The 103,839-nt window shown below is 42.3% G+C and overlaps 3 protein-coding genes and 1 long non-coding RNA gene across 4 annotated transcripts; 3 read left to right on the forward strand and 1 right to left on the reverse strand.

The window, feature by feature from the left end:
• Nucleotides 1-13,995: 13,995 nt before the first annotated feature.
• On the forward strand, nucleotides 13,996-15,251 carry LOC120042533 (sodium channel subunit beta-4-like; the record flags this gene model as incomplete). Its single annotated transcript, XM_038987372.1, has 4 exons — nucleotides 13,996-14,159; nucleotides 14,410-14,632; nucleotides 14,840-14,969; nucleotides 15,155-15,251. Coding segments are annotated over 4 exons (614 nt in total), but the record flags the coding sequence as incomplete, so codon positions are not given.
• Nucleotides 15,252-20,433: 5,182 nt separating this feature from the next.
• On the reverse strand, nucleotides 20,434-24,751 carry tmprss4b (transmembrane serine protease 4b). Its single transcript, XM_038987374.1, has 10 exons — nucleotides 24,622-24,751; nucleotides 24,284-24,436; nucleotides 23,442-23,568; nucleotides 23,111-23,154; nucleotides 22,806-22,968; nucleotides 22,523-22,689; nucleotides 22,103-22,198; nucleotides 20,897-21,039; nucleotides 20,608-20,757; nucleotides 20,434-20,445 (listed from the first exon to the last, which is right to left on the reverse strand). Exons 1-10 carry the CDS (start codon nucleotides 24,749-24,751, stop codon nucleotides 20,434-20,436), a joined length of 1,185 nt encoding a protein of 394 aa, XP_038843302.1.
• tmprss13b (transmembrane serine protease 13b) lies at nucleotides 24,750-58,684 on the forward strand. Its single transcript, XM_038987375.1, has 14 exons — nucleotides 24,750-24,774; nucleotides 25,143-25,162; nucleotides 44,669-44,837; nucleotides 45,054-45,164; nucleotides 45,435-45,560; nucleotides 49,278-49,404; nucleotides 49,553-49,648; nucleotides 55,010-55,053; nucleotides 55,227-55,386; nucleotides 55,655-55,833; nucleotides 55,920-56,018; nucleotides 57,287-57,429; nucleotides 57,597-57,752; nucleotides 58,658-58,684. Exons 1-14 carry the CDS (start codon nucleotides 24,750-24,752, stop codon nucleotides 58,682-58,684), a joined length of 1,482 nt encoding a protein of 493 aa, XP_038843303.1.
• A 19,709-nt stretch (nucleotides 58,685-78,393) lies between these two features.
• LOC120042532 lies at nucleotides 78,394-79,313 on the forward strand. Its single transcript, XR_005476123.1, has 4 exons — nucleotides 78,394-78,477; nucleotides 78,769-78,802; nucleotides 78,985-79,015; nucleotides 79,157-79,313. It is a non-coding gene; the product is annotated as an uncharacterized LOC120042532 (long non-coding RNA).
• The last annotated feature ends 24,526 nt before the right edge of the window (nucleotides 79,314-103,839 follow it).

A 103,839-nucleotide genomic window follows, 5' to 3' on the forward strand; every position in this document is an offset into this window, starting at 1 on the left:
AGGAGTCAAGTTGTTTCCGGGTAACAACGTCAGTGTGATGAGAGGAGTCAAGTGTTTCCCGGGTAACAACATCAGTGTGATGATAAGAGTCAAGTTGTTTCCGGGTAACAACGTCAGTGTGATGAGAGGGAGTCAAGTTGTTTCCGGGTAACAACATCAGTGTGATGAGAGGAGTCAAGTTGTTTCCGGGTAACAACATCAGTGTGATGAGAGGAGTCAAGTTGTTTCCCGGGTAACAACATCAGTGTGATGAGAAGAGTCAAGTTGTTTCCGGGTAACAACATCAGTGTGATGAGAGGAGTCAAGTTGTTTCCGGGTAACAACATCAGTGTGATGAGAAGAGTCAAGTTGTTTCCGGGTAACAACATCAGTGTGATGAGAGGAGTCAGGTTGTTTCCCGGGTAACAACGTCAGTGTGATGAGAAGAGTCAAGTTGTTTCCGGGGTAACAACATCAGTGTGATGAGAGGAGTCAAGTTGTTTCCGGGTAACAACATCAGTGTGATGAGAGGAGTCAGGTTGTTTCCGGGTAACAACATCAGTGTGATGAGAGGAGTCAGGTTGTTTCCGGGTAACAACCTCAGTGTGATGAGAGGAGTCAGGTTGTTTCCCGGTAACAACCTCAGTGTGATGAGAGGAGTCAAGTTGTTTCCGGGTAACAACCTCAGTGTGATGAGATGGAGTCAAGTTGTTTCCGGGTCACAACATCAGTGTGATGAGAGGAGTCAGGTTGTTTCCGGGTAACAACATCAGTGTGATGAGAGGAGTCAGGTTGTTTCCCGGGTAACAACCTCAGTGTGATGAGAGGAGTCAAGTTGTTTCGGGTAACAACCTCAGTGTGATGAGAGGAGTCAAGTTGTTTCCGGGTAACAACATCAGTGTGATGAGAGGAGCCAAGTTGTTTCCCGGGTAACAACATCAGTGTGATGAGAGGAGTCAAGTTGTTTCCCGGGTAACAACGTCAGTGTGATGAGAGGAGTCAAGTGTTTCTGGGTAACAACCTCAGTGTGATGAGAGGAGTGAAGTTGTTTCCGGGTAACAACCTCAGTGTGATGGAGAGGAGTCAAGTTGTTTCTGGGTAACAACGTCAGTGTGATGAGAGGAGTCAAGTTGTTTCCGGGTAACAACCTCAGTGTGATGAGAGGAGTCAAGTTGTTTCCGGGTAACAACATCAGTGTGATGAAAGGAGTCAGGTTGTTTCCGGATAACAACCTCAGTGTAATGAGAGGAGTCAAGTTGTTTCCGGGTAACAACGTCAGTGTGATGAGAGGAGTCAAGTTGTTTCCGGTAACAACCTCAGTGTGATGAGAGGAGTCACGTTGTTTCCGGGTAACAACATCAGTGTGATGAGAGGAGTCAAGTTGTTTCCCGGGTAACAACCTCAGTGTGATGAGAGGAGTCAAGTTGTTTCCCGGGTAACAACCTCAGTGTGATGAGAGGAGCCAAGTTGTTTCCCGGGTAACAACCTCAGTGTGATGAGAGGAGCCAAGTTGTTTCCGGGTAACAACCTCAGTGTGATGAGAGGAGTCAAGTTGTTTCCGGGTAACAACCTCAGTGTGATGAGAGGAGTCAAGTTGTTTCCGGGTAACAACATCAGTGTGATGAGAGGAGTCAGGTTGTTTCCCGGGTAACAACCTCAGTGTGATGAGAAGAGTCAAGTTGTTTCCCGGGTAACAACCTCAGTGTGATGAGAGGAGTCAAGTTGTTTCCGGGTAACAACATCAGTGTGATGAGAGGAGTCAGGTTGTTTCTGGGTAACAACCTCAGTGTGATGAGAGGAGTCAAGTTGTTTCCCGGGTAACAACCTCAGTGTCATGAGAGGAGTCAAGTTGTTTCCCGGGTAACAACGTCAGTGTGATGAGAGGAGTCAAGTTGTTTCCGGGTAACAACCTCAGTGTAATGAGAGGAGTCAAGTTGTTTCCGGGTAACAACGTCAGTGTGATGAGAGGAGTCAAGTTGTTTCCGGGTAACAACCTCAGTGTAATGAGAGGAGTCAAGTTGTTTCCGGGTAACAACGTCAGTGTGATGAGAGGAGTCAAGTTGTTTCCGGGTCACAACATCAGTGTGATGAGAGGAGTCAAGTTGTTTCCGGGTAACAACGTCAGTGTGATGAGAGGAGTCAAGTTGTTTCCGGGTAACAACCTCAGTGTAATGAGAGGAGTCAAGTTGTTTCCGGGTAACAACGTCAGTGTGATGAGAGGAGTCAAGTTGTTTCCGGGTCACAACATCAGTGTGATGAGAGGAGTCAAGTTGTTTCTGGGTAACAACCTCAGTGTGATGAGAGGAGTCAAGTTGTTTCCGGGTAACAACGTCAGTGTGATGAGAGGAGTCAGGTTGTTTCCGGGTAACAACGTCAGTGTGATGAGAGGAGTCAAGTTGTTTCCGGGTCACAACATCAGTGTGATGAGAGGAGTCAGGTTGTTTCCGGGTAACAACGTCAGTGTGATGAGAGGAGTCAAGTTGTTTCCCGGGTAACAACCTCAGTGTGATGAGAGGAGTCAAGTTGTTTCCGGGTAACAACCTCAGTGTGATGAGAGGAGTCAAGTTGTTTCCGGGTCACAACGTCAGTGTGATGAGAGGAGCCAAGTTGTTTCCGGGTAACAACCTCAGTGTGATGAGAGGAGTCAAGTTGTTTCCGGGTAACAACCTCAGTGTGATGAGAGGAGTCAAGTTGTTTCCGGGTAACAACCTCAGTGTGATGAGAGGAGTCAAGTTGTTTCCGGGTAACAACATCAGTGTGATGAGAGGAGTCAAGTTGTTTCCCGGGTAACAAACATCAGTGTGATGAGAAGAGTCAAGTTGTTTCCGGGTAACAACGTCAGTGTGATGAGAGGAGTCAAGTTGTTTCCCGGGTAACAACATCAGTGTGATGAGAGGAGTCAAGTTGTTTCCGGGTAACAACGTCAGTGTGATGAGAGGAGTCAAGTTGTTTCCCGGGTAACAACATCAGTGTGATGAGAAGAGTCAAGTTGTTTCCGGGTAACAACGTCAGTGTGATGAGAGGAGTCAAGTTGTTTCCGGGTAACAACATCAGTGTGATGAGAGGAGTCAAGTTGTTTCCGGGTAACAACATCAGTGTGATGAGAGGAGTCAAGTTGTTTCCCGGGTAACAACATCAGTGTGATGAGAAGAGTCAAGTTGTTTCCGGGTAACAACATCAGTGTGATGAGAGGAGTCAAGTTGTTTCCGGGTAACAACATCAGTGTGATGAGAGGAGTCAAGTTGTTTCCCGGGTAACAACATCAGTGTGATGAGAAGAGTCAAGTTGTTTCTGGGTAACAACCTCAGTGTGATGAGAGGAGTCAAGTTGTTTCCGGGTAACAACATCAGTGTGATGAGAGGAGTCAAGTTGTTTCCGGGTAACAACCTCAGTGTGATGAGAGGAGTCAAGTTGTTTCCGGGTAACAACATCAGTGTGATGAGAGGAGTCAGGTTGTTTCCCGGGTAACAACGTCAGTGTGATGAGAAGAGTCAAGTTGTTTCCGGGTAACAACATCAGTGTGATGAGAGGAGTCAGGTTGTTTCCCGGGTAACAACGTCAGTGTGATGAGAAGAGTCAAGTTGTTTCCGGGGTAACAACATCAGTGTGATGAGAGGAGTCAAGTTGTTTCCGGGTAACAACATCAGTGTGATGAGAGGAGTCAGGTTGTTTCCGGGTAACAACATCAGTGTGATGAGAGGAGTCAGGTTGTTTCCGGGTAACAACCTCAGTGTGATGAGAGGAGTCAGGTTGTTTCCCGGGTAACAACCTCAGTGTGATGAGAGGAGTCAAGTTGTTTCCGGGTAACAACCTCAGTGTGATGAGAGGAGTCAAGTTGTTTCCGGGTCACAACATCAGTGTGATGAGAGGAGTCAGGTTGTTTCCGGGTAACAACATCAGTGTGATGAGAGGAGTCAGGTTGTTTCCCGGGTAACAACCTCAGTGTGATGAGAGGAGTCAAGTTGTTTCCGGGTAACAACCTCAGTGTGATGAGAGGAGTCAAGTTGTTTCCGGGTAACAACATCAGTGTGATGAGAGGAGCCAAGTTGTTTCCCGGGTAACAACATCAGTGTGATGAGAGGAGTCAAGTTGTTTCCCGGGTAACAACGTCAGTGTGATGAGAGGAGTCAAGTTGTTTCTGGGTAACAACCTCAGTGTGATGAGAGGAGTCAAGTTGTTTCCGGGTAACAACCTCAGTGTGATGAGAGGAGTCAAGTTGTTTCTGGGTAACAACGTCAGTGTGATGAGAGGAGTCAAGTTGTTTCCGGGTAACAACCTCAGTGTGATGAGAGGAGTCAAGTTGTTTCCGGGTAACAACATCAGTGTGATGAGAGGAGTCAGGTTGTTTCCGGGTAACAACCTCAGTGTAATGAGAGGAGTCAAGTTGTTTCCGGGTAACAACGTCAGTGTGATGAGAGGAGTCAAGTTGTTTCCGGGTAACAACCTCAGTGTGATGAGAGGAGTCAAGTTGTTTCCGGGTAACAACCTCAGTGTGATGAGAGGAGTCAAGTTGTTTCCGGGTAACAACCTCAGTGTGATGAGAGGAGTCAAGTTGTTTCCGGGTAACAACATCAGTGTGATGAGAGGAGTCAAGTTGTTTCCCGGGTAACAAACATCAGTGTGATGAGAAGAGTCAAGTTGTTTCCGGGTAACAACGTCAGTGTGATGAGAGGAGTCAAGTTGTTTCCCGGGTAACAACATCAGTGTGATGAGAGGAGTCAAGTTGTTTCCGGGTAACAACGTCAGTGTGATGAGAGGAGTCAAGTTGTTTCCCGGGTAACAACATCAGTGTGATGAGAAGAGTCAAGTTGTTTCCGGGTAACAACGTCAGTGTGATGAGAGGAGTCAAGTTGTTTCCGGGTAACAACATCAGTGTGATGAGAGGAGTCAAGTTGTTTCCGGGTAACAACATCAGTGTGATGAGAGGAGTCAAGTTGTTTCCCGGGTAACAACATCAGTGTGATGAGAAGAGTCAAGTTGTTTCCGGGTAACAACATCAGTGTGATGAGAGGAGTCAAGTTGTTTCCGGGTAACAACATCAGTGTGATGAGAGGAGTCAAGTTGTTTCCCGGGTAACAACATCAGTGTGATGAGAGGAGTCAAGTTGTTTCCGGGTAACAACCTCAGTGTGATGAGAGGAGTCAGGTTGTTTCCCGGGTAACAACCTCAGTGTGATGAGAGGAGCCAAGTTGTTTCCGGGTAACAACCTCAGTGTGATGAGAGGAGTCAAGTTGTTTCCGGGTAACAACCTCAGTGTGATGAGAGGAGTCAAGTTGTTTCCGGGTAACAACATCAGTGTGATGAGAGGAGTCAGGTTGTTTCCCGGGTAACAACCTCAGTGTGATGAGAAGAGTCAAGTTGTTTCCCGGGTAACAACCTCAGTGTGATGAGAGGAGTCAAGTTGTTTCCGGGTAACAACATCAGTGTGATGAGAGGAGTCAGGTTGTTTCTGGGTAACAACCTCAGTGTGATGAGAGGAGTCAAGTTGTTTCCCGGGTAACAACCTCAGTGTCATGAGAGGAGTCAAGTTGTTTCCGGGTAACAACGTCAGTGTGATGAGAGGAGTCAAGTTGTTTCCGGGTAACAACCTCAGTGTGATGAGAGGAGTCAAGTTGTTTCCGGGTCACAACGTCAGTGTGATGAGAGGAGCCAAGTTGTTTCCGGGTAACAACCTCAGTGTGATGAGAGGAGTCAAGTTGTTTCCGGGTAACAACCTCAGTGTGATGAGAGGAGTCAAGTTGTTTCCGGGTAACAACCTCAGTGTGATGAGAGGAGTCAAGTTGTTTCCGGGTAACAACGTCAGTGTGATGAGAGGAGTCAGGTTGTTTCCGGGTCACAACATCAGTGTGATGAGAGGAGTCAAGTTGTTTCCGGGTAACAACGTCAGTGTGATGAGAGGAGTCAAGTTGTTTCCGGGTAACAACCTCAGTGTAATGAGAGGAGTCAAGTTGTTTCCGGGTAACAACGTCAGTGTGATGAGAGGAGTCAAGTTGTTTCCGGGTCACAACATCAGTGTGATGAGAGGAGTCAAGTTGTTTCTGGGTAACAACCTCAGTGTGATGAGAGGAGTCAAGTTGTTTCCGGGTAACAACGTCAGTGTGATGAGAGGAGTCAGGTTGTTTCCGGGTAACAACGTCAGTGTGATGAGAGGAGTCAAGTTGTTTCCGGGTCACAACATCAGTGTGATGAGAGGAGTCAGGTTGTTTCCGGGTAACAACGTCAGTGTGATGAGAGGAGTCAAGTTGTTTCCCGGGTAACAACCTCAGTGTGATGAGAGGAGTCAAGTTGTTTCCGGGTAACAACCTCAGTGTGATGAGAGGAGTCAAGTTGTTTCCGGGTCACAACGTCAGTGTGATGAGAGGAGCCAAGTTGTTTCCGGGTAACAACCTCAGTGTGATGAGAGGAGTCAAGTTGTTTCCGGGTAACAACCTCAGTGTGATGAGAGGAGTCAAGTTGTTTCCGGGTAACAACCTCAGTGTGATGAGAGGAGTCAAGTTGTTTCCGGGTAACAACATCAGTGTGATGAGAGGAGTCAAGTTGTTTCCCGGGTAACAAACATCAGTGTGATGAGAAGAGTCAAGTTGTTTCCGGGTAACAACGTCAGTGTGATGAGAGGAGTCAAGTTGTTTCCCGGGTAACAACATCAGTGTGATGAGAGGAGTCAAGTTGTTTCCGGGTAACAACGTCAGTGTGATGAGAGGAGTCAAGTTGTTTCCCGGGTAACAACATCAGTGTGATGAGAAGAGTCAAGTTGTTTCCGGGTAACAACGTCAGTGTGATGAGAGGAGTCAAGTTGTTTCCGGGTAACAACATCAGTGTGATGAGAGGAGTCAAGTTGTTTCCGGGTAACAACATCAGTGTGATGAGAGGAGTCAAGTTGTTTCCCGGGTAACAACATCAGTGTGATGAGAAGAGTCAAGTTGTTTCCGGGTAACAACATCAGTGTGATGAGAGGAGTCAAGTTGTTTCCGGGTAACAACATCAGTGTGATGAGAGGAGTCAAGTTGTTTCCCGGGTAACAACATCAGTGTGATGAGAAGAGTCAAGTTGTTTCTGGGTAACAACCTCAGTGTGATGAGAGGAGTCAAGTTGTTTCCGGGTAACAACATCAGTGTGATGAGAGGAGTCAAGTTGTTTCCGGGTAACAACCTCAGTGTGATGAGAGGAGTCAAGTTGTTTCCGGGTAACAACATCAGTGTGATGAGAGGAGTCAGGTTGTTTCCCGGGTAACAACGTCAGTGTGATGAGAAGAGTCAAGTTGTTTCCGGGTAACAACATCAGTGTGATGAGAGGAGTCAGGTTGTTTCCCGGGTAACAACGTCAGTGTGATGAGAAGAGTCAAGTTGTTTCCGGGGTAACAACATCAGTGTGATGAGAGGAGTCAAGTTGTTTCCGGGTAACAACATCAGTGTGATGAGAGGAGTCAGGTTGTTTCCGGGTAACAACATCAGTGTGATGAGAGGAGTCAGGTTGTTTCCGGGTAACAACCTCAGTGTGATGAGAGGAGTCAGGTTGTTTCCCGGGTAACAACCTCAGTGTGATGAGAGGAGTCAAGTTGTTTCCGGGTAACAACCTCAGTGTGATGAGAGGAGTCAAGTTGTTTCCGGGTCACAACATCAGTGTGATGAGAGGAGTCAGGTTGTTTCCGGGTAACAACATCAGTGTGATGAGAGGAGTCAGGTTGTTTCCCGGGTAACAACCTCAGTGTGATGAGAGGAGTCAAGTTGTTTCCGGGTAACAACCTCAGTGTGATGAGAGGAGTCAAGTTGTTTCCGGGTAACAACATCAGTGTGATGAGAGGAGCCAAGTTGTTTCCCGGGTAACAACATCAGTGTGATGAGAGGAGTCAAGTTGTTTCCCGGGTAACAACGTCAGTGTGATGAGAGGAGTCAAGTTGTTTCTGGGTAACAACCTCAGTGTGATGAGAGGAGTCAAGTTGTTTCCGGGTAACAACCTCAGTGTGATGAGAGGAGTCAAGTTGTTTCTGGGTAACAACGTCAGTGTGATGAGAGGAGTCAAGTTGTTTCCGGGTAACAACCTCAGTGTGATGAGAGGAGTCAAGTTGTTTCCGGGTAACAACATCAGTGTGATGAGAGGAGTCAGGTTGTTTCCGGGTAACAACCTCAGTGTAATGAGAGGAGTCAAGTTGTTTCCGGGTAACAACGTCAGTGTGATGAGAGGAGTCAAGTTGTTTCCGGGTAACAACCTCAGTGTGATGAGAGGAGTCAAGTTGTTTCCGGGTAACAACCTCAGTGTGATGAGAGGAGTCAAGTTGTTTCCGGGTAACAACCTCAGTGTGATGAGAGGAGTCAAGTTGTTTCCGGGTAACAACATCAGTGTGATGAGAGGAGTCAAGTTGTTTCCCGGGTAACAAACATCAGTGTGATGAGAAGAGTCAAGTTGTTTCCGGGTAACAACGTCAGTGTGATGAGAGGAGTCAAGTTGTTTCCCGGGTAACAACATCAGTGTGATGAGAGGAGTCAAGTTGTTTCCGGGTAACAACGTCAGTGTGATGAGAGGAGTCAAGTTGTTTCCCGGGTAACAACATCAGTGTGATGAGAAGAGTCAAGTTGTTTCCGGGTAACAACGTCAGTGTGATGAGAGGAGTCAAGTTGTTTCCGGGTAACAACATCAGTGTGATGAGAGGAGTCAAGTTGTTTCCGGGTAACAACATCAGTGTGATGAGAGGAGTCAAGTTGTTTCCCGGGTAACAACATCAGTGTGATGAGAAGAGTCAAGTTGTTTCCGGGTAACAACATCAGTGTGATGAGAGGAGTCAAGTTGTTTCCGGGTAACAACATCAGTGTGATGAGAGGAGTCAAGTTGTTTCCCGGGTAACAACATCAGTGTGATGAGAAGAGTCAAGTTGTTTCTGGGTAACAACCTCAGTGTGATGAGAGGAGTCAAGTTGTTTCCGGGTAACAACATCAGTGTGATGAGAGGAGTCAAGTTGTTTCCGGGTAACAACCTCAGTGTGATGAGAGGAGTCAAGTTGTTTCCGGGTAACAACATCAGTGTGATGAGAGGAGTCAGGTTGTTTCCCGGGTAACAACGTCAGTGTGATGAGAAGAGTCAAGTTGTTTCCGGGTAACAACATCAGTGTGATGAGAGGAGTCAGGTTGTTTCCCGGGTAACAACGTCAGTGTGATGAGAAGAGTCAAGTTGTTTCCGGGGTAACAACATCAGTGTGATGAGAGGAGTCAAGTTGTTTCCGGGTAACAACATCAGTGTGATGAGAGGAGTCAGGTTGTTTCCGGGTAACAACATCAGTGTGATGAGAGGAGTCAGGTTGTTTCCGGGTAACAACCTCAGTGTGATGAGAGGAGTCAGGTTGTTTCCCGGGTAACAACCTCAGTGTGATGAGAGGAGTCAAGTTGTTTCCGGGTAACAACCTCAGTGTGATGAGAGGAGTCAAGTTGTTTCCGGGTCACAACATCAGTGTGATGAGAGGAGTCAGGTTGTTTCCGGGTAACAACATCAGTGTGATGAGAGGAGTCAGGTTGTTTCCCGGGTAACAACCTCAGTGTGATGAGAGGAGTCAAGTTGTTTCCGGGTAACAACCTCAGTGTGATGAGAGGAGTCAAGTTGTTTCCGGGTAACAACATCAGTGTGATGAGAGGAGCCAAGTTGTTTCCCGGGTAACAACATCAGTGTGATGAGAGGAGTCAAGTTGTTTCCCGGGTAACAACGTCAGTGTGATGAGAGGAGTCAAGTTGTTTCTGGGTAACAACCTCAGTGTGATGAGAGGAGTCAAGTTGTTTCCGGGTAACAACCTCAGTGTGATGAGAGGAGTCAAGTTGTTTCTGGGTAACAACGTCAGTGTGATGAGAGGAGTCAAGTTGTTTCCGGGTAACAACCTCAGTGTGATGAGAGGAGTCAAGTTGTTTCCGGGTAACAACATCAGTGTGATGAGAGGAGTCAGGTTGTTTCCGGGTAACAACCTCAGTGTAATGAGAGGAGTCAAGTTGTTTCCGGGTAACAACGTCAGTGTGATGAGAGGAGTCAAGTTGTTTCCGGGTAACAACCTCAGTGTGATGAGAGGAGTCAAGTTGTTTCCGGGTAACAACATCAGTGTGATGAGAGGAGTCAAGTTGTTTCCCGGGTAACAACCTCAGTGTGATGAGAGGAGTCAAGTTGTTTCCCGGGTAACAACCTCAGTGTGATGAGAGGAGCCAAGTTGTTTCCCGGGTAACAACCTCAGTGTGATGAGAGGAGCCAAGTTGTTTCCCGGGTAACAACATCAGTGTGATGAGAGGAGTCAAGTTGTTTCCCGGGTAACAACATCAGTGTGATGAGAGGAGTCAAGTTGTTTCCCGGGTAACAACCTCAGTGTGATGAGAGGAGCCAAGTTGTTTCCCGGGTAACAACATCAGTGTGATGAGAGGAGTCAAGTTGTTTCCCGGGTAACAACATCAGTGTGATGAGAGGAGTCAAGTTGTTTCCCGGGTAACAACATCAGTGTGATGAGAGGAGTCAAGTTGTTTCCGGGTAACAACGTCAGTGTGATGAGAGGAGCCAAGTTGTTTCCCGGGTAACAACATCAGTGTGATGAGAGGAGTCAAGTTGTTTCCCGGGTAACAACGTCAGTGTGATGAGAGGAGTCAAGTTGTTTCTGGGTAACAACCTCCGTGTGATGAGAGGAGTCAGGTTGTTTCCGGGTAACAACCTCAGTGTAATGAGAGGAGTCAAGTTGTTTCCGGGTAACAACGTCAGTGTGATGAGAGGAGTCAAGTTGTTTCCGGGTAACAACGTCAGTGTGATGAGAAGAGTCAAGTTGTTTCTGGGTAACAACCTCAGTGTGTTGAGAGGAGTCAAGTTGTTTCCGGGTAACAACGTCAGTGTGATGAGAGGAGTCAAGTTGTTTCCCGGGTAACAACGTCAGTGTGATGAGAGGAGTCAAGTTGTTTCTGGGTAACAACCTCAGTGTGATGAGAGGAGTCAGGTTGTTTCCGGGTAACAACCTCAGTGTAATGAGAGGAGTCAAGTTGTTTCCCGGGTAACAACGTCAGTGTGATGAGAGGAGTCAAGTTGTTTCCCGGGTAACAACGTCAGTGTGATGAGAGGAGTCAGGTTGTTTCCGGGTAACAACGTCAGTGTGATGAGAGGAGTCAAGTTGTTTCCCGGGTAACAACCTCAGTGTGATGAGAGGAGTCAAGTTGTTTCCGGGTAACAACGTCAGTGTGTTGAGAGGAGTCAAGTTGTTTCCCGGGTAACAACGTCAGTGTGATGAGAGGAGTCAGGTTGTTTCCGGGTAACAACGTCAGTGTGATGAGAGGAGTCAGGTTGTTTCCGGGTAACAACCTCAGTGTGATGAGAGGAGTCAAGTTGTTTCCCGGGTAACAACGTCAGTGTGATGAGAGGAGTCAGGTTGTTTCCGGGTCACAACGTCAGCGTGATGAGAAGGTTCCCTGCAGACCCAGGTGAATAGAGTAGTAATGCAGTGGGGAAATGAGAACTGCTCTGAGATGAAGGGAGAGCATCATGGTAGCAGCATCTGTTATGTGAATTATCAGGGTAATAATATCAGGGTCATATTACCCTGTTCCTTCTAACAGACAGCTGAACAGATCAGGAGCTGTCTGCCAGGCTCAGTCAGGCTCTGATGTTCTCACGCTCTGAGCCAACAGGACCGCAGGATCAGTCCAGCATTACACCCCGCCCCTCCCTCTGTCCCCCTGAAGCCCAATTCACCATCTTAGCCAAATGATGTGCCTCGCTGGCTGCAATTAAACTATTTCATATGCACATGATTGCTGGGTCATGTAGGACATGAAGGCTGATAGTTTTGAGGATTTGCTGAATAAGTAAAAGGTTGGTCTAAAACGTGAGTGATGTTCTGGTTCTATGGATTGTATAGTTGTACAGGTAGGTCTATGAAGTGTAATGCTTGATGTGTTCTTGAAAGAGACAAATGTATTTTAGGAAGTAGAGGGTATGGGAGAACCTCACAAATGACTGTTTGGAAACAAAGCCATTAGATCAGAAACTCAATGGAGACTGCTGCTGACACAATCCATAGGGGAGTCTAGGAGGGTCTTTTTCTGGGACTCACCACGTAAGATGTCCTGCTTTAGCTCTGAATGGAGAATGGCATGGGGTTGAATCCTCCTTTCTGTATCTGTGTCTTACTTTCTTTTTCCTCTCTCAAAGTTAACTCGCCCCTTTGAGCCATATCCTGTAGAACTTCAGTTACCACTATACAGTATGTTAATGGTCACCAAACAGCAGAGAAAGTATACAGACAGAGAGATGCAGAGGCAAGAGTAGAATCGCAATGCAGAGTATCAGAGAAAGAATATGAGCGAGAAAAAGGAGAGAGAACCAAATGACAGTGAAAGAAATGGAGAGTGAAGGACAAAAGAGAGAGTGAGAAAGAGAGGTGCATCTGCCCTGAGTGAGTTTCTGCAGAATCACTGTGCTGCATTGGGGCAGAGAGAGAGAGTGTGTGTGTGAGTCATTTCGAAGGAATTATGCATTCATACATATGTTCTCCCTCACTGTGCAGCCCACACTACATCCTTATATTGTCCCAAACTGCAGGGGGAGGGGCTTGTCCTAACCTGACCTTGAGTCGGTTATTGATGATGTCACACAGCTGAGGGGTGATGTAAAAACAGAGGGGGGAGGAATTTTGAGGAATGGGGGCTGCAGAGGGACAAATAGAGCAAGAGAAAATGGGACAGAAGGGACAGGACAGGTAATACTATTGTTTAGGGAATTGGAGGAGAGGACAGACTGGGCAGATGGAGAAAGTGTGGGAGCAGCATTACTGTATAGTCCCAGTGATGGCATGTAACCAGACTAACCATCCATCATCTTTAGGTCCACTTGAGAAGTGTTGGTGTCGGCATTATCTGGATTGTGTTAAAGGGGTGGTGGGACCTGCGTTATTTAGATTCCCTTAAAGAGGGAGATGAGCCTGAACTTATTTGATAATTACTGAGTTTAATGAGCCTGCATTAAGTTAAATGGCCTCACAACATCCCAAACACTGTAATAAAATACCACACACACACACACACACACACTTGTAGCTGTACATAACATACCTGATATAAATACAAACTCCTACATAATTGTACAATCAATCACAAACAGTGTGAGCATGCACATACAAACAATAATGGAAACTTTATTTAATACTTTTTACCAACCTACAGACAGACAGACAGACACAGACACAGACAGACAGACAGACAGACAGACAGACAGACAGACAGACAGACAGACAGACAGACAGACAGACAGACTGACAGACTGACAGACTGACAGACTGACAGACAGACAGACAGACAGACAGACAGACAGACAGACAGACAGACAGACAGACAGACAGACAGACAGACAGACAGACAGACAGACAGACAGACTGACTGACTGACTGACTGACTGACTGACTGACTGACTGACTGACTATCTCAATCTTCCTATTTTATTCCCCCTCTTTCCCTTGTTCTCCTTCACCCTATATCTCACTGTGTCAGGTCTGTGGGTTTGTACCATAACATTACTGCAGACCTAAGTGTGTGTGGTCTGTGAATTGGGTAGACAGTGTTTGTACGTGTGTGTGTGTGAGTGCATGCGTGTGTGTTTGTGGCGGGGGTGTATGCAAATGCATGTATGGAAGTGTATATACTTGTCATATCTTACTGCAATATGCACAATATGCACTGTACAATAGTCAACTTACGTGTATGTTTCAGTGGTAAAATGGGTTATTGTTCAGATGTTTCATGTTCCTATCTTTCTGTCAGTAACTATCTGGGATAAGGTCAAAGGGAACGTCAGAAGCAGAAATGATATTGACCCTCTGTTGAGGTCAGACATAGTCTTCAAATGCCTGATAGTTTTCAGGGTCAGTTAAGAAGGGATAGGTTAGAGGGGTAGGGGATTATCACTCAATTGTTTTTGACAAGCTCTATGTCAATGGATGAGCTATAGTATTGTCTTTTCCCTCTCTGGATTTCTCAGGAGTATTGTGTACTACCTTATAGATTCTCCCTCCCTCCCTCCCAGGTGTGTGGTCTGCTCAGGGTCTGGAGATGTCCACAGGGAAGGTCCCATTCATGGAGGCGCTGAACGGAAGTACTGTGCTGCTACCCTGCACCTATGCCAGCTGTATCGGCATCAAAAACCTTTACTTCAACTGGCAGTACAATGACAACGGCACTATGCAGAAGGTGGGTCAAAACTGGCCTGGCCCACTAAAACACAGCAGCCACATAATTGCAGTCATTCATGTCAGCTCAGATGTCACACAGATAGGGCCAGGGCTGTGGGGAGGTCAAATGTTCAACTGTTGTAATTTAGGTGGTGTAGACCAATAGTTTTCTGCATCACTAAGGGATATCTCTAATGTGAGTGTTTTGATTGGAGTTGTGGTCAGATATTGCGTGTGTGAGATGATTGATGGCTGCCTGGTCCTCTCAGGTTTGTGAGTCAGTGATTCCGTCAGACGGGATGGATCCTCATCCAGTGAGTATCTACCGGGAGCGGGTGGAGTTTATCGGCACCAGTGATCACAACAACATCTCCATCCTGCTATGGAACATCACCTTTGAGGACGAGGGCCAGTACACCTGCTTCGGACGCAACCCCAAAGAGAAGGGCAAGAACCACAGCGCTATCTTTACCCTTGTCGTGGTGGACGAGTGTGAGTATTAACTAGCGTTCTCTTTGCTTTACTCCAGGCAGGCAGTACAGGTGTTCTGGTGCTAAACTTGGAAATGCTGGGCGGGTAGTCGGGTACCATGAGCAACAACGTCTAGATGTGTTGTGCTGTGTAGACGATGCACTGTAGTTAGCTAATATCTGTCTGATCAGCGCCTACCTTCTCCCCTCCCTGGTTCCTTCTCGGCAGTACGAGTGGTGGACAACACTCTCACCATCATAATTGCTTCTGCAGTGGGCGGAGCCATCGCCCTGCTGATGACTTTCATGCTGGTGAAGAACTTCATCCTCTTCGTTCTCTTCAAAATCGAGGAAAGGAAGTGAGTAAGACAAATAGGGCCATGGAGACCAACTGGCCATCCACACAGAGAAACACCTTTAGCTCATCTCAGTGCGCCCAAACTGTAGTAAAGCATCAATACAGTCGGGCTACAATGATAAAATTACGTGGAAAAACAGGTGTCTCTTCTAACCCTCCTCTCTCCTCTGCTCCTCCCGTCCACAGAAAGATCGAGTGCCTAGTACAATCTTCCTCAGCTGATGAAACAAACAATGTCTCAGGATCCAAAACTTCAAAACCACTGACACCAAAGAAGAAATGAGAGTACTTGCATGTATGTACATCCATATATAAATATACAGTTATATCTATGCATATACTGTATTTTTATGCATAAACATGTGTATTGACATGTGACTCCATGGGCAGGTTTCTTGGGCAGGTTTTTTGGACTGAGAAGCACGTCTGATGGAGAGTCTTCATTGAAAGTGTTTGTTAGTCCAATAAGCTTAGGCTGTGTCCGGGAAACCGCCCCCATACGTTCAAGTTGATATATCTTTTTTTTTTTTATTAAGACCTGAACCTCGGACTGTTTTTCATATGATATTAAAAAGAAAATATATGCTTAAGACGGGGAATAATGCTATGTAATAATGCTATGTAATAATGCTGTTTAAACTGTGCTGCATCCTGCTCCTCTCTTCACCAACCAACTCCACTGCCCTGGGTTCAACTGAAACTGTCTACAACATCAAATGTTGTGTTTGTAGAAAATATATGGGATATTATTCACAGTTTAATTCAATCTCCAGTGGCATTATGCCACTTCAGATCCAGCTTCAGTCCTATTGCATAATACCAATGATTTGCATCAAGTTTAGTTTAGTGCTGTTTGGAAAAAAATATTAACTCTGCTATTCCAAAAGTAATTCATTAACCCTGTTGTATCATACACTGCTCAAAAAAATAAAGGGAACACTTAAACAACACAATGTAACTCCAAGTCAATCACACTTCTGTGAAATCAAACTGTCCACTTAGGAAGCAACACTGATTGACAATACATTTCACATGCTGTTGTGCAAATGGAATAGACAAAAGGTGGAAATTATAGGCAATTAGCAAGACACCCCCAATAAAGGAGTGATTCTGCAGGTGGTGACCACAGACCACTTCTCAGTTCCTATGCTTCCTGGCTGATGTTTTGGTCACTTTTGAATGCTGGCGGTGCTTTCACTCTAGTGGTAGCATGAGACGGAGTCTACAACCCACACAAGTGGCTTAGGTAGTGCAGCTCATCCAGGATGGCACATCAATGCGAGCTGTGGCAAGAAGGTTTGCTGTGTCTGTCAGCGTAGTGTCCAGAGCATGGAGGCGCTACCAGGAGACAGGCCAGTACATCAGGAGACGTGGAGGAGGCCGTAGGAGGGCAACAACCCAGCAGCAGGACCGCTACCTCCGCCTTTGTGCAAGGAGGAGCACTGCCAGAGCCCTGCAAAATGACCTCCAGCAGGCCACAAATGTGCATGTGTCAGCATATGGTCTCACAAGGGCTCTGAGGATCTCATCTCGGTACCTAATGGCAGTCAGGCTTCCTCTGGCGAGCACATGGAGGGCTGTGCGGCCCCACAAAGAAATGCCACCCCACACCATGACTGACCCACCGCCAAACCGGTCATGCTGGAGGATGTTGCAGGCAGCAGAACGTTCTCCACGGCGTCTCCAGACTCTGTCACGTCTGTCACATGTGCTCATGTGCTCAGTGTGAACCTGCTTTCATCTGTGAAGAGCACAGGGCGCCAGTGGCGAATTTGCCAATCTTGGTGTTCTCTGGCAAATGCCAAACGTCCTGCACGGTGTTGGGCTGTAAGCACAACCCCCACCTGTGGACGTCGGGCCCTCATACCACCCTCATGGAGTCTGTTTCTGACCGTTTGAGCAGACACATGCACATTTGTGGCCTGCTGGAGGTCATTCTGCAGGGCTCTGGCAGTGCTCCTCCTTGCACAAAGGCGGAGGTAGCGGTCCTGCTGCTGGGTTGTTGCCCTCCTACGGCCTCCTCCACGTCTCCTGATGTACTGGCCTGTCTCCTGGTAGCGCCTCCATGCTCTGGACACTACGCTGACAGACACAGCAAACCTTCTTGCCACAGCTCGCATTGATGTGCCATCCTGGATGAGCTGCACTACCTGAGCCACTTGTGTGGGTTGTAGACTCCGTCTCATGCTACCACTAGAGTGAAAGCATCGCCAGCATTCAAAAGTGACCAAAACATCAGCCAGGAAGCATAGGAACTGAGAAGTGGTCTGTGGTCACCACCTGCAGAATCACTCCTTTATTGGGGGTGTCTTGCTAATTGCCTATAATTTCCACCTTTTGTCTATTCCATTTGCACAACAGCATGTGAAATGTATTGTCAATCAGTGTTGCTTCCTAAGTGGACAGTTTGATTTCACAGAAGTGTGATTGACTTGGAGTTACATTGTGTTGTTTAAGTGTTCCCTTTATTTTTTTGAGCAGTGTATTTAGAAACTAGGGTCTCTAAAGGGTTTTGCTCCGGTGAGGAGTGAGAAAGGATCCAGTTCAGAACATAATACATTTTCTTTGCTTGATATAAAACACTGGTGCCTGTTAGCGCTTCTATCTTCCTCTGCTGGTAGGAAGACTAAATACTGCATAACCATTTACCAAATGCAGCAAAACGCAAAGGAATAATACTACAAGCTGATGAATGAAATGATAGACAATCCCTTAACCAACCCCCTAGAAAAAGGAATAAACCTCAAATAATGCTGCTTTTAAGAAAAAGAACCTTAATGCGTTTATAAGCATGTGAAACCCCAAGGCAGATGTAGAGACACAATGCTTGACAATAGAAATGTACTCTCTCGTGTTCTTTTCTGGAATACCAGATTTAACCACATGTAATGTGTTTAGTTCTGCTTTGAAGCTGGTTCCAAATCCGCTCATATCATGCCAACCCTCACCACATCCAGTGGTTGGCAAGGCTATGCACTGTAAACTATTAGGTAGTGGGTTCACTGGCTTGAACATGATTTTGTATCAGACAGAAACACACCCCACATTCCTATTGTATGTCCACTTACAAATAGCTGTCTCTTTGTTGTTCTGAACACATTTACACAGACCAATGTTTTTACACACTGCAATAAGTACTCACGTGCTGCAGCGCAGCGGAATTTATGATGGTTCATTCATGGCTCATGATTCAACACAAATTCACCATGTGCGGAAAACAGATATCCCTCATCTACAGTCATTACGGATACCTCCACTAACTACACCATAAAGAGATGCATGGGGCAGCAGTTATGTTGCAGGTAGAGTGATAGACGGGGACAGATCTTTACTGGACAATGTAGAATAGACACACAACTAATATCCCATATTCAGACCATTTATTGTGCCAAACTGGGATAACCCTGAGAAACCCACATCTGATCAGGAATGGACTCCTTTCATGGGGTTCCTAAGTTACTATGGAAATCAATCGCTATTGAACTGCTATGGCATATATCCAATAGTGGCACGTTTAAGACGCTGAATGTCTTGTTTTCAAAATACCTCCAGTGTGTGGGAAAACATGCGTGTTCAGGGGAGAACTTCATGTCTATGTCCATTGTCTAGGACCTTGCTGCATGTCATTGTATAAACATAATATACCTCCCTCAATCACTGAAGCAGTTTCTGATATGGACAAGCCCCAGTATTGCTGTTCCAATAGCATAGCCCTTCAAATAAATGCACTGGCTTGTTGCAATAGCAGGAGGGTCTTTTGGGAACTTTACCTTAGAGATGTAGATTTACTTTAGAGATGTGCTAGACATGTATGTAAACCACAGAGATGTGGAGCGGTGAGTGAATGAACCTAAATAGCTGTATATTTAACATGAGGGTAAAGTTGAATGACCTCAGGTGTCTTAGATGAGAACAGATAGACGGCACGGTTAGATCATAGACAGTAGTAAATGTACTATCTCTGGTAGGACACGGATTTGAGCTTGTGGCACTGAATCCCTGGCTGACTCACACTCCTAAGAGAACAGTGATACTATGCAAACACCACTACTGAGCAGAAGACATGCATGTACTGTAGGACAGACTGCTCCAGTTCTCCCAATGGGATCTTTCACAACGCTGCCCAGACATTACAGCACATGACTATAGCTACTGCAGGATTCCAATACACCATTGAGTTTTTACTGTGATGTGAGCAATAAAAAAATGACAAGAGCAACAGTAATCAAAGTAGGTTATGGGAAATGGAGTTCTGATGAGCTGATCTATGGAAGATGAGGAACAGGTTTATAGTGCACAGGTTTCCATGGCTCATCTATTCAGCATAAAGGTCTGTGGGATGTACTGCAGTGTGAGAAATCCTTGAAAGGAAGAACCTGTGGAGACATGCAATATAGTATGTAATTTAAAGGGGCAACAAGATTTTAGCCATAAATTACATTTCTTTGTGGTTTTATAAGGAGACTGCTTACAAACGCTTAAAAATGGCTTAGTACAGCTTATCACAATCCGAAAAAGATTGTTGCCAGGACGTGAATGCGTTCTGTATTGCTAATGTTTTTGCTATTGTCAACCTCAAACGAGAAACAATCGTGATACAGGAAGTTGTACAAAACTAATTTGCAGCTTCATGCAGAATTCTAATAAGTATAAGTAGGTTTTATTGTGAATTTCTATTCCGTTGCTACTACAGGCATGTAATTGACATTGGGCGCTAGTTGCAGGTGGAAATTTTACATGTATTACCTCTTAACGTACTTAAAGCATAACTGTGAAAGTGACTCACATGTCCTGTTGAAATGCCCTTACACAGTACTGTAGCAGTACCAACTGTCTTCCCTGTACGCTGACGACTGTACTGAAAAGAACTGGATGGATGAAGCAATACGAATGTTCAATCTTTGTAGTTTGGAAATTGAGAACACTGTTGTACCACGTTGTAGTAGCAGAGTTGCTGAAATAGTGACCTCTGTCATCCATTATTGCACTTTTGACAACAGAATGTTTGTGAATCTATAATGTCGCCAGACATTACTGACACCTTGGTCCCACATTGCTATTCCAACTAACACAAATGTACATTCATTTCCCTTTACTCCCTCTCAAATGATGCCCCCCCATGTAATCTCTCCACCATGCATATCAGCTATATTCTTTATTATAAAAGCCACCAGGATCCAATAAACGTTTAAATAAAACCATGTTGTCATTTGTTGGCTGTCAAAAAAATTGACAATATTATCAAATCACAACCCTTTACAAAAATCAAATTTATTAAAATACATACAAAAATCTCATACAGTACTTACATCTCTCAAAGGGAGTATAAAATAATAAAAAGGTAAACATTCACAGCGCAGTATTCAGTCACAGGTCAGTAGGATGTGTTGGTCCTTTGAGTGAATGTTTGCCAGACTCACTCAGCGCTCATTGAGAGAGAGTCATCTCGGAGAGAAACTGGATTTTTAGGAGTACATCTGAAAAATAGGACAAACAAATCATCAGGTAAGGAATTTTAAAGACACCTATAACAAGTAGGAATGCATCAAAATGAGGTACCAGTTTTCCATCACATTATCTGGCCCTGCCCTCCCCCTTTTGAGTCCTAGAGAGGTCTGTGATAGTGGCCAGACACTCACCTCCATGATGGAGTAGATCCAGTTGAGTTGCTGCTCTACGCTGCAGTAGACCCCAGGGTTCCCCGGGCGGGCACAGCCCACCCCCCAGCTCACCACCCCCACCAGCTGCCAACACTTGGATAGGAACACCAGTGGACCCCCACTGTCACCCTGGGAGAGAAAGAGGGAGTGAGAGCAAAATAAATGGCATTAGAAGACAAATGCAAAGTATGACTGCATTGGCAGTGTGATGTCTAGCAAACTAAAAGCAGCCATTTTGTAGGCGTGTGTGTTGGTGGAGGAGCTCTACCTGGCACGCATCCACTTTGCCCTCCATGTTCCCTGCGCACAGCATTCTGGGAGTGAGTGAGGGGCCGTAGATGGAGGGGCGGGAGCACACCTTCCTGTCAATCAGAGACACAGTGGCACTCTGCAGAATTGAGGAGATTTTACCTGGGAAAGAGGAAACCCTGGTCAGTTGTACAACAATGCATTCAACTGAAATGTGTCCACATTTAACCCAACCCCTCTGAATCAGAGGTCCGGGGAGCAATTAACTGCCTTGCTCAAGGGCAAAATGGCAGCTTTTTTCCACCTTGCCGGCTCAGGGATTCAAACAAGAAACCTTTCGGTTACTGTCCCAACCGCTAGGCTAACTGCCGCTCAGGAGATACAGGTAGCCTCTTACACTAAGAACACAAGAAAGCTGAACAGAGACAATGGCCGGACATGGAAGTGTGCACTTGTATACGCTCTGCCATTGTCGGGGCTTTGGTCTACAATATGGTGGTAGGTAGCCTAGTGGTTAAGAGTGTTGGGCCAGTAACCGAAAGGTTGCTGGTTAAAATCTCCAAGCTGTCAATGTGCCCTCGAGCAACACTAGTTCTTCCTGTAAGTCGCCCTGGATAAGAGTGTTAAATGACTAAAATGTAAAAATATATATAGATAGGATGTATGATTAAGCTTTTTTTTTTCTTTTTTTTATTTTATCCCCTTTTCTCCCCAATTTTCGTGGTATCCAATCGCTAGTAATTACTATCTTGTCTCATCGCTACAACTCCCGTACGGGCTCGGGAGAGACGAAGGTCGAAAGCCATGCGTCCTCCGAAGCACAACCCAACCTAGCCGCACTGCTTCTTTAACACAGCGCGCCTCCAACCCGGAAGCCAGCCGCACCAATGTGTCGGAGGAAACACCGTGCACCTGGCCCCCTTGGTTAGCGCGCACTGCGCCCGGCCCGCCACAGGAGTCGCTGGAGCGCGATGAGACAAGGATATCCCTACCGGCCAAACCCACCCTAACCCGGACGACGCTAGCCCAATTGTGCGTCGCCCCACGGACCTCCCGGTCGCGGCCGGCTGCGACAGAGCCTGGGCGCGAACCCAGAGACTCTGGTGGCGCAGTTAGCACTGCGATGCAGTGCCCTAGACCACTGCGCCACCCGGGAGGCCTGTATGATTAAGCTTGGTTATAGACCTGCCTTCTGCTCTGTACAGATAGCCCTGTCCAGTCTCACCTTTCTCCTGCTGGAAGCCCCAGCCAGTCACCACCAAGGGGTCCCCTGCCTTCAGAGGCAGGCTGTGGGGTGGCAGGCACACTGGGCGGAGGGTGTCTGGAGAGTCAAGACACATTTTTTAAAATTATAAAACTAGGTGGTTTGAGCCCTGAATGCTGATTGTCTGAAAGCTGTGGTATACCAGACCGTATACCACAGGTATGACAAAACATTAATTGTCACTGTTCTAATATATTCTATATTCTTCAATGACAGAAATACAGTCCTGGCAGTTCAACTTCATAACACTAGAGGACAGTATGGGAAGTTAACCTCCTGTGTGTGTACATGTTCCCATCCATCATGCTGAGCAATGAAGGTTATAGGCTACTGTAAAGGACTTTGGGACAGTTGAGTAACTGCTGGAGAGGTGTCCAGTACCTCCGGTAGTGACAGGCCTGGTGAGCTTCAGCATGGCGATGTCATAGTCGTGAGTGAAACCATTGTAATCTTTATTGATTATGATGGCTGCTACAGAAATCCCACCAGTAGACATCAGGTGGGTCCTACCCAGCACCACTTGCCAGAGGTTCAGATCCTTCCCATCACTGGGTGTGTGTGAAAGAAAAAGTCAGCATTTGATTTGCATATGCAAAATTAAACAAATGTTATGACAGCAAAGAGCGTAATAATGTAAAACACAATTTTGAGTGCGTGTGCTGACCGACTGAAGCAGTGTGCAGCGGTGATAAGCCAGGTGAGGGAGACCAGGGAGCCTCCACAGACGTGCTGCTTGTCTTTCTGCAGGCTGGCCTGCCACGGCCACTCCTCTATGGTGGTGTCAGAACCTCCCACCACCCGGTCTTGCCCCACCGCATCCCCACAGTCTGGAGGGACACACATGGGATGACAAGCAATATGGTAAGCACTTCCAACTTAATACAAAAGTCAAACAATTTCTTTCGGGGGCACCATGAAGTATAGAGTAGTGGCGAAAGTGTGTAGATGGTGATCATTTTAAATATTTACCTGAGCAGGATAGAGCTATCACAGAGCCTGAGATGCAGGTTTGTCTGAGAAACAGAGAGGATTGTCAGTTTGTCACACCTAAACAGTCAGATGGCTGGACAGCATCCAGTAGAACATCTACCTGTTGATGAGTGCAGTGTGAAGGGGACCCTTAGTTCTTGCTCTTACTGCACTGAAGGACTCTCCCAGTGAGTGGTGTAGGCTGGTGATATCCAGTCTATCGCTTTTAGGGTTCCTGGTGTAGATGACAAACAGTAGCCAGATATATACAGGAGATGCATGAGACTGTATGTATCTTACTGAATAGAAGAGTGCGGAGCTGTCATCTTACAGTGTGTATCCCAGATGCTGACAGGCACTGCGGGTGTCGCTCAATCCCCAGTCGTCTGCACACACAGTGCTCCACCCAGCCTCCACCCTGAACACCTGTAGCACCATGCTCTCACCCACCAACCGCACTAGAGAGAGAGACAAGGATGGAGTTAAATGGGCAATCGTCAGTAAAAAAAAAAAAAGTGTTTTCCCCACCCATCTAGTGTTTTTGCAGACTTGTAGTATTTACAAGTTTACTGTTAATTTACAGTTGTTTTATTACATTTGACATATAAGTGAAGGCTTTCTCCATGAGGAAACCTATTGGAGAATACTATAAGAGAACATTTTCCATAACCTGTAGGCACTGTGGGTAGAACTGTTGTCTGAATGGATAGTTCAGAGCTTCTGCTTTTTCCTATCATCTGTATGGAACACAATATGGTCTGTACTTAACGTGCAGGTTTCTCACTTATGCTGGCACAAACTGAGACATGGGGGAAGGGAAATGGCAGGGTATACACAAATGAATGTAGTATTTTTGCAGACATTACTGTAGTATTTACTACAGTGTTTGTGGATAATACTGTAGTATTTACTATAATATTCTACATAAAATGGCTCAACTTACCCCACTCTCCCATACGACAGTTAAACTAAGCACGAGGCATTGATCATTTATATTCTTCAACAATAAATGGGTACAAATCATTAATTTCAGTCCAAAAATGTATGTAGCAACTGCAGATTTCCCCTTTAAGAGAAAGAAGAATCAGAGAGTGGTATGGTAAGATGAGACGATGATGATAGAGGGAAGGGAAAACAGATGGACGAGATGGAGGGTGGTGCTGGTGGTCTTGCCTGGGAAGGTGGCGTTGGCCGGCTTGCTGGACACACATGTGAGCTCGTCCTTTCCACCAGCACAGTCTGCTTTCCCATCACACACCATCGCCACAGGGATGAACTTCAATGACTGGGAGCAGAAGAAGAACTTGCTGTCGACAAGACACCAGACTGGGGAAGACGAGAGTGGATATAGAATGGAGAGGGGTACAGAGGATGAAGGAGGAAAAGACAATCCGAAGGTTGACAGTGGTGCAACTCTACAATACAGGCTACATTACAACAGGAATATGCTTTAGAGAAACTCCAGGCTTTAAATGGTAGTTGAAGTTCAGACATGAGATGGAGGGACATACTGAAGTAAGCACCCACTGCCAATATCCCAAGTGTGACCAGTACACAACACACAGTGATCAGGGTCATCTTCTTCTTAGCCCCCTGGTCCCTCCGGGCCACTGTAACCTGTCTCTTCTGGCGTTGAGGCATGATCAGAGCTGTCGGTGTGAGAGGTGAGGACAGTTAAGGTAGTCAGATGTGAGTTGTGTTAAACAAGTTCCTCTCCCATTTTGGCAGTAATAATAATAATAATAAAGGCTACAGTATGATGTGGTTCTCCAGGTGATATACAGCAATCTGTTTTAACTCACCTCGAGACAGGTCTAGATGTGTGGGCTTGTGCTTGATGCTCCGAACAGCAGTGTGTGTGTGTGTGTGTGAATCTAAAAGGGAGGAGAAGAGAGATCAACAAAATGAACAGCATCTGAACCGCAAACATTTGTGCAAATCTAAATGTATAATGATATACACTTGTAGAGCGAAAGGTATGTCCCTGTCTCATATCTTACCAGTGTGCCCACCAGGCTGTCCTGTCTATCAGCTGCTCTCAGGAAAAATCAGGTAAGGCTTCTGCCAAGCTCTAGAAACAGACAGATGCCACAATGCCATTACTCTAACAAGCACTTCCTGTGCCCTAATGACCAATCAGCAGGTGGGGCAGGATCTTTGCTAATTAAGCTAATTGGTTTGGTGTGAGGAGGTGATGTGATTAGTGGAATCAGGCTGTTTTTGGCCCTGGCTGGGATAATACCAGAGACGGAAGAGGAAGCTAGAGACGTCTCACTCGCTCCTTTTTTCTGGTTCATATACAGTCAATGAACTACTAAGAAGACCAGACCCAGCTGCTAAATCATTGGTGCCTATGGGAGAGCCACCCCTTAATTAAGCAGACTGGAACTGTGACCGTTTTTGTCTAAGGTAAAGAGCCTACATTTATGCTCAGTGCTATCTGTGATCCTTGGGAAGTCACTACCCTAAACTTAACCCTTACATTCACAATTTTCAATGTCAAATTTAATCGGGTGACATCAGAGGTGGGACATCCCAAGCATTAGACTTTTCCCTTGTCCACCATCTTTGATGATACTACCGGCCCAGCACTGTCTGTCTATCTATCACTTTTGACATCTATGGTTGTCAAAAGACATTATTGATCTCTACTGTCATGATTCTAGATATCCCATATGAGTAAACTACTGTACATTTTATTGACTGATCTATGTGAGTGCATCACCAACTGTAAATTGTCTGGATTCTGACAAACAAACAGACAGTACAGTCATGGCCAATTGTTCTGAGAATGACACAAATATTAATTTCCACAAAGTTTGCTGCTTCAGTGTCTTTAGATATTTTTGTCAGATGTTACTATGGAATACTGAAGTATAATTACAAGTATTTCATAAGTGTCAGGCTTTTATTGACAACTACATGAAGTTGATGCAAAGAGTCAATATTTGCAGTGTTGACCCTTCTTTTTCAAGACCTCTGCAATCCGCCTTGGCATGCTGTCAATTAACTTCTGGGCCACATCCTGACTGATGGCAGCCCATTCTTGCATAATCAATGCTTGGAGTTTGTCAGAATTAGTTGGTTTTTGTTTGTCCACCCGCCTCTTGAGGATTGACCACAAGTTCTCAATGGGATTAGGGTCTGGGGAGTTTCCTGGCCATGGACCCAAAATATCGATGTTTTGTTCCCCGAGCCATTTAGTTATCACTTTTGCCTAATGGCAAGGTGCTCCATCATGCTGGAAAAGGCATTCTTAGTCACCAAACTGTTCCTGGATGGTTGGGAGAAGTTGGTACCATTCTTTATTCATGGCTGTGTTCTTAGGCAAAATTGTGAGTGAGCCCACTCCCTTGGCTGAGAAGCAGCCCCACACGAATGGCCTCAGGATGCTTTACTGTTGGCATGACACAGGACTGATGGTAGCGCTCACCTTGTCTTCTCCGGACAAGCTTTTTTCCGGATGCCCCAAACAATTGGAAAGGGGATTGATCAGAGAAAATGACTTTACCCCAGTCCTCAGCAGTCCAATCCCTGTACCTTTTTCAGAATATCAGTCTGTCCCTGATGTTTTTCCTGGAGAGAAGTGGCTTCTATGCTGCCCTTCTTGACACCAGGCCATCCTCCAAAAGTCTTCGCCTCACTGTGCGTGCAGATGCACTCACACCTGCCTGCTGCCATTTCTGAGCAAGCTCTGTACTGGTGGTGCCCCGATCCCGCAGCTGAATCAACTTTAGGAGACGGTCCTGGCGCTTGCTGGACTTTCTTGGGCGCCCTGAAGCCTTCTTCACAACAATTGAACCGCTTTCCTTGAAGTTCTTGATGATCTGATAAACGGTTGATTTAGGTGAAATCTTACTGGCAGCAATATCCTTGCCTGTGAAGCCCTTTTTGTGCAAAGCAATGATGACGGCATGTGTTTCCTTGCAGGTAACCATGGTTGACAGAGGAAGAACAATGATTCCAAGCACCACCCTCCTTTTGAAGCTTCCAGTCTGTTATTCGGACTCAATCAGCATGACAGAGTGATCTCCAGCCTTGTCCTCGTCAACCCTCACACCTGTGTTAACGAGAGAATCACTGACATGATGTCAGCTGGTCCTTTTGTGGCAGGGCTGAAATGCTGTGGAAATGTTTTTTGGGGGATTCAGTTCATTTGCATGGCAAAGAGGGACTTTGCACTTCATCTGATCACTCTTCATAACATTCTGGAGTATATGCAAATTGCCATCATACAAACTGAGGCAGCAGACTTTGTGAAAATGTATATTTGTGTCATTCTCTTTTGGCCACGACTGTACATAATGAGGGGATGTGGTGGAACAGGGGTATGTCAGAGGAGGCTGGTGGGAGGGAGCTATAGGAGGACGGGCTCATTGTAATGGCGGGAATGGAAGTAATGGAACAGTCGAACATGTGGTCTCCATATGCAAAAGTCATTCCACTACTGGCTCAAATAGCCGACCAATCGGCCTGTTACCAACCCTTAGTAAACTTTTGGAAAAAATGGTGTTGGCTACAATGCTATTTTACAGTAAACAAACGGACAACAAACTTTCAGCATGCTTATAGGGAAGGACATTGAACAAGCACAGCACTTACTGTACACTTACTGTACACATCAGCTACTACAGCGACTGAAATGACTGCAACACTTAACAAAGAGCTGCAGTTAGTTTCAGAGTGGGTGGCAAGGATTAAGTTAGTCCTAAATATTTCTGAAACTAAAAGCATTGTATTTGGGATAAATCATTCACTAAACCTTAACTAAATATTGTAATGAATAATGTGGACATTGAGCAAGTTGAGGTCATGATCAAAACATATTAATACAACAGTAGCTAAGACGGGTAGAAGTCTGTCCATAATAAAGTGTTATTCTGCCTTCTTAACAGCACTATCAACAAGACAGGTCCTACAGGCCCTAGTTTTGTCGCACCTGGACTACCGTTCAGTCGTGTGGACAAGTGCTACAAAGAGACGTAGGAAAATTGCAATTGGCTCAGAACAGGGCAGGGCAACTGGCCCTTGGATGTACACAGAGAGCTAACATTAATAATATGCACGTCAATCTCTCCTGGCTCAAAGTGTCGGAGAGATTGACTTCATCACCACTTGTATTTATGAGAGGTATTGACATGTTGAATGCACCGAGCTGTCTGTCTGAACTACTGGCGCACAGCTCGGACACCCAGGCATACCCCATAAGACATGCCACAAGAGTTCTCTTCACAGTCCCCAAGTCCAGAACAGACTATGGGAGGCACACAGTACTACATAGAGCCAGGACTACATGGAACTCTATTCCACATCAAGTAACTGATGCAAGCAATACATTTTGATTTAAAAAACAGATAAAAATACACCTTATGGAACAGTGGGGACTGTGAAGCAACACAAACATAGGCACAGACACATGCGCACACACACACAATAATATACGCACTATACACACACGTGGATTTTGTACTGTAGATATGTGGTAGTGGTGGAGTAGGGGCCTGAGGGCACAACGTGTGTTGTGAAATCTGTGAATGTATTGTAATGTTTTTAAAATTATATAAACTGCCTTCATTTTCCCATTAATTCCACTCCAGCCATTACAATGAGCCCATCCTCCTATAGCTCCTCCCACCAGCCTTCTCTGGTTCATGTGCTTACTGTAAATGTGCTTACTATATATTACTCAGTATATACCATCATTGTCTTAATTATTTGTTTATTTTAGAGTATTTCTCTTTCAATTTACTACTTGATTTATGCTCTGACAGGGTTGTCAAAAGGCTGTAATTCACCTGTCAACATAGATTTATCAGACAGCAGCCCAAGACAAAAAAGGAGAACCTTGTATGTGCTCATAAACGTACTGTACAATGCAGACTGTGTGGTTATAACCCAGTGGAGTCCTCCTGGCCCTAGAGGAGCAGAGTCAAGCCCACATGTACAGTAGCTTACTCATCAACATCCTTCCTACGCTCCACTGTAGCCCCAACCCCTCTGAAGGCCTGTGTAGGTAGCAGCTCCTGTAGCACCCTTAGCGGTGTTGGCAAAAAGTGGATGTTTCTGGTTTTCAGGGATGCAGTATTTTCAACCTAACTTCCGTTTGCCCTGAAAACAGAAGTAGTGACTTCGCTCAAGCGTCTTTCTACGCTCGCTACGTTAGATAACTCCTGTAGAGACACAGGAGAACCTGTATCTGGTCCTACTCCTTCTCCCCCCGAATGAGAACTGTAGACCCACCTAGTGTATTTACAGTGTCCGGAAAGTATTCAGACGCCTTTCCACATTTTGTTAGGTTACAGCCTTATGTTTTCCCCTCATCAATCTACACACAATACAGCACAATGACAACGCAAAAACTCAGTACTTTGTTGAAGCACCTTTGGCAGTGATTACAGCCTTGAGTCTTCTTGGGTATGATCCTACAAGCGTGGCACACCTGTATTTGGGGAGTTTCTCCCATTCTTCTCTGCAGATCTTCTCAAGCACTCTCAGGTTGGATGGGGAGCGTTGCTGCACAGCTATTTTCAGGTCTCTCTAGAGATGTTCAAGTCCAGGCTCTGGCTGGGCCACTCAAGGACATTCAGAGACTTGTCCCGAAGCCACTCCTGTGTTGTCTTGGCTGTGTGCTTAGGGTCATTTTCCTGTTGGAAGGTGAACCTTCTGGAGCAGGTTTTCATCAAGTATCTCAGCACTTTGCTTCGTTCATCTTTGCCTCGATCCTGACTAGTCTTCCAGATCCTGCTGCTGAAAAACATCCCCACAGCATGATGCTGCCACCGTAGGGATGGTGCCAGGTTTCCTCCAGACGTGACGCTTGGCATTCAGGCCAAAGAGTTCAATCTTGGTTTCATCAGACCAAACTCCAAGCTGGCTGTCATGTGCCTTTTACTGAGGAGTGGCTTCCTCCTGGCCACTCTACCATAAAGGCCTGATTGGTGGAGTGCTGCAAAGATGGTTGTCCTTCTGAAAGGTTCTCCCATCTCCACAGAGGAACTCTGGAGCTCTGCCAGAGTGACCATCAGGTTCTTAGTCACCTCCCTGACCAAGGCCCTTCTCCCCCGATTGCTCAGTTTGGCCGGGTGGCCAGCTCTAGGAAGTGTCTTGATGGTTCCAAACTTCTTCCATTTAAAAATGATGGCCACTGTGTTCTTGGGGACCTTCAATGCTGCAGAAATGTTTTGGTACCCTTCCCCAGATCTGTGCCTCGAAACAATCCTGTCTCGGAGCTCTACGGACAATTCCTTCAACCTCATGGCTTGGTTTTTGCTCTGACATGCACTGTCAACTGTGGGACCTTATATAGACAGGTGTGTGCCTTTTCAAAATCATGTCCAATCAATTGAATTTACCACAGGTGGACTCCGATGAAGTTGTAGAAACATATCAAGGATGATCAATAGAAACAGGATGCACCTGAGCTCAATTTCGAGTCTCATAGCAAAGGGTCTGAATACTTATGGCGCAGCAGTCTAAGGCACTGCATCTCAGTGCTTGAGGCATCACTACAGACACTGGTTCGAATCCAGGCTGTATCACAACCGGGAGTGATTGGGAGTCCCATAGGGCGGCGCACAGTTGGCCCAGCGTCGTCCGGGTTTGGCCGGTGTAGGCCGTCATTGTAAATAAGAATTTGTTCTTAACGGACTTGCCTAGTTAAATAAAGGTTAAAATATATATATATTTTAAATAAATATATATATTCTCTTTGTCATTATGGGGTATTGTGAGTAGATTGCTGAGGAAATGTTTTTATTTAATCTATTTTACAATAAGGCTGTAACGTAACAAAATGTGGAAAAAGTCAAGTGGTCTGAATACTTTCCGAAGGCACTGTAACTGCCATTTTCCTCCCCCCTTTCCAATGGGCTGTTCTTTCTCTGAGAGAAATCAATCAATCATTCAAATTAATTTATAATGCCCTTTTTACATCAGCAGATGTCACAAAGTGCTTATACAGAAGCCCAGTCTAAAATCACAAACAGCAAGCAATGCAGATGTAGAAGCACGGTGGCTAGGAAAAACTCCCTAGAATGGCTGGAACCTAGGAAGAAACCTAGAGAGGAACCAGGCTATGAGGGGTGGCCAGTCCTTGTCTGGTTGTGCCGGGTGGAGATTATAACAGAACATGGCCAAGATGTTCAAATGTTCATAGATGAGTGGAGGTGGAGATTATAAGAGTACATGACCATTAACATGTTCAAACGTTCATAGATTACCAGCAGGGTCAAATAATAGTCACAGTGGTTATAGAGGGTGCAACAGGTCAGCACCGAGAGAGAGAGAAAGAGAGATGATGTGTATCTAGTTGTTAGTCCAATGCTTGCTTCCCTTCATTCCACTGGCCTGACAAAGATCCACGTTCTCGGTTGGTGATTGTGAAGACCAGGTCATCTGATGCAGCACTCCATCACTCTACTTGGTCAAATAGCCCTTACACAGCCTGGAGGTGTGTTTTGGGACATTGTCTTGTTGAAAAACAAATGATAGTCCCACTAAGCGCAAACCAGATGGGATGGCGTATCGCTGCAGAATACTGTGGTAGCCATGCTGGTTAAGTGTGTCTGGAATTCTAAATAAATCACTAGTGTCACCAGCAAAGCACCATCACACCTCCTCCTCCATGCTTCACGGTGGGAACCACACATGCGGAGATCATCTGTTCACCTACTCTGCATCTCACAAAGACAAAGCGGTTAGAACCAAACACCCACAGCGGAACCCACAGCGGTTGGACCAAAGGACAGATTTCCACCGGTCTAATGTCCATTGCTCGTGTTTCTTGGCCCAAGCAAGTCTCTTCTTCTTACTGGTGTTCTTTAGTAGTGGTTTCTTTGCAGCAATTCAGCCATGACGGCCTGATTCATGTAGTCTCTTCTGAATAGTTGATGTTGAGATGTGTCTGTTACTTGAACTCTGTGAAGCAGCTCTGTGTAACTCTACTGATCTTATCCTCTGCACCAGAGGTAACTCTGGGTCTTCCTTTCCTGTGGCGGTCCTCATGAGAGTCAGTTTCATCATAGCGCTTGATGGTTTTTGCAGCTGCACTTGAAGAAACTTTCAAAGTTCTGACCTTCATGTCTTGACTGACCTTCATGTCTTAAAGTAATGATGGACTGTCGTTTCTCTTTGCTTATTTGAGCTGTTCTTGCCATAATATGGACTTGGCCTTTTTCCAAATAGGGCTATCTTCTGTATACCACCCCTACCTTGTCACAACACAACTGATTGGCTCAAACGCATTAGGAAGGAAAGAAATTCCACAAATGAACTTTTAAAAAGGCACACGTGTTCCAGGTGAAACTGGTTGAGAGAATGCCGTGAGTGTGCGACCCTGTCATCAAGGCAAAGTGTGGCTACTTTGAAGAATATAAAATATATTTTGATTTGTTTAACATTTTTTTTAGTTACTACATGATGTCTTCACTAATATTCTACAATGTAGAAAATAGTAAAAATAAAGAAAATGCTTGAATGAGTAGGTGTATACAAACTTTTGTCTGGTACTGTACATACGTAAAAACAATATATTTGTCAGAGCTATCCAAACACAGCGGACAATCTGGTACACACACACACACACACACACACACACACCCCACTCATAGTCATACAGTCATACCCTCCTTCTTTCTTTCTGTCCACAGAAATTGTCTCTGGCAAGGCACCAGTAAAATCTGCTCCTGCCTTGTAATTCCATTGAGCAAAAATGCCACTCCTTTGTTGTCATAAGGATAAGGAAAACAGAAGTGGAGTTATTTGTTTGATAAAAAAAAATATATCCACTGAAAGCAAAACATAGTTTGTTTGTTATTCTCATCAGGAAAGGTGTATTTGCATTAATGTTTTGGATTAAGAAGTGATAGTAATTGTTCTACTCTCAAAAACATCCACAGTTGGGACATTTCTGGTTTTGTTTATGTAACCAAAAGGAATGTAGTTCAGTCATTGTGTGTACAAGTCACCCTCCTATAGCACCTTTCCCACCGGGCACATACTGGTTCAATCAACGTTGTTTCCACTTCATTTCAGTGAAATTACATTGAACCAACGTGGAATGGACGTTGAATTGTCTGTGCTGGGGTATTGTTGACAGCACCCATTTTAGCTATTTCAGATTCATGATAGCAAACATTTCTTATTTCATTTGGGGAGGATACTCAAAACAGCTTTATAGTTGTGGCGTCATTGGTAAAGGTAAAAATGGTTGTGTGTCCTGTATGAGGGTTGGAACATTTCCAAACCTATATGTATTATTCTATTCAGTCAGTCTGATCTCTGTACTGATAATGATGTAATTACAACATTATACTCAAGTCTGAGAATCCCTTCAAGCTTTCTTCTGGTAGCAGTATTTCAGTTTAATGAGTTTGTACTATTTAGTTTGGCAGACATATGTATTTCTGAACACATTAATATTATGTACCACAATAGGTACTGTATGTCTATAGTAGCCTAGAAACACTATTGTGCTTAGGATGATTGTTTGTTCAATTTGTACTTGTTCTTACCCAAATAAACTTTAAATAAAACAATTTTTTTTTTATCTTACAGTGAATTTTGTTTAATCTTCATAGATAACCTACGATATTGTAATTGTTTTTAGTCATTGAAATTATCTCTTTAGAAAACAACATTAAAAAAAGCTTAATTAGCGTGTTTCTGCTGGCTGTGCATGTATCACAAATCATGTCACCTACTTTCCATGATGGAACCAGTTTGGCCAGCATTGAAGAGAAAAGGTGGAGGGAGGGACAGAGGATTGGATACCAGTGCCTGTAGTGTGAATGGACTTTAGATTCAGGCGGAGACACTGAAGCACAGGGAACGGACAGAGATTCCACAAATGAACTTTTAACAAGGCACATGTGTTCCAGGTGACTACCTCATGAAACTGGTTGAGAGAATGCCATGAGTGTGCGAAGCTGTCATCAAGGCAAAGGGTGGCTACTTTGAAGAATATAAAATATATTTTGATTTGTTTAACACTTTTTTAGTTACTACATGATGTCTTCACTAATATTCTACAATGTAGAAAATAGTAAAAATAAAGAAAAATGCTTGAATGAGTAGGTGTGTACAAACTTTTGTCTGGTAAAAACAATACATTTGTCAGAGCTATCCAAACACAGTGGACAATCTGGTACACACACACACACACACACACACACACCCCACTCATAGTCATACTGCCATGCCCCACTCATAGTCATACTGCCACGCCCTGACCTGAGATATCTCTGTTTTCTTTAAATTTTGGTTAGGTCAGGGTGTGACTAGGGTGGGCATGTTAGTTTTTGTATTGTCTAGGGTTTTTTGTATGTCTAGGGTTTTTGTAGGTCTAGGTGATTTGTATGTCTATGGTGGCCTGATATGGTTCCCAATCAGAGGCAGCTGTTTATCATTGTCTCTGATTGGGGATCATATTTAGGTAGCCATTTTCCCTTTGGTGTTCTTGTCTATGTGTAGTTGCCTGTCAGCACTCGTTTTGTATAGCTTCACGTGTCGTTTTGTTATTTTGGTTAGTTTGTTCAGTGTTCATTCTTTAAATAAATAAAGAATGTACGCCTACCACGCTGCGCCTTGGTCCGATTCATACGACGAATGTGACAGAAGAACCCACCATAAAAGGACCAAGCAGCGTGTTCAGAAGGAGCAGACATCATGGACATGGGACGAGATTTTGGACGGTAAAGGATCCTGGACGTGGGAGGAAATATTGGCAGGAGAGGATCGCCTACCATGAAAGCAGGTGGAGATAGCGCAGGAGGAATGGCAACGATACGAGGGGACACGGTTAGCACGGAAGCCCGAGAGGCAGCCCCAATAAAAAAAATTGGGGGGGGGGGCACACGAGGAGATTGGCTGAGTCAGGTTAGAGACCTGAGCCAACTCCTCGTGCTTACCGTGGGGAGCGTGTAACTGGTCAGGCACCGTGTTATGCAGAGATGCGCACGGTGTCTCCAGTTTGCATCCATAGCCCGGTGCGCTCTATTCCAGCTCCTCGCATTTGCCGGGCTAGAATGGGCATCCAGCCAGGACGGATGGTGCTGGCTCAGCGCTCCTGGTCTCCAGTACACCTCCTTGGACCAGGATATCCTGCATCGGCTCTGCGTACTGTGTCTCCGGTGCGTCTGCACAGCCCAGTGCGTCCTGTGCTAGCGGCCCGCCGTTCCCGGGCTCAAGTGAGCATCCAGCCAGGACGCATTATGCCAGCTCTACGCATCAGACCTCCAGTGCGCCTCCACAGTCCAGTACGTCCTGTGCCTCCTCTCCGCACTCGCCCTGAGGTGCGTGTCATCAGCCCGGTACCACCAGTGTCGGCACCACGCATCAGGCCTCCAGTGCGATTCCACAGTTCAGTACGGCCTGTGCCTCTTCCCCGCACTCGCCCTGAGGTGCGTGTCCTCAGCCTGGTGCCACCAGTTCCGGCACCACGCATCAAGCCTCCAGTGCGCCTCCACAGTCCAGAGCTTCCGGCGACAGTTCCCAGTCCAGAGCTTCCGGCGACAGTTCCCAGTCCAGAGCTTCCGGCGACAGTTCCCAGTCCAGAGCTTCCGGCGACAGTTCCCAGTCCAGAGCTTCCGGCGACAGTACCCAGTCCAGAGCTTCCGGCGACGTTTCACAGTCCGGAACCTCCAACGACGGGCCACAGTCCGGAACCTCCAACGACTGGCCACAGTCCGGAGCCTCCGGCGGTGATCCCCAGTCCGGGGCCTCCGGCGACGGTCCCCAATCCGGGGCCTCCGGCGACGGTCCCCAGTCCGGAGCCTCCGGCAACGATCCGCGGTCCGGTTCTACAAAGACGGAAGGATCAGCGTAAAGAGGGGGGGGCTGCGTCCAGAACCGGAGCCGCCACCGAGGGTAGATGCCCACCCGGACCCTCCCCTATAGGTTCAGGTTTGCGGCCGGGAGTCCGCACCTTTGGGGGGGGTACTGTCACGCCCTGACCTGAGATATCTCTGTTTTCTTTATATTTTGGTTAGGTCAGGGTGTGACAAGGGTGGGTATGTTAGTTTTTGTATTGTCTAGGGTTTTTGTAGGTCTAGGTGATTTGTATGTCTATGGTGGCCTGATATTGTTCCCAATCAGAGGCAGCTGTTTATCGTTGTCTCTGATTGGGGATCATATTTAGGTAGCCATTTTCCCTTTGGTGTTCGTGGGTTCTTGTCTATGTGTAGTTGCCTGTTCAGCACTCATTTGTATAGCTTCACGGTTCGTTTTGTTGTTTTGTTCAGTGTTCATTCTTAGAATAAAGAAGAATGTACACATACCACGCTGCGCCTTGGTCTCCTCCTTTTGACGGCCGTGACACACAGTCATACCGTCCTTCTTTCTTTCTGTCCACAGAAATTGTCTCTGGCAAGGCACCAGTAAAATCTGCTCCTGCCTTGTAATTCCATTGAGCAAAAATGCCACTCCTTTGTTGTCATAAGGATAAGGAAAACAGAAGTGGAGTTATTTGTTTGATTTATTAAAAAAAATATATCCACTGAAAGCAAAACATAGTTTGTTTGTTATTCTCATCAGGAGAGGTGTATTTGCATTAATGTTTTGGATTAAGAAGTGATAGTAATCGTTCTACTCTCAAAAACATCCACAGTTGGGACATTTCTGGTTTTGTTTATGTAACCAAAAGGAATGTAGTTCAGTCATTGTGTGTACAAGTCACCCTCCTATAGCACCTTTCCCACCGGGCACATACTGGTTCAATCAACGTTGTTTCCACTTCATTTCAATGAAATTACATTGAACCAACGTGGAATGGACGTTGAATTGTCTGTGCTGGGGTATTGTTGACAGCACCCATTTTAGCTATTTCAGATTCATGATAGCAAACATTTCTTATTTCATTTGGGGAGGATACTCAAAACAGCTTTATAGTTGTGGCGTCATTGGTAAAGGTAAAAATGGTTGTGTGTCCTGTATGGAGGTTGGAACATTTCCAAACCTATATGTATTATTCTATTCAGTCAGTCTGATCTCTGTACTGATAATGATGTAATTACAACATTATACTCAAGTCTGAGAATCCCTTCAAGCTTTCTTCTGGTAGCAGTATTTCAGTTTAATGAGTTTGTACTATTTAGTTTGGCAGACATATGTATTTCTGAACACATTAATATTATGTACCACAATAGGTACTGTATGTCTATAGTAGCCTAGAAACACTATCGTGCTTAGGATGATTATTTGTTCAATGTGTCAATTTGTACTTGTTCTTACCCAAATAAACTTTAAATAAAACAATTTTTTTTTTATCTTACAGTGAATTTTGTTTAATCTTCATAGATAACCTACGATATTGTAATTGTTTTTAGTCATTGAAATTATCTCTTTAGAAAACAACATTAAAAAAAGCTTAATTAGCGTGTTTCTGCTGGCTGTGCATGTATCACAAATCATGTCACCTACTTTCCATGATGGAACCAGTTTGGCCAGCATTGAAGAGAAAAGGTGGAGGGAGGGACAGAGGATTGGATACCAGTGCCTGTAGTGTGAATGGAGTTCAGATTCAGGCGGAGACACTGAAGCACAGGGAACGGACAGAGACTTACCAAGCTATAGAATCTCTCCTATAGAATTGACCCAGATCCCAGTGAGGCCACCTCAGTCCCCAGGGGGCCACAGTGACTGTAGGCTTCCAAACACACAGATGGAACAAGACCAGGTAGGTGGATTTACTCTGTGTCACACTCTGGCCTTTGTTATATTGATTTTCTTTATTAGTTTAGTTAGGTCAGGGTGTGACATGGGATGTTTGTGTGTTTTTGTCTAGTTTAGGGTGTGTGTATTGTTTAGGGGGTTTTGTAGTATGTATGGGGTTGTGTTCAGTGTAGGTGTTTAGGAAAGTCTATGGTTGCCTGATTTGGTTCTCAATCAGAGACAGCTGTTTATTGTTGTCTCTGATTGGGAGCCATATTTAAGGCAGCCATAGGCTTTAGGTGTTCGTGGGTAATTGTCTATGTTTAACGTTAGTAGCTTGTGTGCACTTTCGTTTATAGCTTCACGGTCGTTTATTGTTTTGTAAGAGTGTTTCGTGTTACGTCTTCGTCTAATAAAAGGAAGATGTATGTCTCTCACGCTGCGCCTTGGTCCGCTTATTATGACGATCGTGACACTCTGTTCTATAACTCCTCAGACATGTCCAATTGGCAACATTGACCTATTAACTTCGTTAACTTCGTTTTTCGTAGGAAAAACTCTTAGGTTTGAAACAAAACATTGTCCGGTTTAGTTTTTACCTGATGTCCCTGCATGTTTGAGATACACTACATGGCCAAAAGTATGTGGACACCCCTTCAAATTAGTGGATTCGGCTATTTCAACCATACCATTGGTGACAGGTGTATAAAATCGAGTGCGCAGCCATGCAATCTCCATAGACAAACATTGGCAGTAGAATGGCCCGTACTGAAGAGCTCAGTGACTTTCAACGCGGCTCCATCATAGGATGCCACCTTTCCACCAAGTCAGTTCATCAAATGTCTGCCCTGCTAGAGCTGACCCAGTCAACTGCAAGTGCTGTTACTGTAAAGTGGAAACATCTAGGAACAACAACGGCCCAGCCGCGAAGTGGTAGGCCACACAAGCTCACAGAACGGGACTGCCGAGTGCTGAAGCGTGTAGTGTGTAAAAATCGTCTGTCCTCGGTTGCAACACTCACTACCGAGTTAAACTGCCTCTGGAAGCAACGTCAGCATAAGAACTGTTCATCGGGAGCTTAATGAAATGGGTTTCCATGGCTGAGCAGCCACTCACAAGCCTAAGATCTCCATGCGCAATGCCAAGCGTCGGCTGGAGTGGTGTAAAGCTTGCCTCAATTGGACTCTGGAGCAGTGGAAACACGTTCTCTGGAGTGATGAATCACGCTTCACCATCTGGCAGTCTGACGGAGGAATCTGGGTTTGGCAGATGCCAGGAGAATGTCACCTGCCCCAATGCATAGTGCCAACTGTGAAGTTTGGTTGAGGAGGAATAATGGTCTGGGGCTTTTTCTCATGGTTCAGGCTAGGCGCCTTAGTTCCAGTGAAGGAAAATCTTAACTCTACAGCATACAATGACATTCTAGAAGGTCCTGTGTTTCCAACTTTGTGGCAACAGTTTGGGGAAGGCCCTTTCCTATTTCAGCATGACAATGCCCCCGTGCATAAAGCGAGGTCCATATAGAAATGGTTTGTTGAGATCGGTGTGGAAGAACTTGACTAGCCTGCACAGAGCCCTGACCGTTGTTGTTTGGGCTGAAATGGAACACTGACTGCGAGTCAGGCCTAATCACCCAACATCAGTGCCTGACCTCACTAATGCTCTTGTGGCTGAATAGAAGCTAGTCCCAGCAATGTTCCAACATCTAGTGGAAGCCTGTGAGTGGAGGCTGTTAAAGCAGCAAAGTGAGGACCAACACCGTATTAATGCCCATGATTTTGGAATAAGATGTTCGACAAGCAGGTGTCCAAATTCTTTTGGTCAGGTAGTGGACATTATTTAAATGTATGGTTAGTGGAAGATTGAGGCATTTCCATTTGTATTTCATGGAATTGGATCCTGTATTTCAATTGTTGCTAGTAAATTCAATTGTGTTTCGTTGATCAGTAATTTGCCGTTCTGGTTTGTGTCCACTGAGTAGATTTTCTCTCACTAGGGTCAATGTATTGGTGCAATCACTTCTCAGCGTTTCCCACATTACGCATAGCAAATCAAATCAAATCAAATTTTATTGGTCACATACACATGGTTAGCAGATGTTAATGTGAGTGTAGCGAAATGCTTGTGCTTCTAGTTCCGACCATGCAGTCATATCTAACAAGTAATCTAACAATTTCACAACAACTACCTTATACACACAAGTGTAAAGGGATGAATAAGAATATGTACATATAAATATATGGATGAGCGATGACCGAACGGCATTGGCAAGATGCAGTAGATGGTATAGAGTACAGTATATACATATGAGATGAGTAATGTAGGGTATGTAAACATCATATAAAGTGGCATTGTTTAAAGTGACTTGATACATTTATTAAATCCTATTATTAATTATTAAAGTGGCTAGAGATTTGAGTCTGTATATGTTGGCAGCAGCCACTCAATGTTAGTGATGGCTGTTTAACAGTCTGTTGGCCTTGAGATAGAAGCTGTTTTTCAGTCTCTCGGTCCAAGCTTTGATGCACCTGTACTGACCATGCCCTCTGGATGATAGTGGGGTGAACAGGCAGTGGCTCGGGTGGTTGTTGTCCTTGATGATCTTTTTGGCCTTCCTGTGACATCGGGTGGTGTAGGTGTCTTGGAGGGCAGGTAGTTTTCCACCGGTGATGCGTTGTGCAGACCTCACTACTCACTCTGGAGAGCCTTGCGGTTGTGGGTGGAGCAGTTGCCATACCAGGCAGTGATACAGCCCGACAGGATGCTTTCGATTGTGCATCTGTAAAAGTTTGTGAGTGTTTTTGGTGACAAGCCAAATTTCTTCAGCCTCCTGAGGTTGAAGAGGTGCTGATGCGCCTTCTTCACCACGCTGTCTGTGTGGGTGGACCATTTCAGTTTGTCCGTGATGTGTACGCCGAGGAACTTCAAACGTTCCACCTTCTCCACTTCTGTCCTGTCGATGTGGATAGGGGGGTGCTCCCTCTGCTGTTTCCTGAAGTCCACGATCATCTGAGTGTGAGGTTGTTTTCCTGACACCACACTCCGAGGGCCCTCACCTCCTCCCTGTAGGCCGTCTCGTCGTTGTTGGTAATCAAGCCTACCAATGATTGAGTTGGAGGCGTGCATGGCCACGCAGTCATGGGTGAACAGGGAGTACAGGAGAGGGCTGAGAACGCACCCTTGTGGGGCCCCAGTGTTGAGGATCATCGGGATGGAGATGTTGTTTCCTACCCTCACCACCTGGGGGCGGCCCGTCAAAGTCCAGGACCCAGTTGCACAGGGCGGGGTCGTGACCCAGGGTCTCGAGCTTAATGATGAGTTTGGAGGGTACTATGGTGTTAAATGCTGAGCTGTAGTCAATGAACAGCATTCTTACATGAACAGCATTCTTACAAGAGGTATTCCTCTTGTCCAGATGGGTTAGGGCAGTGTGCAGTGTGATTGCGATTGCGTCGTCTGTGGACCTGTTGGGGTGGTAAGCAAATTGGCGTGAGTCTAGGGTGTCAGGTAGGGAGGAGGTGATATGATCCTTGACTAGTCTCTCAAAGCACGTCATGATGACGGAAGTGAGTGCTACGGGGCGATAGTCGTTTAGCTCAGTTACCTTAACTTTCTTGGGTACAGGAACAATGGTGGCCCTCTTGAAGCATGTGGGGACAGCAGACTGGGATAGGGATTGATTGAATATGTCCATAAACACACCAGCCAGCTGGTCTGCGCATGCTCTGAGGATGCGGCTAGGGATGCCGTCTGGGCCGGCAGCCTTGCGAGGGTTAACACGTTTAAATGTTTTACTCACGTTGGCTGCGGTGAAGGAGAATCCGCAGGTTTTGGTAGCGGGCCGTGTCGGTGGCACTGTATTGTCCTCAAAGCGAGCGAAGAAGTTGTTTAGTTTGTCTGGGAGCAAGACACCGGGGTCCGCGATGGGGCTGGTTTTCCTTTTGTAGTCTGTGATTGACTGTAGACCCTGCCACATTCCTCTCGTGTCTGAGCCGTTTAATTGTGACTCTACTTTATCTCTATGTCATGTTCCTGACCTTATTTCCTTTGTTTAGTCTTTGTTTAGTTGGTCAGGACGTGAGCTGGGTGGGTATATTCCATGTTATGTGTTTTCATTGGTTTAGGCTTGTCTAACTAGCCTGATATGGTTCTCAATCAGAGGCAGGTGTTTTACGTTGTCTCTGATTGGGAACCATATTAAGGTAGGCTGTTCTCACTGTTTGTTTGTGGGTGATTATTGCCATGTCTGTGTTTGTTCGCCATACGGTACTGTTTTCGTTCGTTTGTTCACGCCGTTTATTGTTTTGTATTTTGTCAGTGTTCTGTTTGTTGGATCAACATTAAAATTCATCATCATGAACATTTACCACGCTGCGCCTTGGTCCTCCTCTCTTCCACCTAACGACGAGCGTGACACTATATTGACGCTTAGCTTGTTTGATTGCCTTGCGGAGGGAATAGCTACACTATTTGTATTCGATGTTTCCGGTTGCCTTGCCCTGATTAAAAGCAGTGGTTCTCGCTTTCAGTTTTGCGCGAATGCTGCCTTCAATCCACAGTTTCTGGTTGGGGAAGGTTTTAATAGTCGCTGTTGGTACAACATCACCGATGCACTTGCTAATAAACTCACTCACCGAATCAGCATAAACATCAATGTTGTTGTTCGACGCTATCCGGAACATATCCCAGTCCACGTGATCGAAGCAATCTTGAAGCGTGGAATCAGATTGTTTGGACCAGTGTTGAACAGACCTGAGCACGGGCTTTCCTGTTTAAGTTTCTGTCTATAGGCCGGGATCAACAAAATGGAGTCGTGGTCAAATTTGCCGAAAGGAGGGCTAGGGCTGGCTTTGTTTGCGTTGCGGAAGTTAGAGTAACAATGATCCAGAATTTTCCACAGCCCGGCTCGCGCATTCAATATGCTGATAACATTTAGGGAGCCTTGTTTTCAGATTAGCCTTGTTAAATTCCCCAGCTACAATAAATGCAGCCTCAGGATATGTGGTTTCCAGTTTACATAGAGTCCAATGAAGTTCTTTCAGGGCCGTCGAGGTGTCTGCTTGGGGGGGGGGGGGGGGGGGGGGTCTACACGACTGTGGTTATAATCGAAGAGAATTCTCTTGGTTGATAATGCGGTCGGCATTTGATTGTAAGGAATTCTAGGTCAGGTGAACAAAAGGACTTGAGTTCCTGTTTGTTGTTATGATCACACCACGACTCGTTAATCATAAGGCATACACAACCGCCCTTCTTCTTACCAAAGAGATGTTTGTTTCTGTCTGCGCAATGCGTGAAGAAACCAGGTGGCTGTACCGACTCTGATAACGTATCCCGAGTGAGCCATGTTTCCGTGAACACGTGACACTGATGGGTGTGTGTGTTAGAATATTGTTAAGATCATGTAATGCACTTATAAACACACCTCCCATATCAATGTTTGTCATAAACCACACCTGTAGCCTACAGTCTTTGTTAATCAGTTGTGCTGTTTGAACAAGCAGAACTTAATCAGCAACATCAGATAAACATTTTATCAAAATCAAATGACATTTTATTAGTCACATGCCCCGAATACAACAGGTGTAGACCTTACAGTGAAATGCTTACTTACAAGCCCCTAACCAGCAATGCAGTTTAAAAAATATGAATAAGAATAAGAAATAAAAGGTACAAGTAGTTAAAGAGCAGCAGTAAAATAACAATAGCGAGACTATAAACAGGGGGAACTGGTACAGAGTCAATGTGTGTAGTGGTACCGGTTAGATGAGGTAATTGAGGTAATATGTACATGTAGGTAAAGTTATTAAAGTGACTATACATAGATAATAACAGAGAGTAGCAAATAGTCTGGGTAGCCATTTGACTAGATGTTCAGGAGTCTTATGGCTTGGGGGTAGAAGCTGTTTAAAAGCCTCTTGGACCTAGACTTGGTGCTCCGGTACCACTTGCCGTGCGGTAGCAGGGAGAACAGTCTATGACTAGGGTGGCTGGAGTCCTTGACAATTTTTAGGGCCATTCTCTGACATGGCTTGGTATAGAGATCCTGGATGGCAGGAAGCTTGGCCCCAGTGATGTACTGGGCCGTACGCACTTCCCTCTGTAGTGCCTTGCGGTCGGAGGCCGAGCAGTTGCCATACCAGGCAGTGATGCAACCAGTCAGGATGCTCTTGATGGTGCAGCTGTACAACCTTTTGAGGATCTGAGGACCCATGCCAAGTCTTTTCAGTCTCCCGATGGGGAACAAAATAGTAGGTTTCTTTCTTATCAAGAAGAGGAAACGATATTAGGTAAACATTTCTGGTTACTGGCTTCAAACAATGGTTAATTAGAACTGAAACTATAAAATGACACTTTCTATTAATAGCAGATTGATTTATAAGACATCTAGTAATTTGAGAAATTGGAACTATTAGTGATACAATGAAACTGGTGTCATAGTAACAATTCTAAGAAACATTCAGTTATTTTTAGAGATAAGAACAAGTGCATCCTTGGGGAACCTGTTTTCCTTCCTGGTGTTTAGCTGTTGATGTGTCCAGATCTAGAATCACACGTTGGGTCATGGTGCATAACTGTCTGTTTGTGATTGCCTAAGTGTCCATCAGGCATGTGAATAGCAACAAAAAAACACACAAAGGAACCTCACTGAGGAGACACTGGTGGTCCACAGGACCATCCAGTCTAGTATGGTTCTGTAATGGATGCTCCTTTTTTTTGTCCACTGTACAATATGTCCTGTTTTTATAGGTTTGATCAGTTGTCTGTATGTGTTAAGGTGGTGTAGGATTCAGGCTAGAGCTAAGCTTCAGATATACATATTATATGCCTGCCTGTGTTTAGAAGTTGATCAGGTACATAGCCTACTAATGCCAATGAGAACCCACCTGACTCTCCTCTTCCTTCTCCCCTCAGAACAGTGACTGCCCACCCCCATACTACTCAGTAGCAGTGCCCACCCAGCCCCCTCCTGAGTATGGAGAGGTGGTGGGGGCCAGAGGGATGTCTGACCCCCCTTCTCAGCCTTACTACATCCCCCAGCCTATGGCACATGTAAATGTCGTCCATGTTTCCCAGGGCGCCCGTAAGTTCCTGGTATTCCCTTCTACTTCTTCAATCCTTGATATACAGTACATTCCTGCCCCTAACTATTTCTATGAGAGGGCGCCATCACTCTGTCTCTGTAATGCAAATCTCTCTTTCTATACCCGAAACGTTTCTCTTTCTTAATCCTAAGCTTTTTTGCCTCCCAACTTTATCAAACTGTAAACTGAAAAATGTCCCTGGTCTCCTCTTGCAGCCCAACGTCGTAAAAAGGGCTTATCATGTGGGAACAGTTCCTGCTGTTACGGAGGATCAGGAGGAACCACCCTACTGCTGGTCCTCCTCGCTATCGCTATCTGGCTGGGAGGTAACCCAACCAATAACTTACAGAGAACTCATACAGTACAACATTAAACTATATGGACATAATGTAATACAATAGAACATAATCTAACATGGACATAATGTAACAATTAAATATGTGTACATTTATGACAATTATAAATTCCATATTTAGGGTATCGTGTGAATGCAATATATATGATATTGTGTTGGTATGTATTAAGCATTACCATGGGGGCTTCCACGGCTCTGCATATCCTTTACTAGTTCTCTTTGACCTATGACCTCTGTCCAGTGCGTTATGGCCCATCCCTGGTGTCTGGCTCCCTGAGTGAGATGGAGAAAGACAGTTGCCCCTCCAAAACCGTGGAGTGTGACGGCCGACGGGACTGCGAACTGGGCAGTGATGAGACCAATTGTGGTCAGTACCCTTGTCGCCACACCTAGTTTTTGTTGTCAGTAACAAAAATAGAAGCAAAACACTGGGCACACCACGTCACTTCTATGTGGAAATGTGGATCATATTTGGTTGAGGCGTTGATCGATGAGATTTCAACCTTTATTCACCCATTCAAAAAGACAGGCAGAAGTTTGTTGAATTCGCAATGTTATATGGCTATGCTTTCAACCATCTAAAAGCACAACCATATTCCAATGGAAAAGTTTGGTTTAGTCAGACTTCTGGTTAAGTTGTCAACTAAATGTTATATCACTGCACTTTCAACAATTTAAAAGCACAACAAAGTTCAAATGGGAATGCCATGTCAGATATGTTGTATTCATTACAACAGATTAATGTGTATCATTGTACTTCATCTAATAGCACAACCAAATGACCTGGGTTGTAGTTGATCAATGCTGTTCAAGATTCTGCATAGATTATTACAGCAATTGTGAAGATCTCCATAGAGCTGCAACATTTGCATGTTAGCTTGAACCATGCACGCTTTCTATTATCACATAAAAATACATTTATAGCTACTGTAGGCTAACCTCAAAATGTGTCCAAAGATGTTTTGTTCATTTTAAGGCTGAATAAATGCTGTTACATTAATTTGTAAGATAGTAAGATTAACTTTAAACTTAACTTTATAGTCTTAAATTAAATTGTGTTTGGTTGACAACGCAACCAAATATCAACATTTAATGGATATCTAATGCTTGGATAGTTTCATCTGAACCACTGGCTTAATCCCATTCTTTACTTTAAAACATATAATTTGTTAACTTGTTGACAAGTTAATAGGCTATTTACTGTATTGCAAAAGTGATATTGAATTGTGTTTGGTTGTCAACAAATTCCAGTTTGTCTAGAAATGAATAATTTATATGTTCGAATTATGTCTCCATCTCAACCAAGAATCTAAATCAAATCAAGCTTCCTTTAAAGTGCATTTAAAGTTTGATTTAGTACTATTCTTTAACTTAGATTTTTGGTTGAGATTGAGACGTGAATCCAACATGTCAATTATTAATTTGTAGACCAACTGGAATTAAATCCAGACTAAGTCAGTGGCACAGATGGAACTTTCCAAGCAGAAACTACATCTCCTTCAAATGTTGATATTTGGTTGCGTTGACAGCCAAACAAAATTTAATGTCCAGTTTGTCTATAAATGTATATTTGATAGGTTGGATTCACGTCGCCATCTCAACCAAAAATCCAAGTTAAAGAATAGGACTAAATATAGTCTAATCAAACTTTAAATGCACGTAAAAAAAATTTGATTTGATTTTGAGCTATTCTTTAACTTGGATTTTTGGTTGAGCTGGAGATGTGAATACAACATATTAATGATTAACGTGGAGATTAAAGTTGAAATCAACCAAAGGTTGTACGCCCTAGGCCTATATGTGTTGTCTATTTGTAGTTGAACCCTGGGTTGAATTGAAACAATAGCCGTTGATGACTTTGCAAATGCTATATAGGCCTAAATAGTATCATTGATGATATTTGACTTATAAAGTATGGTTACTTTTCATTTGCACTGTTAAATCTACTCTTTGGAATGACTTTAATATATTTAGTTATTAAGAGGTCTCTCAAAAATCCTTCTCATGATCGCACATTGGTACATGTAGTAGTCAGTGCCAAATATCCAAGCTTATCAGGGCTTGGTTAAAACCTTGGATGGGAGACCAACGGAATATCTGAATGTGAACTTTCCAGGAGGAGGTGCTGCCCAGCCTCCGAAGGCACTGATATACAGTATATCAGTGCCTTCAGATAGTATTCCTATCCCTTGACTTATTCCACATTTTGTTGTTCTAAAATGGATTAAATAGATTTTGTTCTCACCCATCTACACACAATACCCCATATTGATAAAGTAAAAACATGTTTTTAATAAGTTTTGGAAATATATTTGTATGATGAAATACAGAAATATCTAATTTACTTAAGTATTTTACACCCCCGCTCGATACGTTAGAATCACCTTTGGCAGCGTTAACAGTTTGCATATTATTATTTTTTCAATTCTTCAAGCTCTGTCAAGTTGGTTGTTGATCATTGCTAGACAGCCATTTTCAAGTCTTGCCATAGATTTTCAAGCCAAATTAAGTCAAATTTGTAACTAGGCACCTCAGGAACATTCAATGTCGTCTTGGTAAGCAACTCCAGTGTATATTTGGCCTTATGTTTAAGGTCATTGTCCTGCTGATAGGTGAATTTGTCTCCCAGTGTCTGTTGGAAAGCAGACTGAAACAGGTTTACCTCTAGGATTTTGCCTGTGCTTAGCTCCATTCCATTTATTTTTGGTCCTTGCCGATGACAAGCATACCCATAACATGATGCAGCCACCACATTGCTTGAAAATATGAAGAGCGGTACTCAGTGATGGGTTGTGTTGGATTTGCCCCAAACATAACGCTTTGTATTCAGGACATAAAGTACATTTCTTTGCCACATTGTTTGCAGTTTTACTTTAGTGCCTTATTGCAAACAGGATGCATGTTTTGGAATATTTTTATGGTGTACAGGTTTCTGTCTTTTCCCTCTGTCGATTAAGTAAGTATTGTGGAGTAACTACAATGTTGTTGATCCATCCTCAGTTTTCTCCTATCACAGCCATTAAACTCTGTAACTGTTTTAAAGTCACCATTGGCATCATGGTGAAATCCCTGAGCGGTTTCCTTCCCCTCCGGCAACTGAGTTAGGAAGGATGCCTGTATCTTGTAGTGACTGTGTACTGATACACCATCCAACGTGTAATTGATACCTTCACCATGCTCATTGGGATATTCAAAATATTTTTGTTTTACACAAATACTAATAGGTGCCCTTCTTTGCGAGGCATTAGAAAACCTCCCTGGTCCTTGTGCTTGAATCTATGTTTGGAATTCACTGCTCGACTGAGGCGCATTATAGATAATTGTATGTGTGGGGTACAGAGATGAGGTATTGCACAATGAGTGAGTACATGCAACTATTATGTGACTTGTTAAGCACATTTTTACTCATAAACATATTTAGGCTTGCCATAACAAAGGGGTTGAATACTTAATGACTCAAGACATTTCAGCTTTGAATGTTTAATTTCAGAAAAATTCTAAAAATATAATTCCACGTTGACATTATGGGATATTGTGTTTAGGCCAGTGACACAACATCTCAATTTAATCCATTTTAAATTCAGGCTGTAACACAAAATATGGAAAAAGTCAAGGGGTGTGAATACTTTCTGAAGGCAAAGTATATCGAAGAACTGATGTTGTTTCAAATGTACAAATTCAAGGTTTGTCTATTTTGACAAATGGTTACAATGATGACATAATCCAGGGGTTGAAATTTCCCCTTAAAACAAGTTTACGTTGATGATAAAAAACAAAATGTATATGTATTTTCCACGTGGATTCCACGTCACAATGCGTTGACAAATTACGTTTTATCAACATTAATTCAACCAGTTTGTGTCCAGTGGGAACCTTTCTAGATGTGCAATGGATTTGTAATGGGTGATGTATCTGTGTGATCCTGTGAGGTTCTAACTGCTGAGTCATGTATTTGTGTGATTCAGTGATGTTCTAATTGAGTGATGTTCTAGTTGAGTGATGTTCTTATTGAGTGATGTTCTAGTTGAGTGATGTTCTAGTTGAGTGATGTTCTAATTGAGTGATGTATCTGTGTATCATCCAGTAAGGTTCAGGTCGAATGGGGGTCTAGAGGTGAAGACAAGCAGCGCTGGTAATTTCCTCCCTGTGTGTTACAGTGGCTGGAACAAGGGCCTGGCTGACCAGACCTGCGCTCAACTAGGCTTCAGAGTGTAAGAGCTTCCCCTCTTTTGCTGCCCTCTTGTGGTCGAAAGGCTGAACTGTGCAAACCTGTTCAACCATACCTATCAATGGGTTTAGTGTGTTAGGTTGTGATGTCGGGACGTGTACATAAACTTCTCTCTACATCTATTTATTTAGGAGTCATATCACTAGCAGTGTGAAAGATGAGTCCTCTACCACTCTCACTGTGACAGGGAAGACCTCCAACACCATCCAGGATAAGGTGTCAGTACAGTAAGTACTTCTGGATACACTCGTCAACATCTCTTTGCATATTATGCAAAGTGCCATATAAATTATTGCCCAAGAACAGGCTTAAACATTAAGAACACCTGCTCTTTCCATGACATAGGTAAATCCAGGTGAAAGCTTATTGATGTCACCTTCTAAATCTACTTCAATCAGTGTAGATGAAGGGGAGGAGACAGGTGAAAGAAGGATTTTTATGCCATAAGATAATTGAGACATGGATTGTGTACGTATACCATTTAGAGTGTGAATGGGCAAGGCAAAAGATTTAAGTGCCTTTGAACGGGGTATGATATTAGGTGCCAGGCGGTCTGGTTTGTGTCAAGAACTGCATATTTTTTCATGCTCAACAGTTTCCTGTGTGTATCAAGAATGGTCCACCACCCAAAGGACATCCAGCCAACTTGACACTACTGTTGGAAGCATTTGAGTCAACATGGCCCAGCATCCCTCTGGAATGCTTTCGACACCTTGTAGAGTCCATGCCCCAACAAATTGTAGCTGTTCTGAGAGCAAAAGGGGATGCAACTCGATATTAGGAAGGTATTCCTAATTTTGTTATACTCAGTGTATATTATATCACATACTAAGTAAGCCTCTTCTTGGGCCATCAAATCAATGTTTATTGGTCACGTGCTCAGGATACAGAGTGTAAAGGGTACAGTGAAATATTTACTTGCCAGCTCTCAACAGTGCAGCACACAAAAAATATTCACAAATAAGTAATAAAAAAGTAGTACAAAAAATGGAGATGTTGTAAATATATACAATATAAACTATGAAATGTGCTAAAGTGAATTGTGACATGGTTGAGCATCTTAAAATGAATAGCATTAGGTGTGAGTGGGTGAGTAGAGACTAGAGGTCGACCGATTATGATTTTAACTCAGATACCAATACCGATTATTGGAGGACCAAAAAAAGCCGATACCGATTAATCGGCCGATTTATTTTATTGTTTTTGTTGAAATAATGACAATTACAACAATACTGAATGAACACTTATTTTAACTTAATATAATACATGAATAAAAATCCATTTAGCCTCAAATAAATAATGAAACATGTTCAATTTGGTTTAAATAATGCAAAAACAAAGTGTTGGAGAAGAAAGTAAAAGTGCAATATGTGCCATGTAAAAAAGCTAACGGGTGGTTCCTTATTGAGACTTCAATATTCCAAGGTAAGAGGTTTTAGGTTGTAGTTAATATAGTATTTATAGGACTATTTCTCTCTATGCCATTTGTATACCATATACCTTTGACTATTGGATGTTCTTATAGGCACTTTAGTATTGCCAGTGTAACAGTATAGCTTCCGTCCCTCGCCTCGCTCCTAGCTGGGCTCGAACGAGGAACACATAGACAACAGCCACACTCGAAGCAGCGTTACCCATGCAGAGCAAGGGGAACAACTACTCCAAGTCTCAGAGCGAGTGACGTTTGAAACGCTATTAGCGCGCACCCGCTAACTAGCTAGCCATTTCACATCGGTTACACCAGCCTAATCTCAGGAGTTGATAGGCTTGAAGTCATAAATAGCGCAATGCTTGAAGCACAGTGAAGAGCTGCTGGCAAAACGCACGAAAGTGCTGTTTGAATGAATGCTTAAGAGCCTGCTGCTGCCTACCATCGCTCAGTCAGACTGCTCTATCAAATATCAAATCATAGACTTAATTATAACATAATAACACAGAAATACGAGCCTTTGGTCATTAATATGGTCAAATCCGGAAACTATCATTTCGAAAACAAAACGTTTATTATTATCGCATATACCCTGACTCTGCGTGCAATGAACGCAAGAGAAGTGACACAATTTCACCTGGTTAATATTGCCTGCTAACCTGGATTTCTTTTAGCTAAATGTGCAGGTTTAAAAATATATACTTCTGTGTATTGATTGATGTTTATGGTTAGGTACACGTTGGAGCAACGACAGTCCTTTTTACGCGATGGCGCACCGCATCGATTATATGCAACGCAGGACAAGCTAGATAAACGAGTTATATCATCAACCATGTGTAGTTAACTAGTGATTAGGATTGATTGATTTTTATAAGATAAGTTTAATGCTGCTAGCAACTTACCTTGGCTTCTTACTGCATCCGCGTAACAGGCAGGCTCCTCGTGCAGTGCAATGAGAGGCAGGTGGTTAGAGCGTTGGACTAGTTAACTGTAAGGTTGCAAGATTGAGTCCCCGAGCTGACAAGGTAAAAATCTGTCGTTCTGCCCCTGAACAAGGCAGTTAACCCACCGTTCCTAGGCCGTCATTGAAAATAAGAATGTGTTCTTAACTGACTTGCCTAGTTAAATAAAGGTGTAAAAAAAAAAAAAAAAAACGTCCAAATTGGTGTCCAAAAATATCGATTTCCGATTGTTATGAAAACTTGAAATCGGCCCTAATTAATCGGCCATTCCGATTAATCGGCCATTCCGATTAATCGGTTGACCTCTAGTAGAGACCCAGCTAGCACATAACGTTCTGAGAACCATATGTTTCTTAGTGATTCTTAGTGAGTACCTAGCTAGCACTGAAATTCCCACGTCTGAGAACCATACGGAATTTCAGAACTTCAGCATAATGTTTCCTACAGGTTTCCTCATGGTTCTATTTGAAGTCATGTCTCAGAACATTAAGACAAATTTCCATAAATAACACAAGAAAACATTAGTATTGTTCAAAAAACGTTCTAAGAATGTTATTTAAAAAAATGCATTCCTTTCTTAGCGTCAACAAAATATTTTTATTCTCTATCTTGTTAAGTGTGTTCAGGTGTGTTGGCCGTGCCCACTAATTGTCCACACCTAATCTTAATGAGCTAGTTTCCTTAAAAATTGGGTCTGTTTGAATAAACTAAAATTAACAGTTTTGTATGTGTTAAAAAAATTGCATTTTAACACCATTCTATGTTGTAGAATAATAGTGACAACATCACAACTATGACATATAGCACATGGAATCATGTAGTAACCAAAAAAGTGTTAAACAAATCAAAATAGATTTTAGATTCTTCAAAGTAGCCACCATTTGCCTTGATGACAGCTTTGCACACTCTTGGCATTCTCTCAACCATCTTCACCTGGAATGCTTTTCCAACAGTCTTGAAGGAGTTCCCACATATGCTGAGCACTTGTTGGCTGCTTTTCCTTCACTCTGCGGTCCAACTCATCCCAAACCATCTCATTTGGGTTGAGGTCAGGTGATTGTGGAGGTCAGGTCATCTGATGCAGCACTCCATTACTCTCCTTCTTGGTCAACACAGGCTGGAGATGTGTTGGATCATTGTCCTGTTGAAAAACAAAAATGATAGTCCCACTAAGCGCAAACCAGATGGGATGGCGTTTCGCTGCAGAATAGTGTTAGCCATGCTTGTTAAGTGTGCCTTGAATTCTAAATAAATCACTGACAGTGTCATCAGCAAAGCACCATCACACCTCCTCCTCCATGCTTCATGGTGGGAACCACACATGCGGAGATCATCTGTTAACCTACTCTGCGTCTCACAAAGACACAGATTTCCATCGTTCTAATGTCCATTGCTCGTGTTTCATTTTTTAGTGGTTTCTTTGCAGCAGTTCGACCTTGAAGGTCTGATTCACCCAGTCTCCTCTGAACAATTGATGTGAGTTCAAGTAACAGAGATGTGTCTGTTACTTGAACTCTGTGAAGCATTTATTTGGGCTGCAATTTCTGAGGCTGATAACTCTAATGAACTTATCCTCTGCAGGATGATGGTTTTTGCGACTGCACTTGAAGAAACTTTCAAAGTTCTGACCATGTCTTGACTGACCTTCATTTCTTAAAGTAATGATGCACTGTCGTTTTTCTTTGCTTATTTGAGGTGTTCTTGCCATAATATGGACTTGGTCTTTTACCAAATAGGGCTATCTTCTGTATACCACCCCTTTTATTTTACCTTTATTTAACTAGGCAAGTCAGTTAAGAACAAATTCTTATTTTCAATGACGGCCTAGGAACAGTGGGTTAACTGCCTGTTCAGGGGCAGAACGACAGATTTGTACCTTGTCAGCTCGGGGATTTGAACTTGCAACCTTTCGATTACTAGTCCAACGCTCTAACCACTAGGCTACCCTGCCGCCCCACCCTAACACAACTGATTGGCTCAAACGCATTAGGGAGGAAAGAAATTCCACAAATGAACTTTTAACAAGGCACACCTGTTAATTGAAATGCATTCGAGGTGACAACCTCATGAAGCTGGTTGAGAGAATGCCAAGAGTGTGCAAAGCAGTCATCAAGGCAAAGGGTGGCTACTTTGAAGAATCTCAAATATAAAGTATATTTTGATTTGTTTAACACTTTTTTGGTTAGTACATGATTCCATGTGTTATTTCATAGTTTTAATTATTCTTTTTTACTTTTACCCCTTTTTCATGGTATCCAATTGGTAGTTACAGTCTTGTCTCATCGATGCAACTCCCGTACGGACTCAGGAAAGGCGAAGGTCGAGAGCCACTGTGAGTGATTTATCCAAAACACAACCCAGCCAAGCCGCACTACTTCTTGACACAATGCCTGCTTAACCCGGAAGCCAGCCGCACCAATGTGTCGGAGGAAACACCGTACACCTGGCGACCGTGTCAGCATGCATTGCGCCCGGCCTGCTACAGGAGTCACTAGAGAGCAATGGGACAAGAGCATCCTGCACGACGCTGGGCCAATTGTGCGCCACCCCATGGGTCTCCCGGTCATGGCCGGCTACGACAGAGCCTGGACTCGAACCAGGATCTCTAGTGGTGCAGTGCCTTAGACCACTGTGCCACTCAGGAGTCCCCACTATTTTTCTACAATGTAGAAGATAGTAAAAATAAAGAAAAACCCTTGAATGAGTAGGTGTGTCAAACTTTTGACTGGGTTTGTATGTTATCAGAACGTTATTTAATTACCTTCAAATAACCTATCATTTCGGTTAAGGAACCTATGGCATAATTCCCAGAGCCAATGGGAAACCAAAAACGTACGTTCCCACAACTTCCAAGTAACTAAAAGGTGCTTGCTGGGGAGTCTGTGTAAATAGTTTCTTAAGGTGCAGGTGTGAAGAGTCAGTGCAATAGCCTCTTAAGATGCAGGTGGTAACGTGGAGAGAGCAGTCCGTGGCTGGGGTCGTTGGAGTCCTTGGCATTCTTCCGGGACTTTCTCAGACACCACCTGGTCATCATTCACCATGTCACTTTTCATATACTGTATGTTATGATAAGATACCAAAAGTATCAAACAGAGCCAAGTGTTTGACCATTAGATGGAGTAAGTGGGGAAGACAAAGAAAACATGTGACCTCATTGGTGACCTGATTTACTGTGACTTTCTTTCTGTGTTCTGTAGCTCATCCTGCCCTAACAATGACACTGTCTCCCTGCAGTGTATCAGTGAGTAACGATCTTTACATTCTCGCAGTTAATGCACAAAGGCAACCATTAGTCTTTCAAGCTCGATAAAGATATGAATCTAGCTCTCCTGATGAACAGAGGACCAAATACAAATCCCCATACTGTATTAGCACTACGGACCGACTTACTCCCTCTCTCTGTCCCCATGGTAGACTGTGGCAGGCAGAAGTTGTCCAGAATCATAGGGGGATCAGCAGCGAATCTGGGCGATTGGCCTTGGCAGGTCAGCCTCCACTTTCAGGACTCTCACACCTGCGGAGGCACGCTGATCGCTCCTGACTTTGTGGTGACAGCAGCCCACTGCTTCCCCAGGTCAGTACAACAGACAACACCGCAGACAACGGACAAGGAACTGTACTGAAACAATGTAAAGCAGAACAGTAATGACAATAGGAAACAGAACATATAGAAAACTCTTGAAACCTAATAATGCTAAGACAAAAAGAACTGGGATATAACAAGGACAGAACAGAGCTGGAACTGAATAAAGCTAACTGAAGGGAGCTAGCTAAAACTGCACAGTGCTTAGGCTGAACAGTGATCAGTGAAGACAGTGACCTAACAACTCTACTCTCTCTAGGAAGGTCTCATCGTACCTGGTGCCCAATAACTGGCATGTGTATGTGGGCATGGTTTCTCAGATGGTGCTGCCTCGCCCTTATATGGTGGAGAAGATCATTGTCCATGAGAGCTATGATGACAAAACCAACAACTATGACATCACCCTTCTCAAACTCACACAGCGTGTAGACTACTCCAGTGAGTTCACCTTTAACATAACAATATATTATATGATTATTTATACCACTATTAGCATCATAACATGTCTATGTTTGTTATTTCAGACAACATCCAGCCTGTGTGTCTGCCTGCCTATGACAAGATCTTCTCTCCTGGAACAAAATGTTGGACCTCTGGATTTGGGACAACAGAAGCGGGGGCAGGTGAGTGACACATGGTATGACAGTTCGGGGGCTGATTGGCAGATGTGGGACCAAGTCATTGTTTTACAATCTCACCTGCCCCCGCTTCTTCATAAGTAAGTCTCAAGTCTTAGCACTCAAGTCCCAAGTCAAGTCTCAAGTCAAGACCGTCAAGTATCAAGTCAAGTCTCAAGTCCTAAACTTTGAGTTTTGAGTCCTAAACAAGTCATAATGTGCTCTTCACCAAATGTAATACCATTTCATATTTTTAACAAGAGTAATAGTTAGTATTTTACATTTACACAAATCATGAATGCTTTTAAAAATATCTATATATTCATTACTTTCCACATAAACTTTATAATGTCCATGGAAATACATGGGTAGCCATGAGAAAGACCCCCCCAATATTGATCGACTATCGAGGATCGCAATCTGGCGATGTAGGCTTGTACACAATCGCCCAACCTTACACACACACACACTCTCTCTCTCTCTCCTTTCTTTCTTTCTTTCTTTCTTTATTTCTTTCTTTCTTTAGGAACAGCAGTAACATCAGGCAGGATTTAGGCTACCAACTGCCTAGCCAGTTGTAGTTCAATCTTGGGTGCAATGATCACGTTCCAGCACTGACTGACTGTGTGGAGGCTCATTGATTTAACGTTACGTTAGCCTACATGATACACCAGTAAAGTAATAAAATATATAGCTGTCGGCTATATTAGCCACGACTTACCGTTCTTTGTACGGCTTCAAATGTCGAACAAAGTTGGAAATTGTTGCGCCTCCGTCTGTAATTTTCATCCCGCATGTTTTGCAAGTTGCAATCCGTTTTTTGTTGATACAGCATCTTCTTTATATCCGAAAATAATAATTATAGGTATCATCTTTCCAAGGGCTCCATCTGAATTCACCCGCCGACGTTCCTCTGCACTGCCGCACAACTTTTTCTCAGCTGGCACAATTTGATTGGCTGCTGTCCGATTCAAACTGTAATCCGTTAAATGAAGAGTTGATGCGCTGCACACTTTTTTAATATCATCATTTTTAACATTTGGGCTTGGGGAGGGTATCAAGTCAGGTCGAGTCATAAGGCTCAAGTCCAATTTAAGTCACGAGTCATTGGTGTCAAAGTCGAGTTGCAAGTCATCATATTTGTGACTCGAGTCCACACCTCTGCTGATTGGCATTGGGATGAACAAGCAGGGGGAAAGAGAAATATGATAGAAAACATGATGCAATCTGGTGTGATATTCTAAATTGTTGCATGTCGTTTGTTTGGTGTTTAGCTCGTGGCTCCACGAATCTTATGGGGGTGACTGTGGACATCATTGACTCCAGCGTGTGTAACAGTAACACAGTGTACAATGGTAAGGTCTCTCAGAACATGTTCTGTGCTGGAGACATGAAGGGAGGCAAGGACTCCTGCCAGGTGAGTGGGACACTAAGACCAATCAGGCAGTAGCTACTTCCACATAGTTTCTTACATGAAGTCCACAAATCTTACCCTGTGTCTCTCTCTTCCCTCCTTCCCTTCTCTGCTGTTTCTTCTCTCCCTCTTCTTCTCCCCCTCCCCCTACCACTCCTTCCCTCCTCTAGGGGGACAGTGGTGGTCCCCTGGTGTGTAAAGACTCAGACCAGCTCTGGTACCTGGCGGGGGTGACCAGCTGGGGGGATAGCTGTGGCAAGAGAGACAGACCGGGGGTCTATAGTCGTGTCAGCCGCCTGCTGCCCTGGGTCTACAGTAAGATGCAGGTAAGGAAAGGAGCTCTCAGGACCACTGGGAAGAGAATGCTCAGGCAGAAAACCTCAGCACCGGGGTGGGATTCAATCAATAATTAAGTTAATTTTCACATGTACTGCTTCAGAGGGCACTCATATCCATCTTCATCTTTAAATGTCAGAATCAAGGTTGAAATAGGATGGCGTTATTATTATGGCGATCCTGAACATGTTCATTCACTCTCCACCTCCCAGCAAGCAAGACCGTGATGTAACCACAGCTGCTGTCTTCCAAGGACGCTCAGCATGTATTTTGGACCTGACAATGAGATTGAGACTGGTGTGGGAATGGAAGGCTCTTCACGTTACGTGCCTTTAAGCCTATATATGTTTTGTGTTTTTGTATTTATTCATTGTCGTCAGCAGCTTAACAATAAATATTTTTCTATGTGATCTTCTATGTGTCTTATAATGTTGATCATGTAGACTAGGATCCATTTTTGCATGTGTTTGATCATTGCTTTCCTGAAACAGTGTTGAGCATATTTGTGCAATACTCTGAGGAATATATTTCACTCACACTGCAACCTCTTCTAAACCTAATAACCTGTCTCAGGTTATACCACACTGCATCCTCTTCTAAACATAATAACCTGTCTCAGGTTATACCACACTGCAACCTCTTCTAAACATAATAACCTGTCTCAGGTTATACCACACTGCAACCTCTTCTAAACCTAATAACCTGTCTCAGGTTATACCACACTGCAACCTCTTCTAAACCTAATAACCTGTCTCAGGTAATACCACACTGCAACCTCTTCTAAACCTAATAACCTGTCTCAGGTTATACCACACTGCAACCTCTTCTAAACCTAATAACCTGTCTCAGGTAATACCACACTGCAACCTCTTATAAACCTAATAACCTGTCTCAGGTTATACCACACTGCAACCTCTTCTAAACCTAATAACCTGTCTCAGGTTATACCACACTGCAACCTCTTCTAAACCTAATAACCTGTCTCAGGTTATACCACACTGCATCCTCTTCTAAACCTAATAACCTGTCTCAGGTTATACCACACTGCATCCTCTTCTAATCCTAATAACCTGTCTCAAGTTATACCACACTGCAACCTCTTCTAAACCTAATAACCTGTCTCAGGTTATACCACACTGCAACCTCTTCTAAACCTAATAACCTGTCTCAGGTTATACCACACTGCAACCTCTTCTAAACCTAATAACCTGTCTCAGGTAATACCACACTGCAACCTCTTCTAAACCTAATAACCTGTCTCAGGTAATACCACACTGCAACCTCTTCTAATCCTAATAACCTGTCTCAGGTTATACCACACTGCAACCTCTTCTAAACCTAATAACCTGTCTCAGGTAATACCACACTGCAACCTCTTCTAAACCTAATAACCTGTCTCAGGTTATACCACACTGCAACCTCTTCTAAACCTAATAACCTGTCTCAGGTTATACCACACTGCAACCTCTTCTAAACCTAATAACCTGTCTCAGGTTATACCACACTGCAACCTCTTCTAAACCTAATAACCTGTCTCAGGTTATACCACACTGCAACCTCTTCTAAACATAATAACCTGTCTCAGGTTATACCACACTGCAACCTCTTCTAAACCTAATAACCTGTCTCAGGTAATACCACACTGCAACCTCTTCTAAACCTAATAACCTGTCTCAGGTAATACCACACTGCAACCTCTTCTAATCCTAATAACCTGTCTCAGGTTATACCACACTGCAACCTCTTCTAAACATAATAACCTGTCTCAGGTTATACCACACTGCAACCTCTTCTAAACCTAATAACCTGTCTCAGGTTATACCACACTGCAACCTCTTCTAAACATAATAACCTGTCTCAGGTTATACCACACTGCAACCTCTTCTAAACCTAATAACCTGTCTCAGGTTATACCACACTGCAACCTCTTCTAAACCTAATAACCTGTCTCAGGTTATACCACACTGCAACCTCTTCTAAACCTAATAACCTGTCTCAGGTTATACCACACTGCATCCTCTTCTAAACCTAATAACCTGTCTCCGGTTATACCACACTGCAACCTCTTCTAAACCTAATAACCTGTCTCAGGTTATACCACACTGCAAGCTCTTCTAAACCTAATAACCTGTCTCAGGTTATACCACACTGCAAGCTCTTCTAAACCTAATAACCTGTCTCAGGTTATACCACACTGCATCCTCTTCTAATCCTAATAACCTGTCTCAGGTTATACCACACTGCAACCTCTTCTAAACCTAATAACCTGTCTCAGGTAATACCACACTGCAACCTCTTCTAAACCTAATAACCTGTCTCAGGTAATACCACACTGCAACCTCTTATAAACCTAATAACCTGTCTCAGGTTATACCACACTGCATCCTCTTCTAAACCTAATAACCTGTCTCAGGTTATACCACACTGCATCCTCTTCTAATCCTAATAACCTGTCTCAGGTTATACCACACTGCAACCTCTTCTAAACCTAATAACCTGTCTCAAGTTATACCACACTGCAACCTCTTCTAAACCTAATAACCTGTCTCAGGTAATACCACACTGCAACCTCTTCTAAACCTAATAACCTGTCTCAGGTTATACCACACTGCATCCTCTTCTAAACCTAATAACCTGTCTCAGGTTATACCACACTGCAACCTCTTCTAAACCTAATAACCTGTCTCAGGTTATACCACACTGCATCCTCTTCTAAACCTAATAACCTGTCTCAGGTTATACCACACTGCAACCTCTTCTAAACCTAATAACCTGTCTCAGGTTATACCACACTGCAACCTCTTCTAAACCTAATAACCTGTCTCAGGTTATACCACACTGCAACCTCTTCTAAACCTAATAACCTGTCTCAGGTTATACCACACTGCATCCTCTTCTAAACCTAATAACCTGTCTCAGGTAAACCACACTGCAACCTCTTCTAAACCTAATAACCTGTCTCAGGTTATACCACACTGCAACCTCTTCTAAACCTAATAACCTGTCTCAGGTTATACCACACTGCCACCTCTTCTAAACCTAATAACCTGTCTCAGGTAATACCACACTGCAACCTCTTATAAACCTAATAACCTGTCTCAGGTTATACCACACTGCAACCTCTTATAAACCTAATAACCTGTCTCAGGTTATACCACACTGCAACCTCTTCTAAACCTAATAACCTGTCTCAGGTTATACCACACTGCAACCTCTTCTAAACCTAATAACCTGTCTCAGGTTATACCACACTGCAACCTCTTCTAAACCTAATAACCTGTCTCCGGTTATACCACACTGCAACCTCTTCTAAACCTAATAACCTGTCTCAGGTTATACTCCAGCTTCACATAAACCTTACTGCTGTGCCTGTTTCTTAAAGTTGGGGCGGTTACAGGTACATTATCCATTTTTAAACCAGTACCCGTAGACTGGCAGTTTTTTTTGGACTTGTAGTTTCTTCAAAAGAAGAAAAACTGTAAGAAATACATACAGATTTTATAATAAATTCAGCATAAACAGGACAAGACGTGGACCTCCACCCCCAACCTCCCATCCCATTCCCGCAACCCCACCAAGTCAACATGTCTCCATTCAATTCCCTCCCTTCTCACCCCCCTAGCAACTAGGGTTGCTACTCAGTCACAAAGTGGTGCACCTGGCACCAACTACCATGCCCCATTCAAAGGCACTTAAATCTTCTGTCAGGCACACATACACAATCCATGTCTCAATTGTCTCGAGGCTTTAAAATCCTTTAACCTGTCTCCTCCCCTTCATCTACACGGATTGAAGTGGATTTAACAAGTGACATCAATAAGGGATCAAAGCTTTCACCTGGTCAGTCCTTCTCATGGAAAGAGCAGGTGTTCATAATGTTTTGTACACTGTCTATATACAGTCAGGTCCATAGGTATTTGGACAATGACACAATTTGCATCATTTTAGCTCTGTACGCCGCCACAATGGATTTGAAAGGAAACAATCAAGATGTGCTTTAAGTGTAGACTTTCATCTTTAATTTAAGGGTTTTGTCAAAATTATTGTATGAACCGTGTAGGAATTACAAACATTTTTATACATAGCCCCCCAATTTTAGGGGCTCAAAAGTAACATAATCACAAATTATATTGTGAGTTTTAATACTTGGTTGCAAATCCTTTGCAGTCAATGACTGCCTGAAGTCTGGAACCCATAGACATCACCAGATGCTGGGTTTCTTCCCTGGTGATGCTCTCCCAGGCCTTTACTGTAGCTGTCTTCAATTCCTGCTTGTTCTTGGGGCGTTTTGCCTTCAGTTTTGCCTTCAGCAAGTGAAATGCATGCTCAATTGGATTCAGGTCAGGTGATTGACTCGGCCATTGCAGAACATTCCACTTCTTTGCCTTAAAAAAGTATTGGGTTGCTTTCGCAGTATGCTTCGGGTCATTGTCCATCTGCACTGTGAAGCGCTTCACAATGTTTTGAAGCATTTGGCTGAATCTGAGACGATATTATAGCCCTAAACACTTCAGAATTCATCCTGCTGCTTTTGTCAGCAGTCACATCAGCAATAAATACAAGGGAACCAGTTCCATTGGCAGCCATATATGCCCACGCCATAACACTACCTCCACCATGCTTCACAGATGTGGTATGATTTCGGATCATGAGCAGTTCCTTCCCTTCTCCATTCTCTTCTCTTCCCATCATTCTGGTACTAGTTGATCTTTGTCTCATATGTCCATAGGACGTTGTTCCTGACCTGTACAGTCTTTTTTAGATGTTTTTTTGGCTAACTCTAATCTGGTCTTCCTGTTTTTGAGGTTTACCAATGGTTTACATCTTGTGGTAAACCGTCTGTATTTACTCTGGTGAAGTCTTCTCTTGATTGTTGACTTTGACACTGATACGCTTACCTCCTGGAGGGTGTTCTTGGTCTGGCCAACTGTTGTGAAGGGGTTTTTCTTCACCAGGGAAAGAATTCATCTGTCATCCACCACAGTTGTTTTCCGTGGTCTTCCGGGCCTTTTGGTGTTCCTGAGCTCACCAGTGCATTCTTTCTTCTTAAGAATGTACCAAATAGTTGATTTGGCCACACCTCATGTTTTTGCTCTCTCTCTGATGGGTTTGTTTAGATTTTTCAGCCTAATGATGGCTTGCTTCACTGGCAGTGACAACGCTTTGGACTTCAGATTGAGGGTTAACAGAAACAGATTCCAAATGCAAATGCCACACTTGAAAAAATAAACTCTAGACCTTTTATTTGCTTACTTGTAAATGAACTAATGAGGGAATAACACACACCTGGCCATGGAACAGCTGAGCAGCCAATTGTCCAATTACTTTTGGTCCCTTAAAAAGGGGGGGGACCACATATACTGTATTAAAAAGCTGTAATTCCTACACTGTTCACCTGATTTTGATGTAAATACCATTAAATTAAAGCTGAAGGTCTGCACTTTCAGCTCATATTCATTATTTAATTTCAAATAAAATACAAGTAACGTGGTCAATGTCCAAATATTTCTGGACCTGACTGTATACACGTATGTATATATGTACTGTATATGTTTGTTTGTTTGTCTGTTGGGCCTTATGGGTTGTTTATTTGTATTTATACAACGGGTGGGTTTAATCCTGAATGCTGATGGGTTAAAACCGAATTCCAGCCAGTGTCTATTCCACAAGTTACCACCAGCTAAATCTATGACGTTAAAATGCATATTTTCTCTGTTCCATCTGACTGCGCAATCCACTTGTATCATCAGCCAAGCCAAGCAATTTATAAACTTGATCTCCATTCTAAAAAGCATCTAGACATTATCTCACATTTCTTTTGCACTAACATTTCGTTTTCAACAGCGGAGATTTGTATAAACTTTGCTGTCTGTCTCTCTGACATTTGCGAAATTGTTTCAATATTCAAATTCCATCTCCAGCTGTCCTATATTAATGAATGTTTATAGAGTCGGGACGAGACAGACAGACAGACAGACAGACAGGCAGGTAGCGTTTCTCAGCCAGTCTAAATCATGAATCAGCTGGCATTATTTTTATGGATATATACAAAGAAATGTCAATTGAAAAAGGTAAAACAAAACGAAATGCAGCCAGTTTGCAGTCTTTCCAGCTTCAGTTTGAAGTGATTGTGTTAGCTGTGTTGTTGGCTAGCTCCTCTGAACAGCAGTGTTCTGACGAGTGAGAACATGTTCTATGCCAGGCAAAATCGCGCCTCATTAGCTCATTGTTATGGATGTGCCCAAATAAATGTCACTAGAAAACAGTTTAAACAAATACAAATGCAGCTACCTTGCTGTTACTCTGGCTGCATTTTTTTGACGTGACTATAAATTAGCAATAGTTGGCTAGCTAGCAAGCAAGGGATAAAAGCGTTGCCAGCCAGTATGGCAATTGAACATTTAGAATGAACGACTGGGTCGCGTCCATAGATACAGAACTAAAAATATTGAGCGACTGGGTCGCGTCTCTAGCAACCGAACCGATAGAACAAACGACCAGCCGGCTTGGGTAGCAACCCTAGATTTATGTTGGGACAATATCTTGTGGAAGGATGAAATTGTATAAATAAATTCATGAAAATAAAGTTTTTAATGAAAATATGTCAATCATTATTTTGAATATGTTAGTAATACATTGCATAAAAGTGATAATTCCCTCGAAGCCGGTGTTTGGAGGATATATTGGCACGGTTTGCCAGCCCTTAGTCTCAGGCCTAACAACACCTGTGCCAATATATCCTCCAAACACCGGTTTCTCTAGCATTATCACTTAAGTGTTGGGCTTTAGCCAAGATTATTCTCCACAGAGTAAAGTATATTTGACCAGGTCTTAATTGTGCCTTGACCAGCACCATTCATTCTCTCTGTTGATAATTCTAATGTCATAACTTCTAATAGTACTGTAACTGTATCTACTGGTATATTGGGAGAGAGTGAGGTGATTGCCATCTAAGAGCCAACATCTTTTTTGCAGCAGCGTGCTAGCAGTTATCGTCTCTGGTTGATTGAAGGAGTTACAGTGCCTTCAAAAAGTATTCACACCCCTGACTTTTTCCTCATTTTGTTGTGTTACAGCCTGAATTGAAAATTGATTACATTTTGATTTATTGTCACGGGTCTTCACACAATACCCCATAATGTCAAAGTGCAATTATGTTTTTTTAGAAATGTTTACTAATTTATTAGAAATTAAACACTGAAATGTCTTGAATCATTAAGTATTAAGCCACTTTGTTACGGCAAGCCTAAATAAAAATGTGCTTAACAAGTCACGTAATAAGTTTCATGTACTCGCTCTGTGTGCAATAATAGTGTTTAACATGATTTTATAATTACTACCTCATCTCTGTACCCGACACATACAATTATCTATAAGGTCCCTCAGTCGGGCAGTGAATTTCAAACACAGATTCAACCACAAAGACCAGGGAGGTTTTCCAATGCCTTGCAAAGAAGGGCACCTAAAAAGCTGACATCCCTTTGAGCATGGTGAAGTTATTAATTACACTTTGGATGGTGTATCAATACACCCAGTCACTACAAAGATACAGGCAACCTTCCTAACTCAATTGCCGGAGAGGAAGGAAACCACTCAGGGGTTTCACCATGAGGCATATGGTAACTTTAAAACAGTTACAGAGTTTAATGGCTGTGATAGTAGAACACTGAGGATGGATCAACAACATTATAGTTACTCCACAATACTAACCTAATTGACAAACTGAAAAGAAGGAAGCCTGTACTGCAGGCTTCCCCAACTGGCGGCCTGCAGGTCGACTAACGTTCTGAGAACATACGGTTCCAGTCTACTCATTTCGGGGGTTTCTTTATTTTTACTATTTTCTACATTGTAGAATAATAGGGAAAACATCAAAACTACAAAATAACAAAAAACCAAAAAAGTGTTAAACAAATCAAAATATATTTTATATTTGAGATTCTTCAAAGTAGCCACCCTTTGCCTTGATGACTGCTTAGCTAACTCTTGGCATTCTCTCAACCAGCTTCATGAGGTAGTCACCTCGAATGCATTTCAATTAACAGGTGTGACTTGGTAAAAGTTAATTTGTGGAATTTCTTTCCTTCTTAATGAGTTTGAGCCAATCAGTTAAGTTGTGACAAGGTAGGGGTGGTATACAGAAGATAGCCCTATTTGGTAAAGTACCAAGTCCATATTATGGCAAGAACAGCTCAAATAAGCAAAGAGAATGACAGTCAAAATATATTTTATATTTGTGATTCTTCAAAGTAGCCACCCTTTGCCTTGATGACTGCTTTGCAGACTCTTGGCATTCTCTCAACCAGCTTTATTAGTTGCAAATAGGACAATCAACAATTACAGAAATATTGTTTTTTGCTTCACACATACCCTCCCCCCACCCACAGAGACCAAACATTCACAAAAATACAATAATAAAGTTCGCACATTTCCAATAATAAAAATACATAAAAAGTATAATAATGCAGATTACACTTTGACTATAGCCAATATTCACCTAAAAAATAGAAAATATACAGATTTACAATTCCAATGCTTCTACAATATCACCAGTTTGCAAAAACTGGTGGAAGAACAAAATCGGCCCGTGGTTGAATCTAGTTGAGGATCCCTGCTGTACAGAATAAAAATATTCCAAAACATGCATCCTGTTTGCAACAGGGCACTGTTGCAAACAGGATGCATTTTTATTAATACTGCAAAAAATGTGGTAAAGCAATTGACTTTTTGTCCTGAATACAAAGTTTTACATTTGGGGCAAATCCAATACAACACATTACTGAGTACCACTCTCCATATTTTCAAGCATAGTGGTGGCTGCATCATGTTATGGGTATGCGTGTAATTGTTAAGGACTGGGAAGGTTTTAAGGTGTGAAAAAGAAACGGAATGGAGCTAAGCACAGGAGAAATCCTAGAGGAAAACCTTGTTCAGTCTGCTTTCCACCAGACACTGGAAGATGAATTCACCTTTCAGAAGGACAATAACCTAAAACACAACGCCAAATTCTACACTGGAGTTGCATACAAAGACAGTGAATGTTCCTGAGTGGTCGAATTACAACTTTGAATTAAATCTACTTGAAAATCTATGTCAAGACCTGAAAATGGTTGTCTAGCAATGATCAACAACCAATTTGAGATTGAAGAATTTTGAAAACAATAATGGGCAAACGTTGCACAATCCAGGTGTGGAAAGCTCTTAGAGACTTACCCAGAAAGACTCACAGTGGTAATCGCTGCCAAAAGTGTTTCTACAAAGTATTGACACAGGGGTGTGAGAACTTATGTAAATTAGATATTTCTGTTTTTAATTTTCATTAATATTGCAAAAATGTCTAAAAACATGTTTTTACTTTGTCATTATGGGTTATTGTGTTTAGATGGGTGAGAAAAACAAAACAAGTTAATCAATTAAGAATTCAGGTTGTAACACAACAAAATGTGGAATAAATCAAGGGGTGTGAACACTTTCTGAAGGCACTGTATCATTGTTAATTAACATAATAAATGCAAAACATTGAATATTTATATTCATGCACTTATAAATGAATTGTATAACTTTGTCCCAGAAGCATTTAACTGCAGGGCACTCTCGCATCATGTGAGGGAATGTGCCTACCTGATTCAGGGGAGACAGTGAACAGTTGGGAGTTGGGGCCAATCTCATTGCAGAACGTTTCTTTGGTGTTAAATACAGTCAGTGAACAAACTTAAAATGTTCAAGTTGATGGTTTGGATTACGGGATGCCAAGGTCATATCTGTCCATACTTAGATCTGTTAACCATACTTTTTTAATGGCTAGCTCAGAATATGAGCTTTCCAAAAGTTGTTTATATATTATAGAGATTAGTGCTTTCGGGAGCCAGATAATTGATTTATAAATCACATCATTGGATGGTTCAGTAGTTGGGTTCCCAAGGGACTTAATAGGCCAGCATAGATTACCTAAATTGTATATATAGAAAAAAAGAGGTGCATGGTAATGTATATGTGCCTGTTAAGTCTTGGAACCGTTAGTGTCCATGATATTGGCAAGGGTACGGATTCCACATTCCACGGCAGGTAATTCAATTCATCAGGTGGGGCTGCAGCACCCTCAGTACCCCTACCTCCCGCAGCTATGTCCAGATTGCAAGGCGTTATTGTGAAATATTGGAGTATGTGCAAGACATTTTGATTCCCAGTTACGTTGTTTTTCAATTTTGCACCAACTAGAAATTGTGTGTGCAATAATAGGACCAAAGCGAAGTACACATTGTTTATGGGATATATCAGTGAAGACCACGCCTTCCAGAACAATAGGAGACACCATAGTTTGTTAATTTTATCGAGCCTCGCTTACCTATCCATATAAATTTTGAAACCGCACTAAGGATTTGATCCCAATTTCCAGAAGGGGTAGACAAGAAATACTTGAGTAAATGTAAAGATACCTTTGTCACACCCTGATCTGTTTCACCTGTTTTTGTGCTTGTCTCAACCCCCCTCCAGGTGTCACCCATCTGCCCCGTTATCCACTGTGTATTTTTACCTGTGTTCTCTGTTTGGCTGTTGCCAGTTCGTCTAGTCTCGTCAAGCCTACCAGCGGTTTTCCCCTACTCCTGTTTTCACTATAGTCCCTGTTTTCTAGTTTTCCCAGTTTTGAACATTCTTCCTGCCCTGACCCTGAGCCTGCCTGCCATTCTGTACCTTGTGATACTGCCCTGGATTACTGCCCTCAGCCTGCCCTGACCCTGATTCTGCTTGCCATTCTGTACCTTTTGGACTCTGCTCTGGATTACTGACCTCTGCCTGCCCTTGACCTGTCGTTTGCCTGCCCCCTGTTTTTGTAATAAACTTTTGTTACATCGAACTGTAATCCTGAGGTCTGATAACCTTACTCAAGTAAAACTAACCCAGTAAAATACTACTTGAGTAAAAGTCTAAAAGTATTTGGTTTTAAATATACTCAAGTATCAAAAGTAAATGTAATCGCTAAAATATACTTCAGTATCAAAAGTAAAAGTATAAATTCTTTCAAATTCCTTATATTAAGCAAACCAGATGGCACCATTTTCTTGTTTTTTTTTAAAATCTACAGATAGCCAGGGGCACACTCCAACACTCAGACATCATTTAGAAATATGCTTTTACACCTGCATTGCTTGCTGTTTGGGGTTTTAGGCTGGGTTTCTGTACAGCACTTCGAGATATTAGCTGATGTACGAAGGGCTATATAAAATAAACTTGATTGATTGATTGATTGATTGATTGATTGAAATAAAGTTAAGTGAGTCTGCCAGATCAGAGGCAGTAGAGATGACCAGGGATGTTCTCTTGATAAGTGTGTCAATTGGACCATTTTCCTGTCCTGCTATGCATTCAAAATGTATCAAGTACCTTTGTGTGTCAGGGAAAATGTATACAGTAAAAAGTACATTGTTTTCTTTACGAATGTAGTGAAGTAAAGATACCCAAAACAACTACTTAAGTAGCACTTTAAAGTATTTTTACTTAAGTACTTTACACCACTGTCACCTTGCCTGCTATTTCTTGTTATTCTTAACGGAACAGAGCATGTACAGTGGCTTGCGAAAGTATTCACCCCCTTGGCATTTTTCCTATTTTGTTGCCTTACAGTCTGGATTTAAAATGTATTTTTGGGGGGGTTTGTATCATTTGATTTACACAACATGCCTACCACTTTGAAGATGCAAAATATTTTTTTATTGTGAAACAAACAAGAAATAAGACAAAAAAACAGAAAACTTGAGCGTGCATAACTGTTTACCCCCCCCCAAAGTCAATACTTTGTAGAGCCACCCTTTGCAATAATTACAGCTGCAAGTCTCTTGGGGTATGTCTCTATAAGCTTGGCACATCTAGCCACTGGGATGTTTGCCCATTCTTCAAGGCAAAACTGCTCCAGCTCCTTCAAGTTGGATTGGTTCCACTGGTGTTCAGCAATCTTTAAGTCATACCACAGATTCTCAATTGAATTGAGGTCTGGGCCATTCCAAGACATTTAAATGTTTCCCCTTAAACCACTCAAGTGTTGCTTTAGCAGTATGCTTAGGGTCATTGTCCTGCTGGAAGGTGAACCTCCGTCCCAGTCTCAAATCTCTGGAAGACTGAAAAAGGCTTCCCTCAAGAATTTCCCTGTATTTAGTGCCATCCATCATTCCTTCAATTCTGACCAGTTTGCCAGTCCCTGCCGATGAAAAACATCCCCACAGCATGATGCTGCCACCAGCATGCTTCACCGTGGGGATGGTGTTCTCGGGGTCATGAGAGGTGTTGGGGTGGCGCCAGACATAGCGTTTTCCTTGATGGCCAAAAATCTCATTTTTAGTCTCATATGAACAGAGTACCTTCTTCCATATGTTTGGGGAGTCTCCCACATGCCTTTTGACGAACACCAAACGTGTTTGCTTATTTTTTCTTTAAGCAATGGCGTTTTTCTGGCCACTCTTCCGTAAATCCCAGCTCTGTGGAGTGTATGGCTTAAAATGGTCCTATGGACAGATACTCCAATCTCCGCTGTGGAACTTTGCAGCTCCTTCAGTGTTATCTTTGGTCTCTTTGTTGCCTCTCTGATTAATGCCCTCCTTGCCTGGTCTGTGAGTTTCGGTGGGTGGCCCTCTCTTGGCAGGTTTAGGTTTTTAAATGTTTTAATAATGAATTTAATGGTGCTCTGTGGGATGTTCAATGTTTCAGATATTTTTTTATAACCCAACCCTAATCTGTACTTCTCCACAACTTTGTCCCTGACCTGTTTGGAGAGCTCCTTGGTCTTCATGGTGCCGCTTGCTTGGTGGTGCCCCTTGCTTAGTGGTGTTGCAGACTCTGGGGCCTTTCAGAACAGTTGTATGTATACTGAGATCATGTGACAGATCATGTGACACTTAGATTGCACACAGGTGGACTTTATTTAACTAATTATGTCACTTCTGAAGGTAATTGGTTGCACCAAATCTTATAAAAACTAAATTAGTGCCGTATTTACATCCCTTCCAAATGAACCGTTGTGAACGGCTGTGTTAATCATTTACAGTAACAGTGAACCTAATTTGTTCCAAAATCTTAAACAGACTTCAGGAGGAATACCGTCCCAACCAGGTGATGTGCCTTTATTTATGTTATCCAATGCCCTTTTGAGTTCATTGAGAGTGATGTGGGCTCCCAGAAAGCCGGCTTCCTAAGTTGAGTGAAGATGAGTTCTAACATTTTTAAAATTGACTCAATCTGGTTTGGTGTGAATTTACAATCAGAGGTGTACAATTCTTTATAGAAACAGGAGAATCTTTGGTTGATATATTTTGGGTTCTGATAGTAATTCACCGAATTCAGATTCAATAGTTGCAATATCCACTAATTGATAATTACCACGAAGACACTCCTGCTGATTCCACTTGTCATTGTCATTTCCCCAAATGTTGCTGAGAGTTGAAGGATGTGAAATATAGATTTTTTTTGTTTTTAATACGTTAACATGACACAATAAATGGCACAGATGATTCCTTGATGCTTTTCAACTTATGTACACTTTCTGGTGTAATACAACTGAATTATCGATTCTGCTTTTCCATCTCTATGACTGTGTCAATTGAAATGAAGATGTATTTTGTCATTATTTGAGTTTGAATGTATTACTTTGTTAAATAATACTCTAAACGCATGATTCAACATCATGAATGATTATGGGTAACATTCTTCTGTTCATAATCAATAGTTCATGAGAACGAGAGTGTAATTGTCTATTGACTATAGTGTAGTGTATGGATTTTCCAGTGACCTCAGTACATGAGTGTAGTTGAGATGTATGGAAGCTGATGGTTGATGGATGTAGGCCCGTGAATAAGTAATCTGTTAACCCTCCAACAGGCCTCAATGACAAACTAAAAGAGGGAAGTTCCTGCTCTGACACACGGAATGTCTGTCAGCTGTTTCCTCAACATCAATTAGCACAGGAACTAACACAGCTTCAGTTGTGTGTGTGTGTGTGTGTGTGTGTGTGTGTGTGTGTGTGTGTGTACATGTTTAGCTGCAGTACCAGTCAAAAGTTTGAATAGGTCGACTAACGTTCTGAGAACATACGGTTCCAGTCTACTCATTTCAGGGGTTTCTTTATTTTTACTATTTTCTACATTGTAGAATAATAGTGAAGACATCAAAACTATGAAATAAGACATGGAATCATGTAGTAACCAAAAAAGTGTAAAACAAATATATTTTCTATTTGAGATTCTTCAAAGTAGCCACCTTTTGCCTTGATGACTGCTTAGCTAAGTCTTGGCATTCTCTCAACCAGCATCATGAGGTAGTCACCTCGAATGCATTTCAAGTAACAGGTGTGCCTTGTTAAAATTTAATTTGTGGAATTTCTTTCCTTCTTAATGAGTTTGAGCCAATCAGTTAAGTTGTGACAAAGTATGGGTGGTATACAGAAGATAGCCCTATTTGGTAAAAGACCAAGTCCATATTATGGCAAGAACAGCTCAAATAAGCAAAGAGAACGACAGTCCTTCATTCCTTCAAGTCATGAAGGTCAGTCATTCCGGAAAATGTCAAGGACTTTGAAAGTTTCTTCAAGTGCAGTCGCAAAACCCATCAAGCGCTATGATGAAACTGGCTCTCATGAGGACTGCCACAGGAAAGGAAGAACCAGAGTTACCTCTGCTGCAGAGGATAAGTTCATTAGAGTTAACTGCACCTCAGAATGCACAAATAAATGCTTCACGGAGTTCAAGTAACAGACACATCTCAACATCAACTGTTCAGAGGAAACTGCGTGAATCAGACCTTCATGGTCAAATTGCTGCAAAGAAACCAATAAGAAGATGAGACTTGCTTGGGCCAAGAAACACGAGCAATTGACCTTAGACCGGTGGAAATCTATCCTTTGATCTGATGAATCCAAATTAGAGATATTTGGTTCCAACCGCTGTGTCTTTGTGAGACGCAGAGTAGGTGAACAGATGATCTCCACATGTGTGGTTCCCACCGTGAAGCACGGAGGATGTGTGATGGTGTGATGGTGCTTTGCTGGTGACACTGTCAGTGGTTTATTTAGAATTCAAGGCACACTTAACCAGAATGGCTACCACAGCATTCTGCAGCGATACGCCATCCCATCTGGTTTGCGCTTAGTGGGACTATCATTTGTTTTTCAACCAGACAATGACTCAATACACCTCCAGGCTGTGAAAAGGCTATTTGACCAAGAAGGAGAGTGATGGAGTGCTGCATCAGATGACCTGGCTTCCACAATCACCCGACCTCAACCCAATTGAGATGGTTTAGGATGAATTGGAGTGAAGGAAAAGCAGCCAACAATTGCTCAGCATATGTGGGATTCCTTCAACACTGTTGGAAAAGCATTCCATGTGAAGATGGTTGAGAGAATGCCAAGAGTGGACAAAGCTGTCATCAAGGCAAAAGGTGGCTACTTTGAAGAATCTCAAATATAAAATATATTTTTATTTGTTTAACACTTTTTTGGTTGCTACTTGATTCCATATGTGTTATTTCATAGTGTTGATGTCTTCACTATTGTTCTACAATGTAGAAAATTATAAAATAAAGAAAAACCCTTGAATGAGTTGGTATGTGTCCAAACTTTTGACTGGTACTGAATTCTTGTGGGGACCAGAAGTAAACCAAAAAAATGTTGACCAACTGGGGACATATTTTTTGGCCCCACCAGTAGTGTAAAGTACTTAAGTAAAAATACTTTAAAGTAGTATTCAAGTAGTTTTTTTGAGTATCTGTACTTTACTTTACTATTTATATTTTTTACAACTTTTACTTTACCACATTACAAAAAAAATATTGTACTTTTTACTCCATACATTTTCCCTGCCATCCAAAAGTACATTATGAATGCTTAGCAGGACAGGAAAAGGGTCCAATTTACACACTTATCAAGAGAACACATGGTCATCCCTACTGCCTCTATCTGGCAGACTCAAATTAAATTAATATATATAAGGAATTTGAAATGATTTATACTTTTACTTTTGATAGTTAACTATATTTTAGCAATTACATTTATTTTTGATACTTAAGTATATTTAGAACCAAATACTTGTAGACTTTTACTCAAGCAGTATTTTACTGGGTGACTTTCACTTTTACTTGAGTAACTTCCTACTAAGGTAGGTACCCTAGCAGCAGGTAGCCTAGTGGTTAGAGCGTTGGGCCAGTAACTGAAAGGTTGCTGGATCGAATCCCTGAGCTGACAAGGTAAAAGTCTGTCATTCTTCCCCTGAACAAGGCAGTTAACCCACTGTTCCCTGGTAGGCTGTCCTTGTAAATAAGATTTTCTTCTTAACTGACTTTCCTAGTTAAATAAATAACAAAAGTTATCTATACTTTACTCAAGTATGATGGGAACTTTTTCAATCACTTGTCCCCACAAGGTCAAAGGATATTTATAGGAGTTTTAGTGTTAAGGATATAATTAGGTTTAGGGTTGGAGTTAGGAGCTAGGGTTCGTTTTAGGGTTAGGAGCTAGGATTAGTGTTAAGGTTAGGTTTTCGGGGGAAGGTTAAGGTTAGGGTAATTGTTTAGAGTTAGGGGTTAGGGAAAATAGGATTTTGGATGAGACTGAATTGTGTGTTCCCTCGTTAGTTATACAACACTGTGTGTGTGTGTGTGTGTGTGGTGTGTGTGTGTGTGTGTGTGTAAAATATCACATTATACAAAAGAAACACAGAAAATTAATTTTTATTTTCTAAATGACCAAACATCCAAATGGTTTTCTCATTCCCAGAGAGTTGTTTGTCAGCTCGGTGCCCTAGTCCTCTCCTCTTATCTCAGATGATATTGATGTGTTTTCACTGCTGTTACTGTGTCCTTCAAGGCTCAACCTCTGGTATCTGGCTATATTGTCTGTACAACTGCATCATGTTTAACCAATTGAAGAGTACATTCCCATTGTATCTTATCCTCATTCTCCAACCTTTAACTTCCATTGGTGGCAATTACTAAACTAGTTCAAGTCCATTGGCCCGGGGACATTAGACAGATAATGTGTGTCATCTTATCATAGATGACCCAAACACAGATTTCTTCATTGTAATCATTGTGGTCTTAAAAGTTTAACTGAGAGTTTGACTGTGTTTCATGCATTTTCAAAGTCAACTTTAACACTGGTGTTTGACCCAAGCTATTAAACCCGGTGAACAGCGTGCCTTTGCCATCGGGCTTCTCAACCCCTGACTTCCAGTCTGATCACATGAGAAGATATCAAGATACCCTTAAATGACCTCTACCTCACATCAGATTAAAATGTAACTACTCACTCACCCAGAGCGCACTCCCTGAGCTAGGTAATGGAGCAATACTGTACTTCACATGACCCACACCTGCATGCTTTTTGAGATACTGTTCAAAATATAACAGTGAACAAAGTGTGTCAGAGAGTACAGACATGTGTTAGTGTTTAGTCTAGCCTGGATGTCTCTGTCTATCTGGGACTGGCTTTCAGAGAGTTTATCAATGATCTATTTACTCTATTTGCAGGATTGTTGATGACCTTGTCAGATAACAAGACAGAAGATCACTCTGAATATATGGCTATGCACTGTTGACCTGTTAATGTGACTGGTGTGTGTGTTTGTGTGTGCATGCGTGCGTGTGCGCTCATGTTTGTTTGTGCACGCGTGTATGTGTCTGCGTGCCCATGAATGCGCGGGAGAGAACAGAGTCAATTCTACGTTTTTTTGCTGTTGTTGTAATAGCTCTACTTCACACTGCCTATCTCAGTAGAGTCTCAACTCAGTCCAACTGCAGACCCTGACACACAGACACTATGGGTGGAGGTAAGACTGAATCCATTGTCTTCCATTTCTATCATTACTTCAATTGATCCTGTTATACACTAAAGGAACATCAAGGATATCTATTTTATTGTCAGATTTTTTTATTCATTATGATTTCCTATTCATTAGGATATTTTTGCATTTAGTTGCAGAAACTGTCATTCAACAATTGATACTTATTCTTCTTTTTAAATGTTCTTCAAGTATTAATTTTAATGGATGGTCTTTCCTTCTGCCTTACCCTTAGAAACATCACATGACATCTCAGACTACGACTTTAACTATGGTAAGTGTAGAGTGTTTGATGGAATATGTGTTTAGTTAGTAATGTGCATGTGGAAAATGAAGTTAGCTTGAATAATATCATGTGCTATGAATGAACGAATTAATGAAATAAATTGTATTTTCATGTCAAATCGCCAGTTGGCAACCAATCTCTTATGGGATTAATTGACACATGAACAAACATTACAATAATTCACTGTGGTAATTAAAGGATCATTCTTCTTCTGGTGTTCTCTGCATTGCGCGTCACATAAAGAGTGAAAAACGTTAAGGTAAAAATCTATACATAATAGTAAATAAGGTTGTCCAAACAATAATTATATCCCTAGAGCAGTAAAATAATATACCTATACTACCGTTCAAAAGTTTGGGGTCACTTAGAAGTGTCCTTGTTTTTGAAAGAAAAGCTATTTTTTTGTCCATCAAAATAACATAAAATTGATCAGAAATACAGTGTAGACATTGTTAATGTTGTAAATGACTATTGTAACTGGAAACGGCAGATCTTTTATGGAATATCTACATAGGCGTACAGAGGCCCATTATCAGCAACAATCACTCCTGTGTTCCAATGGCACGTTGTGTTAGCTAAACCAAGTTGATCATTTTAAAAGGCTAATTGATCATTAGAAAACCCTTTTGCAAATATGTTAGCACAGCTGAAAACTGGTGTTCTGATTAAAGAAGCAATAAAACTGGCCTTTAGACTAGTTGAGTATCTGGAGCATCAGCATTTGTGGGTTCGATTACAGGCTCAAGATGGCCAGAAACAAAGAACTTTCTTCTGAAACTTGTCCGTCTGTTCTTGTTCTGAGAAATTAAGGCTATTCCATGCGAGAAATTGCCAAGAAACTGAAGATCTCATACAACGCTGTGTACTACTCCCTTCACAGAATAGCGCAAACTGTCACTAACCAGAGATGAAAGAGGAGTGCACAACTGAGCAAGAGGACAAGTACATTAGAGTGTCTAGTTTGAGAAACAGACACCTCACAAGTCGTCAACTGGCAGCTTCATTAAATAGTACCCGCCCACAAAACACCAGTCTCCACGTCAACAGTGAAGAGGCGATCCCGGGATGCTGGCCTTCTAGGCAGAGTTGCAAAGAAAAAGCCATATCTCAGACTGGCCAATAAAGTCAAAAGATTAAGATGGGCAAAATAACACAGACACTGGACAGAGGAACTCTGTCGAGAAGGTCAGCATCCCGGAGTCGCCTCTTCACTGCTCCAAAACCTCCATAAAAAGACTGACTACGGTTTGCAACTGCACATGGGGACAAAGATCGTACTTTTTGGAGAAATGTCCTCTGGTCTGATGAAACAAAATAGAACTGTTTGGCCATAATGACCATCGTTATGTTTGGAGGATAAAAAAGGGGGAGGCTTGCAAACCGAAGAACACCATCCCAACCGTGAAGCACAGGGGTGGCAGCATCATGTTGTAGGGGTGCTTTGCTGCAAGAGGGACTGGTGCACTTCACAAAATAGATGTCATCATGAGGGAGGAAAATTATGTGGATATATTGAAGCAACATCTCAAGACATCAGTCAGGAAGTTAAAGCTTGGTCTCAAATGGGTCTTCCAAATGAACAATGACCCCAAGCATACTTCCAAAGTTGTGGCAAAATGGCTTAAGGACAACAAAGTCAAGGTATTGGAGCGGCCATCACAAAGCCCTGACCTCAATCCTATAGAACATTTGTGGGCAGACCTGAAAAAGCGTGTGCGAGCAAGGAGGCCCACAAACCTGACTCAGTTACACAAGCTCTGTCAGGAGGAATGGGCCAAAATTAGCCCAACTTATTGTGGAAGCTTGTGGAAGGCTACCCGAAACGTTTGGCCCAAGTCAAACAATTTAAAGTCAATTCTAACAAATTCTAATTGAGTGTATGTAAACTTCTGACCCACTGGGAATGTGATGAAAGAAATAAAAGCTTAAATATATCATTCCCTCTACTATTATTCTGACATTTCACATTCTTAAAATAAAGTGGTGATCCTAACTGACCTAAAACAGGACATTTTTACTAGGATTAAATGTCAGGAATTGTGAAAAACTGAGTTTAAATTTACTTGGCTAAGGTGTATGTAAACTTCTGACTTCAACTGTACACACAAACCATTTACCACATAGAAGCAAAATATTTTTACAATTTAATTATAGGTAGCCCTTTTTCTTTTATTCCAGGCTTTAGCTAAATATTCCACAAACAGAAATACACAATGGACAAAAAAAACCATTTCAGTTTCTCCTCATCACTCAGCCACATAATGCCAGGGTATATCTGCTGTGCTTTCTGGAATAAGAGCAAGCATATATCGTGATAGAAATGGCAATAGAGGATAAAATGAGTTTCGTTCTCTATTTCTTCGAGGTCACAATAGTTACGTAGTCTTTCCTCTTCCATTTCACCACAGTGAGTTATTTGTGTCTGATTTCCTCACAGACTATCCCTTACTTAGAAGAGGAGGGCTCATCTTTGCTGCTGTGTTCTTCTGCCTGGGTATCGCTATCATCTTCAGTGAGTAGTATCCTCCAGGCCAAAGACGTGTCAGGAACAAGCCTAGAACATGCCTATACCAATGGGTACCCATTCTGCCTCAGATACATGCCTAACATGTAAGGAAAATGTTAAAATGTGTAATTTCCTCTAATAAGGATACAATGGAACTGTAAAGAAGCCTTTGTGAAGTAGCTGTTGAATTATGTATTAAGTGATTCACAAGCATTTGGGAGACTGTTGGTTTAGTGAACAATCTAAGTGGAAAGTGCTGTCGTTCTGCATTTAAAATGACATTTCTGAAGGGGAGATGGAGAAATATTAAAGCTGTTCAGTGGGCCGGTTATGATGTGTAAGCTTGGTCTGTTTTCACTGTGAGTGTCTGACTGTGTTCCTCTGTGTTGACACAGGTAAGAAGCTCAGCTGTTGGAAGGGTCATGCAAAGTAAGAAAATAAAAATGGTTGAACTCATCAGTGCTAAAACAGGAAACATTCAATTAAACATTGAACATGAAAAAAAAACACCTCCCGTACAAGTGTTTCACACATACAGTATAAACATACACACATTGTCTTACACTCGGTCCGTGGTTCGATGGTTTGTCTTGTTTTTGTCTTGTTTACAGGCCTGTGAACACCTCTGAACCTTGAAACAAGGTAATGTAATGGTGTATTGACTGAGACAATCAGACCAACATAGCCTATATAATAGGCTTTAAAGTTTAGACACATTATACCCTGACTGGTCATGTGAGCTATTATCAATGTCTAAATGTGTTCTTTTATTTTTTGTTCCAGACATTCACCAGAGACAGCCATGATTGGACCCAGGGACATCCCTATGACATCAATACCTTGGCAAGATGAGGGATCACTATATATTTGTATTTTACTAATGGAGGAACAATATGAAGAGTGATGTGTGGTGACTGTCACATTACAATAATATAAAATTAGCGTTAATAAAACATTTTTTGCCATTGTTTTTTTCTTTGGTGATGCTGAGGATTGAGGCAAGGTCAATCCAAGTGATCTAGGCCTACTCCAGAATGGTATTTAGCCCTCTGGACACATAATACTGGTCCTCCATTCAGCATATGGTTTATTTATCCATTTCAACCAGAGCAATGGATATTGGTGGACAAACAACAATTATGGTCCAGGTGCAATAGAGATTTCAAACACAGGGTGGCAGCAATAATGCATTAATTCAAACGGATTGTCTCAAAGAGGCTCTCTCAGGTACCAAGGCTAGGCACTGACGCCAAATAGAAACTCCAAGCTGGTCAATGCCAGTCCCAAGAAGCAAGTTATGCGTATTCCAAATTGTTATAAAACATTCTAAATTTAAATTAGTCACATGGATGGTCTGTGTCAGGATCTGTTGCAATGAGTTGGTAAAATTGCAAATCACAACAAACAAATCTAAATTGAAAACATTCAAATAACTCTCCCCTCCCCCACTCCTTTCACAAGAAGGCTAGAGACTCGACCTGAGACAGGTAGACACAGTGGCATTTAAATCATTTTGACATTTTCTTTAAAAAGCAACCAATTTTGGCCACATCTCAACCACTGACTAGCCTAGCTGTATTGATATTGGCTATCCCACTTCAACCCCTAGAGGGGTTCCATTTGAATGCATTGGGAAGAAGACTATTTGCCTATTCTGTTGAGCAACATTTGGCCTAGTAACAGCTATACTGTTGAGCAACATTTGGCCTAGTAACAGCTATTCTGTTAAGCAACATTTGGCCTAGTAACTGCTATTCTGTTAAGCAACATTTGGCCTAGTAACTGCTATACTGTTGAGCAACATTTGGCCTAGTAACTGCTATACTGTTGAGCAACATTTGGCCTAGTAACTGCTATACTGTTGAGCAACATTTGGCCTAGTAACTGCTATACTGTTGAGCAACATTTGGCCTAGTAACTGCTATACTGTTGAGCAACATTTGGCCTAGTAACTGCTATACTGTTGAGCAACATTTGGCCTAGTAACTGCTATTCTGTTGAGCAACATTTGGCCTAGTAACTGCTATACTGTTGAGCAACATTTGGCCTAGTAACTAACAGCTATTCTGTTGAGCAACATTTGGCCTAGTAACTGCTATACTGTTGAGCAACATTTGGCCTAGTAACTGCTATACTGTTGAGCAACATTTGGCCTAGTAACTGCTATACTGTTGAGCAACATTTGGCCTAGTAACTGCTATTCTGTTGAGCAACATTTGGCCTAGTAACTGCTATACTGTTGAGCAACATTTGGCCTAGTAACTAACAGCTATTCTGTTGAGCAACATTTGGCCTAGTAACTGCTATACTGTTGAGCAACATTTGGCCTAGTAACTGCTATACTGTTGAGCAACATTTGGCCTAGTAACTGCTATTCTGTTGAGCAACATTTGGCCTAGTAACTGCTATACTGTTGAGCAACATTTGGCCTAGTAACTAACAGCTATTCTGTTGAGCAACATTTGGCCTAGTAACTGCTATACTGTTGAGCAACATTTGGCCTAGTAACTGCTATTTTGTTAAGCAACATTTGGCCTAGTAACTAACAGCTATTCTGTTGAGCAACATTTGGCCTAGTAACTAACAGCTATTATGTTGAGCAACATTTAGCCTAGTAACAGCTTGTCTAATTTCAGGGATTTATATATAAGGTCACCATTTCATATAAAGCAAATTTTGTTTAGGAAGAAATGTAACTGAAGTCCGGTTAAGTGAGTTATTGGGAAAACATTTTTTGTTTTAACTTTAGGTCTATAGAGTGTATTATATCCATACTAACCTGAAGTAGCAGACATAAAAGAAAAGCCTGAAATGAGATACCTTACATGCTGGTCATGAGGAGAACAGAAAAAAACTATCGGGGAGATTCTCTTCTGCACTGTTCAACCAATCCAGTAAATGTGGAGGAGTTAAGAGGGCGTGTCGCCTTGTTAACTCTGAGGTATATGTTAACGTCCAAAACCAGAAGACCTGTCACAGGCTCTCTTCCCATTTCCCCTGAAAACCGGAATATCCTGTTGTTGGGAAAATCCTGTTGTTGAGAACTCGGCAGAGGCTATGCCCATACTGATTCATTGATGATGTTGCTGTATAGTGTAGGCCTTGCTAAACCTTGTTCACCAGACACTTCCGCACACACGAGATTAGGCCTACTGTATGTGACGGTGTGGCAGTTTGTGGAGCAGAGGTAGAGGACACTAGACATAGATAGGAGAATCTGGTTAGATGAGGTGGGATAAAGTTGAATGATTAATCTCCCTGCCAGATGTTAGTAGAGTGTAGCTTCGGGTCTGTTGTTATTGTCAGGTATAGGATGAGGTGAAGATTATATAGAGACAGATGTACAGTTGAAGTCGGAAGTTTACATACACCTTAGCCAAATACATTTAAACTCTGTTTATCACAATTCCTGACATTTAATCAGAGTACAATTTCCCTGTCTTAGGTCAGTTAGGATCACCACTTTATTTTAAGAATGTGAAATGTCAGAATAATAGTAGAGAGAATTATTTATTTCAGCTTTTATTTCTTTCATCACATTCCCAGTGGGTCAGAAGTTTACATACACTCAATTAGTATTTGTTAGAATTGCCTTTAAATTCTTTAACTTGGGTCAAACGTTTCAGGTAGCCTTCCACAAGCTTCCCACAATAAGTTGGGTGAATTTTGGCTCATTCCTCCTGACAGAGCTGGTGTAACTGAGTCAGGTTTGTGGGCCTCCTTGCTCGCACACGCTTTTTCAGTTCTGCCAACAAATGTTCTATAGGATTTTTGTGATGGCTACTCCAATACCTTGACTTTGTTGTCCTTATGCCATTTTGCCACAACTTTGGAAGTATGCTTGGGGTCATTGTCCATTTGGAAGACCCATTTGCGACCAAGCTTTAACTTCCTGACTGATGTCTTGAGATGTTGCTTCAATATATCCACATAATTTTCCTCCCTCATGATGACATCTATTTTGTGAAGTGCACCAGTCCCTCTTGCAGCAAAGCACCCCCACAACATGATGCTGCCACCCCCGTGCTTCACGTTTGGGATGGTGTTCTTCGGCTTGCAAGCGTCCCCCTTTTTCCTCCAAACATAACAATGGTCATTATGGCCAAACAGTTCTATTTTTGTTTCATCAGACCAGAGGACATTTCTCCAAAAGTACAATCTTTGTCCCCATGTGCAGTTGCAAACCGTAGTCTGACTTTTTTATGCCGGTTTTGGAGCAGTGGCTTCTTCCTTGCTAAGCGGCCTTTCAGGTTATGTCGATATTGGACTAGTTTTACTGTGGATATAGATACTTTTGTACCTGTTTCCTCCAGCATCTTCACAAGATCCTTTGCTGTTGTTCTGGGATTGATTTGCACTTTTCGCACCAAAGTACGTTCATCTCTAGGAGACAGAACACGTCTCCTTCCTGAGCGGTATGACGGCTGCGTAGTCCCATGGTGTTTATACTTGCGTACTATTGTTTGTACAGATGGACGTGGTACCTTCATGTGTTTGGAAATTGCTCTCAAGGATGAACCAGACTTGTGGAGATCTACAAATTTTTTCCTGAGGTCTAGGCTGATTTCTTTTGATTTGATTTTCCCATGATGTCAAGCAAAGAGGCACTGAGCTTGAAGGTAGGCCTTGAAATACATCCACAGGTACACCTCAAATTGACTCAAATTATGTCAATTAGCCTATCAGAAGCTTCTAAAGCCATTACATCATTTTCTGGAATTTTCCAAGCTGTTTAAAGGCACAGTCAACTTCTGACCAACTGGAATTGTGATACAGTGAATTATAACTGAAATAATATGTCTGTAAACAATTGTTGGAAAAATGACTTGTGTCATGCACAAAGTAGATGTCCTAACCGACTTGCCAAAACTATAGTTTGTTCACAACAAATTTGTGGAGTGGTTGAAAAACAAGTTTAAATGACTCCAACCTAAGTGTATGTAAACTTCCGACTTCAACTGTAGGTGTGGAAAAAGCAGGCCACAGCAACGATGGCCGCTCCCAGTGCAGACAGGCTTATGGGACAGGCTGACAAAGCATATTCATCAGTGAGACTGCTCTGTGCTCGGCTAATTATTCTTGAGTAAATAAGTCATCATGGAGCTGATAAAACACACACTCTCTCTCTCTCCCTCTGTGAGAAATATACTCTGAAAGGCACAGTCAGTCACACACACACACATTTTGTAACACTTTTATTACATGTCAGATCACACACACACACACACACTCTCATTTTCACACACAGACACAGCTCCAGTTGTAGGCATGCACCTTACTGAAAACTACTGCACCTCCTCTGCACCTGTATTCATTTCAACAGAGAACATAACATGAGGTTTCCAGTCCAACCCTGAGTGGGGGTCATTGGCCACTGAGCCTACTTAGACAGGAGTGTCCTTCATTGGTCATCTGTGATTATGAGCATATTGGTCCTACAATGGCAAGAGTTCAGTGTAATCAATCATTTGGATACATTTTTTTTAACCTTTATTTAACTAAGCAAAGTTAGTTAAGAACTGTCTAACATGGACGATGCTGGGCCAATTGTGTGCCACCCTATGGGACCACCCAATCACGGCTGGTTGTGATACAGCCTGGAATCTAACCAGAGTGTCTGTAGTGACACCTCTAGCATTGAGATGCAGTGCCTTAGACCGGTGCCACTCGGGAGCCCATATATAAGCAAGTCCATATATGGGGTCGGGGTGATATGGTGAAAAACAAAAAACAAAATAATAAAAATGTAGGCTATTGGTCTGTGTGTAAACGTTCCGCTGGCTCACCCAAACAGAGGACAGCAAACCCTGATCTGAAGAGGGATCTTTCAAGTCTCTCCATCTCTCTCTTGCTCTCTATCTCTCTCTTCCTCTCTCACACACACGCTCTCTCTCTCTGTTTATGTGTGTGTGTGTGTGTGTGTGTGTGTGTGTGTGTGTGTGTGTGTGTGTGTGTGTGTGTGTGTGTGTGTGTGTGTGTGTGTGTGTGTGTGAGCGCGCTGGAGAAAGAGCCTTACACATGCATGCATTTGTGCGCGTACTCCGTTGTCGGGGAGAGGAAAGAGAAGAAAGAAGTGCTTTCAATAATCACTAATGCGACTCATTAGTCATATATCCAGCAATATATCCAGCAATATATCCAGCAATCCCTCAGCGACTGAGTGAATCCACAAATAAACACACAAGTAATATTGTTGATTATAGGGATTTGGTCTCCAATGGTATCTGGAGAAGATCCATCCATAGCCAGAGAAACAGGTAGTTTAGTCCGTGTGGCACACAGGTGGGCGCGCTCACCTGCGTGTCAGAGTCTGACAGCAGACATCCACCTGTCGTCGTCAAACCGGTGCACCCTCCCTCCTTTCCATTGATAAATTACCGAATGTCCACTCCTCAACTCAACTCAACCCTCGGCCGGCTCAGCGGTTCAATTTGACGCGTAACCATCGTTCCGCGGTGTCTCATGAGAGTACGGAGGGAGGCTTCGCGTGTATGATAGTCACATCGAGGGGAGGGGACGTGGGCGGGTCTCACAGGCGCTTCTCATTTCCCCGCGATGGTTATCTGGGCAGCAGGGCTGGAGAGACCGCCGGGGAGCATAGTCGCCAGTCCAGCACGGAGACTCGCCTGGCCAAAGACTGCGCCGCACACTCGCCAGGATTGCCAAACATTCCTGAAAAATATACCTGCTATTTATGGCATGTGGCTTGTAACTTTACTCCTGCTGTACTCTCTCCAGGAAGGTAAGAAACACTGTTTTTATTTATTATCTTTTTAAATTAAATCCAGTGAGTGTCTCACTTATTCTATCCTGATTAAAATCCGTACTGCAATATGTACCAATAATTGTAAAGAAACAACAGGAAAAAATAACTGAATTGATGTAGCCTATCAATGGAATCCATGAAATTAGGAGAGATCGGATTTGAAAAGGGTGTAAATGACTTTGTCTCCAAAATCCATATTATTGTAACGGTGCAGGTAGAGGTGTTTTAGGTGTGAAGTAGCCTACATTTTTTGTTGATTGCTGTGTGGCGGTGTGCACGGGTCCATGATGCCGCAGATGGTGCTGATAGCACGGTTTGTTTTCGCATTATACCAGCGAGAGTTATGAATATGTAAAATGGCTGGATAGGAAGAACGAACGAGGTGGGAGAGAGAGAGAAATTAAGAAAAGGCTTGAAATGCCTGATTTGTCGACTTTTTGAGCGGTCAAAACTTGAATGTGCACTGGCACATGCAGTGCGAAGTACGAAGTAATCTATGCTTATCATTTATTTCATTGTTAATCTTTTTTTAAATATAATTTGCTGTGATTATTTGACTTATTGTTGTCGTTTTGTGGGTCTGTCTGTGAATGTGTTTTTGCGCTTGGCTATGGACACAGCCGTAATGTTCTGGAGGGGTGCTGTGGGGATTTTTGGGAGGTGATTTGGATGAGATTTTTGGCAAGAGTCCCTGTCTGGCGATGAGTAGGCTAGTTGCCATGTTGAAAAATGAAGTAACAAATGAAGAGCTTCTTCCACATAAATGATGCTCCCAAATTAATTACCACATAATGAAAATACAATTACACTTTTCAAAATGTCCTCTTTTATTTTGTGGACATTATGAGTCAAATCTTGGTTAGGCCTATATGATTTATCTTATAAAGTGTTTTCTGTTTTGAAGGGGAAAATCCTTGTTCAACATGGCTGAAAATCCCCGACCCTATTACCATTGCTGATCTCCCTTGCTATTACAGTGTATTATAATCATTCTGAACAAATCTGCGTTGAAAATAACACAGAAACTAAACAGCATCTCTGTCCTTTGTTGAGCCTGCCTGTTTTAAGTTATGTATGTATGTTTATGAGTTATGATTTCATAAATTAGCCTGGAGGATGATCAGATAGGTTTTCTCTTATGACGCCATATGTAGGCCTAACAGACATTTGTCAATACTGGAAGGGCAAACTCATATAGCCTAGATACATACTTACATTGGCGCTTACTTCTATTTAGGCTGTTTCGTGTTAATAATTGTTTAATGACATATCAGCCTATAATTTTGGAGAAATAAGTTCTGTGCATATGAGCGTTGAAATTTCGTCTTTTCATAAATGGGTCTATTTACATTGAAGCATTTGGATGTCTCTCTGAATGCATAGCAATTAAAATGAAAAAAATATGGTGTAGGCACAAATTATCTCAGACCAGCATCCAATAGTCTTTTAAAGCTATTTAATTCGATCTAATTTATTAGACCAAAGAAGGCCCCAGATGCGTGGGTGGATGTAGACAAGCCCAGGCGTGTTTCCCTCTAATAGCCCACCTGAACCCTGGCTGCTGTGTGTGCGCGCGCGTGCGTGTGTATTTGTGTGTTTGTGAAAGGGGGGACACCCCTCCCTCTCTGCCTGTTTGCTGTGAAGTTGCGATTTCAATGTGGTTATAATTTCATTGTAACAATATATTGTGTGCATTTTTTATTGTTAAATGGTTCACTTTAATATTTTGTAAACATCATATTTTAGTTGAATATTCTATTCCATTTTCAACGCAAATACACCAAATTCAATGGGCAAGCTAATTATTCACAGCGACAAATTGTTCAATTACGTAAATCAAAGAAAATAAATAAAAGAAGAGACACTCAAACCTATTTTAGTCAAAATGGCAGTAAAAATCATTGTATTAATTTGCTAGATCTTTAAGTGTTGCAAATCGCTCAATCTTTTTTAGGCCTACAACCAATGTCGCTAAATGAAATAGCATATTTTTACGACCATTAGCGCTATATTTCATTACGGAAGATGGGCATTAGACAATTTTGTCAATATGGAATTCATTTGAATGGATTTTTATAATCAGACTACATTATTTTTTAAATACAAATTATGATAATCTAACACTGATACACAGATTTGTATTAATGATTAACTAGAATGATGATCAATTAATGATGTAAGCATTTCAGAAACGCTATATTTGATGTAGAACATTTTGTAATTTCATTGTCATTTTTAGGATGTATAGGTCTATTGAAAAAATATGAATTATGAAATTAAAATGAAATAAATATAATCAAATTGTCCCCTCAATTGCATTTGGAAACTGAATTGAATAAATCAAAATATATGTTGTCATAAGGCATTCCCTCCCTCGTCATAAACTCCAACTGTCACCTTCTACCCCTCCCTCCCGCTCCTGCCCCCTCCCTCATATAAAATAGAAATATGCAAAATTGGTCTCTCTCTATTTTAGCCCAAATCCCCAGCTGCCTTCTCCCCACAGCTGCGCAATTAGCGCTGGGATCTGCCGTATCACCCAATGACAGAGCAGCAAAGCAGGTCACAGGACAGAAGCGTGCCAAGATAATTGCCCATACTCCCTGCTCTTATTTTTCGAATCGAATATGTTCATAAATCACTTTTTTTATGCAATAATACTGCAATAATAAAATGTACAGCCCTTTTCGTAAACTTAGCATAGGCCTACTCCCACTTAATTTTAACGTGAAGGGTCAGATTGTATTCTTATAAACACAAACAAACATTGTCATATCTCGATTATTTATTAGTGTAATTTAGATTAATTCTGACTCCTTGAGTCGGTGCTGGTTGCCCTGGGTTCAATAAGGAGTCAAATAGTCTTAACCTACTCGTAAAAAGGTAAAAAGGCCTACTGTTAGAATGTTTTATTTATTATTGTTTTCGTTTTGAGCCCAAATAAACCTTCAAACTTCCCTCCCGTAAAAAATCATCCCACAAACTGTTTCAATGGACTTCATGTGGGTACAAAGCTATTTCTATGTCCTTGGCCGGGGTTGCCCTTGCCTCTAGTAAGGAACTCGAAAGGTGCGTTTTACCTCGGTGTAGTGTTGATTAGGTCTACCTATTTAATAATGTTGTCAGATGTACAGTAGGCTGAACGTTACTGCTGCTGGTGTAAAAGTGGTGCGTTGCAGTGGTGAGGCTGGCAGGGGAGCGCAGGGGATTTCAGAGCGCGCGGAGAGGAGCCATGGAACTTTCAGCGATAGGATCATGTCATATCGTCATGGCACATCGTACCTAACCCTTACATTAACCGTCTTAAATTTCAACTTCAATGGGGTGACGTCAAAGTTGGACGTCCCAAGGATCCCCTTTGCGTTTCCCATTTGCTTTTCTATTCGTCTGTCTCTCCACATCCTATCGCTCTTCTCTCAACCCATCCTTATAACGCATCGTACCAGAATGGGATAAAGTATCTCGGCAAAAATGCATTAGATTATTTAAATGGATAACGAATATTTTGGAAAAACAGGGATATGAAACATGCGTTATGAACAACAGGTGAGGTGTCTAAGTTGATAGTCTTTTATCACCTCTGTTCTTCATGTATTTGAGGGAATTTTAATGCTAGAATTCGGCTAGCAGGTGGTTGTTTTTGTCTAAGGTATGTTCTCTCGCTCGCTCTTTCACTCACTCTCCATTAGTCGCTCACTCACTCACACACTCACCCTCCCGCTCTCTCCCCCATCACTAGGCAGAATTAAAGGATGGGGGAGGGGCGGTTTTATGCAGACTGTGCTGGGACTTGTGATCCACAGATTTGATATTCACATTAAGAGAGAAACTGGCTGCTTTGATGTGAGGGGGAACGGGTCCATGGGGACTGCTGAAGAAGCACACTTTTCACTGACGCAGCATGGGCCTGGGGGGCGTATTGGGTGTACAGAAAGCAGGGGGGGCAAAACCCATGCCTTGATGAGATGTAACCCCCAACAACCCCCCAGCCCAGCACTCACTCACTCCTCCCCACCCCACACCAACCACCTTATCCCAGACCCCTAAGGATTGTTCATAAGCTTACACCCAGGGCTGACTCTAGCCTTTTGGGGGCCCTAAGCGAGATTTGGTTGGGGGGCCCACCACTTCACTGCAAAACATTTTAGTGGCCCCTCTCTTGATGGCGGAGAGAAACATTTATGTTTTTAAAGTACATTTCCTGAAATTCTACACATTTTGCCATGAGTTGGAGATATTTTTTTCAACATTTTATAACAAATTTAAGGCCAGGCAGCACAGGCTAAAATACATTTTTGCATCTACCAATCCATTTTGAGATTTGTTGGTATTTTGGTCCATTAATATTCGTTTTTTCAAAAAGTAAACATAAACATTTAAAAAACTTGGTTTAAATGAATATTTTCTTTAGTTTATCACACTACGTCATCAACATTTGTATGAATTTTAACCACTTTAAAATGTATGTATTTATGAAGTGTATATGTATATACCAAAAGTGTTTTATTTAAGTCTACATTCAACAGGTAAATGTTGATTGTGATAGGATTAAGAGAAACACAAATCCATATTAAGGTGTGGTGCCTGGCCTTTTTTTGCCATGGGGCAGAGAGAAGATTTTTGCAGTTTTACACCTTATTTCTTTCAATTCTACCCATTTTGCCATGGGGTGTAGAGATTGTTTTAGCAGTTTTAAACACCCACAAGAGTGGAAATTCACTTTTTTTGCAGCTGATAGACGATGCCCATAGCTTACCCATGATGTTGCACCACGATTTAAGTAAATAAGTCATAGTTTTAGTCAAAGTATAATATATTTGGGGATGAAGTGGTACCTTTGGATATTTTCTGTGCCAATGCCGTGTGTTTCCCCTATGATATGAAGTGATAATACTTTTCAGTCTATGTTTCTTTTCAGGGCTGGGTTTTATTTGAATGGTACCACCCACTAGCATGGTATTGTTTATTCATCAGAAACTTCTGCAAAGTTCTTCCTGTTTGTGAGTCGCGACTTAGCTGAGCAATATAATATATAATCTTTCACTTAGCCAAGCAACTTTTCACACTAGCCTACACTTGGCTGCCTGAGCCATGGAGTAAATTCAAATAGGGGTGCAAACATATGTTTTTACACCTCCACTTTTACCAGCATATTATCATAATCCATTGGATAATTTGTCAAGTTTCACTTATAGTTTATCTAGTTTGTCTAAAAAAAATATATGACCATTTTATAAATGGTAAAATTGTGTGTGATATGATTGCATTTTGGAACCCCGCTCCCCCTGTCGCCCCAAGATGAATGGTTTTGGCCACGCTCCACTGCTTGGATTGGTGCAGGTAGAAATCACAAGTGTCTATCCTATAATGAAAAAACACCCGCAAAAGAAAATAGATAAACCCACAAACGTTTTTCTATTTTGTGCTGTTGTAACATTTGTATTGGGGTTTCGTGTCCAATGTGCTCATGGTATTGTTACATATCATTTGCGGCGTGCATCATGAGTCATTGTAGCCTATCATTTCAATTCACCTAGCTGTCAGAACCATGGCATGAGCACGGGCTGACTTGGCATTGCTGTAGCACAGCCTACCATGTAGAAAAAAACGCATTCTGTAGTCCAAACCGTTCAATAGTTAGGCTATCAATATTACCAGAGCTTAATCTCCTTTGTATTTCTATGGCAGATTCCCGGCCGCAATTTATGGAAGATGCCAAAACTTTGGATATAACAATAATTGGCAAAGTCAAAGATACTGATTACCCATATCCATCTGTGTCGAAGTTTTCCCTAAATGCTTATGACAAATCCAGCTCCAGAACCAGCCATAGCCTTAAGCCAGCTGGCTAATCTTCTGAGTACTATGTAGCAACAAGATTCAACATTAGCTAGCTATATAAGGTTAGCATAATAGCTAGCTACACTGACAGCTGTCAGTGCCCTACTTGTTGTTATTTCTCCACTCCACGTGGAAATCACCACAATGTTCCCACCCCCAATTCGTGAATATGTATTAGCAGCAGGGGTTGGAACCAAAATTATTTTCCAATGGTTTCATTCTGAACAGAACCACATTCGTTACACTGTTCTGACCAGTAAAATAAAGTTCTGAACCCGTTCGAACACATTTAAAAAAAAAAGTGTATATCGTTCCTTTTTTCACCTTTGAAATCAACAGGTTTTTACATTAAGCTCATTAAATGACTTCACCAATTGGATAGACCTGGCAAGCTAGTTGTTTATGTACATGATGAACAGACACGTGTAGCCTATGGCGCAAGATGTAGGTGTGGAGAAAGCGAGAGAGGGGTGAGGAGGAGGATTGAAGTACTGGGCATGTTGTTATGACATGCATTATCTGAATTAGGTATACAGAACTATACCTAGGAGGAGCGGCTTCTTTGAAGGAACTTTTAATGTTCTTTGAGCTAGCTAGCTAGCAAGCTTGTGTGTGCAGAGTGGCACCAGAATCAAAAACACATCTTATCTTTTTGTAGTTAATAAATCCAGTGTGAAATGTGATAACTAGGTCTATAGTATCCTTAACTAGCATTGAAAAAGTGAATCCATTCTTCTCTGGCCAATTAAAAAAGATGAATCATGCTTGTAAAGGCCTGGTGTGTAATGTCAGTACAGTAGCCTATCGTAGCATTCGGAGGTGGAGGGGAAGGTAGCCTAAACACACACAAACACTGGCAAAGATTTTAATCTTGCAGGCAGACACTGGAATAAGTTTCTAAGTGACAGAGTGAGGATTTGCATAGGCGCTTTGTTGCGTTTCTTTTTTGTGGGACAAAGAAAAATGTCTGGAACGTAAAATAACGTTATTAACCGGTTCTCGTGCTTTTTCTAGTTTATTTTCTAGTTTTCGGTTCTGTTCCCTGAACTGGTACCAACCCCTGATTAGCAGCCTGCTTCATTCTTCGGAGGTGGAACCTAAACGAGAATTTCCACTATAGGAATTACCCCTAGCGGCCACTTATGCCTGGAGCCGGCCCTGTTTACACCTACCTCCATCTCCCTGTCTCTCCTTTTTCATTTTTATGTACTTACCCTCCCCCTGCTCCTCACACACACACACACACACACACACGCACACGCACACGCACACACACACACACACACACACACACACACACACACACACACACACACACACACACACACACACACACACACACACACACACACACGCGCAAGCAAGCAGACACAGACACACACACACACAGGAAAATATTTGATTCGCTCAGTTCTAAATGCAAACACGTTGGCACACAACTTCAAAAGTCTCCGTGAGACTCACCAAGATCTGAGATAGCTAGCATTCGGAAGTTTAGAGATGGATAGATGGAGGGAACGGAGGGGAATGAAGAGCACAGGGAGATGGAGGGAAGGAAAGGAGGAAGTGGAGTTTCAGTCTGGCTGAAAATGATCCTACGTCTGTCTCCATGGGAAGAGGCGCTCCATGATGTGTGACAGAGAGAAAGAGAGGAGGATGGGGGTTGCAAGAGAGCATTGATGTGTATGCACATGAGCAGAGGGTTAAAGAGAGAATGAGGGAGAGATGGAGAAAAGGGGGGGAAGATGGAGAAGAGAAGAAGGCGTTATGCATTTGGTTGGGTTCAGGGAGTGAGGGTGTGAGAGTTTGTGTATTAAGGGGGTGAGGGTGGTGGAAATGTTGGCATTTGTTTACCAGCTCATCAGTGTGTGTATCGTGTTTAACACCCAATACGATTGTGTGTGTGTGTGTATTTGTGTGTGTGGAGTGCATGTGTCTGTGTGTGTGTGTGGAGTGAGTGGCGTAGGCCAGCTGCATTATGCATAATGAAGTATTGCATAGGCAATGGCTTCTGCATCTCGACATACATATTCATGTCTCGTTCTCTAGCAGGCTGCATAAAATAGTGTCTCAGTGTGTTCTGCGCACACTCACTCCTGCAGCCAGTTAACCAGCCAACCAGGGCTCAGCTCTACCAGCACTATTAGCAGGCTCCAATGCACTGCAATGAAAACACCCCACAATAAATAAGGGGAGGTGGATGTTTCGCTGTCTATCTTTTCGATTGTTTTTCCTCATCGTGTTTTCTTAGCGATTTTGGACTGAACTTCCAGCTCGACAGGTCAACGCTTATACTTTGGACTGAATTTGACTGAAAGGGCATTGGTTGATGTGTTAGCATGACATAGTACAGTAATAAGCTGACAGTCAATGCACATTCAAATGGGATACTAGAATGTTTTGGCTGTATGATTGGTTCCATCCAGACTAGTTTGTCTTAAAAGCAGTCACTGATTCCACAAAATGGAGTTGGCCATTTTAGCCACTGGTTGACTCTTTGGTTTCTCCTCCCATTGACTTGGATGGAACATGGAAGTCACTCGCACCAAGTTCACCCACTCCAAATACACATAAAATGTATTCACACTACATTCACATGTCGTATGTTGTACATCTTTTTTTAGTCACATGTCAGTGCCACACTGGCAACCCCTCTTTCACCTCCCAGTTTGACTGTATCCTAAGTGCTGCTCAGAACATGTGTGTCTGTGTGTTTGTCATGCGTCTGTGTGTTTGTTGTGTGTATGTGTGTTTGTCGTGTGTGTGTGGTGTTTGTGTGTCTGTTTCTGACAGCCTTTGAGTGTGTGTTTGTTGTGTGTGTGGTGTGTGTGTGTCTGTTTCTGACAGCTTTTGAGTGTGTGTTTGTTGTGTGTGTGGTGTGTGTGTGTCTGTTTCTGACAGCTTTTGAGTGCCACTCCACCCTGCCCAGTACAGTACCCTCTGCCCCCCCAGCCTCCTCACCCCCCAGGCCCCTAATCTAAAGAGATGTGGTCCTGCTTCCCAGCCCCCCCAGCTCCCCTAAGCTCTCAGGGTGACCCCCAGCCTTTAGCCCCCTTCCACCCCACTTTAGTCCTGTCCCCCCATTGGGAGATTATAGATATTGCAATCTTTAATATGGGCTTTATGCTCGAGGGCCATTATCAGTAATCTGCAGGGGGGTGGGGGAGAATGTCTGACCTGGATTCAGTAGCCCACCATCGGATGGATGGCTAGAGTTCATATTTACCATCTCTAGCATGCTGCCCTCAGTTGACATAACATCATTATCCAGAGGAGCTGAACTTACTCTAGGTTTAATGTATAGACTGTCTATGGTGCTGATCTTACTGTAGGGTTAATGTATAGACTGTATATGGTGCTGATCTTACTGTAGGGTTAATGTATAGACTGTCTATGGTGCTGGTCTTACTGTAGGGTTAATGTATAGACTGTCTATGGTGCTGATCTTACTGTAGGGTTAATGTATAGCCCCTGTCTATGGTGCTGATCTTACTGTAGGGTTAATGTATAGCCTCTGTCCATGGTGCTGATCTTACTGTAGGGTTAATGTATAGCCTCTATAATGGTGCTGATCTTACTGTAGGGTTAATGTATAGCCTCTGTCCATGGTGCTGATCTTACTGTAGGGTTAATGTATAGTCTCTATCATGGTGCTGATCTTACTGTAGGGTTAATGGATAGCCTCTGTCATGGTGCTGATCTTACTGTAGGGTTAATGTATAGCCTCTATAATGGTGCTGATCTTACTGTAGGGTTAATGTATAGCCTCTGTCCATGGTGCTGATCTTAGTGTAGGGTTAATGTATAGACTGTCTATGGTGCTGATCTTACTGTAGGGTTAATCTATAGCCTCTATCATCGTGCTGATCTTACTGTAGGGTTAATGTATAGCCTCTGTCCATGGTGCTGATCTTACTGTAGGGTTAATGTATAGCCTCTGTCCATGGTGCTGATCTTACTGTAGGGTTAATGTATAGCCTCTGTCCATGGTGCTGATCTTACTGTAGGGTTAATGTATAGCCTCTGTCCATGGTGCTGATCTTACTGTAGGGTTAATGTATAGCCTCTATAATGGTGCTGATCTTACTGTAGGGTTAATGTATATTCTCTGTCCATGGTGCTGATCTTACTGTAGGGTTAATGTATATTCTCTGTCCGTGGTGCTGATCTTACTGTAGGGTTAATGTATAGCCTCTATCATCGTGCTGATCTTACTGTAGGGTTAATGTATAGCCTCTGTCCGTGGTGCTGATCTTACTGTAGGGTTAATGTATATTCTCTGTCCATGGTGCTGATTCCGTGAGAAAACGCTTCATGGTTTGATGTGTTGTTATCACCACCATCTGAATCTACACATGTAAATAGTCTGTCTGTCAACAACACAAGGTAAATACTTGCGTACACAAATGGACATTTAATGAGCCCATGAACTAATATCCATTTCAGGCAGAAGATGTGGCATATTACCTGTAAAAAATGTAAGGCAATGAGCCCCTTTCAAACAGCCCCTTATTTACCACTTTCTTGCAGGTATACCCCTTTTATACATATCAGTGGTTAACTGGCACATTGGGAGGGGTGGGGGTGTTGTTAACCCATGGGTGGATGTTTGAATTTAAAATTAGGGAGGTGTTAAACAATGGAAGTGTTGATGAATTTACCTGCAGAAAAAGCAGAGAACCATTCACACAGTACCGATAGCTGTATTTTGGTTACAGGTTCTGTGAAAATGCAGGAGTCATGACTAGGTCTTTAGGTGGGGTTTAATGTACAATGTTTTTTACCCCTTACCACTTTCAGATGTACCAACAGCTGGTATAAAGAAGCAGGCATGGTAAATTAGTGGGATTTTGTCTGTGTATGAAAGGGATATACAGTATGTGTTTACTAGAAGGGTACTAGAGAGCCTGGTGCAGATGTTTGGACAGTGGTGTCGGAGGGGCTGGACAGTGGTGTCGGAGGGGCTGGACAGTGGTATTGGAGGGGCTGGACAGTGGTGTCGGAGGTGCTGGACAATAGAGAGTCTCCAGCTAGATGTGAATTAGGCATGTTCCTTGTGGGGTGATTTCTCGTATCTCTGAAGCTCCATTAAGAGTTACATTTTGGCTACAGATCATTTTGCTTCATTCATACGTATGCTATTTATCATGGTTAGATGAATGAGTTGAACTCTGTGTGCTGAGCTGAACCTGAAAGCTTATACAGAATGGGAGTTAGAGAAAATGTGTGTATTACATATTTGGGGGGGCAGGGCGACACATCTGTCCATCTATGACAGGGTCATTTCTCTCTCTTCTAATCTTCCCCTCCTTGACCCTAAATGTGGGGACCTCCCTTTCTCTCTCTGCTGAGGTTGTGTGTCCCTAATCTGAGTACCCAGGAGGAACACTACTGGTGTGTGTGTGTGGTGTGTATACGTGTGTGTTAAATATGAAAGGAGATTAAACCGATTTAACTCTGCGTCTGGCATACAAATTCCAATCACATAACTTAACTGTGTGTTTTCTCTGCGAGTGTGTGTGTGTGTGTGTGTGTGTGTGTGTGTGTGTGTGTGTGTGTGTGTGTGTGTGTGTGTGTGTGTGTGTGTGTGTGTGTGTGTGTGTGTGTGTGTGTGTGTGTGTGTGTGTGTGTGAAGGTAGAGGCCTCCTCCCACATCCACCTAACCCACCAGAGGCTTTAGCCCAAATCCCTGGCTTTCTGCATCACATGACTGATGTTTGCAGCTGGACATTTGACATACATTTGTTCTGATTATTTTGCTCCACATTTGAAGGGCATTCCTTTTCCTTCCTGTCTTCTGGTCTGTTACATCTGTTTATGTGGTCATTACTTTTCAGTCTGTCTTTATTTATGACTTTAATTTAACTATTTATTGAATAACGCCTGGGCAGATTTCCAGATGTGTGTTTTGAATATGGTGCTCAACAGTGTGTTTTTCAAGCAGTTCCTCACCTGTTATTTCACAACAGTGACACTTTGCTTATACAGTTCTATAGTTCTACTGTTCTACTGTTCTACAGTTCTACAGTCCTACTATTCTACTGTTCTACAGTTCTACTGTTCTACTGTTCAATTGTTCTACAGTTCTACTGTTCTACTGTTCTACTATTCTACTGTTCTACAGTTCTACTGTTCTACTGTTCAATTGTTCTACAGTTCTACTGTTCAACTGTTCTACAGTTCTACTGTTCTACTGTTCTACTACAGTTCTACTGTTCTACTACAGTTATACTGTTCTACTGTTCTACTACAGTTCTACTGTTCTACTATTCTACTGTTCTACTGTTCTACAGTTTTACTGTTCTACTGTTCTACTACAGTTCTACAGTTCTACTGTTCTACTACAGTTCTACTGTTCTACTGTTCTACTGTTCTACAGTTCTACTGTTCTACAGTTCTACTATTCTACTGCAGTTCTACTGTTCTACTGTTCTACAGTTCTACAGTTCTACTATTCTACTGTCCTACAGTTTTACTGTTCTACTGTTCTACAGTTCTACTGTTCTACTACAGTTCTACTGTTCTACTGTTCTACAGTTCTACTATTTTACTGTTCTACTGCTCTACAGTTTTACTGTTCTACTGTTCTACAGTTCTACTATTCTCCTGTTCTACAGTTCTACTATTCTACTGTTCTACTGCTCTACAGTTTTACTGTTCTACTGTTCTACAGTTCTACTGTTCTACTACAGTTCAACAGTTCTACTATTCTACTGTTCTACTGTTCTACAGTTTTACTGTTCTACTGTTCAACAGTTTTACTGTTCTACTGTTCTACAATTCTACTATTCTACTGTTCTACAGTTCTACAGTTCTACTATTCTACTGTTCTACTGCTCTACAGTTTTACTGTTCTACAGTTTCACTGTTCTACTGTTCTACATTTCTACTGTTCTACTACAGTTCTACAGTTCTACTATTCTACTGTTCTACTACAGTTCTACGATTCTACTGTTCTACTGTTCTACAGTTTTACTGTTCTACAGTTCTAAAGTTTTACTGTTCTACTACAGTTCTACAGTTCTACTGTTCTACTACAGTTATACTGTTCTACTACAGTTCTACAGTTATACTGTTCTACTGCAGTTCTACTGTTCAACAGTTCTACAGTTTTACTGTTCTACTGTTCTACTATTCTACTGTTCTACAGTTCTACAGTTCTACTATTCTACTGTTCTACTGTTCTACAGTTTTACTGTTCTACTGTTCAACAGTTTTACTGTTCTACTGTTCTACTGTTTTACTGTTCTACTGTTCTACTGTTCTACAGTTTTACTGTTCTACTGTTCTACAGTTCTACAGTTATACTACAGTTCTACAGTTCTACTATTCTACTGTTCTACTGTTCTACAGTTTTACTGTTCTACTGTTCAACAGTTTTACTGTTCTACAGTTCTACTGTTCTACTACAGTTCTACAGTTCTACTGTTCTACTACAGTTCTACAGTTTTACTGTTCTACTGTTCTACTGTTCTACTGTTCCACAGTTCTACTGTTCTACTACAGTTCTACAGTTCTACTATTCTACGTTTCTACTCTTCTACAGTTTTACTGTTCTACTGTTCTACAGTTTTATTGTTCTACTGTTCTACAGTTTTACTGTTCTACTGTTCTACTGTTCTACAGTTTTACAGTTCTACTGTTCTACTACAGTTTTACAGATCTACTATTCTACAGTTCTACAGTTTTACTGTTCTACTGTTCTACAGTTCTACTATTCTACTGTTCTACAGTTCTACAGTTCTACTATTCTACTGTTCTACCGCTCTATAGTTTTACTGTTCTACTGTTCTACAGTTCTACTGTTCTACTACAGTTCTACAGTTCTACTGTTCTACTGTTCTACAGTCCTACAGTTTCACTGTTCTACAGTTCTACTGTTCTACAGTTCTACTGGTCTACTGTTCTACTACAGTTCTACTGTTCTACTACAGTTCTACTGTTCTACAGTTCTACAGTTCTACAGTTCTGCTGTTCTACTGTTCTACAGTTCTGCTGTTCTACTGTTCTACAGTTCTACTGTTCTAATACAGTTCTACAGTTCTACTATTCTACTGTTCTACTCTTCTACAGCTTTACTGTTCTACAGCTTTACTATTCTACGATTCCACTGCTCTACAGTTTTACTGTTCTACAGTTCTACAGTTTTACTGTTCTACTGCTCTACTGTTCTACAGTTTTACTGTTGTAGAGTTCTACTGTTCTACTACAGTTCTACAGTTCTACTATTCTACTGTTCTACAGTTCTACAGTTTTACTGTTCTACTGCTCTACAGTTCTACTATTATACTGTTCTACAGTTCTACAGTTTTACTATTCTACTGTTCTACTGCTCTACAGTTTTACTGTTCTACAGTTCTACAGTTTTACCTGTTCTACTGTTCTACTGTTCTACAGTTTTACTGTTCTACAGTTCTACTGTTCTACTACAGTTCTACTATTCTGCTGTTCTACTGTTCTACAGTTTTACTGTTCTACTGTTCTACTGTTCTACAGTTTTACTGTTCTACTGTTCTACAGTACTACTGTTCTACTGTTCTACAGTTCTACAGTTCTACTGTTCTACAGTTCTACTGTTCTACTCTTCTACAGTTCTGCAGTACTACTATTCTACTATTCTACTGCTCTACAGTTTTACTGTTCTACTGTTCTACTGTTCTACTGTTCTACAGTTCTACTGCTCTACAGTTCTACTGTTCTACTGTTCTACTGCTCTACAGCTCTACAGTTCTACTGTTCTACTGTTCTACTGCTCTACTGTTCTACAGCTCTACTGTTCTACAGCTCTACAGCTCTACTGTTCTACAGTTCTACTGTTCTACTGTTCTACAGCTCTACTGTTCTACTGTTCTACTGTTCTACAGTTTTAATGTTCTACTGTTCTACTGACCTACAGTTCTACTACAGTTGTACAGTTCTACTGTTCTACAGTTCTGCTGTTCTACTGTTCTACAGTTCTACTGTTCTAATACAGTTCTACAGTTCTACTATTCTACTGTTCTACTCTTCTACAGCTTTACTGTTCTACAGCTTTACTATTCTACTATTCCACTGCTCTACAGTTTTACTGTTCTACAGTTCTACAGTTTTACTGTTCTACTGCTCTACAGTTCTACTATTATACTGTTCTACAGTTCTACAGTTTTACTATTCTACTGTTCTACTGCTCTACAGTTTTACTGTTCTACAGTTCTACATTTTTACCTGTTCTACTGTTCTACTGTTCTACAGTTTTACTGTTCTACAGTTCTACTGTTCTACTACAGTTCTACTATTCTGCTGTTCTACTGTTCTACAGTTTTACTGTTCTACTGTTCTACAGTTTTACTGTTCTACTGTTCTACAGTACTACTGTTCTACTGTTCTACAGTTCTACAGTTCTACTGTTCTACAGTTCTACTGTTCTACTCTTCTACAGTTCTACAGTACTACTATTCTACTATTCTACTGCTCTACAGTTTTACTGTTCTACTGTTCTACTATTCTACTGTTCTACAGTTCTACTGCTCTACAGTTGTACTGTTCTACTATTCTACTGCTCTACAGTTCTACAGTTTTACTGTTCTACTGCTCTACTGTTCTACAGTTCTACTGTTCTACAGTTCTACAGTTCTACTGTTCTATTACAGTTCTACAGTTCTACTGTTCTACTGTTCTACAGTCTTACTGTTCTACTGTTCTACTGTTCTACAGTTTTAATGTTCTACTGTTCTACTGACCTACAGTTCTACTACAGTTCTACAGTTCTACAGTTCTACTATTCTACTGTTCTACAGTTCTACAGTTTTACTGTTCTACTGCTCTACATTTCTACTATTATACTGTTCTACAGTTCTACAGTTCTATTTTTCTACTGTTCTACTGGTCTACAGTTGTACTGTTCTACAGTTCTACAGTTTTACTGTTCTACTGTTCTACTGTTCTGCAGTTTTACTATTCTACTTATCTACAGTTCTACTGTTCTACTACAGTTCTACAGTTCTACTATTCTGCTGTTCTACTGTTCTACAGTTTTACTGTTCTACTGTTCTACAGTTTTACTGTTCTATTGTTCTAGAGTTTTACTGTTCTACTGTGCTACTGTTCTACAGTACTACTGTTCTACTGTTCTACAGTTCTACTGTTCTACTGTTCTACAGTTCTACAGTTCTACTGTTCTACTGTTCTACAGTTCTACTGTTCTACAGTTCTACTGTTCTACTCTTCTACAGGCCTACAGTTCTACAGTACTACTATTCTACTATTCTACTGCTCTACAGTTTTACTGTTCTACTGTTCTACTATTCTACTGTTCTACAGTTCTACAGTTGTACTGTTCTGCTATTCTACTGCTCTACAGTTTTACTGTTCTACTGCTCTACTGTTCTACAGTTCTACACTTCTACAGTTCTACTGTTCTACTACAGTTCTACAGTTCTACTGTTCTACTGTTCTATAGTTTTACTGTTCGACTGTTCTTCTGTTCTACAGTTTTACTGTTCTACTGTTCTACAGTTTTACTGTTCGACTGTTCTTCTGTTCTACAGTTTTACTGTTCTACAGTTTTACTGTTCTACTGTTCAACAGTTTTACTGTTCTACAGTTCTACAGTTCTACTATTCTACTGTTCTACAGTTTTACTGTTCTACAGTTCTACAGTTCTACTATTCTACTGTTCCACTGCTCTACAGTTTTACTGTTCTACTGTTCTACAGTTGTAATGTTCTACTGTTCTACTGTTCTACAGTTGTACTGTTCTACTGTTCTACTACAGTTTTACAATTCTACTATTCTACTGTTCTACAGTTCTACAGTTTCATTGTTCTACTGTTCTACAGTTCTACTATTCTACTGTTCTACAGTTCTACAGTTCTACTGCTCTACAGTTTTACTGTTCTACTGTTCAACAGTTTTACTGTTATACTGTTCTACAGTTCTACAGTTCTACTATTCTACTGTTCTACAGTTCTACAGTTCTACTGCTCTACAGTTTTACTGTTCTACTGTTCAACAGTTTTACTGTTATACTGTTCTACAGTTCTACAGTTCTACTGTTCTACTGTTTTACTGTTCTACAGTTTTACTGTTCTACAGTTCTACAGTTCTACTGTTCTACTGTTCTACTGTTCTACAGTTTTACTGTTCTACTCTTCTACAGTTCTACTGTTCTACTGTTCTACTGCTCTACAGTTTTACTGTTCTGATGTATTACAGTTCTACTATTCTACTATTCTACAGTTCTACAGTTCTACTATTCTACTATTCTACTGTTCTACTGCTCTACAGTTTTACTGTTCTACAGTTCTACAGTTTTACTGTTCTACTGTTTTACATAGAACAGTAAATTAGAACTGTAGAACAGTAGAACAGTAAAACTGTGAACAGTAAGAACAGTAAACTGTAGAACAGAGAACAGTAAAAAAAGTAGAACAGAGAACAGTCGAACAGTAAAACTGTAGAACTGTAGAGCAGTAGAATAGTAGAACAGTACACCTGTAGAGCTGTAAAAAGAGTAAACAGTAGAACAGTAGAGCTGTAGAGCAGTAGAACAGTAGAACTAAAACTGTAGAACTAAACAGAGAACTGTAGAACAGTAGACAGTAGTACTAGTCAGAACAGTAGAACAGTAGAACAGTAAAACTGTAGAACAGTAGAACTGTAGAGCAGTAGAATGTAGAGACAGTACGAAACTGTAAGCTGTAAAGAGTAAACAGTAGAACAGTAGACTGTAGAACAGTAGAACAGTAGAACTGTAAGAAGTAGAACTGTAGAACTGTAGAACAGCAGAACTGTAGAACAGTAGAACAGTAGTACTGTAGAACAGTAGAACTGTAAAACATTAGAACAGTAAAACTGTAGACAGTAGAACTGTAGAACAGTAGAACAGTACAACTTGTAGAACAGTAGAAACAGTAGAACAGTAGAAACAGTAAAACTGTAGAACGTAGAATCAGTAAAACTGTAGAGAGACAGTAGAACAGTAGAATAGTAGAACTGTAGAACAGTAAACTGTAGGCAGTGGAACAGTAAGAACTGTAGACAGTAAAACTGTAGAACAGTAGAATAGTAGAACTGTAGAACTGTAGAAACAGTAAAACTGTTGAACAGTAGAACAGTAAAACTGTAGACACAGTAGAACAGTAAAACTGTACAGAAAGAACAGTCGAACAGTAAAACTGTAAACTGTAGAGCAGTAGAATAGTAGACAGTACAACGTAGAGCTGTAAAAGAGTAGAACAGTAGAACAGTAGAACTGTAGAACAGTAGAACAGTAGAACTGTAGAACTGTAGAACTGTAGAACAGTCAGAACTTGAGAACAGTAGAACAGTAAGTACTGTAGAACAGTAGAACATTAGAACAGTAAAACTGTAGAACAGTAGAACTGTAGAGCAGTAGAATAGTAGAACAGAACAACTGTAAGCTGTAAAAGAGTAGAACAGTAGAACAGTAGAACTGTAGAAAACAGTAGAACAGTAGAACTGTAGAACTACTGTAGAACTGTAGAACGCAGAACTGTAGAACAGTAGAACAGTAGTACTGTAGAACAGTAGAACTGTAGAACAGTAGAACAGTAAACTGTAGAACAGTAGAACAGTAGAAACAGTAGAACAGTAAAACTGTAGAACTGTAGAACAGTAAAACTGTAGAGCAGTAGAACAGTAGAATAGTAGAACTGTAGAACAGTATAATGTAGAATTGTAGAGCAGTAGAACAGTAAAACTGTAGAACTGTAGAACATTAGAATAGTAGAACTGTAGAACAGTAGAACAGTGAAACTGTAGAACTGTAGAACAGTATTAAGTAGAACTGTAAAACTGTAGTAGAACAGTAGCAACAGTAAAACCTAGTAGAACAGTAGACTGAAAACGTAGCAGTAAC

The sequence above is a fragment of the Salvelinus namaycush genome, unplaced genomic scaffold (assembly GCF_016432855.1).
Source record: "Salvelinus namaycush isolate Seneca unplaced genomic scaffold, SaNama_1.0 Scaffold709, whole genome shotgun sequence".
Taxonomy (NCBI): Eukaryota; Metazoa; Chordata; class Actinopteri; order Salmoniformes; family Salmonidae; genus Salvelinus; species Salvelinus namaycush.

Coding starts and splice junctions, on each gene's coding strand:
- tmprss13b (XM_038987375.1), top strand. CDS start 24,750: ATGATCAGAGCTGTCGGTGTGAGAG. Junction 55,054..55,226: donor TGTCTCCCTGCAGTGTATCA/GTGAGTAACGAT, acceptor TCCCCATGGTAG/ACTGTGGCAGGCAGAAGTTG. Junction 57,753..58,657: donor GGGTCTACAGTAAGATGCAG/GTAAGGAAAGGA, acceptor AACCTGTCTCAG/GTTATACCACACTGCAACCT.
- tmprss4b (XM_038987374.1), bottom strand. CDS start 24,751: ATGCCTCAACGCCAGAAGAGACAGGTTACAGTGGCCCGGAGGGACCAG. Junction 23,155..23,441: donor CAGCATCTGGGATACACACT/GTAAGATGACAG, acceptor TCTGTTTCTCAG/ACAAACCTGCATCTCAGGCT. Junction 22,969..23,110: donor GATAGCTCTATCCTGCTCAG/GTAAATATTTAA, acceptor GTGTCCCTCCAG/ACTGTGGGGATGCGGTGGGG.